Here is a 144,179-nt window from a genome sequence, read left to right as displayed (position 1 = left end):
CCAAATGGTAATTTAGCTCACATTTTCTTTTCACAGAGTTCACACACTTTCAGTATTAAGAAGAATTTTTTTTTTAGGTTCGACAACCCTGAATTAGTAAAAATAATAAAATTGATTCCTGTGTAATCAACTTCCTCTTGAGATCCGGATGGCCCCAGACCTCCGGTCCTTTCATCGCGGCCTTAAAACATTTCTTTTCCATCAGGCTGACCTGGACTGACAATAGAGATTTTTAAAAATGTTTTTAATATTTTATCATTTGGGCTTTAATTTAATTTTTTTTTAACATTTGTATTATGTCTTTTATTGTTAGCCGCCCTGAGTCCTTCGGGAGATAGGGCGGCATATAAGTCCCAAAAATAAATAAATAAATAAATAAATAATGAGGCTATTCAGATGCCCTCTCACACATTTCTCTGAATCAGTCAATCATTAGTTGGGGTTGATTCTTTTTTTCAAATTCACATAACTAGTCTTCCTTCTCAGATATGAGGTATTTGCACAACCCAGAAAAAGAAGCAGACCATAGACCCAATTATTTTATAGAAAAGCACAGAGGTTCCATTTCTTGAGGAATGGAAGCAGAAAATTCTTATTTCTTCCGGCTGTTGATATAATTTATTGTACCCTTTCCCATTTTTCTGGCCTCCAATCCAGTATGGTTCATTGATCCTATGTCTTGGCAGAAGGAGGAGGATAGAATTACGTATCCCTTTGTAACATGGTAATTTTGCAACATCATTATCCCTAAAACATAGTTCATAAATTTTGGAATAGTTTTGTGCAATCATTTAGTAGAATAAAATATTGAACTTGAAAAGCTTTCTCTCTTCATCATTTGTTACATTATCTTTTAATTGTTTATTATAATAACAGATGGCTGCATTGCTTATTAAATTTAAAGGCTGGCCTACTACAGAGCAACCCTAGGCAGCTTTTACTTTAAAAGAATAGCAAAGAACAAAAGAAGAAGAAATTACAACCAACAGGGGGTGCACATTCATCCTACCCCAAGACCTGGGAGAACACACAAATCTGAAAATCTGTCAGGGGGGAAGTTACAGTTCCCTCTACAGGAATACTATTCCAGAGACCAGACACTACAACAAAGAATAGCTTGTTTATTCATCCATTCATTTTAAAAAGAGCAATTAATAGGTATGAAAAGATCTACAGCTTCTCTGTTTGTAGCCCAAGCACAATTTGTAATGCTACTGTCAAGTGTTTTTTTTTGTTGTTGTTCTTTTTGGACCCTTTCAGTCAGTGTTGATTCCTGGTTACTGCTTGGACAACTTGTTGAGCTTTCTTGGAAACATTTTTGGAAGTGGTTTGTCATTGATTTCTTTCTAGGGCAGGGAGGGAGGGAGGGAGGGAGGGGGAGAGAGAGAGAGAGAGAGAGAGAGAGAGAGAGAGAGAGAGAGAGAGAGAGAGAGAGAGAGAAGCACTAGCCCAAGGTCATACAGTTGGCTTTGCGCCTAAGGTGGGATTAAAATTCTCTTTTTTCCCAGTGATGCCTTTTTTTAAGAACATTTTTTAAAAGAATTTTTACATAAGTAAAGAACAAGGACAAAAAGCAAAAGGAAGGAAGATTAAAGAAAGAAGAATATAAACTACTTTTTTTTCAACATTTGTGAACAAACCCTTGTCATTCTTCAGTATTACAAAGCTCATGCCCCTTATTTAGTCATTTTTTAAATCATCAAATACATAAATCATCTATTTTTTTCTGTAAAAAGTCCATAAAAAGTTCTGGTCTTTTGTAAAAATACTTGTTTTTCCCCCTGACTAAACAGTTCAGTTTTGCCTTTTCTGCCACCTTCACAATCTATTCATTGTGAAAATTTTGGTATTTCTCCTTTGCTGTACATACAGTATAATAATATTGCTGCTACAGTATGACCTTATATAAAGTCAGTCTTCCACAAGTCTTATCTAATTGGCTATCCATAAGTCCCAATAAAAAGAGTTTTGTCTTTGTCTCAATATTTATCTTGAAAAGTTTTTATATCATTGTATTTGTATCCCAAGATTTCTTGCTTTTTCACATGTCTTCTACACATGGCAAAATGTTCCATCATCATCATCATCATCATCATCATCATCATCATCATCATTATTATTTACATTTCTAATATTGATTTGAAGAACCTTTATACATTTTTGATAATTTTTCTGTGGTCATAAATCGGCATCAGTTTCTATCCTGATGCCTTAACCACCACATACTGGCCACCCAAAAGGTATAAACAGACATCTTTGGTACCCATCTGGTATTTATTAGCGTATTTATTTAAATTTATTGACCACCCTACTCCAGCAGAATGTGGATGGTATATAAAACTAGAAAAAAGATAAAAATATCTAAAAAACATTAAATGAAACAGCCCAGACTAAAACAGTTTGATAAACAACAAAATCAACAAAACTGGGACCATTGAACAAATAATAAACATCAACCTCAGGACTGGGATGAAAGCTAGATTTTAAAAGCTTTCTGGAAGCCTAGGAAACAGGGTACCATGCTTTCCTCAGGGGGGGGGAGGTTTCTTTGTAAAAGATTGAAATATTTTTAAGAAGTTGTCAAGGTGGAAAAAATTACATTTGGAGTTTAATATGGATATTGACTTGAAACAAATTAAAGTTAAAACTTTGTCAGTGAAGAGATTATTGTTAATTTACCCTTAGGCTAAACTCAATTTAATAAATCGATCTGATTAAACCTCCTACTGTAAGTCTACCTTTACATCTGACCAATACATAATTAATATATATTATTATTAATAACCCCATGGATTACTGCCTTGTTGTAGAGGAGGGGCTTGCGTAATTCAACGAAGCTATGAGCTATGCCGTGTAGGGCCACCCAAGACGGACAGGTCATAGCAGAGAGTTCTGACAGTTCTGAGAGTGATCCACTGGAGAAAGAAATAGCAACCCATTCCAGTATCTTTGCTATGAAAACCCCATGGAGATTACCAAAAGGCAAAAAGATATGACGCTGAAAGATGAGCCCCTCAGCTCGGAAGGCATCCAATATGATACTGGGGAAGAGCAGAGGGCTAGTACTAGTAGCGCCAGAAAGAATGAAGCAACTGGGCCAAAGCCAAAAGGACGCTTAGCAGTTGATGTATCTGCTGGTGAAAGGAAAGTCAGATGCTGTAACGATTTATTCTCCATAGGAACCTGGAATGTAAGATCCATGAATCAAGGAAAGGTGGACATGGTCAAACAAGAGATGACAAGACTGAACATCGATATGTTAGGAATCAGTGAATTAAAATGGACAGGAATGGGTGAATTTAATTCAGATGACCATCAGGTATACTACTGCAGGCAAGAATCCCTCAGAAGAAATGGAGTAGCCTTCATAGTCAATAAAAGAGTAGGAAAAGCAATACTGGGATACAATCTTCAAAAATGACAGAATGATTTCAGTTCGAATCCAAGGCAAACCATTCAGTATCACAGTAGTCCAAGTCTATGCCCCAACCACCAATGCTGAAGAGAATGAAATTGACTGGTTCTATGAAACCCTAAAGGTAAAGGTTCCCCCGCACATGTGTGCTAGTCGTTTCCAACTCTAGGGGCCGGTGCTCATCTCTGTTTCAAAGCCGAAGAGCCAGCATTTGTCCGAGGACATCTCCATGGTCAGGTGGCCGGCATGACTAGACACCAAAGGCGCACGGAACGCTGTTACCTTCAGTGGGTTAGGACGCTGAGCTTGTCGATCAGAAGGTTGGCAGTTTGACAGGTCAAATCCCAAGTGCCACGTAGCAGAGTGAGAACCTGTTACTCATCCCAGCTTCTGCCAACCTAGCAGTTCGAAAGCACGTAAAACTGCAAGTAGAAAAATAGGGACCACTACGGTGGGAAGGTAACAGCGTTCCGTGCACCTTTGGCGTCGAGTCATGCAGCCAACATGACAACAGAGACGTCCTTGGACAAGCGCTGGCTCTTCTGCTTTGAAATGGAGATGAGCACCGACCCCTAGAGTCGGAAAACGACTAGCATGCATGTGCGGGGGAACCTTTACCTTTATTTTATGAAAACCTACATCACCTTATAGAACTAACACCAAAAAATGATGTCCTTATCAACATGGGGGATTTGAATGCTAAAGTAGGAAGCCAAAAGATAACCGGAATAAGAGGCAAGTTTGGCTTTGGAGTACTAAATGAAGCAAGACACAGGCTGATAGCATTTTGTCAAGATATGTTTGCTCCTGGGGAGGAAAGCCATGGCAAATCTACACAGCCCATTAAAAAGCAGAGACATCACCCTACCCAAAAAAGTGCGTATATTCAAGGCTATGGTCTTCCCAGTTGCAATGTATGGCTTTGAAAGTTGGATTATAAGAAAGGCTGAGCGCCAAAGAATTGAGGCCTTTGAGCTATGGTGCTGGAGAAGACTCCTGCGACTCTCCTGGACTGCAAGGCAATCCTAGAGGAGATCAACCCTGGCTGCTCTTTAGAAGGCCAGATCCTGAAGTTGAAACTGAAATACTTTGGCCACCTAATGAGAAGGAAGGACTCACTGGAGAAGAGCCTAATGCTGGGAAAGATTGAGGGCAAGAGAAGAAGGGGACAACAAAGAATGATGTGGCTGGATGGAGTCACTGAAGCAGTAGGCGTGAGCTTAAATGGGCTCCAGAAGATGGCAGAGGACAGGAAGGCCTGGAGGAATGTTGTCCATGGGGTCACGATGGGTCGGCTATGACTTCGCAGCTAACAACAACATCAACAATTATTGATAATAATAATACCTCCAAAACACAATACATTGGCTTTATTCTTATTTGTCCTCTCTGCAGTTTGAATATAAAGTATAAAAGACGAAAAAGAGATTTTTGTAGACATCCCAGCCTTTGAACTACCCAAGGAACTGAAACAGCAAAGTTTTGCTGTCGGGCAAGCTTCCACAGCAGTTGCCTTTCTTTCCTCTCACTTTGCCTCACACTCTTTTTAACCTCACACGCACCCCACCTTGTATAAGGGAAGGTAAAAGGCTCACTCACCCTCTCGTGAAAGAGGGCCTCCATGTTTATGTGTCTCCCACTACCACCAGTTGTTTCTACATCACATGTTCTGACATAGCCAATCAAGGCATGCTCTCCTAGAGGAGGCAGACAGCACTGGAGGGGGCCCCGGTTGCACCGTACCACCAGTGGGACATTTTCAAAAACAAACGAGGATAGGAAGGGAAACAATAGGAAAAGAACACAACTCTGGAAAATCCATCAAAAAAAGGTGCTAGAACTTTTGTTCCGCTACGTTCTATGACAAAAAAGCCCTTTATCTCTCTATTTGCCTGTCTGTTTTATATTTTTCTGCCCAATGTTTTGTTCAATTTAAATATATTTAAGAGTAAACTAGTGGATTTTATTATAAAACTTCCTTCCATAATTTAAGCTTGAAATAGCATCCCTCCTAAGGATTGCAGGTGGGTTGCACACTTACAGGGATGACATAAATATTATAACAATCACATGGAGTGCAATGGCATGTAACAACTTTATAAACACTGCTGCATCTGTGGAGGTGGCATAGCTAAAATGCCCTCCACCCTGGCCCAAGACTCATTTAATGTACACCTGTACTTTTCTATAGACGTATATGCTAGGAATGGGCAAATGTGTTAATGCAGTGGAAAATGTTCTGCTCAGCTATGCTAACCTATCATTTAAAAGTGCTTTGAAAAAAGAAGCCAATTGCTACATGGGAAATGAGGCAGATTTATTTTAATTTGTATATGTTGGTCACATTTCACTAAATGGATGTGCAGGTCAAAATCATCACCATGACATTTAGCGATGCTCAAGCCAGAATGTAACAGGCATAATGGCATCTCCTCCGAAGAATAATATCAATACAAGGTTTTGCCATACCACAGTAAGCTCCTTCTCAGCAGGAGCAGCTGAAAACTCATAATGGATCCAGTGGCATATTATAGAACTAGCAACTGAGAGCAGGCAGAAGACAATTCTCTTTCCCAGTTTAAATTAACTTGCTGTGCAGCACGGGGCTATTTCTAGCCTTATTTTTTAAAAAAAAGAAAAAAAAAGATTAGTGTTCTTTTAAAGGATTTCTAAACCTGGGCTTAAAAGGAGCTTTCATAAAACATGACATTTGCTTCAGAGAGTACCAGTCTTCAAATAGGTTGGCAGATAATCCTGCAGAAGTTTCTGGTCTTTCCTACAGTCAAAATCTAAATGCAGATTCAGGTTCCCCATGCAGAAAGAAGCATGAAAGAGGCAAATAGGAGTGGACAGATCTCAAGCCCTAACAGTGTAAACAGCCACATCATCAGTGACATGTGCTAGATTATAGACCAACATTATAAAATGTGTTGGAAGAAGAGAGAACATTATTTTCACCCTGGAATTGCTAAGAACTTTAAGCTGCTTCAGGTAGGGGCTGGAGATGAGATGGAAGCAATGTCACAAGGACATAGCAGGAAAAAAAATGCAATTATGTGCATGTTTGTGCCATGGTTAAGGAGATGACGGAAAGAGTCCTGTCTCTGAACTTTTTTCTGTAGATAAAGTTAAAGTTAATGATTAGATATAGATTTTGATTGCATATAGTTTTTCCATATCCTTTGCTTTAATGGGCCTGAAATGAAATTATTATTTAGACAACATGGAAAAGGACGATCTGTAGAGCTGAATTAAAATAAGATGTAATAAACATGATTAGGATTACTAGCATTCAGATGGATGGATGTAATAAACCACTAATGGAGTCATATTATGTTTAATGTGTATTAAATTTAAATGTCTCTGAAAGTGTCTGTGTAGTTAGCAACGAATAGTGCATCATAGTGCCTGTCAAATATAAATATATAAGTATGTATATGAAGGAGGAATTACTCATTATCCTTGGGTGTACATTAATGATAAATATAATTTTCTTCCCCTTTCTGTATCATTTATATCTAGGCAAAATTCTACAAGAATATAAGAGTGACTTCTGTGACTAAGACTTATGTTAAAGAGATTCTGAAAGACTACCTGCTTTGGTAAAATATTCTTGTATTTAGAGTCTTAAGAAGTTTATCCAGCTAATCTTATTTTACTGAACATTTCATTTTAAAAGCCGCTGCTGATTTTTAAATTTCTCTCTCCTGGCTTCTTTAATGTGTTTACGTAGAGTTCTTTAATAAATAAATCTATTGAAAAATGAGTTGATTTAGTTCTTTTCCTAGCCGGTAGAGCAGTTTTACTCATGTGGCAAAATTCTGGTCATATTCATTTACATGAATTTTTAAGAAGTTAAAGTAAGCGAATCATAAGCTTTTTAGTTGTTATTGCTTATATTAAAATGTAAATAGGCTATGTTTCTTTCCTGCATCTTAATTTGGGATTGGGGAAATAGCTTACGCCTTAATTTAATTATTTTAATCCATTTCTACATAAACACAGAAAGAGCGTTCATGTCTCTTTCAGAGGATGATTTTCTTCCTAGCTGAAACTATTATCTAAAACAATATGGTGATTGTGGTACAGTGTATAAAATTGAGGTGAATATCTGCCTGGCCATCTATTAGGGCAGACAGCCTCTTGAGTCTCTCCTTGAGGGACTGTCATCATCAGGCAAAATGATGGTGCAGCTTTTCTGCCCTTCCCTTTTGAACTGATCCACCTGCTGGTCAGTACTGTTCCTGAAGAGAGTTGCCAAGAACTGGCTGTCACATAAACAAAGAAACATTAAATCTCACCATTGTGGAGCTCGAATATTGATGTAAAATCCTATAAACTACTAAGATTTAGAAGATTCTTAGAAGATCACATAGGAGCTGTGACCAGGGGGGCTTTCACTCGGGTTCGCCTGGTGCGCCAGCTACGACCCTATCTGGACCTGGATGCCTTGCGTACAGTCACCCATGCACTTGTGACCTCTCGTCTTGACTACTGCAACGCTCTTTACATGGGGCTGCCCTTGAGAACCACTCGGAAGCTTCAGCTGGTACAGAGTACAGCTGCACGAACACTTTTGGGGGCTTCCCGATACTCCCATATTACACCTCTCCTCTGTGAGCTGCACTGGCTTCCAGTTGCCTTCCAAGTGAAATTCAAGGTGCTAGTGATGACATACAAAGCCCTTCATGGCTTGGGTCCGGATTACCTACGGGAGCACCTACTGCCAGCGTCAACACCCCTCCGTCCTGTGCGCTGCCACAGAGAGGGCCTCCTCAGGGTGCCACCGGTCAGAGAATGCCGGCTGGTGGCCCCCAGGGGGAGAGCATTCTCAGTGGGTGCGCCAACCCTTTGGAACTGCTTGCCAGCCGAAATCCGGATGGCCCCCGACCTTCGCACCTTCCGGCGTGACTTAAAAACCTACCCATTCCAGCAAGCCGGCCTGGCCTAATAGATTTTGGGGTTTACTGTATACGTACCTTGCTCTGTACACCGCGCCGAGTCCTTCGGGAGAAGGGCGGTATATAAAACAAATAAAATAAATAAATAAGATGGAAATTTTGCAGTGTGGTGGAAGATAAACAGAATAATAGAATAACAAGAGTTGGAAGGGATCTTGGAGTTCTTGCAATCCAACCCCCTGCTCAAGCAGGAGACCCTATACCCATGGTGGCGAACCTATGGCACGTATGCCACAGGTGGCACACAGAGCCCTCTATGTGGGCACACGCGCCATCATCCTGGTCCTAGGCCTTCAAGCTGGGTTTTATAAAACCTTTTTGCTTCAGGCTTCCGCCGCCGTGTGCAAAAAAAAAAAAGTTCAATCAATCAATTTAAACTTATTGCGGGGAAGAAAAAGATCTTGAAAAGTTGGAATTGGTTGGTTGAACTTTTTAGTCCCACCCAGTCTCCCGTTACCACCACAGCCATGCCTACCCAATGGGCCACGCCCACCCAATTGGCCACACCCATCCGGCACCCGATGATACAAAAGTGGGTTTTGGGTTGCAGTTTGGGCACTTGGTCTCTAAAAGGTTCGCCACCACTACCCTATACCATTCCAGAAAAATAGCTGTCCAATCTCTTCTTAAAAATCTCCAGTGATGGGGGACCCACAACTTTTGAAGGCATCCTATTCCACTGATTAATTGTTAAACATCTTGAGTGGACCACAACTCAGGGGGTCTGTATTACAAGGAGTCTTCCTAACAGTGAGGACAATTAGCCAGTGGAATAGTTGCCGTCAGAAGTTGTGGGTGTTTCAACACTGGTGGCTTTTAAGAAGAGACGGACAGTCAATTGTCTGAAATGTCTCCTGCTTGAGCAGGGGGTTGGACTAGAAGACCTCCAAGGTCCCTTCCAGATCTATTCTGATTGATTGATTGTTACAAGCTCCATTCCCTAAAAAGTTACTGATTTGATAAAAGTGTGTAAATGCTGCATACTACGTTTTTAGATATATGACTTTGGTGAATCAACAGAAGTGCACATTGTTGTTTTTTGTTTTTGTATTTTGAGATCATAACATGCAGTATGATATGAAAACCTAATTCCTAAAGCTAGTGAATTGAGAAAGAAAGAAAGAATACTTGGGACCATATCTAATGTACATACTCACATGGAAGCCATTTGTGGATAAGCCAATCCTTGAATTTTTATGAGCTGGGGGATTCTGGGTGTTGATGTCCACACATCTTCAAGTTGCTGAGATTGCAGAACACCAATGTAGATGATATAAACAAGGTGGAGTATGAACAGTAACTGAAAATTAGTATGTCAAAAGGCCAAGCTTAGATGTGTGAGACAGGCAAAAATGGTAAAAACAATTGAATGCCATACTTGAATGGTGAAAGATTAAAGCATGTGCATGCATTTGTATACTTGCTAGAATGTTTACTAAAGAGAGGGATGGAGAATTCTTTAAGATGTGCAAATGATAGCAAAAAGGCAGTAGAAAATACATGGTCCTAAAAAAGTGGGATGAACAAATATTTGTCAAAACAAGTGAAACAGCTGTGGTATAGGAATGTGACTGTGTTCATTTTCGAATATGGAATATGGAAATAAAGAGTTGGACCTGTGAGAAGAAATGCAAAGTTTAAGTTGGATGGAATGAAAATGGGGTGTATGAAGTAGTGAATCAAGAATGATTGGCCGTCGAATAAATGTGTGCTGAATGCAAAAGGGAACTAGTATGCTGAGATGAATTAGATATGTACCGGTAGAAGGAGAGGATCAGAATCAAATTGCAAACAATATATGGAAGAGGAGTGAGCTGTTTATAACAGATGACCTTGGAGAAAGTCAACAGAGGTGGCTTCAAAAAAAAAAAAAAGGTACACAAAGATGCCTTAAGACAGGGAAACCAAACATTAGGAAACTCAGAATGGTTCTTTCTCAACTCTCTGGGGTTTAAGGGAAAGGAAAACACTGGACTTTCAAGATTCTATTTGTAAAGATGTATCAAATATATTTCCAATCAAACTTGTGATTGGTGTGGCCTGTGCATAGGGCTGATAGTAGGAAAAGAATGAGAAAGTGATGTTTGGATGATATCCTCAAAAACAAAAAGCTAAAGCCAAAAAGCAGTGCATGAAGTGGCAGAAGCAAACATGGTTGGCAAGAGTGGAAATACATGTAAAAACATAATGAATGATATTGGTGTGTACTAAATGAGCTCTATTCATTTTCCTTTTTCTTATGTCATGGGTTTCGTTTATTTAGCGTATTATTTCTTACTCTGATTCTCCAGAAATTGCTTCCTGTGAAAGAGAATAATAGGATAGATGTGCATGTGTGCTTTATGTTAACAGATTATGTTAACAATGATCTTATTTTGATAAATATTGAGAAAATTTTATTTGCCTTCAATATCTGTAACATACTGTATTTATTAAGATAATACTAGCACAATGTATCAGAACTTACATACAACTTCCATATCATGACATGTATGCATTTTTATGTATATAGATCACGGATGTCAAACTTGATTGAGTCACATGATGTATTGTGACATTTTTTGCCTTTGCGGAGCCGGGGTGGGTGTGGCCTGCATGTGACGCATCCAGCACAAGGGCCGCCAGTTTGACACCCCGATATAGATGCTACTGACTTGCACAATTTAAGAAGTCAAGCTAGCAAAAACTCTTGTGGTGGACTTCCTTCATTTCCCAAAATGTGTCTCCTCCACCACCTCCACCACCACCTCTCCCCTCCTTCCCTTCCCTTCCCTTCCCTTCCCTTCCCTTCCCTTCCCTTCCCTTCCCTTCCATTTTGACTTGTAGTGATTACTGTGCAGTTTTCCTGGCAACATTTTTCAAAAAATCTTTTCTGTTGCCCTTTTTTCTAGAACTGGGAAACCTAAAGGAGGACTACAACTCATAGTCTCCCAAGTTTCTAGCCCATTGACTTTGACTACTGAATGAAAATAGCTTCTCTGTCATACATCCGTGCAGTATTCATTAAGGTGTTTTGATTAGCCTAAAACACTTTTCCTTTTTTTGCAAGAAACATCTATCTATACTATCTATAGTAGTATTATTCAAAGATGCTAATAATATATTTGACCTCTAGCATTTTCGGATGAAATTCTTGGCAAAGTACGTTTTGTTGCAAGTTAGTAAGTTTATGGTTGTTAAGTCTTTTGTTGCCATCTTGTGGTGGGTCTAAAGCTTAGAAAACCTTTTTTTTCCTGAGCATTGAAATATCTAGGAATATTGGTAATATGCTTATACTATAATGCAGTATGTTATTGAAATATGTACATTTCTAAACTTTTATGAAGCTGATTTCCTGATTCAAAGTGAATAAGATTAGAAAAAAAATCACTGCTGGCATCCAGTTTGCATCTGTATTATCCATATATAAGTGGTTAGAATCATGTACCCGACCACCACAAAACTAATAGCAATATAGCTTTTTTACTGGTATGGGAAGTAGCTGCAATATTTCATAGAAAGGCTAGAATTTTAAATGCAATACAGTGAAGACAAAGACATATTTTAGCAGGTAAGCTGGAACAGAGCTCCCCAGTGATTCCAGCTTTGCGGACCAGGGTGGGAGAGAGGGTGGGATGTTTCTGTGTGAGCAGCCAGCAAGCGTGCGTGCAGTTCCATGTGCATGAGCGGTGTACACGTATGCCTGCTGTTCACTTAAATGGAGTGCCTGCACCCACTGCTTACCTGCTGCTCGCGCAAGTGAGAGTGTGCGCACATTCACCGGCTGTTTCCCGGCCTGGTTGCAAACCCCTCACAGCTCACTGATGAGCCACAGCCCACAGGTTGGGGACCCCTGAGCTAGAACATGATTCCAGGTCTAAACACTTTTTGTTTTGATACTTCAGGTCACTTGGTAGTATTAATATTCCTCAAATATAGCAGCTAATTATTAGGAAATCATTAACCTACCCAAAGGGGCATTTTTGTGCATTTTTTCACCATTGCTGAATGCTCATTTGATCAAAGTTCTCAGCAGGCATTTAGAAATGGTGTAGTTTGGCTAGGAATTCTTATCTGAATTGAAATATATTTTGGGAAAGAATTATGCTTCCTCTGGGGACTCTAAATGCAAATTGGAGCTGCTGCTCCTGGAACTGGCATTATGCTTGTGTGCTCAGGTGGAGAAAATATTGAATAGCTTTGTTTTATCAGCTTCAGCTGATTCCTCTCCATATTTTGAGGAAACGATTTGGCTTTAGTAGCTTATAACAATCACATCCAGAATGAACTGGTTAAGCACATTTTGTAGAGCTGTTTTTAAGTTTATTTTAAAACTCTGTATATACTATGTAACACAGTACAATAGCACAGTACAACCTCTCTTCTGGAGGGGTTTTCAATAAAATCAAATATTGTGATATAAAATCAACATGAATAACTGAGGAAATGCACCTGATCTTATTGAAGTTCTAAATCAAGATAGGAGAAATGAAGATTCAAATCAACATCTAAAAAAAATAAAGAGAATAATCTTAAGAGAGATCATATCGATGTATTTCCTTTCTTAGCTGTCCTAGCAGTTGAAAAGCACGTAAAAATGCAAGTAGAAAAATAGGGACCACTACGGTGGGAAGGTAACAGCGTTCTGTGTGCCTTTGGCATCTAGTCATGCTGGCCACATGACCACGGAGATGTCCTCGGACAAGCGCTGGCTCTTCTGCTTTGAAATGGAGATGAGCACCGGCCCCTAAAGTCAGAAACGACTAGCATGCATGTGCGGGGGAACCTTTACCTTTTATACTCACTGGATTTTTTAAAGAATACATTTTATTAAGGCAACTAAATAATTTAGCATCTTTTTTATTTCCAAAAGTACTTCTGAGTCCCATTTTAAAACCTATAGCTGTTGTTACAAATAATTTTAAAATGAGGCTGCAGTCCTGTGTTTTTTGAATTTGTGCTTCTATACGAAGAAAACAAATGGTGCAAGACAAGCTTGGGATGTGGAGAGTTCCTTCAGGAGCTGAATAGATAAATTAGCCTACATTAATTAGCCTTCTGGACAGGGACACAGTGGCTCAGTGGGTTAGGACGCTGAGCTTGTCGATCAGAAGGTTGGCTATTTGGCAGGCCGAACAGTGTAACAGAGTGAGCGCCTGTTACTCGTCCCAGCTTCTGCTAACCTAGCAGTTCGAAAGCACGTAAAAATGCAAGTAGAAAAATAGGGACCACTACAGTGGGAAGGTAACAGTGTTCCGTGCACCTTTGGTGTCTAGTCATGCCGGCCACATGACCACGGAGACGTTCTTGGACGTCCTTCGGCTTTGAAACGGAGATGAGCACTGGCCCCTAGAGTTGGGAATGACTAGTACGCATGTGCGGGGGAACCTTTACGTTTACCTAATTAGCCTTCTAACATCTTTATTCCGCCTTTATTATTATTTTTAATAATAATAATAATAAAGTTGGAAGGGACCTTGGAGGTCATCTAGTCCAACCCTCTGCTCAGGCAGGAAACCTTATACCATTTCAGACAAATGGCTGTCCAGTCTCTTCTTAAAACCTCCAGTGTTGGAGCATTCACCACCTCTGGAGGCAGGTTGTTCCACTGGTTAATTGTTCTAACTGTCAGGAAGTTTCTCCTTAGTTCTAGGTTGCTTCTCTCCTTGACTAGTTTCCATCCATTGCTTCTTGTCCTGCTTTCAGGTGCTTTGGAGAATAGCTTGACTCCCTCTTCTTTGTGGTAGCCCCTGAGATATTGGAACACTGCTATCATGTCACCCCTCACCCTTCTCTTCATTAAACTACACATACCCAATTCCAGCAACCGTTCCCTATATGTTTTAGCCTCCAGCCCCCTAATCATCTTGATTGCTCTTCTCTGTACCCTTTCTAGAGTCTCGACATCTTATTTTACATCGTGGTGACCAAAACTGGATGCAGTATTCCAGGTGTGGCCTTACCAAAGCATTGTAGAGTAGTATTAATACTTCACTTGATCTTGATTCTATCCCTCTGTTAATGCAGCCTAGCACTGTGTTGGCTTTTTTGGCAGCTGCAGCACACTGCTGGCTCATATTTAAGTGATTGTCTACTAAGACTCCGAGATCCCTCTCACAGTTACTACTATTGAGCAAGGTACCACCTATACTATACCTATGCATTTGATTTTTCCTGCCTAAGTGTAGAACCTTACTTTTTCACCATTGAATTTCATTTTGTTAGATAGTGCCCAGTGTTCGAGTCTGTCCAGATCCTTTTGTATCTTAAGCCTATCTTCTGGAGTATTGGCTATTCCTGCCAGCTTGGTGTCGTCTGCAAATTTGATGAGTTCCCCATCTATCCCCTCATCCAAATCATTAATGAAGATATTGAAGAGCACTGGGCCCAGAACAGAGCCCTGGGGCACCCCACTACACACTTCCTTCCATGTAGATGCGGTTCCATTGAGGACCACACGCTGAGTACGGCCTGTCAGCCAGCTACAAATCCATCTGGTGGTAATTTTATTTTTTTAAATTTTTATTACATTTATATCCCGCCCTTCTCCGAAGACTCAGGGCAGCTTACAAGCTTAGCAGTAGCCTTCATTCTATGTATATACCTGCTTGTTAGGGCTTTCACACAAACCCCAAGCGGCATTATTACAAAGTCAGCTTAATTGCCCCCAACAATCTGGGTCCTCATTTTACCTACCTCGGAAGGATGGAAGGCTGAGTCAACCTTGAGCCTGGTGGGATGCGAACCTGCACTAATTGCAGGCAGCTGGTGTTACTTAAGGAGGCATCAGCCCACTGCTCCACCAAGGCTCTCTAATGCTATCTAACCCACATTTTTCTATCTTATCAAGTAGTAGGTTGTGATCTACTTTATCGAATGCCTTACTGAAGTCCAAGTAAATTATATCTACAGCGTTCCTCTGGTCCACTAATTTTGTCACTTGGTCAAAGAATGTAATAAGATTTGTCTGGCATGATCTGTTTTTGACAAACCCATGTTGACTTTTAATGATGACTTTGTTTGCATCAAGGTGTTCGCTGATTTGTTGTTTGATTATCTTTTCCAAAATCTTCCCAGGTATTGAGGTCAGGCTGATAGGTCTGTAGTTTCCTGGATCTATTTTTTTTCCCTTTTTTGAAGATTGGAACTACATCAGCTCTCTTCCAGTCCTCTGGTAGTTCCCCAGTGCTCCAGGATCTGTGTGCCTTATGACTAGCTATGTCATGCTTGAAATGGCAGCTGTCCTTATTGTTCAGAAAGATTATGTTCTAGAGGAACACATTTTTAAAAAATGATATAAATGTTTATATAAAAACAAAGATGTTTGATCTAATATGAGGTAAGTAAATTGTGATAGGTTATTTACCAATCAGCCATTAATAAAATTTTGGAAAATGGGATAATAGAATAATAGAACTGGAAGGGACCTTGGAGATCTTCTAGACCAGGGGTGTCAAACTGCTGGCCCGCAGGCTGGATGCGTCACACCAAAACCACTCCCACCCCATTGCCAGGAAGTTGTGATATGTCGTGACATGTCAGATGACGTTGCTAGTTTGACACGTGTGTTCTAGACCAACCACCTGCTCAAACAGGAGACCCTATAACATTCCAGACAAAAGGCTGTCCAAAGGTGAAGTTCTCGTGTGCTGGGATATAATGTTGTCTAAATAAATATAATGGTTAATTTAATTTTGAATCATTGTTGCAAGGCTTTATATTACAGAGGTGATGATGAAAAACAAAAGCAAGAAACCGAACTTTCTGCCATAAAGGCCTGAGAAAATATACGGTGGTCTACACAATAGTTCAGGGTTTCTGCTTCAGAACTATGGTAGAACCAATGGACAAGCTCAGGGGGCTTTCTAGCAGTTTCACCAAGAGGTCTAAAAAGAGTGTTGAAAAGATTTGTTTTAATATTAAAATAAAAAAGAACTATATTTTTCCCTGGTTGTATAATCTGTCAAAAAGTAAAGAGGGTTAGTCACTATTGATAATCCTCTTTCTTAAGGCAGGTGTGTTTTCTTTCTATAATTCTCATTATTTTTCCTTTTTATATGTATATCTTTTTTATTTAGTATATAAAATATAAAATACAAAGAAAATAAAAAAGATAGAGGATTAAGGGAGGGAAAAGGAAAGGGGAAGAGAAGGTGTACAAGGGAAAAGGAAAAAAAAGGTGTTGACTTCCGACGTTTTAGCAAGGTACAAAGTAAAAACACACTCTAACCTCAACCTTTTGTTTTTACACATTATTATATAACTAGCCTTATGACTACAAGGGACGCGGTGGCTCAGTGGGTTAGGATGCTGAGCTTGTCGATCAGAAGGTCGGCAGTTTGGCGGGTCGAATCCCGAGTGCCGTGTAGCAGAGTGAGCGCCTGTTACTTGTCCCAGCTTCTGCCAACCTAGCAGTTCGAAAGCACGTAAAAATGCAAATAGAAAAATAGGGACCACTCCGGTGGGAAGGTAACAGCGTTCCGTGTGCCTTTGATGTCTAGTCATGCTGGCCACATGACCGTGGAGACGTCCTCAGACAAGCGCTGGCTCTTCTGCTTTGAAACGGAGATGAGCACCGGCCCCTAGAGTCAGAAACGACTAGCATGCATGTGCGAGGGAACCTTTACCTTTATATAACTAGCCGTTTCTATTACAGCAAATTATCTAATCTTTCTGTAATTCTCAAAACTTTCTGGAGATTTGGCTGCCACTTTTTAAAATAAGTCATGAAACTCTGATGACAGAGTTAGAAGAATATCCACTGAGGAAATCTTCTGAAACAATAGGGCACCACAGTATTTCAGTGTTTGAGACTTATTTTAGCCTTTTTGTCTTGGAATTTTACATACATATATATGTGTGGAAATATTTTTGTTCCCTTGAACTAGCTTTTCTGTAATAACGACAGGTTTTTGTTTCTTACTGGATACTTAAGAAAGCATTACTGGAAACGAATAGAAAAGCAGTGTCTTCTCTGTGGCTGCTCCTATTTCATGGAACACACACTGATAGTCTTCATTGCTTTATCTTCTGGAAGGCCATTAAGATGTGGCTTTTTATCCAGGCACTGGATTATCCAGGCACTGGGGTTAGTTGTTGGAGCATTTCAGGGTGATGACTGAGTTACTGAATTTTGTATTGCCAGATTTGTGCATAGAATAATTATGTTGCTGTTATATACAAAAAACAAAAGTTCCTAGATTTTTCAACCTGTCGTAACAATTTCAAAAGTAAAACTTCTGGTCTTAATGGTTAAAATCCTACGTGTGCATATTTTAATCCAAAATTTCTTTGCTGATAAAATGTCCATTCTTGTTGGTCACATTTCCAACATAAATTTGAAGTGGCTTTAAACTTTTATTTTGAATACTTAAATCTTTCTTTTTAACTGTAAGAAAACCATTGACAAGTATAGCCTTCTGCTACCAATTGGGCTCTTGATTTTATTTTGCATTCCCCTTGATAAAATTCTAGGACAGCATTTCACAATATATTAGTCTTTTGCGTTTGCCTATTATTTCTTGTCCATATAATACTTCTTGTTCTTAGAGCCGCAAAAATGTTTTGGGACACAGCCTGGATTTGTATCTACTCCATGTTCTTAATGTGGATTTTTAAAATCCACATTAACCTTGAATTTATCATGCTACAAATATCCGTGCCATCCAAATCTCAAGTCATGTTTTCTAACTCTAAAAGCCTTCCATTTCTCAGCAACACCCACTTTTTCATCCAACCCGAACAGCAAGCTGCAAAATCCTTCTCTTTCCTTTGCATGTTGTAACATTTTATATTTAACTGATTTTTTTCCTCTTGCCATACAAATTTTGATATATTTTGTTTTGTAAAATCTACCAATTGTCTGCACTCTTTAATAGCAAACATACAACATTCTCATAAGATCCAATCCATTTGTTTAACTCCAATTTATTCAACAGTACTTTCACCATAAATTAATCATTCTAAGTTAATGCCTCCTTTAACTGTTTTAAACTTTCTTGTAGTCAATCTTTGTTAAGCTTTTTGATAAAATTTAAATCCGGTGAAGCCCACTTCCTGTTTTTTTCTTTTTTAATTTAGACAAAATGTTGATTCATGAAGTAGATTTCCTTTATTTTGTCACTGAGAAAATATGTAAATAGCTGTAAATAGATTGCATCTGAAAGTGGTTAAGAAAGTGTGGCTGGTGCAATCCTTGTGTCCATATAGGTTGCATTCCAACTGTGAGCTTGATTTAATTCTCCCATTCCCCAGCTCCTTGGCTCATAAAAAATCCTGCAGTCTTCTTATGAGGAGTAACTGTCCAGGTGCAAGTGGGCAACCTCACTATCTCTTAATGCAGAAACACTACTACCCAGAATTTGTCCAGCTGCCAATTCCACTGCAGTGCATTTGGGGATGTCTAGACTGCTACAAACCTTCACCTGGAACCCCTGATTTATGTTTTGTGGTTTTTAATGATTCTATGGCAGGAGTGGCGAGCCTATGGCACGTGTGCCACAGGCGGCACACAGAGCCATCCCTGTGGGCATGCACACCATCACCCAAGAGGGAGGCGGGGCCAGGCTGCCCTGCCCCCTCTCCACGTGCTGCTGCGCTCTTGCTCTCTTTCTCTCTGCATTGAGAGTCAGGGAGCAGCTGCAAGAGCTGGGCGGATCCAGGCTGGATGGTGGAGGCAGATGCAGCATGAGTCCAGGTAAGTCTCCAGAGTGATTTTGCACCCCCCCAGCCGATCATTTCATGATGCTCCAGTGGCCCAATCTGGGCATCGGAGGCCTACAAAATGCTTCTGCTGCCCAGATCTAGGGCTGTGGAGTGATTTCAGTCCCCCCCCACACGGCCGATTTTGCAGACCTTCGATGCCCAGATCAGGTCGCTGGAGCATCGCCCACTTGGTGACCACGCCTCCAGCACCCAGTGATGCATAAGTGGGTTTTGGGTCGCAGTTTGGGCACTTGGTCTCAAAAAGGTTCGCCACCACTGTTCTATGGTTTAATTGTTGCTGTTAGGCACTTAGAATTGTGCTTTAAGTTGGGCATCTATACAAACCTTTTAAATAATATAATATCAAATAAAAAATAAGCTCAAACTTGATATTTACAAATTATTTTTGAATAAACCAATTTCCAAATGTCCCATTTAGACATTGAATTGTGTTCTTCACTCACCAGAGTTGGAAAATACTCTTGGTAAGTCTATGACAGACATGTCAAACTTGTATTGGGACTGTTTTGTCATTGCCAGCAATGGGGTGGGTGTGGCTTCTGCATGATGCGTCTGGCCCGCGGGTTAGCAGTTTCACACCCCTGGTCTGTGATATACTAGTGGAATAGATGAGCTTGGAACACCTGCTGTAACTCAAGATATTTTCCACACCTGAAGTCTCAGCTCTTTCATAGTTAAATACTCTTGCTTCATGATTAAATTTGTAAGAGGAATTTGTCTTTTAGTGGATACAATGCAGGACAATATTAAGTTCAATACTACTTGACACATAGAGGTAGTGTCTCTTAAATGGAGGAAGCTTTCTTTATTTAAGAAACCTTGAAATGTTTATGGATGTTGATTTTTCCCTTTGCACTCAATTGCTTAGCCTCTTTTGCAAGAGAGGATTAAATCAATATTAACATAGAGATGCTTCCTAGTAAATGTGATATAATAAACACTAACAATTTGACAGAAAGTGCTCACCTTATAGTTTTCATTTTTTAACCCAGCAAACCAGAATAAAACTTTATTTATATTCTAGCTGATCATATATTACTTTTATATTTTTTTAAATAGTTTTGTCTAATTTATTTATTTTCATGAGAGTTGAAGTGCAAGAAGTTATAGTTTGATATATGGCTATTAATACTAATTACAATTTCTTCTATTCCATGTCTAAATTTCAAGTGGCTATAGTACTCTACCACTCAGCTTTCTGATTATGCTTTATATCTGTTATTGGATAAAAAAAATTCTTAACTATCACCATGTTTGTGGGCTAACTATGTTACAGAGTTTAGCTTTTCAAGTATCATAGAAGTAAAGATATACCTTGGTACTGAACTGCTTTGAAACTAATGGAATTTGGTACTCAATGCATTTTGACACAGAAATTTTCTTCCAGTATGCATCGTTTGTTTGGTTCTTAACGCACAAGCTAGAACTTACAAATACTGGGTGCCTTATGGGAAAAATATGTTTGGTACTCATTGATTTTGGTACTCATTATGTCTCCCAGAACCAATTAATGATGACTACTGAGGTACCATGTATCATAACCATTTTATTTATGAACCTCAATTCATCATATTTTTATTATTTACTCAGTGGTCAGAACGACTTTAACCCTCTTCTTTAAAAAGAAACAGCAGTGTAGGTAGAAGATTCTGGTCCTGCTGTTTAGCAGTGAAGCAGACGGAGGATTCGGAATGCTGAACCCTTCAGCTGAATTTCTTTCTGTTTGGGGACCCTAAATGGGCCAAAGGTCACCCTGGAGAGGTGGCATAAAGCAAGTCCCAGGGACCTAGGAGAGATGGCGGTCTCCCCGAAAGGTCCAAGATAAGCCTTCCAAAAACCAACAGAAAAAAAGGCTAGCTAACACCATTGTCTAGCCCCAGCTGCAAACAACGGAAGTCACAAGCTCTACTTTAAGCTGACTCTAAACAGTACATTTGAATCTGGGTAAGAATATTGATTTTCTGTATCCTACCTATTTTCCTGAAGAGAAGTCCCAAAAATAAAAGACGTGTGAAAGAAGAAGGAGGAGGTTTCGCCTCCACCTTTTGGCTATTGGAAGTGGTGAATTTTACCCTGTTGAGAGGGAAGAGAAAGACTAGAAAGATCTGAAAAATGAACCAACACTGACATCTACTGGTGGGTGAGGATTATTTGGGAACAAATTTCTGTCTCTGACCTTCAAAGTTTCCAGTAAACACAGCTGTGTAGATAAAGTGAGACTAACAAATCTGAGGCAATGAATACTTCACAAGAGGAAATATATGACAAGTGTGGAAATAAATATATATTAACTTAGGAGGGATATATATATTTAAGTAGTATGTTATTTCATGTATCTCACTGCATTTGCCTTTTTTTCTTCTCTTGTTTCTCCCTTTTCTCTTTCTATTCTTTTATCTATTTCTTAAGAAATAAAAAAAAGTGAGAAGGCTTATATGGAAAATAATAGAATTAAATCTACCAATGTAAATGTAATTAATTGTTGAGAAAATTGTCACCAGTAAGAATATTTAAAACTTGGGAGAAATAAACTGAAATAAGTACTGAAACGGAATTTATGATAAGGCAACCAAAATAACTAATAAGAAAAGAAATATTATATTAACATGATTATGATTTTTTAGGAATATTGGAATGAGAGAGAATGACTGGCCCAAAGTCACCCAAGTTGGTTTTCATGGCTAAGACAAGACCTGAACTTATGGTCTCTAGCTTTCTAGCCTAGTGCCTCAGACCAAATAGGGCATTTATTATGTTTGAAGTTACAACAGAATTGAAAAAAGTAACTTGCATTACCACCTGTCCTTGCACTTAATAATGATTGCAACATCCACAGGTCACGTGATTGCTATTTGCAACATTCCAAGCTGGCTCCTGACTAGCAAAGCCAACGGGGAACCCAGGAAGCAGTTGCAAATTGCAGTCATGTGATGTCTCGCCTAAGGACTAAAGTGAGTTGTTTAACAATTGAAGGGGAAAAAAAAGTTTGTAAAATCACATACAATCGTGATGCCTCACGTAATGACTGCACTGCTTAAAAGTGAGTCCCCTACTGTGGTAATAAGTCAAGGATTACCTGTGTACATTTTCTAATAAGTCCAAATCCAACACAAAAAAATTGCCTCTCTGATGACAGAGGAAAAGTTTTCTATGAACTCTTATTTTACTGACTCAGCCTATTAGCTTCATTTCAGGCAAAGTCTGATTAACCGATAATTCACAAACATTGTAGCTACAAATTCTGGGCATTTTAAATAGGCATTATATTACTTGTATTATTACCTATTCTTGGGATATTCTCAATTGTTCAAGTTTCCCTTTGCCATTCAGTCACCAACTCAACAGGCTTTACCGTCTGCTATCATACAATGATTGGTTTTACCTAAAAAGAGGCTCCTAATCTTAGTTAAATCTATTTTTCCCTTCCGTAGAAGTAAAGCCTGATTTACTCTCTGAGAGCCTGGGCATTTAACTGTCTTTTCATTCCAACTATAGGATTTATCTCAACTTGTTAAAACTTTTGCTCATCATTTTTGACAATTAAGCATTGATCTTTTGAGAGTCTTAATTCAGGGCACAAGTTGTGTTATCAGTAAAGTTCAAGACAGACTTACATGATTGAAAATGGATAGCTTAATTGGATAGATACAGAATCTTTATTCCTGAAAGTTTAGTCAGGAGGTTGATGATAACTTCAAAGCATTTTATCGTGGTTGGAGGGTTTTGCTCTAAAGCACCTTTATCAACATTATGGGTAGGATTACAACTGCAGTATTATTCCAGTCAGCATCAGCTAATGCCTAATAATATCTAGAAAACACCCAGATGGGAGTGCTGCTCTGAGTTGACTCAGTGCTTCCTTTACAAACTTATACATAGTGCAACTAAGTAACAGGACTTTATTCATCATATATGATGAATGTGATATTTGTAATGAAAACAGTATGGGGGCCCTATTTGTACCCTTGGTTGATGGGAAATTGGTCAGTCAATCTAGTGGCCACCTTCAGAGTTGCACTCCTGCATTGTCCCCAGGCCAATTTGCAGAGACAGGTCTTCAGCTCTTATGGAAGGATAGGAAGTTGGATAGGTGCTATGATAGAGAAGGCTCTTTTTCTGGATTCCAACAGTTGAAAGTTCTTTGACTAATGGGATCCACATTAGGCTCTCCCTTACAGCCCAAGTAGGATGAGCTAGTCTTAGCGGGAAGGGATGGTTTATCAGGTAGCCTGAACCTATGCCATTAAGAGCTTAAAAGTCATAACCAACATCTTGAACTGCACTTGGAAGCAGACTGGTAGCCGGTACAGTTGGTAGAACAAAAACTTAATATGAGCCATCTTAGATGTTCCAGATATTGCTTTAGCTGCCGCATTACTCACGAATTACCTTAGCAATCTAATAAAAACTCTCTCAGCAGTTACCCTTCATAGGGGTTGTGTCCCCTCCCCTGACCAAAAAGAGATGATTTATTAGCAGTGTTCCAATATCTCAGGGGCTGCCACATAGAAGAGGAAATCAAGCTATTCTCCAAAGCACCTGAAGGCAGGACAAGAAGCAACGGATGGAAACTAATCGAGGAGAGAAGCAACCTGGAACTAAGGAGAAATTTCCTGACAGTTGGAACAATTAATCAATGGAACAACCTGCCTCCAGAAGCAGTGAATTCTCTGACACTGGAAGTTTTTAAGAAGAGACTGGACAGCCATTTGTCTGAAATGGTATAGGGTTTCCTGCCTGAGCAGGGGGTTGGACTAGATGACCTCCAAGGTCCCTTTCAACATCATCATCATTACAAGGAGGTATTTGTGGACTTCTGGCACCTAGTGGAACAGCAAGAAAAAACTATAATGAAATGAGATTTTTGTCAGTTTCATCCGGCTGTCCTATGACAATTACTCATACCTGATCATAGACTATTGTAATGCACTATACACACCTTTGTAGATAACCTAGAGCAGGGGTATCAAACTGTCAAAACCACGCCCACCCCATTGCTAACAATGGAAAAAAAAGTTGCAATACGTTGTGACATGTCACATGACATTGCGAGTTTGACACCCCTGACCTAGAGGAGGAAGCTGTTCCAGAATATGGCAAGGTTTGACAATGTCCAGGTTTGAAGTCATTTCATTGGCTACTAGTAAACCTGTGTGCTTAATTTAATATGTTGGCCATTACTTCTAAGCTCTTTATTAGAGCTTTAAAATAATATATTAGGCAATGCCTTGCCAAAACAAAATCTGCCAAACTAGTTAGACACATAAAGCAACCTTGTTGAAGGTCTAGTTCCCCTGTGGAGAACATTAGGACATGGACAGGTTGACAAGGCTTCTTGAGGATGGTCTCCATGTTATAGAGCATCTTGCTTCCAAAGTTCAGGTATTCTTATTGTTAGCAACCAAGTGTGGCCTATGGGATTTTGTTTTGTTTTGTTTTGTAAGACCATCAGAATTAGTTAAGTGCTACAGCATTGTTTATATTACTTTTTAAAAATTCATTTGATTTTGAATGATAGCATGCCATCCAGAATTGGATTGAGGTGGCCTATGAATATTGTTAAGTAAATAAATAAAGTATAAGCTTCCTAAACAAGCAGCAGCGTACACATCATAACAAAAGCATAGCTGAATGCTAAACATGTTGAAGAGTAATTGCCAAGTATAGTCTGAACCCGATAAGTGTATACATGCTTTGAATGAGAGATTTAATGAGAAACAGTTTAACATTAAATGTAATAGCTGTGATTGGACTTTGGGGAACTATTTGCCAAAGGCTAGGATTTTGCAGTATCTTACTAGCTCTGGGCTCTGAATAGGAAGAACTAATGAGAAACAGCCTGGTAGAAAAGATAACAGAAGTATGCAGTAGCTCTGTATAAGGAACAAAAGCTCAAAATACCGTATATACTTGAGTATAAGCCGACTCGAGCATAAGCCGAGACCCCCAATTTCACCCCCAAAAACTGGAAAAAGTTGGTGACTTGAGTATAAGCCGATCCGCCGTTCTGCAAGCCTCCGCCGCCGGCTGCTTCGTTCCGCAGCGGAAAGAAGCAGGCAGGCTGCTTCGTTCCGCAGTGGAAAGAAGCAGCCTGCTTCGTTCAGGCTGCTTCGTTCCACAGCGGAAAGAAGCAGGCAGGCAGGGGGCGGAGGAACGGAGACCCGGCGACATTTGGGGAGGTTTGGGCGCCTCTCCAAATATCCCCAAACGTCGCCGGGTCTCCGTTCCTCTGTGCCCTGCCTGCCTGCTTCTTTCCACAGCGGAAAGAAGCAGGCAGGCAGGGGGCGGAGGAACGGAGACCCGGTGACGTTTGGGGAGGTTTGGGCGCCTCTCCAAATATCCCCAAACGTCGCCGGGTCTCCGTTCCTCTGTGCCCTGCCTGCCTGCTTCTTTCCACAGCGGAAAGAAGCAGGCAGGCAGGGGGCGGAGGAACGGAGACCTGGCGACGTTTGGGGAGGTTTGGGCGCCTCTCCAAATATCCCCAAACGTCGCCGGGTCTCCGTTCCTCCGCCCCCTGCCTGCCTGCTTCTTTCCGCTGTGGAAAGAAGCAGGCAGGCAGGGCACAGAGGAACGGAGACCCGGCGACGTTTGGGGATATTTGGAGAGGCGCCCAAACCTCCCCAAACGTCGCCGGGTCTCCGTTCCTCCGCCCCCTGCCTGCCTGCTTCTTTCCGCTGTGGAAAGAAGCAGGCAGGCAGGGCACAGAGGAACGGAGACCCGGCGACGTTTGGGGATATTTGGAGAGGCGCCCAAACCTCCCCAAACGTCGCCGGGTCTCCGTTCCTCCGCCCCCTGCCTGCCTGCTTCTTTCCGCTGTGGAAAGAAGCAGGCAGGCAGGGCGCAGAGGAACGGAGACCCGGCTTCGTTTGGGGAGGTTTGGGGAGGTGCGCGCGCACCTCCCCAAACCTCCCCAAACTTCGGCAGGTCTCCGGACGGCGGTGGCTTGGGAGAGGTGAGCGCGATCCCGGAAGCTCCAAAGCCTCGGCCGCGCACAAGTCCTTGGTAAGTTTTTTTGTTGACTGGAGTATAAGCCGAAGTGGAATTTTTCAGCCCAAAAAGTGGGCTGAAAAATTCGGCTTATACTCAAGTATATACGGTAATTCAAAATAGCTGGTAGAGCTTTGAATTATGACAGTTGGGAAACAGGATCCGTGAGAGAAATATCTAGCAAATTAACAAACACAGCTACCCAGGTTTGTGCTTCTAAATGGGAAAATGTCATATTCTACAAGTTGTTCCTTTGCATGGCAGATGATATGCAGTCAGGCTAATTATGTATGCAGTATGGAACACAATGTATAGTAACAATTCTGGAATAGCAATCATCATACTAGTGTGAAAATCTTTTTAATGTATAACAGTCTTTAAAAAAAATAAAAATAAAAATAAAAAAGCTTTTCTCCAATGTATGGGGTGTCAGCAGTGTAATTTGCAGTTGTTTCAGATCTGCAAAATGTATTAATTTGTGACATAATGTATGGAGGAGATGCTTCAATATAACATTCAGAAAATCAACTGCTTTTCATTTTCATTGAACAGTGTTCCAATAGATTAACCATCTGCAGAGTATTATTAGTGTTTAAGATATGACCCAGTTTTTACAGCTGATTTTGCTACCCTTATTAAATTTGTTTTTGCCTTTCAGAAACCCACATTTTTTATGAATAGTTCTAATAAATATATGGCTTCTTCGATGTAGATAAGACACATTACAGTTGGCCCAATTGCTTACATGGATTTAAATTAGTAATTTAATTTTAATTACTAATAAATTACTAATTTAATTGATATCAGAGTCTTGTTCTTTAAATGTGATTAAGTATGGGTCCTTAAGGGTGTGGTGGTGCAGTGGTTAGAATGCAGTACTACGGGTTAATTCTGCCATTTGCCAGCAGTTTGATTCTCACTGGCTCAAGGTTGACTTAGCCTTCTATCCTTGTGGGGTCAGTAAAATGAGGACCCAGATTGTTGGGCACAATATGTTGACTCTGTAAATCACTTAGAGAGGGCTGTAAAGCATATGAAGAAGTATATAAATCTAAATGCTATTGCTGTTGCTTATCGATATACAGTAAGAGGGACCTAAAACAGCTGTTCTGATAACTATGTGTCAAATATCTCCTTTTACAAGTAGAAGGACTCTTAAGCACTGTGTATCTTGATTTTTAATGGTAGAAATTTACTTAACTTTCACTGAAATCTGCAAAGTCATTATCTGAAGGTGATTAATTTTAACAGGACCATCTCCCTGTTTGGCAGCTTGAATTCAGTGGGATTTGAAAGGCCTGCATTATAAAGACACTGGAGAGAAGATATCCCTCTTTCAACAGAGGCTCTACTGATGCATTTATATAGTTTAATCTTTACATTTCAGGCAGCACCTCTTCCATTTAGAACAGTTCAGTTTTCTTTTTAAATATATAAGATGTACAGGCATTGTGCAGTGATGCCCTTGAGCTACATTTCTCTTTGCCCATAATGGTAAAAAGTATTTTTCAAAAGCCGCCATGTATTCTGCAGTGACAATTTAAAATGCAAGTATAGCCAAGCGAGTTACCTTTAAACATAATACGAATGGATATTTCTGCATTCAAATTATAGTAATCCCTGGGGGCAGGGGAAAAGTAGGTAGCCTTTTCAGCAGCTGATGTAGAATCTCAGTCAAGTGTTATTTTATTCTCTAGAACAGTAATTCCCAAATGTTGGTGCTGAGAGGAGGAGGAAAAGTTGTTGATTATACAGTGCTGGCTTCTTACTTCCACTTGTTAAACTGTATTAAAATAAATCACTAGATTATTTTTTTTAAAAAAGCTAGTGCAAGTTAATATTGCACTTACTGAAGATTGTTAATGGCTTCACAAGATTTGTGCTATTGGATGACTAATACACAGAGCTGTGGAAAGGATAGTTATATATAGGCAGAGAAAAATATAAAACATTGTTTCCCTGAGAGATGACCAATGTGTGGACCACACACATGCACAGATACACATTAAAAAGCATGCTTTTCCAAGTAATAAGAATATCCACTGATCCATGTATTTCAGTTTCAAGGATCCACATTTTATAGTATGGTCATTGTGCTGGAAAAACAAAGGGAGTCAAGCTTGGAGTAGCCTTGAAAAGAAAAGAAAATTACTCTGGGGAAGAAGCCATTAAAGAGACCATTCTTCAGCTTCTTGCAGGTTGATTTCCACTGTTCAAGAAACCCACTTAAGTTTTGAATTGGTTATATAAACTGAAGAAGCAGTTTGTGATGGGATATATTCCCCACATTTTGTTCCAATAGATCTAACTGTATTGCAAATGTTCTTTCACTCCAGAGTAATTTTCTTTTCTTTTCAGGACTACCCAAAGCTTGACTCCCTTTGTTTCCTCAAGCTTAAGTTGGGGCCATGATGTAGTGTCAGCTACCTTGATGGAAGGGGTGGGGTTGTCAACCTTAAAAAGAAGTGGTAGTGCTTTCCCCTTCTCAAGAGGCCATCCTTGGATCCAGTGGTTTTTAATGATAACTCTTAAGCTGTTAGGGACCTGGTGGCGCAATTGTTAGAATGCAGTATTGCGAGCTAACTCTGCCCACAGCCACGAGTTCAATCCTGTTTGGCTCAAGGTTCACTCGGCCTTCCACCCTTCCAAGGTCAGTAAAATGAGAACCCAAATTGTTGGGAGCAATATGTTGACATTTGTAAACTGCTCAAAGAGTGCTGTAAAGCACTATAGAGTGGCATATACTGTAGGTCTGAGTGTTGTTGGTATAATTACTGATCACTTTCCAGCCTTGCCCTTTTGAGGAAGGTTCCTGAGAAGGTGATTGGTCTGTAGTTGATAAGAACTCTGGAGGAATGAGATTCTCTTAACCTGTTTCAGTTAGGTTTCAAGCTGGAATTTAGTATTTAGATATAACTGTAGAGATCGTGGTGGTTGTCATCCATCCTGTGCTTCTTGATTTCTTGGCAGCTTTTGATACTGTCAACCATGGCCAATAAAGTTCACCAAGAGATCCATCAGGTCTACTGGATCACACTTTCCTTATTCAAGTCTTAGACCATGAGAGTAACCAGTGTGGTTTCTGTCCTGTGCCCAAGATAGGATTCTGAATGAAAAAGGTTTAAATAATATATTTCTTCAGGAATTGATGCTGTATTACTGCAGTTGACAGATAATAACTAATTCATAGAAAATCAAGCAAAGATAGAAGGAATATACTGATAGAGATGTCAACATCCTAGAAATCTTTAAAATGTTGTCAAATTCCAAGTACCTCTAGTACTGAAAAATGAAGTTAGATCAGCTCTCAAGTTATTACAAGACTAAAGGAATGGCTTGAATAACTACAGAAATATGGCAATTAACAGAGGAAGAATTAGTAAAGGCTATGTCAGAAAATCTGTAGAGTCACAAGATTAAAAAAGGACCATATATATGCCAAAGAAGACTTAAAAGTATGTGCAAATGATCATACAATAGCCTTAATTTCACATGCTACAAGGGAAAGAGAGATGCCAAATGTTTTAAAAAAAGACTGAGAAACATGACATTGCTGAATAATTGAGAAAATGGAAGAATATTTTAAAAAATCAAAATGTTCTTCATGGATTATGGAAAAAACTGTGATTGTGGCAACCATATCAAGCTATGGAATGTGTAGGGAAAATGGGAACCCCAGAATATCTCATTGTCCTCATGCAAAACTTATAAATGGTGGCATGGCAAAGAAAAACTTTCACATAATTAACTGGTGTGACTGCAGCATCTGTTCCTGAGGCAATCAGATTGGAAAAAAAATTAGCTATACCGTGATTGTATCCTGTAAAGCAGGGGTGTCAAACTGCCGGCCCGTGGGCTGGATGCGTCACCAGGAAACCGCACCCACCCCAATGTCGGCAATGGGGAAAAAGCTCTGATACGTCATGCGACGTCATGTGACGTCGCAGGTTTGACATGTCTGCTGTAAAGTAACACACTGCATGAGGAATTGCCCTTGAAAAGAAGCCAGAAGGTGGCTTATCTAAAATGTGACAATTATGATGATAAATGGTAAAAGCATAGTAATATCATGGGTTTATTGAAAGTTGTGTGCTGATCGTCAGTTCCTTACTGTGCACACTTTAAGGCATTGGTGTAGAACTTTAATGTGCCGGCCCGCAGGCCAGATGCATCATCTGGAAGCCACACCCACCCCATTGCCGGCAATGGCAAAACCATCCCAATACGTTGTGCGACGTCATGTGATGTCACGAGTTTGACATGTCTGAAAGGAAAGTTTCTCCATGCTCTACATTGTTAAAACCTTCAGGACTGTCCCTTTTGAGTGAAGCCAATTTTTTCTAATATAACATAGATTATGGAATGTACTCCTTTGGCGGTTGGATTTCGTCCATACTGTCTCAGTAAGAACCCTTAATGATCTATGTATTTTCTAGCTTTTAAATCCATAATTGGTTTTAGTATTAATTTTAGTTCATTCTCACACTCTCTTAACAATTCAATTAACTTTGCTCATAATGAAGCTAGATAGCCTGCTACAGCCACTTGTGTTTGATCTCTCAGTTAAAGCTCTCAGATGGGGTGGGGGGGGAGAAGGCTTCACACAATGAGTGTCTCCCAGGAGAATGCTATCTTTCACTTTTAAACTTCTTAAAGGATCCTTACTTAATGGGGTACATGCAGATAGAAGCATTTATAATGTCTCCTTTAAAGGCACTATGAGATCTGATATTAGAAAAAAACCCAACAGCTGTTCCATTTGTTAAGTCAATTCTAAAATACCTTGAGCCCCCCCCCCCCCCAATTGGTACCAGTATACTTTCTGGATGCCAATATCATTTTTTCAAGTCACATTTCCTATGTTCCTAAGTTATTTTATATATAGTTTCTCATATAATACTTAGGAGTTTTTTTTTTACATTCTGAAAATTTATTTGAAATCTTTTATGAATCACATTTTTCTAGCCAGTGTATCCTCAGCCTCCTTGTTTCCAGTCTGCACTTTGATTACTTATACTGTATTTCTGATAATTTACTTCTTCTGGGAAATCAGGAAAAATAATTATAGGTGGACTTGTCATTTGTAAATAGTGCAATAGAAGAAAGCAATTGTGCTTATTGGGTCACTAGGGAAGCAAGATGCAGGGTTATATCCCTTTTGTCTAATCCAGCATGAATAAATAACATTTTTATCAAATTTCTTCCTGAAATCACATACTTTAGATTTTAGAATGTTCCCAGTATAAGTCAAGGCAGCATGAGAAGCAAACTTACTTTCCAATATCGGAGACAAAATATTGCTAAATACCAATTTGCTTAGTTATGTTGAGGTGCTATTATGATGATAGTGTGCTCCTGGACTTCCAGTGGACATTTGGATCCAGAAAAAATAATATCTTATTCAGTCTGCACGATTTTTCTGTGATTTACCCATGTTGTTGTTGTTGTCAGTTGCGAAGTCGTGTCCGACCCATCGCGACCCTATGGACAATGTTCCTCCAGGCTTTCCTGTCCTCTACCATCTTCTGGAGTCCATTTAAGCTCACGCCTACTGCTTCAGTGACTCCATCCAGCCACCTCATTCTCTGTCGTCCCCTTCTTCTATTGCCCTCAATCTTTCCCAGCATTAGACTCTTCTCCAGTGAGTCCTTCCTCCTCATTAGGTGGCCAAAGTATTTGAGTTTTAGCTTCAGGATCTTGCTGTATCTTAAATGAATTGTCTAATATGCATTTTACACTAATTGCAATACCATTACAATCCAGCCTAATAAGTAGCAATTATAAATTAATAATAAACATCAATCTGTAATGCTTACTTGTGCCTATGTACAAATAACATTTTTAATCTCCTTAATTTCCAAGCTCTCTGCTGCAAATCCAGAAAAGCACAGAATGTATTGGAATGCCAAGTTCTGATCTTTAAATCAACCCAAGTGGGACAACTCAGGTAATTTTATATTCGAGTTGACAAAGATTAGATTCCTTAAGCAACCCTTGAAGTATTGAAGTGAAAATCTTTTGGAAATATAAAAATGTGTGTGTGGGGTAATGATTTTACTGGAAGAATAAATATTTAGACATTCATTTGGAAGACAGTTAATATCAGTATGTATCTTGTCTGTTGGCACCTGTCTGTATAAGAGAACTTAGTTGTAGTGCCATCATCTAATTAGCAGTAATGGTGGTGCTTGGGCTTTAATAAAATCAACTTTATTATACTTCAGTTGAGTAGCAACATTAAATCACAGTCTCCTGCTTCTCAGTGTCTTCATGCATTGATGAAATTGATTCTGCTTTCTGAAGCTGCAGGGTTTCAGCCTCAGCAGACATTCCAAACGCTTGAAAAGCTAATGGCAGGGTTTTAGATACTTGTTTAGTTTTTGCCCCTTCCTTTTCACTAATAAACCTGGTAACTTGCTGACATAGAGAGGGAAAGACAGAGAGAGTGGGCCTAGAGATTTAATATTTTATCTGGCCTAAAGGGAAGAAATGCCTTCTTAGAGACATTCAGTGTCATTTAGTGGAATTCTTACCACGGAGTAGGAATTTATCCAGAGGGCATGAGTTAGCTGCCTGTTCGTGCAGTATTAATCCAGACTGTTGACAACATAGAAGTGCTGTTCCAATAGTGGGACAACAACAACAACAACAACAAAATCAATTTGGCAATCTAAGGGAAATCTTAGATCTTCAGACTTCTATTTCAGTGGTACAATTCAATTGGTATGATTAGTCATATTCATGCTGGGTGTGTTATTGGAAAAAGATCAATAACTTCAGCACTCGCTTTCATATTCTCACATAGATTTTCAGGCAGTAGGTTTTCAAAATATACTGTGACTATGAATAATATAAACTTTTTAAAAATAAAGTTATTCAAATGTTGAAAGGCAATATAGAAGTGGTTGAGAGCTTATCTGGAGTCTGTCAATTTTCTTTCTGCCTTTTTTTAAATTTGAGTTGTTTAATCGTTTGACGTCATAGAAACTTGCATAGGGTTTCCAAAAAAGGCAAAGAACAATTGCACATCCATTATCTTTTCTTTTGGCATTTCTTAAACTAAATGACTATAATGCAGTTAAAATTAAGCACGTCATTGGCTTTTCCTGTTAATGCAATTTTCATTTATGTAACAGTGATCTCCATCTAACCGCTTTTGAGATGAGAAATAGCTGGTCAGTAACAGATAAAAATAACTGATTCTATTTTTATATACATATTTCAATCATTTTCAGTCTTACATAGGAAGGATCTTATTAATACAGAGATCTCATGCATGTCTACATGCATGCACATACATATTATACATACATACATACTAGTAGGGACGCAGTGGCTCAGTGGGTTAGGACGCTGAGCTTGTCGATCAGAAGGTTGGCAGTTTGGCGGGTCGAATCCCGAGTGCCGCGTAACAGAGTGAGCGCCTGTTACTCGTCCCAGCTTCTGCCCACCTAGCAGTTCGAAAGCACGTAAAAATGCAAAGTAGAAAAATAGGGACCACTATGGTGGGAAGGTAACAGCGTTCTGTGCGCCTTTGGCGTCTAGTCATGCCGGCCACATGACCACGGAGACGTCCACAGACAAACGCTGGCTCTTCGGCTTTGAAACGGAGATGAGCACCGGCCCCTAGAGTCGGAAACGACTAGCACGCATGTGCGGGGGAACCTTTACCTTTTTACATACTAGTACTCCTGATGTTCCCTGCATAATGAAACATCTGCAAAAAAACAACTGAGCTCAGAGAGCACCAAAGACTCCTCATTTCAACCCTGACCTACCAATATTCTCCTTTATTAGTAATACATATTGTCTGTCAGCCCTATGAGGTATAGCAGATCTATAAACTGCACAGAAAGAGAATAACAATACTTCATAGAGTTATGGAATCTTGCAAATCTAGTTTGGCTTGACATTTCCTCCTTCCTATGCCCAGGTGGTCAGAAAGGAAGCCAGCCTGACTCTCTCCCTAATACTATATCCTTCCCCAGACTTTAAGAAAGGCTTCTGCTCTTGTTATTTCTGCAATGGCTCCTGAATGTCCCCTTTAAGACCATCTGAAGGAGAAGATCATGTATCTTTCCTGTCCACTTCTAATCCTTTCCCTTCATGGAATTTTGCGGGGATGAAATCATCTTATCAGACTAGAATTCACTTACATATTTAGTATTCGCCACACAGTGCTTACCTAAAGAAAAATATATAATTTATAATGACTCTTTTATAGTGACTCGTGCATCTTTAAAAAAAAATGAAAGCAAAGAAAACCCTTTCATCCTTGTAAATGTACTGCCGTTCTCATTGCCTTAATTCTTTTATTGCACATAGGCACAAAATATATTGATGCTTAAAACTAGTTGATTAGAAATGTCTTTTGTACTTATAGCAATAAACGGTACTTAGGCAGGATTCTCCCAAGCCAATAGGTAAAGGGTGGAGGGGAGAAATTTATCCACTGTAGCAATCCATTAAGCAGACTTGTATGCCATATCTGTGTACACAAGCTATTTTTGTAATTTCAACACATTCCATCCAAGCTTTTATTCCATTAAGCTAATTTAACAAGAAAGAAATCCAATAACAATAGCTAACATTGAAGAATTATTTCCCCAGAGAAAGTTAACAATACTTTAACATCAAGTAAGAATGTGTAAAGAATGGATTATGCCTTCCTATAAAAGGAAACAGGAGGAGAAAGTCCTATATCGTATACATGCAGTTTAAAACTTACTCTATTTTATAACAAAAGATGGAGTGTTAGTGTTTTTTATGGTAACCTATGTAACATGAATAGTCATTATTTGTTAAGGTTAAATATTTAAGAACATTGACTTTGGGGTTTGAGGATTAGATTGGATTGGATTGTAGAAATATTTAGCTTTTTAAATATAAAGTGATTCACGCTTGATAATTTATTATGTATATATGTATATGTGTGTATATATATATATATATATATATATATATATATATATATATATATATATATATATATATATATATATATATATATATATATATATTTACAACCCTATAATCCCTTGCTTTGGGGTGGGGTCGGGCCAATTGAATGGAGCTGAGTATTTACTGGCCGGATGCCCTTCCTGATGCCTATGCAGAGTTCTCAGAAGATATTTTCTCTTTCTGCCCTGATAGAGAAATATCTGTCACTGCCTGGGATTGAACTCTCAACCTTTCAAGTGGGAGGCAAGCATCTTCACCTCTAGGCCACTGTGCTGCTCATTTGACAATTTATTATATATTAGCTTAAAATTATGAAAAGAATATTTTATGAATATTTGTATTAATGTTGTTTAAGAGTATTTCAAGATATTGGTATTATATGTTTAAATTTAGAGAAATGTTGTATTGTTATCCCTGGTCTAAAAGAAAGTCGGAGGTCGTCTTTGTTGTAAATTTACTTATTGCATTTTTTGTCATTTTTAAATTGGTTGTTCCCTTTCTCTTTTATGTTAGCTTGTATTTTAATGTCTGACTTTGGAATTTAATAAATATAGTTTAATAATATAGTTTTGTGCTATATATTCAAAGATAGGTAGCTAGCTATAAGACATTGAGTCTGTCAATTAATCAAGAGAATACTTCCCAAGAGCAGAAATTTTGTCTGTATATATGTTAGATCAAGTAGACAACTAATAAAGTGTCAAAGATGGCACTTTTGTGGAGTCCTTAGTGCTCTCTGAGCTTGGTTGGTCTCTTCTGTTTGTTGATACTTTTGTTAGGAGCTATGGAGAAGGTGCCAAATTTATCTCTTACTGCCATATCTTTTTTGTCAGGAAGGAGTTGTCTCCTTTGGTAGTTTATATTCATATTTCTGGATTGTGGGAAAGATACTATTTTTTCTAACAAACACTTGCTTAATTGAGTGGGAAGAAAAAGTCTTATAAAATGTTGATAGGTATGTAGGTAGGTAGAAATTTTGGTGTACTTTTACATTGACTTCAATGGAAACAGAGTGATCCTGGAATGCAGATTGTGACATTCAAATAGTTATATCTTTGTCTGTGTGTCTGTCTGCCTATCCATCCATCCATCCATCCATCCATCCATCCATCCATCCATCCATCCATCTTATCTATCACTAATGTCTATATCTATATACACACATGTGTGTGTATGTGTGCCCGCACTCCAGTTATTGCTGAAATATACTCACATCATTGCTACACAGCATGCGGAAAGTTGTTAGGATTTCCAGTTGCCAACATTTGGAAAGCCATTGATTCTAAAGGTTTGATCTCTAGAAGTGTATTATAATATAAATTGGTCAGTCAATGAACATAAAAATCACATCCTATTTAAGGTAATAAATGATTTGTTATTTACCATTAGGGTTTTAGTGATTCATTACTATATGTTATAGCTTATACCAAATGGATGTTTTATAAATCCTTTCACTTATTTTTTTAAAAAAATGTAGTTGGTATTGCTTAGTTTTATTTTTAATAGTTTGAAAAAGTATAGTAGATAAGAAAAGGCATTGCAATCAAGTTCTCATTACTCTTTGCCAGCGAAACCATTTGTGCATTTTGCCATTAAGGTTCAGAAGATGCTAATATTATATCATATTATATAATATGAAATGCAACTTCCCCCTCCAAAACTTTTCTCTCATCTAAAGAGCACAAAAATGTTTTGCTGATACCTCTGAGAAATGATGTAAACCAGAGAATAAATTACTGAATTAAATAGACCATTATAAAACATAATTGTCTACATAATTCCTAGTCAAAAGCATCTATGTATAGTTGATTGTTTTTCTGCTTCTAGATTGGGACAACAATCTATGCTGTGAGGTGACAAGACGTAGCAATTTTTCTTTCCATAGTCTCAAATGCAGACCAAAATCATCTTTACTTTAGCATTTGTCTCTTCATAATTTGCTTTGTCTTCTTGGGTAATTTTAGGAATTGATTTTTAAAATAGATTCTGGTCATGTTTTTTTCTGATGCATATGATGTCTTTTTTTTTGCCTTTTACAACACCCTGGAAAACTACTATTCTACAATTTCTGTAATTTTTAAAACCGCATTAGTCTTTTATTTCTTTGTGACAAAATTAATAAATCACTGCTTGACACTCAAGTCAAATCAAGCAGAAAACATTTTAGATAAAGATTATAGTGAGAGCCAATTTAATGTAGCAGTTAAGGTAATAGGGTTAGAAACCAGGAAATGGAGTTATAGTCCTGCCAAGGTCATGAAGCTAGATGGATGACCTTGTGTCTGTCACTTTTTCCTCAGCCCTAGGGATGAGATAGTGGCAAATCACTTCTGAAAAACTTTGCAATAAATCTTCGGAGATTTGTCACCAGGAGTCAAGACTGACCTAAAGGCCTTACCACCACCAACAACAAAAGCTACTATATTTAACATTTAAGTACCTGTGGTACAATTTCCCTAATCTACATGATGAACATTCTAATAGATTCTACATTTATTACATTTTAATAAATTTATTAAAAACTCAGAAGAGCTGCATAAGAAGACTAGGAAGAAGCATTGATTTACATAATACGTGATGGTGGAAGTAACTCCATACTACATTAAGGTTTTGCGAAAGTTGAATTAGGTGACAGTTACCAAATAACCTTTCTATTTTTATTTAAATGTGTTTGGGGGGAAAATAACAAATTTTACATAATATTTGCAGCTATGGTGCCAAGTATAATGTGAAACCTAATGTACAGTGAAGGAGTGTATCTGAATCTATAAATTATTTTTCTGTTTGCTTTAAGGTTTTGGATATGCACCGACTGCAGATGGGCTGTTTTTTATAAACTCTGCCAAGGGCGCACAAAAAAGCTTATTCTAAGAAGAAGTGTAACATTGAACTTGCAGTCAAAGGCACGTGTGAAGCCAAGAACTATGATAATACAGCAACTCTTACTGCTGGTGCTGTTCTGGGTATGCCTGCTACAGCCTTGCTTGACAGCAATGGTGTTTACTAGGACTACAGATCACCAACCCCCAACTTTCAGAACTCATGGAATAGGAAATGATGGGAAAGCTCTGCACCGTCAGAAACGAGGCTGGATGTGGAACCAGTTTTTCTTGTTGGAGGAATATACTGGATCTGATTACCAATATGTAGGCAAGGTAGGTCTCATGCACTGTTTCTTCTATTAATCCAATGTACTGAGTTGAATGAATGGCATGAAATTATCGTTGAGCACACTTTGTTTTGTTAAAAATAAAAAGCACCAGAGCTTGGCAAATAGGAACAGCAGGTTGATAGACAAATGTTCTTCTGGGAGCAAACCAATTAATAATGATGTCTTTCCATCGCATATTGGTGACATTATAGTTCCTTTAGGATTTGAGTTTTGAATCATAATTTCCATTAACACATTCAGTGCTCCATTTTTCAAATGATACATCCTACCACTTTCTCTAAAATGCAAATATTCCCCACCTTCTAGTAGTGCCTCTTCGTTTGAAAAGAAAGTAATTCTCACCAGCAAGCCTGATGTAAAAAATTATGAAGCAATACATGAACTAGTTATTAGGAAAAGTGTTTTAAATTCTCTGAAAAAGTAGGTAAGATAGGGGAAAGCCCTTAAGAATTTGCCCCTGGCTTCAGTCTCTTGAATGTAGAAATAAAACAATCTTAAAAGTATGTAGATATTTGGCCTATACTTTACTATACAGTCTGGCTGTAATAAGTAATGATTTATTGATTAATCACTTCCCTAGCAAATAAAGTCAAATGATTTCAAGAAAAGATCTAGTAATTTAATGTAAACAAAAGTTATGTTTGTGCCTCTGCCATTTATTATTATTATTATTATTATTATTATTATTATTATTATTATTATTATTATTATTATTTTAATTTGTATACCGCCCTTCTCCCAAAGGACTCAGGGCGGTGAACAGGGCAATAGGTTCAAAACAGGGTGAGGTTCAAGGTGTTAGTGATGACTTACAAAGCCCTTCATGGCATGGGGCCGGATTACCTACGGCAACACCTGCGGCCGGCGTCAACTTCCCTCAGTCCAGTGCGATCCCACAGAGAGGGCCTCCTCAGGGTGCCACCGATCAAAGAATGCCGATTGGTGACCCCCAGGGGGAGAGCATTCTCTGTGGGCGCGCCAGACCTTTGGAACCGCTTACCGGTTGAGCTCCGGATGGCCCCCGACCTTCGCTCCTTCCGGCGCAATCTCAAAACTTTCTTTTTCGAACAAGCTGGCCTGGTCTGATGGGATGGCGTTGGGTTTTTATAAATAGTTTTAATTTTAATATGTATTAATTTTATGGGCATAATTGTTTAATGGCTTTTTAATTTTTGTATTCTGTTTTTATTGTGTATTGCCCTGTTCACCACCCTGAGTCCTTCGGGAGAAGGGCGGTATACAAATTAAATTATTAAATTATTATTAAATTAATACATAATAAAAAAGAAGGTACAAAAATTAAAAAGTAATTAAACAGCAATGCCCGTAATAATTTAATACAGATTAAAAGGTTAAGATCAATTTATAAAACCCGACCCCATCCCATCAGGCCAGGCCAGCTTGTTCAAAGAGGTAGGTTTTAAGATCGCGCCGGAATGAGCGGAGATCAGGCGCCATCCAGAGCTCGACCGGAAGATGGTTCCATAAATCCAGCGCGCCCACAGAGAACGCCCTCCCCCTGGGGGCCACCAGTCGGCATTCTTTGACCGGTGGCACCCTGAGGAAGCCCTCTCTGTGGGAGCGTACTGGGCGGAGGGAAGTTGACGCCGGCCGCAGGTGCTCCCCAAGGTATTCCGGACCCATGCCATGTAGGGCTTTGTAGGTCATTACTAACACCTTGAATCTCACCCGGAAGACAACTGGAAGCCAATGCAGCTCGCAGAGCAGAGGTGTGACATGGGAGTGTCGGGAAACTCCCAACACAACTCTCGCGGCTGCATTCTGTACCAGTTGGAGCCTCTGAGTGGTCTTCAAGGGTAGCCCCATGTAGAGAGCGTTGCAGTAATCAAGACGAGAGGTCACGAGCGTGTGAGTGACCGTACGTAGGGCATCCCGGTCCTAATAGGGCTGCAACTGGCGCACCAGGCGAACCTGGGCGAAGGCCCCCCTAGTCACAGCTACTATATGGTTTTAAAGCACCTTTCTGGATCTGAACTTTAAGTCTGAATAAGTATATTACAAATATACAAACTTAGATTGGTAATTACACTAGTCCATATGATATAAAACAGCAAACCCACAAGATAGTCAATACCCATAAATAGTAGCTGTAACTTTCAGATTTGTCCAGTGGACAGTAGAATATAGGATCTATGCTGGAATTTTGGAATGGTATTTAAGATTCTGTATCACACATGCAGAAGTTGCTTGGAAGCAGTTGTTTAAAATGGAAAAGATTTTTTGGATAGCATAATATTTGATACCCATTTCAGAAAAGAGCCTACACTCATGTCTTGGGAAATATTACTTCCTGCCCAGATATTGTTCTCTCTTTCCTGTAGAGTAATCAATAACTTCAAAAGATGCTTGAAAATATCCAGGATTAATTGGTTCCATACATCTCAGTGACTACCTGTGAATATATTTATATGTTCCTGACTTGAATCAAATTACTTTATTTCTCTGTAGGGAAGAACTATAAAACAGAATTTCAGATGTTATATTTGCATGTGCTGTAAGTCATATTTGCAATTACATTGATACATATGACCTCTATGGCTATAACCGTGGGTAATACATACATCATGAAATATCGTTTGTATAATTGTCTGAATTTGTTCTGTATTTGTAATAACAAACTGGAGTCAAGTGCAGCAACAGGTTGCAGCCATCCTTATTATAAATATTCAGAGGCATCATTATGGATATTGGCAAAATGTTATTTTACAATGTATGTATTTTTCCTTTTGTACAAAAAGTAAGTCCACCACATCTTTGCAATCCAAATCAGGTCTTATTTCAGGGATCCTATCTGAAGAAAATAAATGGTTAGTTCTTTTAAGGTATATTTGTGGAAAGGAAGGTATGTTCCATCATTATTCTTGCCACTCCTGATCTTACAGAAAAGGTTTACAAAAACTGTAATTTCATTCAGCTGAAAAATTGCAGTAGTTTTCTGTGACCTTTCAAGACAGGACTGTTAGAAATGGAGGTAATAGAACCAGGAGTGTGATTGCTAGTCTCTCATCCAGAGTTTATTTCTTTAAAATCCCAAGAGATATATTTTTTTCTTATTTTAACATATATATTTTTCCTGGAGACTTACCTTCCTTAAGGGGAATATCAGAATTAGATGCTCTAGTTACTATTGGTGCTTAATTAAATGTGAGTGAGGAGAAGTGCTTATGTGAGGAAATGTGTGTGGAGAAAAGCTATAAATATATATGCCCTTTTGTACTAAACAAGTACTAGTGCTCCACATAAATGCATGCAATGCTAGCCAATTAAATTATTAGCATTTAAATTAGCAGAAGTGAATCATATAAATCAGCAAAAAATAATATCAATAATTTATGCCTGTCCGAGGTCCTTAGGAAGAACTCAGTAAGTGGATAAAATGCCATATCCAGTCTAAACATCTGGCTCAATGTGCAGCCAACTGGAATAATTTGTTACTTGTGCTATTCCAAACCTAATGTCTAAATAAATGAATAATAATAATTTTAAAACCTATGTGCCATTAGAAACCCAATATCTAAATAGCATCTCTGGCAGGCTGGGACAGTCATAGTTTCAGGGATAATCTCATCAAAAGTTCCTGCTGCAGAAATCCTTTAAAAAAAAATAACCCAGAATGGATGACTTGTACATGTTATGCTTCTATGCACATTATACTTACCACACATCTGAAAGCTGCTTTTGTGCAATTCCCATAATTTGCCACTGACACCCAGAAAGTGCTACTCAGGCATATTTTGTGGCTTATCACTTCAAGCAAGCAGCACAGAATTCTCTCTTAGATAGCATAAATTGTTGTGAAATGTAAACAGACTTTAATTTGTGATTGGACGAGGAGACAAAAGTTATTCAAGCTGCTTATGTTGATTTCACTATCATAATCCATTCTTGCCTCTCATCTTTGTCTGCCATTAGAATATATCGATTCACTCTTTTCGTTTTCTCTATAATCAACTTTTTTTCCTCCCAACCTGCATTTCCATATAACAAAGCACACTCTTGTACAAACCATTTATGCTTCTTTGAAGAAGAAATAGACTACCCACTAACTTTATAACAAAATTTGTATATCTTTTTCCCCCCTAGAGTTTCCAGTCTTTAGTAAACCAGTTTTAAGATTATTTGAGGCTGAAACTCTTATACATATTCTACACTGAGCCCAAATAGGATATTATATGAAGGAAAAAATCTTATACAAAAATGCTGAAAAGCTACATATTTTCAGATCTAAAGAATGTTCTCAATGCAGTATTTTACTCAGTTCTGATGAGACAAGAATGCTCGGAATAGAGGATATGGAGGCTAGTCATGACATACCGGCTAAAGATTAACTTGTCCCCCAAAGGCCTGGTACTATTAATTCTGACAAATGACTGTCCCTCACCATGGTTATCAGCAATGAATCGGAGGCTGAGGATGTCTAGGTTTGCCATATACTAGCTAACCCCCTTCCCAGGGCTTTTTTTCTCATAGAACGCTCAGAACGGAGTTCCGGCACCTTTTTTGGATGGAACCTTGTAGAGTAGGCAAGGCGGGTTGTATGACACTTGTGAGTTCCGGCACCTTTTTCTTATACAAAAAAAGCACTGCCCCTTCCTATAACAGCAAAACCTTGATAGCTAAAAATATTTGGCAGTCTGCAAGTTACGGTGCTCACACTAACCTTTCCCAAAGTGAAGAAGAACTTCTCCAGGCCCTGAGATAATGTGTTATCATTGCCATTATTATAGGGTATATTTATCAAAATCCCACTAACAGAACTTGTCTGCCCATGTGTCTCTGGGGAAACAGAAATTGCCCAACATGTGTAGCTTCACTGCAATTTTAATAAGGATCCGAACAAGGAATATATATACTGCTCAAAAAAATAAAGGGAACACTTAAACAACACAATGTACTGTATTTAATAGTAGGATGTCTTATCTTGTGTTCCCTTTATTTTTTTGAGCAGTATATTATCCCGGCTGCAATGCCTCCCAGGAAGGACAGAAGACAACTCTGCCAATTTTCTTTTCTCAGACTGCAAACATGTTAGCTACAACATTGTAGCTAAATATAGAGTGGCAGCAATTAGAACAAAAAGGATCCTTTTTTTTGCCAGTAGCTACTTTTTTAGTTCTGCCCTTCTTTTATTCTCGTTGGTACTGCTGTTATTTGATTGCAATAAAAATAAAATAATCATTCGTAAGGATTCTAAGGTGCACAATATCATGTATTTGATCTAGGTTTGTTAATTTAATTTAATTTAATTAATTTATTGCTTGCAATTGTTCACTTCATTGTCCTTAAGATTCACATGCCTTATTGCATCTCAGATGTATCTAACATTGCCTATCAATGCTTTGGGTTTTCAGCCAACAGTATGGAATCATTTGCAAACAATACTGCATATACCCAACCAAGACATATCCAATATCACTATAAGCATTCCTTACACACTTATTCATAAATATACTAAACAAGGGAATATTGCACATTGTTTTTTTATTCCATATTAATTAGATATTCTACTTATGAGTGATTTATATCCATTAAATATGGTTATTATCACATTCAGCAATAATATTTGTGCAACACATTCCATAATGTGGGATCCTTGGTGCTCTCCGAGTTTGGTGGCTTTCTTGCAGGCATTTCACTACCCAATTAGGTAACATCATCAGTGCTGGAATGGAGTTTATTCTCTTCTTCACTTAATCACTTTATCATATGCCTTTTTTAAAATCAAGAACATATGATAAATTTTCTTCTCATGTTCATTCATTTCTTAATGACCTGCTGAAGAGCAAATATGCCTTCTATGATCCTACTTGGCATAAAGCTGCACTGTATTGAGTGTCATGTACTATAGTGGTTTTTTTTTGTTTTTTGTTTTGCTAAACGCTTCCCAGACTCACATAAGAAACTAGTCCTCCTGTAGTTTCTAAACTCACTCTTGCTATCTTTTACATTAATGTATAGGAATAATAACGACATTCTTCAAAATATCAGGTACAAAAGTAGCCTGTACATTACAGTAGTCATTACACACACACACACACACACACACGATACACTGATTTGTAAGCGAGCTCCATCCATATTTAACATTTGTCAAGTTACACCATCAAAATTTATCAGTTTTCTATCATTTGCACAGTCAAGAATTCCTTTTTTATCTTTTTTAAAAAAATTCTCATTACTTATGTATCCTTTACTAATTATTCCAGTGTTTCGCCATAAAAAAAACCAGAAACAAGTTTCTCTGTAAACTTTTATAGTCTCCCCCCCCCATGTGTACATTGAAACAAACAGATATTTTTTTTCAGGCAGACACTCATCATCATCCTGACTCCTTGGGTTGCTTTTTTTTTGTACTTATTATTTTGTTTCAGTCTGGTGCTATCCTCCCATATCACCTTAGTGTTTTTATTTTTATTTTATTTTTGCTTCTGGATCATATTCATTTTAACAAGTCCCTCCCCCCCTTTGGTTAAACTCATATTATTGCCTTCCATTATAACCATTCAGTGGAGCTTAATACAAAGTATACCAATCTGTTATCCTAATTTCATACACACTTAAAACAATCTGAATGAAAACAAGTCATAATTTGCATATATTTTTTAAATATTTTATTCAAGACAAAGTTAAAATACAAAATACAAAACTCAATAAAAATCCAGGAAGACATGTATTTTAGTTCTTTTGCTCATTCATTCGTTTCTGCATCTTCATTTCTCTTCATTTATTTCACTTTGAAAGATAAGATCATATTCAGCTCCTTCAGCAAGAATCACACTGTTCCTTTTTTTTTCAATTTCATAGACATAAAGGATGTCTACTTTCTGTCTTTCATTAATTAACTTATGTTTGTTTTTTACCATTTACCCTTCTTATATTTTTAATTTCAATGTTCTGCATAGAGTAGTCATCACCAGATAACACTCATAGGCATTGACCTCAACTAACCATCATTGCTTTGGTCAATCAAAGTTTTCGCATAATGTAATTTAGTAAAAAGAGAAAACATAGGTTAGGTGACCACCCTTACATGTAGGGTGGAATGTTGTCTGGATTTTCAGAAAGGACTGCTTTCCAGAGGAGCAAGAGATGGCAAAGTTTCAATAATTAAGTTGGGAGGAAGGGGATCAAGACATCACCTGCCTAAGAGTTCTGAGCTTATATCTTTCTGATGCCAAACTTTAAATAGTTTGGTTTAATTTGCTTTAGTTTGGCAAGATTTCTGTCTATAGATGTGAAACAATAAAGGAAACAGCTTAAAAGAAACTCACATGTCTTAGTTTCTGAAGCTGATATCATACCATATTTAGCATTCTTTCCTAGTGGTAAGGACAGCAGTGGTTACACAGTAAAAGCCCAGCTTTATTCCAAGGTTCTATACAAGCTAAGATTTGTAATCTAGAGATTCTCTTGCAAGCTAACATACTGTTGGTCTCATTCCACCAACTAAGAGGTACATTCGTTGTACTGATAATCATTCAGTATGTGCCATTATAAAATAGCTACCTGTAGTTCCTTCTGACTTCTGTTTTGATTTCAACATCATGTTGCTGTTGGCTGTTTAGAATTCCTCACTGAAATAGCAGTGTTTGAAGCAGTATTGCTAGCATAGAACCCTGGTAGGTTTCCTGCATCACAGCAGAGGTACAGGTGGGCACCATATACACTTAATACATAAAAAATATTAAAAAATAAAGATAAATTCAAAAGTGATGTTGATTAGCTCTGACTCTTTTTGAATACTGAGACGATATGCTACTTTTATAAAGAGAATGAAGAATCAATTTCTGCTTACATATTATTCTTAAGACACAAATCCCAGAAATCTATTTGATCAATTCAAATTTGACATGTGGCATTTGCTGATCCTACCAATCATGACAAAACGTGTGTGTGTGTCCATATATACGCAAACAGGAAATAAAGATTTGTCCCATGTTTGGGGCCTAGCAAGGTAATCTAAATAGTTAACATATATATAATATGTGCATTTTTGTAAAGATTTTAGTGCAAACCAACTTGATTTGAACCACTTGGACATTTGGGCCACTCTGACATTTGGTAAAAGACATTATCTGGTAGATAATGGGGAGCAGATTAAAATGACTGTAGCTGCTTCATGGGGGGGGGAGAGGGCAGAGTGGAAATAAAATAGGGATAATAGACATGACTAGTTTAGAAAATGTGATTTGCTGCAGTAAATACATTGGTCTGTTTGTGTGTGTGTGTGTGTGTGTGTGTGTGTTTGTGTGTAATATATATAACAGTATAGAAATACTGTTTCTCAAGTATCCCTAAAAAACAACTTATAAAGTTTACTGAATCAGTGCACAAAGTGTTCCACTTCAATTTAAAACACACAAACATTTTTAAAAAGTCACTCTTTTCTGAGGAGCTGGGCTTAATTCTGAAGAATGTTCTTTAACTTGCCCTTATGGGGTGAAACAGTTTTGCTTCATCTGATCACTGGGTTTGTGACATTTCATTTCATTTCATTTATTGGATTTCTATACCGCCCTTCTCCCTAGGGACTCAGGGCGGTTCACAGGGCATATATAAATAGCTATACAAAAATTAAAAGAGAATTAAACCATGCCCAATTAAAATACAGCAATAGTAAAATAATAAAACCAATTAAAAAAACCCATATTCCCCTTCAGGCCAGACCAGCTAACTCAAACAAGTGGGTCTTCAACCCGCGACGGAAGGATCGGAGGTCCGATGCCATCCGGAGCTCAACCGGCAGTTGTTTTCATAGTGCCGGGGCACCCACAGAGAAGGCCCTCCCCCTGGGGGCCACCAGTCGACATTCCCTGACCGGAGGCACCCTGAGGAGGCCCTCTCTGTGGGCACGCACAGGGCGGAGGGGAGTTGACGCCGGCAGCAGGTGGTCCTCGAGGTATCCCGGACCCATGCCATGTAAGGACTTAAAGATCATAACCAAGACCTTGAACCTCACCCGGAAGACAACTGGTAACCAATGCAGCTCGCGGAGCAAAGGTGTAACATGGGAGTACCGAGAAACTCCCAAGACAACTCTCGCGGCCGCCTTCTGTACCAGTTGGAGCCTCCGAGTGGTCTTCAAGGGAAGCCCCATGTAGAGAGCATTACAATAGTCTAGGCGAGAGGTCACGAGCGCATGAGTGACCGTACACAGGGCATCCCGGTCCAGATAGGGCCACAACTGGCGCACCAGGCGAACCTGGGCGAAAGCCCCCCTAGTCACGGCTACTATATGGTCTTCCAGGGTAAGTCGTGAGTCTAGGAAGACTCCCAAGTTGCGAGCCCTATCCACGGGGGGTAAGAGCTCATCCCCCATAGAAAGCGATGGAACATTTTGAATGTCCCGGGATGCCGGAATGCACAGCCACTCAGTCTTGTCAGGGTTGAGTTGAAGTCTGTTCCTCCCCATCAAGACCCGAACCGCCTCCAGGCAACGGGACATCACAGCGAGGGCATCACTGGGGTGGTTTGGGGTCAAAATGAAAAGTTGGGTATCATCAGCATATTGATGGTACCCAACTCCAAAACCATGAATGATCTCACCCAGCGGTTTCATGTAGATGTTGAACAGGAGAGGCGAGAGAACCGACCCCTGAGGAACTCCACAAACGAGAGACCTAGGGGCCGATCTCTGCCCCCCTGCCAACACCGACTGCGAGCGTCCCAGGAGATAGGAGGAGAACCACTGAAGAACTGTGCCTCCCACTCCCAATCCCCTGAGACGCCGCAGCAAGATACCATGGTCGATGGTATCGAAAGCCGCCGAGAGGTCTAATAGGACTAGGACAGAGGAATATCCCCTATCCCGAGCCCTCCAGAGATCATTCACCAGAGCGACCAATGCCGTCTCCGTGCTGTAGCCGGGCCTGAAACCCGATTGGTAAGGGTCCAAATAATCCGCTTCATCCAGGACCAGAGGGAGCTGATGCGCCACCACACTCTCAACAACCTTCGCAAGAAAGCGAAGGTTGGAGACTGGACGAAAGTTGTTCAATACAGCTGGGTCCAAGGCAGGCTTCTTGAGGAGAGGTCTCACCACCGCCTCCTTCAAGACGGTGGGGAAATAACCCTCACTCAAAGAAGCAGATATGACCACCTGGAGCCAGCCTCGTGTCCTCTCCCTAGCTGCATAAACCAGCCAGGAAGGGCATGGATCCAATAAACATGTGGTGGAGCTCAGCCTCCCCATAATCCTGTCCACTTCATCAGGGGTCACAGAATCAAACTCCTCCCAGATAACATTGACAAGACCGCCCGTGTCCTGATCGCCTGACTCTGCCCAGCTGGAGTCCAAACCGGTCCGAATCCGAGCGATTTTATCCGACAGATGTTGACTAAATTCCTCGGCACGACCCTGCAAGGGATCCTCCCTCACCTCCTGATTAAGAAGTGAGCGAGTCACCCTAAACAGGGCGGCCGGGCGATTATCTGCGGACACGATGAGGGTAGAGAAGTAATTACACCTCGCCACCCTCATCGCTGTGAGATAAGACCTAATATGGGTTCTTAACCGCAACCGGTCGGATTCAGATTGGCTAGACCTCCAGCAGCTCTCTAGGCCCCGTTTCCAACGCTTCATCTCCCGGAGCTCCGCGGAGAACCATGGAGCTCGTTGGGATCTGCACCGGGTCAGGGGCCGCAAGGGTACAACCCGGTCAAGTGCCTCAGTGGCTGCCCTTTCCCAGGCTTCCACTAAGGCATCCGCCGAGTTGTGAGCAATGGAGGCAGGTGGGGACCCCAGCGCCGCTTGGAATCTATCCTTATCCATTAAGCGTCTGGGGCGGTACCATCTAATTGGCTCCGTACCCCCACGGCGGGGGGTGGCAAAACGGAAGACCAGCCGCAGCAGGTGATGATCGGTCCATGACAGGGGCATAATAAATGGAAAGCCCACTCCAAGATCATCCAACCACCGTCCAGATAAAAAAATCAGGTCAAGGGTGTGGCCTCCCTCATGAGTTGGTTCAGAAATTATTTGCGTCAGGTCCATGGCCGTCATGGAAGCCATGAACTCCCGAGCTAGCTCAGATGAGCCTCCCAGGGATGGTAGATTGAAGTCTCCCAAAACTATAAGTTTGGGAAACTCAACCACCAACCCCGAGAGGATATCGAGCAGCTCGGGCAGGGCTGCCGCTGCGCGACTAGGCGAAATGTACACCAGCAGCAAGCCCAACTGCATCCCAGAACCAAATCTCACAAAGAGAGACTCACACCCGACTATCTGAGGAACGGTGGTCTCCCGCGGACATGGCTTTTTGACCAGTTTAAGCCCTCTTGGATGCCAGTCTGGGCAAGGCAAAATGGCAACATTTGGCCAGAGAAAGTATCTGGCATCAGAAAATGGAATTTTAAGCCTTACCACCCCTATTCTTGAAAGCTGTAAGCACTTAGGCTGACTTAACACCTGTAATTCTTAGTTGGCACACTTTTAGCCATTGTAGAGAAAATTAGTCCTGGCCTGGTTTTGCAGAATTTAAAAAGAAAGTTTGATCCAATAGTATAGGTAAAGGTAAAGGTTCCCCCGCACATGCATGCTAGTCGTTTCTGACTCTAGGGGCCGGTGCTCATCTCCGTTTGAAAGCCGAAGAGCCAGCGCTTGTCCGAGGACGTCTCCATGGTCATCTGGCCGGCATGACTAGACACCAAAGGCGCATGGAACGCTGTTACATATACTGTACTAAATTGGCCAGCCTTAAACACATATACAGAGTTCTCCAAATACAGATGAAGTATCAGTACAGAACAGAAACTTTCTATTAGCACAAGAAAAAGAATAGTACAGTCTTGTGCCTGGTCATATTAAATAGGTTCGAACTTAAAAAAATGAATTAATCCAAAGAAATGATAATTTTGCTTCCAAGTTAGGCTTTGATAGACCAAGAACTGAAGTTGAGGAAATGTATTGGTCAGCTTCTCCTTTCAATGTAAGACAGCTGATGACATCACTAAATGTCCATCCGCAGTATATTTTGTATAGAATAGGGAAGTTATGACTTTGTATATTGTCTGTAAGAACCTTAGAAGCAACAGGAAAAAAAATGCTTTGACTCTGCAAAGCGCTTCACAGCTCCCTTATTTAATTTGTAGCACTAAAGTGATTCTGCTTTGATATGCAGTTTGGCTTGGTTGGGATGATTCATTCAAATCTTCACTTAATCAAAGCATCCTTTTGAAGTTTTGCATAGCTCATTTTGATAGCCTTTTCTTTAGTTCACCCTGTTAACATATTTCAGTCTAAAATTTTCACAGCGTAAGCAAAATCCAAGTCGGTGCTCAGTTCTCTTAATGGGATATTGTGGTTTGACTCGGGCCTTTGAATTGATGAATGTTAATTTAAACATAAAAAAGAATGATGAGAAATTGTTAAAAGGTATGCAATTTTTGAAAGAATATAAGGGAAAATTGACTGATAAGGAAGGAAAGAGCAACTTGCTCATTCATTAACACCCAAGGAACATGACACAGGGTAGTGGTAAAATTCTCAAAGGCTACAGTTTTTTATTTGTAGATGAAATTCAGTGCTATAATCAACAATTTTGATCAACACTTTCAAGGTGAGAATTATAGTGATTCATTCTTGTCAACATATCAATCTCAGCTTCTTCAAAATTTACGTGAATTTTTACATGAAATAGTGACAATGAGGAACAAACAGTTTTTAAAAGTCTCAGTTATATTATATTGTATAATATCTACCTTTTTTTCTTTTCTTTTGTCAGAAAGTTTTCAGAATTGTCCTATTCACTGGGTTTTAACTTATTTCTTAAGTGGAACATTAAGGAAATATAATCACTTTTTTAGTTTTAGAATAAAGAATAAATAATAAGAATAAACAGAGGAGGTTGCCTGCCAATTAAGTAGTCTCCAGAGGTTTTCCTCTATTAATCCTGTCTTCTAAGAGAGAGGCAAGTGACTATTATAGAAAGGATATAGTAGTCCTCACTTAGTGACCATTTGAAGTCACAGCAGACACCAAAGTTGGAAGTTCTGATGTCCACCCTCACCCCATCTCATCTGGGGCACTTGGCAACTAGCCTACATTTACAGCCATTGGCAGCATCCCAAGGTCTCATGACTGCAATTGATGGTGGGATTTTTTGCTGGAAACCAGTGTTTACATCTGGGTTTTGGCAAAAAATGATGGGTTTGCTTCATGATTGCAGCATTCGCTTAATGACTGCAGCATTCACTTAACGACTACCAGAAAATAATGTCATAAAATCGGATCAGTCGCATAATGACTTGCTTAATGAGCAGCCTGACTTTTGACTTTCATTTGGGTTCAATTGCACTTGTAAATCAAGGACTTGTATTATTCTGTGCTAATGGCCAAACTACAAAGTTTTCTCAGTGGACACATTTGTATGCCTTTATTTATTTATTATTTATATAGGGTTTATATAGCTGCCCACTCAGAATGCAGTTTTAAGCAGCTAACAGTTTATGTTTAGGAAAACATAAAAAGTAAATAGAAATAGAAATCCATAAAAACATATCACACACCAGAAACAACTCACTTGTAAAGGTTTATGTGTTGTCCTGACTCAGAGCCTGGGGAGAAATGGATCTTCAATGCCTTTTTGAGGACCGGCAGAAATGGAGCCCATCTGAATCTGAGGGGAGGTGCTATTGCTTAAGGCAGTCACAGTGACACCAAAGACAAATTCCTAGGTTCCATCAGATGACACTGCTTAGGATCTGAAGCATGCCAATCATGGTTTTGCTGGATAGGCAGAGATGGGCCTACAAATATTTTGACCTGGGCTTTGAAGGTGAACCTTAGCATATTAAATTGCACTTGGAAGTCAGTTGGTCACTAGTGCATCAGTGTACTAGTCTTGCTGCTGCATTCTGCACTAGCTATAGCTTCCAAATTGTCTTCAAGCATAAAGTATTTTGAATACAAGTGTTGGTAAAAGCAACTATACTTGCTCACTCTGACACTGTTTTCAGTTGTGATCTTTTGTTTCCATTTCTATTTTTATTCACTAGCTTTAAGGGATGCTGACAATTTTGGGAATATATACCACTTCTCAATATGCACGTACAAAATGTTACTTTTAACAATCCATTAAAAAAAGAAAATATATACAGTAATGCAGTTCCATAAAAATGATTTTTGTGTTATCTTGCATATATTGAAGAAATTATATGTTCATTGCTTCATCCATCACTAATATGCATGTATATTTGTTTTATTTTTGAGGGTCATTAACTTTAATTTAACATGCGCATCAGTAATTTGGAACAGTCTTGATTTTAGGTTATTAGGCAAAAAAGGAATCCTGATGATTTTTACAGATATTCTAATTAATAACTTTTACAATATATGTAAAATATAAAAGTAATATATTAATAAATCCATAATTTATAAAATTCTAATATATTTTCAAAATAAGCAGTACTGGAATTACTAGGATTTATTTAAATTTAGCTTGAGGGAGAGCAAAAAAAAAAAAAGAATAACCTAGGGAATAATAATAAAGCCTATGGAACAAAAACAAAATAGAAATATAGCCTTACATTGTTCCCTAGCTTCGTTTTAAGACTATATCAAAATGGCCATTTTGTAAGTTAATAAAAGAGGAAGAGAGAGCACAGAAAATATGTAACAAATCAAAATGTGGAAACAGACTATCCTGTACATATTGCACTAATAGGTGCATTCAGACCAGTGCAAAATAATTTGAGCTGCCTTCTGGAACCTAGGCTTTGTCTAGAGGAGTCTAGAGAGTTGTTTTAATATGTAGTGTAGATGGTTAATTAACAATTTTGTAGAGTCTCCAGCCCCTTCATGGATTACTGCCTTATCGTGGCAAAGGGGCTTGCGTAATTCAATGAAGCTATGAGTTATGCCATGCAGGGCCACCCAAGACGAACAGGTCATAGCAGAGAGTTCTGACAAAACGTGATCCACTGGAGAAGGAAATGGCAACCCACTCCAGTATCTTTGCCATGAAAACACCATGGACAGTACCAAAAGGCAAAAAGATATGATGCTGGAAGATGAGCCCCTCAGGTCAGAAGGCGACCAATATGGTACTGGGGAAGAGCAGAGGGCTAGTACTAGTAGCACCAGAAAGAATGAAGTGACTGGGCCAAAGCTGAAAGAATGCTCAGCTGTGGATGTATCTGGTGGTGAAAGGAAAGTCCGATGCTGTAAAGATTTTTTCTCCATAAGAACCTGGAATGTAAGATCCATGAATCAAGGAAAGCTGGATTTTGTTAAACAAGAGATGATAAGACTGAACATCGACATCTTAGGAATCAGCGAACTAAAATGGACAGGAATGGGTGAATTTAATTCAGATGCTCATCAGGTATACTACTGCAGGGAAGAATCCCTCAGAAGAAATACAGTAGCCTTCATAGTCAATAAAAGAGTAGGAAAAGCAATACTGGGATACAATCCTCAAAATGACAGAATGATCTCAGTTCGAATCCAAGGCAAACCATTCAATATCACAGTAGTCCAAGTCTATGCCCCAACCACCGGTGCTGAAGAGGATGAAATTGACCGGTTCTATGAAGCCCTACAGCACCTTATAGAGCTAACACCAAAAATGATGTCCTTATCATCATGGGGGATTGGAATGCTAAAGTAGAAAGCCAAAAGATAACTGGAATAACAGGCAAGTTTGGCCTTGGATTACAAAATGAAGCAGGGCACAGGCTGATAGAATTTTGTCAAGAAAATACGATGGTGATAGCAAACATTCTTTTCCAACATCCCAAGAGACAGAGGGATGGACATCACCAGACGGTCAACACAGAAATCAGATTGACTATGTGCTCTGCAGCCAAAGATGGAGAAGCTCTATACAGTCAGTAAAAACAAGACCAGGAGCTGACTGTGGCTCACACCATGAGCTTCTCGTTGCAAAATTTAGGCTTAAACTGAAGAAAGTAGGGAAAAGCACTAGTCCACTCAGGTATGAACTAAATCATATCCCTGACAGATATACAGTAGAGGTTACAAATAGATTTAAGGAATTAGATCTGATAGACAGAGTGCCTGAAGAACTGTGGACGGAGGTTCACAACATTGTACAAGAGGTAGCAACTAAAACCATCCCAAAGAAAAAGAAATGCAAGAAGCAAAATGGCTGTCTGAGAAAGCTTTGCAAATAGCTGAGGAAAGGAGGAAAGCGAAAGGCAAGGGAGAAAAAAAAAGATACACCCAGTTGAATGCAGAATTCCAGAGAATAGCTAGAAGAGATAAGAATGCTTTCTTAAATGGACAGTGCAAAGAAATAGAAGAAAACAATAAAATGGGGAGGACTAGAGATTTCTTCAAGAAAATTGATGAGATGAAGGGAACGTTTCATGCAAAAATGGGTATGATAAAGGACCAAAATGGTAGGGACTTAACAAAGGCAGAAGAGATTAAGAAGAGGTGGAAAAATTACACAGACAAACTATACAAGAACGAGCTTAACATCCCTGATAACCACGATGAGGTGGTCACTGACCTCGAGCCAGACATCCTAGAATGTGACGTGAAGTGGGCCTTAGGAAAGCTGACAACAGCAAAGCTATTGGAGGTGATAGTATTCCAGCTGAGCTATTCAAAATCTTAAAAGATGATGCAATAAAAGTGCTACATTCAATTTGCCAGCAAATTTGGGAAAGTTAACAATGGCCACAGGATTGGAAAAGATCAGTTTACATTCCAATTCCAAAGAAAGGCAGTGCCAAAGAATGTTCAAACTATCGCACCATTGCACTCATTTCACATGCTAGTAAAGTTATGCTTAAAATCCTACAAGCTAGACTCCAGCAATATATGGATCGAGAACTACCAGAAGTACAAGCAGGATTTCAAACAGTCAGAAGAACTAGAGATCAAATTGCCAACATACGCTGGATCATGGAGAAAGCTAGGGAGTTCCAGAAAAACATCTACTTCTGCTTCATTGACTATGCTAAAGCCTTTGATTGTGTGGATCATAACAAACTGTGGCAAGTTCTCAAAGAGATGGGAGTACCAGACCATTGCATTTTTCTCTTTAGATACCTATATGTGGGCCAAGAAGCAACAGTGAGAACTGGACACGGAACCACTGATTGGTTGAAAATTGGGAAAGGAATCCGGCAAGGCTGTATACTGTCGCCCTGCCTGTTTAACTTATATGCAGAGCACATCATAAGAAAGGCAGGGCTATATGAATCAAAAGTTGGAATTAAGATTGCCGGGAGAAATATCAACAACCTAAGACAGGGCTTTTCAACCTTTTCACCCATTGTACCGCTTTTAGGATATGGCAACATCCATGTACCATCAGTAGCCTAGCAAGGTGTCAAAAACCTGATGACCAAAAAAGGGAAAAAAGTGATGAAGTACAGGTAGTCCTCAACTTACAACAGTTTGCTTAGTGACTGTTTGTAGTTACAATGGGACTAAAAAAGTGCCCCCCCAAGCCACAGCCGAGCAAGACTCCTGCCTGCCTGGCAGCGCTCTTCCTCCTGTCCGAGGTTTTCATTGTTGTGAGCATTTCTGTTGAGGATTGCCAGTGATAGTGGGGTTGGGGTTGTTTGGTTTTTATTCTCCCCATTTGCTGGGTTGCAAAAGGTTTTGGTCACTTCACATGACCCTGGGACACTGTGACCATCATAAATATCGATCAGTTGCCAAGCATCTGAATGTAAATCACAAGACCCTGGAGATGCTGCAACATTCCAGCTGATCGTCACTTCTTCTGTGCTCAGAATCGCCAGGATCAGTACCGAGCTCCAGCTGGAGCCTGGCACTCAGCCTCGTGCTTTCACTGAGCCCTGACAGCCCTGCAGCTCCAGCCATCTCTCTCTCAGGCTTGTCTGGTGCTACCACCTGTTCAGCTCATTCCCCTCCCCTGCTACCACTTTTCTAGGATGGTTGTATACCACCTGCCAGGTGCCAATGTACTACAGGTGGTACCCGTACCTCTGGTTGAAAAGCCCTGACCTAAGATATGCAGATGATACCACTCTAATGGCAGAAAGTTAAGAGGAACTAAAGTGCCTCTTGTTGCAGGTGTAGAAGGAGAGTGAAAAAGTTGGCTTGAAACTTAACATTAAGAAAACCAAGATCATGGCACCCGGCCCTTTCAATTCCTGGCAAATTGATGGGGAAGAAATGGAGATAGTGACAGATTTTATTTTCCTGGGCTCCAAGATCACCACAGACGGGGACTGCAGCCAAGAAATTAAAAGACTCTTGCTCCTCGGGAGGAAAGCCAGGGCAAATCTAGACAGCACACTAAAAAGCAGAGACATCACCCTGCCAACAAAAGTGTGTATAGTCAAGGCTATGGTCTTCCCAGTTGCAATGTATCACTGTAAAAGTTGGACCATAAGAAAGGGTGAGTGCCAAAGGCCTTTGAACTATGGTTCTGAAGAAGACTCCTGCGAGTTCCTTGGACTGCAAGTCAATCAAACTGGATCAGTCCTAGAGGAGATCAATCCTGACTGCTCTTTAGAAGGCCAGATCCTGAAGTTGAAACTCAGATGCTTTGGCCACCTAATGAAAAGGAAGGACTCACTGGAGAAGAGCCTAATGCTGGGAAAGGTTGAGGGCAAGAGAAGAAGGGGACAACAGAGACTGAGGTGGCTTGATGGAGTCACTGAAGCAGTAGGCATGAGCCTAAATGGACTCTAGAAAATAGTAGATAGTATTTGAGGAAGGCCTGGAGGAATGTTGTCCATGGGGTCATGATGTGTCGGACACTACTTCACAACTAAGAACAAGAGTCTCCGGATGAACTCTTTCTGTAGTAAGCAAAACATGTTTTATCTCCCTTTTCTGTCTTTTATCTCAAAAGGAATAAACAGAGAAACCAGAAGCACCACATGCTGAAGTTGTGGGTTGTTCCATGGATTTAAGCTGTCAGATTTTAGTGAATTGGCTTTTGTGTTAGCAATGTCATTTTCTTTCCTTGGTTCATTCCCACCCACATTAGTTCCTCCCACATCTTGAAATGCACACTGTTTTTGTATTCATGTTGTATTTGTGTAAATCTTGGTAAGGCAAGGCAAGAAAAACACAGGACAGCATAGAATTGTATGTGCAGGCCAGGTAAGTCAGCTACAGATCCTCATAAATACTACCAATTCTGGAATGAAAAGTGGGAGAGAAGAAAGAGTTGAGTCGAAGAACTAAGAATAAGAAAATAGATATCTGCTTGATTTGACTAAGATCTAAACAGAGATAATGGGTACAGTAAAATATAGGACAATAATAGCATACCTGAACTTTCAAAGACGTGGAAACCTATTCTTATCATCCCTCATTAAACATGATCAGTGATCAAAATGACTGTGAGGCCTAAAAGGCCAGATCTACATATGAAGGTTTAATTAAGCTGATTTATTGCTAAAAGCCTGTGTTTAGGAATCTGTCAGCAGCTGCTTGGAGTTAGAGAATGGTCAACGGCACTCAAAGGAGTTCACTTGTGACTATTTAGGTATTCTAGGCTGATCCCCCTTTTCACTCTTCCCTCAGGTGCTGCCATTCCTTCTACAATGCCAGAAGTTAGAGTCTACAGCTCCAACTTAGAGCAAGTTGCTTAGGACAGTCTTTGCTGGCTCATGTATACATCTCCTGATTGTATAACTTGCAGGGAAATCTTATCTTATTGGATCGTCATGTAATAGACCATGCATTGCAGACATAAATTATGTTGCAAGTTAAGAGAATGTATTACATTTATATGGTCCTAATTCAAAAATTGCTTCGACTCAGCTTCAGCCAATTTTGTTCCATCAATTGCCTATATCTTCCAGATTCCAGGTGTCAGCATGGCTTGGGATGGTAATGTAGAAATGGGCCATCATCAGTGTAATGATGATACAGCACCACAGTCTAATGAACTACTTACTCTAGACGCTTTATGTAGCTATTAATAAGATCATTTTGGTCATCCAGAAATTGTTTATCCTAAAATGTTCCATTGTAACATCAGTAGCTGGTAGAAAGATTGATCTCTAAATCATAATTCTGATTTGTGAATAAAACAAATGGAGCAGCTTTAGATTTTACCACCAAATCTGATACATTTAATAATCAAGTCTTTGTTTACCATCACTAAAAATTATTTGTTCTCATCTTAATCAAGGAGTAACATAGTTAGTTTTAACTTTTTATTCTGAGTAGTTAAATGGAATGTTGATTCATATCCATTTTTAAAAAAAAAATCATTTATTTAATATTCTGCCTTTATTATTTTTATAAATAACTCAAGGCAGTGAACATATCTAATACTCTATTCTTCCTTCTATTTTTGCTATAACAATGTGACATGGGTTGAAATGAGAAAGTGTAGGTGGCGTAAATTCACCCAGCTGTCTTTCATATATCTGAGGTTGGACACAGTCTCCAGGTTTTCTAACCTGGTGCCTTAACCACTAGACCAAAACTATGTATTAAGATTGATCAATAATTGTGCTAATAGTATTATTTCAGACATTATTAAACCATATCCCCAACAGTTATAATAAAAACAGCTAAGAAATTAACACTTCAATTTTTACTGAAATCTGCAGTTAATACCAACTTAGAAGAGCTTTTGCCCAAGTCATTTTTTAAAAAAAAATTATTAATAAAACTGGACAGCACAGAGAGTGTTCAGGGAAATACTTAAAGGCAGCAATGTATTCTTGCTTCCTCTAACATTCCTTACTAAGTTTCATAACATTTGTGGCAGATTTGATAGTACAAACATAATAAAATAAAGCTGGAATAATGCTAATATCCTTCTTTCCCATTCTTGTTTCCTCATTAAAGAGATTCTATGTAAGAAATCCGCAGGAGACATTTATATACCATCAAAATTGCATGGATTTTAAGCAGACCACGGATGGGAATTTATGTACAACTTTCTTTTTTTTTTTTCAAAATCAGGAGGGAGAAAGGAGAGTGATTTAGATTAATAAACAGGTCACAGAAATATTGTGCAAAAGATGAACATTCTGCATTTGGACGTATAAATGGGGTGTACTTAAACCTTGGGGGGAAGATGCCAATGTCCCCGTCATATTCTCTCTCTCTCTCTCTCTCTCTCTCTCTCTCTCTCTCTCTTCTTTCTTTTTCCTTACACAGCAACCAGCCAAGGAAAGAGCAGATTGCTTTTGTCAGAAGTTTAAATTGCTGCTTGATAAAGTGATTTTGGAATCAGATCCATCCAGGGCTGCATGAAATTAGGCTGTGGGCAGCATCAGATTGTAAGGCCGAACATTGCCCTCCCCAGCTTTAACAATTGAATGAGTGATATGTGTACCACGGTCATCAGCAGGTTGCGAATGATCTGGACAGAAATAGAAAAACCTGATTACAACATGCACTCTTGTTTTCCTGCATTTCATTTTATGTTGCTGCACTTTTCCGCTATCAATGGAATGTGAGTATAACCCCAGCAAAGTATATCTGGACTACACAGGTAGTCCTTGACTTATGACTATTCATTTAACGATGGTCTGGAATTAGGACAGCCTCAGAAAGGGAGTTCCTAAAGTATTTTTATACATCGTAAAATGTTGCACCACCACTCCAGTGGACATGAGACCACAATCTAGATATGCTCGCATTTACAGCTGGTTGCCAAGCACCTTGTAATAATGCAATCGCATTTGAAATCTTCTTTGCCAGCTTTCCCAGTGGAGAAGCTGGCAAGGAAGGTTGCAAGCAGCATCTCTGGGAGCTAGCTGAAAGAAGAGCTAGCTGCCACGGAGGCTGACTTAGTTCAATGAGGTGCTGGAATTTATCTCAAATCCTGAAGATTTTAAGTTCTGTTGCTGTACCCTGTTGGAGGAACTCTGTCCCATTCACAGAGATGAGCTGAACTCCTTCAGTGGGGTGTAGAAACAGAGCTTGAATTATAAGAGGAGTAGCCTTCTTTGCCCAGTTGAGGGGTGGGAGAGTTGAACTCCTGCATCAAGGAACTCTGTGTCAGCCAGCCCCCAGAGAGAAGAGGGAACCAAAATCTAAGCAGAAGGGCTGTGCAATAAGGTAAAGATAGTGCTTCACGCAGGTGGGAATGCCTGGTTCAGGCCACCCACAAGTGCCCCTTGCTCAAGAGCTGGAAAATCCTCCTGAGCAAAGCCTCCCAGAATTCCTGACTCCAAGATCCCCATTGCTCTTTATCTGCACTCCGTCTGCTTAACAACCTGTGAGAGTGCTTGATGACCACAACCAGGAGTGCCAGGATTGTGATCGTTGAGCAAAGCTTTACTCAATGACCGCGATTCCAATAAAAATTGTGGCTGTAGGTCAAGCACTACCTATATAGCAACTGCACTGACAGTTGGCTGATTTGTAAGGTACATATTTGACTTGGTTGCTCAGGTTTTACTGAGATTCTAGCTGTATTAATTGATGCCCATTTTACTACTAGAAGGATCCCAGCCTTAACTCCTTTGCTTGCCTCAGATATACTGTATAATCCAGGATGGACAAGTTCTTACAGCTTGTGAACCAAATTGGACTTTTCATGGCATGTTAAGAGCCCCTCTGTAAAAAAAAAATCAAGTTGTGTTGTGGGTGGGGATGAAGGTGTTTTTTTTCAGGTGTACAAAAAGTACTTTTAATTTTTGCAAGGCTTAAGATAGCTAACTTACTTGTTTAGACATACACCCATGTTTACTCCATAGTGAAATGTTTTACTCTGTCTATTCATGAAGACTGAGCCACAAAAATAGTACTAGCACACACCTGACACAGTGCAGTTATGCAATTGACAGTTGTAATTTTGGTGTCATCATAAGTGTTCATTTGAAAAAGTTGTATTGGTAAATGCTTGTTTCCAGATTTCAGCTTTCCTTCTTGATATGCACAGCATAAGCAAACAGGCATAAGGAGGAAAACATGCAGTCCTTGCTTAGCGAACACAGTTGGACTAGCAACTCTGTCAGTAAACACTGAAGTCAATAAACTAAACATCATCAGATTATGACAATATTACTATGTTACTTTTGCTGCAGTCATCTAATGAGACATCTCATGACTGCAACTGATTTCACTGCTACCTTCTCTATTGACTCTTTGTTGCAAGCCAGTTGTGTTGATCACACGACTGTGGAGATGTGGTGTGGCTTGTAAATATGAGGACTGGTAATAAAGTTACTTCTTCAGTCCTGTCATAACTTTGAACCATCATTAAATGAAGCAGTCAGTAAGCAAGCACTACTTGTAGTAGCAGTAGAGGCTGAGGAAGAGCAAGGGGATGCGGTTGTTTTTAGGAGTCACTTCTGGAAAATGCCATCATCCCACTTATCCAACAGATGTAAAGGTGCTTTAGATACTTTGGGTCAATCTTTTGCAGAAAAAGGAGAGAAGAATCAACCACGGGAATCTTGCATAATTGCAAGACTATTTGCCTCTTTCAGTTAAGATATGTATTTTATTTTTTATTTTTATCTTATTTACATTGAACTCTGTGCTTAATGAAGATGTTTACATGTCTGTGCTCCAGAATTGCTCCATTATGGCAAGTTCTCACATCTCAGTGAGACAGTTTGGCAGCTGAGGCCAGCAAATGGCATCTCATTGGTTAGTTGGCAGGGAAATTGAGAGTAAGGGCAAACATAAAAGAAAATGAATCTTTAATGAGATGCAATGTGCTACTTTAGGGCTGCGAGATTATCTGACTTTTAACTTAGCAATGATCCGAGTCCATGGACATAATCCTTTTTCTCTGCCTTTCAAGAAAACACAACTTGGGAAACAAGTTTCTTTTTTCAAGTTGACAGTTCCCTATCACAAACGCTCCTCGACTACATTAAAAAGCTGATTAAATCGTAATACTTGGTATTCATGGGAGAAGCCAATGAAGAAAATGAGGGAGAAGAGGGAGGAAAAACCACTACTTTACAGTATGGTAAATTACTTGAAAATAAGAAAGACTCCCCATTACTGATCGTTATCTCTGCCTCTTATTTAAAGTCATAAATAAATGTAATAACTTAAAAATCAGTTATTTTAGCTATAATTTGAAATGCGGTAGTTAGGGATGGTGTTGGCTCTTTCTTGTAGGTTGTTGACCTTTTAAATCTACTTATTTGGCACTTGAGATGAGAGTGAATGATTTGACTGGGAGTAGGAGAAAACAGTGATTTTTCACCTTTCTTATGGGCGTTTCACTGCATTTGAAAAGTTAAAGACTTCTTAATCTCTCTGCTTGAAGTCTTGGCTTTATGTGCGTATAAAATTCTTCTCAGAATTTTATTTGTTCAATTGTTGCATTATTTCAGGAAAACATTAGGCCACAATTATAGTAGGATGTTCTACTTCTTTAAGAATCCATATTTTCTGTTAAGCTTCAAACTATAATTAAGGATTGAATTTTTGTCCTTCCTGTGCAGAACAACAGGGTTTATTCCGGAATAAATAAGTATCCCTTGACTTTTTCCTGATGTTCACAATAATTCAGTTTACTATAAGGATCAGTTAATAAAAAAATACTCAACCATATTTTGCTCCATGAAGAGAGCCATCTGAAATACCAACTGAAGTACCAATTTAAGCATAGAGGTTGCAAAAAGGACATTTAAGGATCCAGGGAAAAGTTTCCAGCAAGAGATGTAAAGCAGAAAATAAGGGAATTGGGAGCAGAAAATATTATTTTCTAAACAGAGACTGGGTAAACGAGATGATCACTATGAGAAATAGATTGCAAATTATTTATAACCAAAGGACAAGAGAGATAGACTCATTGTTTAAATATTGGGCCATACATTTCAGTAGAACCAAATTGTTAGCCTTTCTAGGAGTTATTTTACAGGTTAACTATGGTTGCTGGTATATAAAATGAAATATTTTCTCTATGTAAGGTGAATCCTTGCCTTCCCATGAAAGTATTGAGTGTCCAGAGGAAGAATTATTGCAATGGCCATTAGGCAACCGTAATGTATTGGGCTTTGTCTTACTTAAGAATATCATGTGGGGTTAATTTCTGGAAGGTTGCTTAAGCAGGGAAGCTGGCTAATAGCTCCCAGCTTCTCAGACAACCTGTCTCCAGCGCCGCCATTGGCTGCCTCTATGGCGGCAATAGGTTGCTTTAAACATATTGGCCATCACCTAGAGGCCAGGGTATAAATTGCTGCATTCGCAGCCCTGTTTCTCAGTTCAGTTCCTGCAACAAATAAATAATGATTCTTGCTGAACTCACTCGCCTCGTCTCGTCAATCAAGCATCGAACCCAGTATATAACACTGGCGACAAGGATGGGATCCTGCTTCTCCAACAGAGCTGAGAGTCACTAGGGGAGAGCCAAGTGCGCCTGGCGGGAAAAGCAATTCCCCCCTACGGTCGGCCTAGCACAGCCACGCAAGCGACCACATGTCCAAAGGACCAGTCCCTGGGAATACGGAGGATCAGGATAAGACGATGAGCCCCAGCCGTGAAGACCAGCAGAAATGGCAAAGGTCGGAAAGCTGGAAGAATTTGATATGGCTCACCCAGAAAGATGGTCTTTGTATCTATCCAGGGTCGAGAACTATCTACGTGCGAATCAAGTTGCCGAGGATGGCCTGAAGGCCGCTAGGCTCCTGTGCGTGTGCAGCCCAGCCACATCCGACATTGCGGAGAACTAGTTTGCGCCAACGCCATTGGAGTCCGTAATGTTCATGGACGTGAAGAAACGGCTCAGCGACCAATTCCAGCCCATGCTGTCAGTAATCGCTTAGTACCACGCATTTGAGCAGAGGGTTCAGCAACAAGGTGACACAGCGTCTGAATTCATCGCGGCCTTGAGGCAGGCCGCACACCTGTGCCAGTTCTCCGACATAGAGGAGAGGCTTCGAGACCGGCTTGTCTGCGGTCTCCGGAATCGAGAGTTACAGCAAAAGCTCTTCGCCAAAGAGACTGTCGTTCCCAGACGCGCTGAAAGAGATCATGGCGGACGAAGCTGCCAGCGGGGCCGTACGAGCCATGTGGCCTGCCAAAACAGCACAGTATGAGGAAGCCGTCCACCATGACACCGAACACGAGGAAAACCCAGGAGACAACACAGAAGTCAACAAACTACAAAGACACAATGACCAACAGTGTCACAGCGACAAACAACAAAGGGCGACTTACAAGGCAGATCCCTTCCTTAGGTGCCCAGGATGTGGCGGCCGCCACCAACGCATGAACTGTAGGTTCCAGACTCAGGTCTGGGGACGTACATGGGCCACCCCATAAGATTTAAACTAGACCCTACTGTAGTGCTGGTCAGGATTAAACCTTGTAGAGTGCCATTTGCTCTTAAACACAAAATAGATGCTGAGTTAGATAAACTCATAGAACAGGGAGTACTGCAGCCAGTAGATGGGGGTGAATGGGAGACCCCAATCGTCATGCCACTAAAAGCCAATGGGGAGTGCCAATTACAAATGCACAATTAATCGTGCACTCAAACAGCATGTGTACCCGGTACCACTAGTAAGCCACATCCTGGCATCCTTGCAAGGTGGTACAATTTTTGCAAAATTAGACTTGGCTCAGGCCTACCAACAGCTTCCTGTTGGCGAGGCCACAGCCGCAGCACAGACAATTGTAACCCACAGGGGGGCATTTAAAGTAAAATGCCTGCAATTTGGGGTCAGTGTAGCCCTTGGCATGTTTCAAGGCATTATGGAGCGAACGCTCAAGGGTATTCCGGGGGTTTGCCCCTATTTTGATGACATGCTCATCGCCAGTGAGTCCACTGAGGGGCTGGGAAGGAGGCTTAGAGCTGTCCTCCAAAGGCTGCACGAAGCAGGCCTTAAGCTTAAGAAGAATAAGTGTAGTATTGGAGTCCCTTCAACTGAGTTCTTGGGTTTCCGTATTGATGCCAACAGCATCCACCCTGCTGAGTCAATAGTAAAAGCCATTCAGATGGCACCCAGCCCCAAAACGAAGGGAGAACTTCAGGCATTCCTAGGCCTCCTAAATTTTTAGCATGCGTTCCTTCCTAACAAGGCTGCAGTGGCAGAGCTGTTAACACTGGCTCTTGGACAAAAATACTGCATGGAAGTGGACTAGTGTTCATGAAAGAAGCTTTCAGGAATTGAAGGCTCTACTGTCTGTCAGTTTTACGATCACTCACTTTAAGGAATCGATGCCGGTATGCCTTGTGTATGACGCGTCCCCATATGGGGTGGGGGCTGTCCTAAGTAACTTGGAGAGCGATGGGACTCAAGTTCCGATTGCTTTTTATTCCAAGACACTGACCTCCTCTGTTCGTAATTACACCCAAATTGATAATGAGGCATTGGCCATAGTAGCTAGAATAAAAAAAAATTCCATGACTACTTATACGGCAGGGACTTCACGGTCTTCACAGACCATAAACCGCTATTCAGGTTATTCACTACAGACAGACACCCCACATCTTATCCCCTAGAATGTTAAGATGGTCCATTTTTTTATCGGCTTACAGTTTTAAGCTAACTCACAAACCCGGCAAGGATTTGGGCCATGCAGATGGCCTGAGCAGGCTTCCACTGCCTGAAATCGAGCCAGAACCCAGTGGCCCACATTTTGTCCATTCAGGACTTGCCAGAGTTTCCCCTCCATGTGGGGGACATAGCCACAGAAACGGCGGCAGACAAAACTCTAAACAGAGTGCTATCTTGGGTCCACACGGGGTGGCTAGAAAAAAGCCTGGGCCCTGAGTTCTACTTCATAAGGAGACATGAGTTCTCAGCTCATAAGGGTTGTATTCTATGGGGGAACAGGGTCATTGTTCCCACCTCATTAAGGGACAGGGTATTGCAATCGCTTCATAAAGGTCATCCGGGTATTGTTCGCATGAAAGCTTTGGCACGAAGCTATTTATGGTGGCCAGGATTAGATAAAGCCATTGAAGCTCAAGTACACGGGTGTTACACGTGTCAGCAGTCTAGGCCTGAAATGCTGCACGCTCCTGTCCATAGGTGGGAGGAGACACACACACCCTGGTTGAGGATTCATATAGACTTCGCTGGGTCCTTTCAGAGACAGCTCTTTCTTATAGTGGTCGACAGCCACTCTAAATGGCTGGAAGTTATACCAATCGCAAATATGACTACTGCTAGGACCATCCAGGTGCTTAGGAAACTATTTGCAATGCACGGGCTACCGGACGTCGTAGTGTCTGATAATGGGGCGCAATTCACTGCGGCAGAATTTCAGGCTTTCCTGAGGGCAAACCTCATTAGGCATGCGACATCGGCTCCATTTCACCGAACTAGTAACGGGCACACCGAACGAACGGTGCACACCACGAAAGAATCACTGAAGTGCATAGTGACTGTGGACTGGCACCACAGACTGGCCAACTTTTTGCTCTGCCAACATTCCACACCGTGCATGGCAACGGGGAAAAGCCCAGCAGAGCTGCGCTGGGGGAGGCGACTAATCACGAAACTGGACAGGTTGCACCCAGACTGGGTGGCAGCAGAGGCCTCTCGCCCAAGAGCCCCGAGGGGTTTGCAAGTGGGCAATGGGGTGTGGGCCTGGAACTATGGGCATGGGTGGGCAAGTCGTTCATTGCCATACCGATCAACTTAGAAAGCGTTTTCCACAACGGCCACAAAGCGAGGACTTCGTTCCAGGTCCCATCCACTGATCTCAAACCAGCAGCCAGGCCAATCAGTCCATATGCTCTGAGGTCCAAAGTAGTCAGAGCAACGGGGAGGTGGTCATAGGGGGACAAAGCCCAGGAGTGCAACATGTGGCCCCTGACGGAGATAGTCAACCAGAACACTACAGCCGCTGTGCTAACTCTGCGGAAGGATTAGACTCTGGGGTGGGCTGACTGGGAATGGCCAGCCAGAGAATTCTGAGTCAGCCAGACCCACTTGAACTTATGGACCCTGGTCTACCCAGCCCGGTGGGCAAGCTGGGAGACCAGAGAGTGCCTGGCTCTCTCAGGCATTCCACGAGGGTTCACAAACCTGTGTATTTACAAGATTTTGTTCCAAAATAACTGAGCTATAATGTTGTATATGTCATTGAATTGCTGCTAGCCAGGAGAGCCTCTGTATTAGCAAGTACGGAAAAATGTGTACATTTGCATACTACTTCTGTATCTCTGTAAAACTTGTAATTGCTGTAATCATTCCTTTGTTGTTATGATATGTGTACATTCTAGGGGGAGGGGTGTAATGTATTGGGCCTTGTCTTACTTAAGAATATCACGTGGGGTTAATTGCTGGAAGGTTGCTTAAGCAGGGAAGCTGGCTAACGGCTCCCAGCTTCTCAGACAACCCATCTCCATCGCTGCCATTGGCTGCTTCCTGGGCAGCAGTAGGTTGCTTTAAACCTATTGGCCATCACCTAGAGGCCAGGGTATAAATTGCTGCATTCGCAGCCCTATTTCTCAGTGCAGTTCCTGTAACAAATAAAGAATGATTCTTGCTGAACTCACTCGCCTTGTCTCGTCAATCAAGCATCGAATCCAGTATATAACAGCAACCATTGACATGAGGTACCACTAACCAAACTTACAGAATGTAAGGATCTACCACTATAGTTAATGACTGAAATTAATCTAAAATGTATAAAGTCATTGTATTCTAAAACCCAGCCTGAAAGAAACAGCTGAGTAACTGTACATGTATAGAGAATATAGCCAATATTATACAACCAGATTTTTCCCTGCATAGAAATTATAAACTCTGTGTTTTAATAGAAGCACTGGAACATTAGATTAGACAATATGGATATTTAAGATTAGTCAATCCTGTGAAACAATTTATTTGAAAGTTTAGCAATAGGGAGAGGCACCTCCCTCTCTCCAGAGACACAGCTCTCATTTTGGAGGAGCTAATTCCCAGAAACCTGAATGAGCAGGTAGAAGGATGCAGAGCCATGGAATTGATCAGGTAGGCTGTGTGTTATATGACTGAAATAGACACTCTTGCTGCAGGTAGACTATGGTAGATAGAGGTAGAATATGATATTAAATTGCAAGACATTATTTTTTTAAAAATGTGAACTTTATTTCTCTATACCCATGTATTATTGTTTAGAACTTTGCTGCAGCAATTAGAAGCTCTGTTTACAACAGAGCAAGCTATGCTTCAAAAAGGGAATTATTTGCTTAAGACCTTTAGCCATTTTGCAGTTACCATGATATATAATTTGAAACATGGTTTGGGGCCTCTGAGAGAAAAAAAAAGTACTATCAAAGGCTATTAGTTCCAGAGTGGTTTGTCTGTCTTCCTCACTGTAATACAGGAAATAAATTGTAAACAATAAATAAATGGTGAATAGACAGGAAGGACAAAAAGATGGGTGAAACATTGGTCCCAAGGACAGTTTGAGTCAGTACTGCTCTTGGAATTTACAGGCTCAGAATAAATTTTAGTAAATGATTTTTAACCATTTTTGAAAAGAAACCTAACTCCCTTCAGTAGAAATGTTATGAGGTTGTATAAGAAAATGCTATTTGTGAATTAGAACGTAGATTTATAGCAACCAATACGCCTACATTTCAGTTCTCTTCCTTTGTAATATGTGACTCCAGAGCCCAAGTAACTGATAGCAGCTCTTAAATATTTATTGCCTCCATTTCTCATCCCATTTTCACTTAACCTATTCTCACTTGATTCTCCTTCAGTTAGATTACACAAATTTCCATTTCTTTTCAATTCTAGACCTCCCCTCCACAAGGTATTCCAAAATGTTTTTAAAGACAGATTGTTAGTTTGCATCACTTCCCTTCCCTCATTCAGTAATTAAATATTTCTTTTAAAATTGATGTTTGGAAGTGTATTGTTGTATAAGCCAACCCTTTTAAACAGTGACAACTTATTCCATATTGGCCAAAGTGATGTGATGGTTATTTCAGGCACTGCCATTTCACCCCTGTAAAATAAAGAGACAACACTCCTACTTAGAGATGGTGGTGATAGTGTACAGTCATTGATAGTGCTATTATAAGAAAAGCCCTCTTTAACTGTGATTTTGCTGAAGACGTCTGATTGATTTGTTGCCTTAGGATAGGTGTTGTGATTTGTACTTCTTCTGGGCATTAGTCATTGCTGAAACAGAACACTAATAAGTACTTCTGCTTTGTTCAGCACAAAACACCTTCCACGCCACAGTTTGGCATGACAGAGTCTGACATAAAACTGTAAATATACTCCTGTTGCTACTTGCTTGTAATCATCCCAAATTCCTGCAGATGTAACTTGTTCATATCTCATTGCTGGACGTAAATTGCAGTCTCTCCCCCCCCCCCAACACACACACACACACAAACATATTTTATATCATAAGGAGAGCTACAAGACACTGGCTTCAAATTCAGTTACATGAGTCTAAAGAGCCGAAGACGTCCTGGGTATTAATAAAATATAATAATATTGACTATATGCTTACTTTCCAGTACTTTTCTTTCCTATTAAGTAAATAGGATTGGTTGTATACTGGAAATGTGCTGAAAGAGGAAGAGAAATTGCTATTCAGTCAGACAAATTGCAAAACAAAGATCACATTATCCCCCATTTGTCCCATGTTCTTTCAGTTGCCTTGTCCCTTTCATCAGCCCTAAGATTAATCAAATATTAATGCCTATTAGAAAAGCTAAGATATATGTAGAAAAGAATCATGTCTGACTGCTGCACAGTGAAGAGACATGTTCAATGTTCCTCTCTGACACAGAGTGGCTGTCTTGTTTACATAGGTTAATTTTTTTTTCTTTTTTAGCATCAGAAATTTTCTGCGGTAGGTAATCTGAAATTTGCCATTTCAAAACTCTATTCAGACTATAAATACTTTAAGATTGTTAACTAAAATAAACATTTTAAAAGAGGATTATCTTTTCCAGATTTTTTTCATATTCTTTTGGAAATAGTAGTTTCTACTTTTATTAGCAAATTCAGTTCAACTGGCCAGTTTTCGCTTCCAAGCTTACAGTACATTGGCTTGGCCTTGTCTGTTGTCAAAATCTTAGTGGTTTTTAAAATACATTTAGCAGCAGTTTAGCTTTTGAATATCCTTTCTTCACGGATTGGTCTCATGGATCACAGAAGCATAATATCCATCATTGAGCATTAATGAATGCATTTCACTTTTTAAATTTAAAAAAAACAAGCTCAGAGATCATTCTTGAGAAATCAGAAATCAGTGAGTTGTAGTCTTGCCTTAGGCATAAAACTGGCTGGATGACTTTGGGCAAGTCACTTTTTCTCAGCTCGTAGGGTTGTTGTTGTGGAATAAGCAGTATTAGATATGTTTGCTGTCTTGAGGTATTTAAAAAATAAAGCAGGAAATATTTTTTTAAACTCTTGCCTCAGCCTATGAAGAATTGAAATTTGTTTGTTTGTTTGCTTGCTTGCTTGCTTGCTTGCTTGATTGATTGATTGACTGATCAAACACTTGATTAGTTTCTACAATTGTACACCTGCCAATGACTTGGAGCAGTTTACAGTTGGAAAAGAGTTAATGACAATAAAAAAAGCAAAATTATTAGTGAATAATAAATTACATTCTAAACATGCAAGGCAAACATCTTCTGCTAGATTCCAGAAATTAATGGGATAGACCTTTGAGCATGAAAATTATTCTATTCTTTTAAGAAGTGATAAATGCATGATATAGCAGCAGCTGCCATAAAGCCCATTTAAGTTCCATTGGATACAGTGAAAAATAGATAGTGTTCCTTTTTACATGCAAAAAAAAAATCAATTTAAGAAAGGATTTTTGTACCCAGATAAAGGATTGTGGAAATTGGCATAAGCAAATAGAACTAGTCTTTCTAGTTTAATGAATGCTAAAGAGAGAAAGAGAAAATAAACAGTGACACTGCATGTCAACATTTGACAGAAAGAATGTGAAATAAGGCTGAAGAGTAAACCAGCAGACCCATTCTTTAGTCCCAAATCCTCTAAAAGGCACTGATCTGAAAACATGACAAATTATCTAGTGATTTGTAATTTGACTGTAGTGAATGTGTTCCCAAGGGAAGAAAAAGAGCTAGCCAGCCAGATAGTCCTGCAGAATTTTAATTTCCAAAATTACACGTAGCAAGCTAGTGTAGCTAGTTAGGGAAAATGTTTTAGTACCTGCCAAGAATGTGAAATAGAAATTTAAAATAGAAATAAACTACTTTAATATATAAAAGCAAGCAAGATATACTTTTTCTCCTGCATGAATGATTAAATGGATATTGCTAGATATTAAGCTGAGACCCTGTGACAGATATTGATAGTGTATAACTCACAGAATTCCCTCAAGCATTGACAAAATACATTGTGTTAAAATTAAACTATTTGCTGCCTGGATAGAATAATAAAACAAAGTACCACAGTAATGTCTAGCATAAGAAAAATCCATTACTGTGTTAGCTAATGAACTTTTCTCATAATATCTGATAGTTATGTTTGTGATATTTTGATTGCTTTATTACTGAGAGTTTAAAAATAATCTAGACATAAAGAAGAGGAAACAAAAAGTTGAGAAACCATCAAGCATACTTTTTTTTCTTGTTTACTTTATAAAAAGAGAAGCATATTGGGGAAAAAATCTTCTCAAAAATGTGGACTGTAAAGGTGTATATTATGTATATATTGGTAGAATAAGTGTATCATGCAATCTGTAACAGTCAAATAAAAACACCATAATTCTTCCTTTGCCAGATCTATATATTTTTTAAAAAAAAACCAAAACCTTTTTTTAAAAATTAGTTCTTAGTGTCCTGATTTTTCAGATGTAAATATCGCTGTCCACTTAGCAATAGAAATAGGACTTAGACTTATATACTGCTTCATAATGCTTTACAGCACTCTCTAAACCAGGGTTTCCCAACCTTTCTTGGTTGGTGGTCCAGAAGGAAAGGGAGGAGCAGGCACCTGTATGTGTGCATGCATGCACACGTGCGAAAGGAGCCACACACATGTGCCACAAACGGGGCCACGAGCACACCTGTGCTGCAAACAGGGCCGTGTTTTCACTTTTAAAATTTTGTTTGCTGGCCAGAGCCACATGGTGAGACGAGTGACCATACAAAATATATAACATAAAACAAAACAAAACAACATTAAGGTTTGTTTCTACATAGTATGTGAAACACCAGATTTTCAAAGTAAATTCCTTTAATAAAAGATCTGAAGAAGAATCAAAAGGTAAGCTTTAAAAATAATATATACATAGATCCTCAAGTGCATTAATAAATATATAGTTGTAGTTGTGGACTAAAATATGCATTAATAGCAGGCAATGCTAGAAATATAAGTTTATGCAGTGTCCATCTCAAGGTTTGGATCACAATAAGACCCTAACAACACCCTTTTGCACTGTGTTTAACCTTTTGCTGTATGATATTGATCTGTTTTATTTGAGGTACACTGTTTATAACTACTGATAGAAACAAAAACCTGTTTTACCACTTTTGGCTCCCTATATGACTACTTATCCTCTTATCCTGTTCAATATTGAATCAAAAACAATTTCAGTTGCCACAATAATGAGTGAAAATGTCAACAGTTAAAGGAGAGATTTTAAATGTCTCATTCAATTGCAGTGTAAAATTCTTCATCACAAGAGACTTAAGTTTTACACTAATTTGAAAGTAATTTGGAAGATATGGCTTTTATTACATATGGGTGTGAGTTGACACTAGGCTGAGTTATATTAAAACCTAGATGACTTGCAAAAGATAAAAAGATATCAAAAGATCCTCAGACGAAAAGAAGAAAACAGTAAAGAAAAGCTGGCATCTTTTCAATATGTCATTGCAAATTATGAAGTTGTATGACTAATGCCTCTCATGGGACCAGCACATACCTTCAAATTGCATATTTAATGCTAGTACAACCTTGATTAAGTGTCATGGTTCCAACAGATGAAACTCTTCAAAAGAACTTCGAGGCATTATTTACTTTAAAGGATTTTTATTCGAGTAGCATAATATCGACACTTACATAAACGAAACCATAAACTGAATTCCCCTCACATCCCCCCTCCCAGCATCATCTGACTCTAAAAGTGAAAGGGAAAAAATGGCTACGTTTCTATCTGTTCTCAGTGCAAAAACATCCGATGTTAGCAGCGTTGACACTTAGCTTATATTAACCTGTAAAATAATCTTCATGCACACACTAAAAATATAAATGAGAAGAATCTTTTCAATAAGAATTCACGCTCATAAAATATCAGTGTATTTGAGGGGTTTTATTATTATTATTTTCTTGTAAACCAGATAGAAAGTGATGAAGGCATGACTGACCCTGATCAGGGCTTCCCAGTCCAGGAAATGGGCATAATTGTCACACATAATGGTTTTGTGCAAATCACCTCCTCCCCATCATAGTTGCCACCAGCTCCTCCTCCTCCTTGAATAATGAAGGTTATAATAACTTCTGAGCCATATTTCCAACTTCTTATACGTATGTTTTGCTGGTGGAAATAGGTTGCATTGAAAGCAATGGGGTGAACACCATGTTTCACGGAAATTTTATTGAAGATTTGTTGAGATGTTAAATGCAAATCAGTAAGGCCAAAATCTCTTACAGTATCTGCCTATACAGGAAGAGCACTTATCCAATTTTCAGTTCAACACTTCAAGTAATTTCTCTTTGAAGCAGCTATTCAGTGTTGCTACTAACTTGTGCATAGCTTCGACAGTTATGTACTTTTGGTGGGTGTGATCAATGAGCTTCTTACACTTACTAACTGCCCCAGGAGAATGTAGACTGACCTGTCATTTGCATGACAACTAAATTCTTTGTTTTACAATCAAAGAAGTCTTGTGTCCCAGGTGATGTAAGCAGTTGATAGAACCTTAAGAATGCAGAGAGAGAAAGTTGGGAGGAAAAAAACCTCTTCTCTGAGCTCTTTTTTCTCCCTTTCCCATTCATTAAGGAATTTAGAAGTGCCCAAATCATACAGATCATCCTTCTAAATAGAATCAAGCCAGCCATTTGCTTTAATAGGGCCCCAGGGAAGTTTACTTGAATGTAGGAAGAAAAATACTGAAATTATTTCTTAGGTGATATGGGCTATTTTAATATATCAGTCAGACCTCAATTCATAGTTTTCAGTCTCATGGCTTTATTTTGTTTTTGAAGTTAGATATTCTAGAGGTTTACAAGCTTTACTAGATAATAATAATAAGAAAGAGACCGAGGGACTAATTCTGGCTGCACAAGACCAAGCTTTAAAGACAAATGCATACAAAGTCAAAATTGAGAAGACAGCAACAGACAGTAAGTGCTGCCTATGCAAAGAAGCTGAAGAAACAGTGGACCACCTGTTAAGCTGTTGCAAGATCGCACAGACTGACTACAAGCAGCGGCATGACAAAGTAGCAACAATGGTGCATTGGAAGATGTGCAAGAAATATACGGTAATTTGCCTGTAAGCAAGAACTGGTGGGATCATAAAATAGAGAAAGTCATAGAAAATGATAAAGTTAAACTGCTCTGGGACTTCAGAATTCAAACAGACAAGCACCTGCAACATAACACCCTGGACTTAACAATTGTCGATAAGAAAAACAAGAAGTCTGGATAGTGGACGTGGCAGTGCCTGGAGACATCAGAATAGACAAGAAAGAACTGGAGAAGATAACAAAATACAAAGACGTACAAATAGAAATAGAAAGACTGTGGCAAAGGCAAGCAAGGGTAGTATGAATAGTAATAGGCGCCTTGGGTGCAATCCCAAAACAACTGAAGCACCACTTGAACACCATTAGCATTGACAAATTCTCCATTAGTCAATTGCAAAAGGCGGCCTTACTAGGAACTGCTTCCATCCTGCAACGATATCTGTAATACCATCTAACATCCATATCTGCCTATCCCAGGTCCTTGGTAAGACAAAAATGCCAAATCCAGTCTGAACATCTGGCTGACTGTGCAAATAATAATAATAATAATAATAATAATAATAATAATAATAATAATAATAATAATAATAATAATAATAATATAATAATATAATAATATAATAATAACATAATAATAATAATAATAATAATAATAATAATAATAATAATAATAATAATATCATCATCATCATCATCATCATCTCTGCCAATGGAAGAAAATATAATTTTATAGCTAGAATAGACTATATCATTTATAAATTATGGTCTATGATATGAATAATGCCTAATAAGCACCAAGAGAATACATGCATGCATACATGTATGCATATGTATTGGAATACACACATTATTCTTATACATAATATACTAATATTACACATACATATAGTTATGTGTCTTTTTGAACAATCAATAGAATTTTTACAGCAATCAAATTGATCTATATTTAACTTAAGTATATGAGAGTAATATTCTGTACAAATACATCTTTGCTGTTAAGGGGCATTTATGAATCATAACATTTACAAATTGGTTTCTGCATGATACTTCATGACACCAACCAATATCTTATAAAAGGAAGATCTATATGACTGAAGGGAGATCCTCATGAAATCTGTCCTGAACTCTTGGAAAGTAGGACATAAATCCCAGAAATACAACGAAAAACTGGCATGCAGAGAAATGCCTTACAGGATAAAGTCATGATACACTGTAGCAAATAATACATATTTATTCAGATTCAAAAGAGGAAGGTATGGTTAGTGACTATTCTAAAGTCAAATGCTACTGATGGGGAGAAAATAAAGGAATTCGTTGAAGTAACAGTTTGCAAAATATCAAAGGCAAGATATAAAAACAAAACCACATCTTTACAGCTGATCATTTGGAGAGAGAAAATTGCTCAGTTAAACAGATGTCTTTTCCTTTCTCAGCTTGGCTGACATAAATCACAGATGTCCATTAGCCAAAAGAAATGTCTGAACATTTTATGCTTATGACAGAAAATAAGAACCACACTGTTACGCTTCAGATTTTTGTGGCTGTTGTCATTTTTCCACAGCACAAAGGAAAAAGAATACCTTTAAAATAGTCTGGGGTAATTTCTGAAAGTTTAGTCTATTTCAGTTTATTTTATGGCAAATCCTTCTCCTCTTCCTCCTCCATAATTGGCTTCTAGTTTAGCCACAGCATGTACATTTTTATTATTTTTCTGATGAAACAGAAAAATCTCCCACTGAGGTGCCTTTGACATCTTGTTAAATTAGCTATAACTTGAGGTGACTTCTAAAAACAAAATGTGTGGCTAGGAACGAATAAGAACTCCAACATACACTGTGTAAATATTTCCCATTCAGAACTAGAAGCAAAATTATCTAATCAAACTGAAATTTTGAAATAATTGACCCCATATTGTACTAAAGTGACCAAAAAGGACAGAATATTGTTATTATTCATCACCTGTAGGGTAGTCTTGAACTATTTAATATTAATAGAGTAGAGCAGGGATCCCCAACCCACGGACAGTGGATTGATACTGGGCTGCGTCATGCCAGCAACCAGTCGGCACAAGCAAAGCCCCATCTAAGGGATGCAGGCAGCACACAAAACCATGCACCCTCCAGTCCACGGAAAAACCTCTCTCCATGGAACCGGTCCATGGTGCCCAAAAGATTGGGGACCTCTGGAGTAGAGTATACTTTATTTGGCCAAGTGTGATCAGATATGCAAGGATTTTGTCTCCGGTGCAAAAGCTCTGCCTCCGATGCAAAAGCTCTTGGTGTATATGCAAAACAACAGAATAATGATATCAATAAGAGGAAGTAGTAGATAAGACGAGAAGGATAATAATAATATAGCCATACCACATGGATAAATATATTTAGACATACGTAAGACAGTACTGTAGGAATTAGGTGTTCACCACAAAGGAAAAAAAACACTCTAGGGTTTTGTTTTGTTTTTGTTTTTTTTTGGCATGCAATGCCCTGTAACGGCATCCCAAGGGGAAGAGTTGAAACCGTTTATGCCCAGGATGTAGATATTTTCTCAGCCATCCACGCAATATACAGTTCCTTTATGGAAGAGGTGCTGGTTGCAGTTGTTTGTTTGTTTGTTTTCCTGTAGCCCTAAATAGCTGTACCTGTCCTGTTTGGTTGCTGTACCAAACCAGATGGTTATAGAAGTAGAAATGACAGACTCAGTAATTCCTCTGTAGATCTGTGGCAACAGCTCCTGGGGCAGTCTAAACTTTCCGAGTTTACCCAGGGAGAACATTCTTTCTTGTGCCTTTTTAATGATGGCACAACATTAAACACAATAATGATTTAATAATATTGGGCCTGAACTAGTCCTTTTTATCATATCTTGTTAGAATTTATTTTTTTTTAAAAAAAAGACAAGCATAAGAATATAGGAAACAATATTAAGAAAAAAGAGAAAAGTTAAAGTGCAGTAGTTACAAGAAAAAGGAAATAAATGTTTGAAGAAACTAGTTCCAAACATTCTCACAATAGTTAGAAACATACTTATTGTCACTCATACCCCATCAAGACCTGGACTAGTTTCAAGTTTAACATTACCAGTGAGCCAGCAGATTTCTGGCTCAAAAGTTGGCTTTGGAGCCAGACAAACCATAGCCAGAGTGTGATTGTGGCTTTTGGTGGCAGATGGTTGCAGCCTTGGCAGAGTCAGTGAAGTATTAGAAGAAAAATCTGTGTATTATGCAACCTATCCTGTACATATTTGGTCAGTCTGGTGTAGTGGTGAAGGCAATAGGATAGAAACTAGGAGACTGTAAGTTCTGGTCCCACCTTAGGCAAGAAAGCCACCTAGGCAACCTTGGTCCAGTCACTCACCCACCTCACAGAGTTGTTGTTATCAGGAAAATAGGAGGAGGAAAAAGTATATATGTATGTTGACTGACTTGAGTCATATATAAGAAATGGTAAAGGATAGGTAGGTAGGTAGATGGAAGGAAGGGAGAAAGAAAGAAAAAGAAAAAGTAAAGAAAGGAAAGAGAGAGAGAAAAAGAAAGAAAGAAAAGAAAGAAAGAAAGGTAGAAAGGGATAGCATTTCATCATTGGCTACACTGGAAACTGCTTTTCCCTACAATTGAAACAAAATTAGTGTTCCTTGTGGTTTTCATTCAAAATTTCTAGATGTGAAAAGAAACAAAACTAGTCTTTTGCAGGAAGGGAAATGGGATAATTATTTTGTATTTCCTGTTCAAAACAATACAAATTCCAAATAAAAAAAATAAAATAGAGGCTTAGTTTCTTTTTGAGATGCATTTTTCCCAGTGGTTTCAATTCTGCTATTTCAGATTAGTATTACTAAGAGCAAGAATCTAAAATCGAATGAAAACAAAGATATGAAGAAATTATTCTCCAAAGCACCTGAAAGCAGGACAAGAAGCAACAGATGGAAACTAGTCAAGGAGAGAAGCAACCTAGAACTAAGGAGAAACTTCCTGACAGTTAGAACAACTAACCAGTGGAACAACCTGCCTCCAGAAGGGGTGAATGCTCCAACACTGGAAGTTTTTAAGAAGAGACTGGCCAGCCATTTGTCTGAAATGGTATAGGGTTTCCTGGCTGAGCAGGGGGTTGGACTAGATGACCTCCAAGGTCCCTTCCAACTACTACTTCTTCTTCTTCTTCTTCTTCTTCTTCTTCTTCTTCTTCTTCTTCTTCTTCTTCTTCTTCTTATTATTATTATTATTATTATTATTATTATTATTATTATTATTATTATTGTTGTTGTTGTTGTTGTTACTATTACTATTATTATTATTATTGTTTACATTTACATTTTCCTCCTTCTTTCCTTGTCCCTTTCTGTGACTGACTTCCTCCTATTAATGAAGCCAGCTTTGTACCATCCATTGCTGCTTTTGTGTGGTGGATATTGGCCTAAGACTCTAATTAGTACTGTTTTAGATACTGTTTTAGCATAAAACCTAAAGCAACAATAACTGGAGCTTTACTACAAAAATTAATGCTGGTAGTAATCCATATTTAATATGTATTCATCAATCTGCTGGTGCCTATACATTCCATATTCCTTCTCTAATTTTGTCTTTGAATTTCCTTTTCCTTTATAACAACATCAACAACTAAATGATTTTAATCCAGGCACATCACAAACACCATTGATAATCCAAAACAGGGGTGTCAGACTCAATTTCATTAAGGGCCGCATCAGCATTGCGGTTGCCCTCAGGGGGCCGGGTGGGTATGGCCTGGGTGGGCGTGGCCTACTGGGTGGGCATGGCTAGAGTGTGTATGGCCTACTGGGTGGGCATGGCCAACTCTACATCATTCACATCAAGGGTGCCTATGGGGGCCTGGGCAGAAGTGGGACAGATCTGAGGGTCTCTGGCAGAAGGAGGGTCTCTGAGCCAGGACCAAGGCAGTGGGGGCCGTTCCCTCACTGTTTCCAGGGTGGCTTCGTGGGTCACATGAAACCACTTCGCGGGCCGGATCTGGCCCCCGGGCCTTGTGTTTGACATGTCTGATCCAAAAGATCCTCAGTTCTTCCTTAGTAGTAGAATGTGGAGTGCCAATTCACATTCACACTTCGTGTAATCCTGCTGGGATTATATTACTCTTAGCCAGTGCTTTTTTTTTGTAAAAAAGAAAAAAAAAGGTGCCAGAACTCACACAGATCATACAACCCGCCTTGCCTACCCTACAAAGTTCCATCCAAAAAAGATGTCGGAACTCCGTTCTGGGTGTTCTATGATAAAAAAGCCCTGCTGTTAGCATGCATTCCCAGCCTCCCAGGAACCCATCCTCTCCCATCATGATGAGGCAACAAAGCAGGATTTGGGGTGAGTAAGGACTAATGGGATCTTATCTAGGCTATTCTTATAAAGGCTTTAGATCTTTGCTTTTGGAAGAATGTATGGCAAAGTTGTCTTCCCTCACTTTTGTTACTTGATTTTTAATTAGAATCGTGAGAGTACATGATTTACCAGGCTAACACTTTGCAGAGGACAAACAGTATACATTGGTATGCATTAATAAATATGTCTTGATATACATTGGTATAGATTGTATACATTAGTAAATATGTCTTCCCCATCAAAATTAATAACACTTATTAATGGGTTTGGTATATTTTCTCTGTGCAGTATAAATTGGTCTCTAACACCAGATTGATTGAGTTTGGAAACAACTACAGCATACTTGAAAATGAGAATCTTCTGAAAAGTTACAGTAATGCACAGAAAAAACAACAAAGCTTGAACTAGAATATATCTCAGAATTTAAAATTTTACTATAATTTCTGTTCTTTTGTTACATAGTATTCATAATTATAGATCAATGATCTTAGCTTTTAAGGAAATTAATAGTGTAAAAATCAATGTTTTCATACCAATAATGTATATCATACATGGCATTGTTTTATATATTCCAAACATGTATTTTCAGAAAATTTGTGCACTATTTTGCAGTCACTTCTTTTTTTACTCAGGAAATGTACTGTCTAATAAAGTTTTACTTTTCAAAATTTTCCAGTTTTTCCATTCTTTCTTCAGTTATTTAATGGTAAGTTTTACTCATTAGAATTTGCTCTCATACTTATAATAATTTGTGTGGCCCACTTTATAAATTTAAGAGTTTAACATTCCAGTTATTTAGGTTAATATGTAATTTCAGCAATATTATAGAGACATTTTTAAGCAAGTCAAATAAGATTGTGGTTATCATTTGCTATGGAGCCTTGGTGGAGCAGTGGGCTAATGCCTCCTTAAGTAACACTAGCTGCCTGCAATTAGTGCAGGTTCGAGTCCCACCAGGCTCAAGGTTGACTCAGCCTTCCATCCTTCCGAGGTAGGTAAAATGAGGACCCAGATTGTTGGGGGCAATTAAGCTGACTTTGTAATAATGCCGCTTGGGGAGTGTGTGAAAGCCCTAATAAGCAGGCATATACATAGTATGAAGGCTACTGCTAAGCTTGTAAGCCACCCTGAGTCTTTGGAGAAGGGCGGGATATAAATGGAATTAAAATAAAAATAAAATAAAACATAGTGAATGGTAGTATCTTTAGTTAATGTATTTTAACAAGCAGCCCTCGGAATCCCCTCTGGTACTAGAGGATTGAACATAATAATAGATAAAATAATGTTAAAATGATACTACCCAGATGCCCTTCCTGATGCCTACCCAGAACTCACAGCAGACATTTTCTCTTTGCACCCAGAAAGAGAAATATCTGCTGCTACCTAGGATTGAATTCTCAGCCTCCTGATTGTGAGGTGAGAGCTCCACCTGTAGGCCAATGTACCACTCCTGCTATTCAAAGAATATTAAGACAAACTATCTCCTTTGGTATTAAGTAGTTCATCAGAGTACTTCCTCAGTAGTCCCTTGAAGTATTATTGAAGAAAGCATATCACAAGATAGCTGGGATTTCAGTTGTCTCAGTTGGTGCTACACTTTGCCCTCCAGTTTTCTTCTGCTTGCATGTTGTTACCATGAAAATTTGAGATGGTAAAGTTATAATGTCACCTGACTGCCATTTAAGTAAAAAAAAAGTAACATCTTTTAAAGCACTGATGAACTTTTTCTGACTTCCAGATGTTCAATTTTTATAATGTCACCTGACTGACATTTGAGTAAAATTAGGCAAGAGAAACATATTTTAAAACATGGATGAGCTATTTTTGATTTCCAGATGTTCAATTTTAATTTCTATGATCCTTACCCAGCATTATTCCTGGTAAAAAGTAATGTGAGTTACATTATAAAGGAACTGATTTGCTCTTCTAAGCAATGGTTTTCTTGAAAGAAATTTATATTTATATATGCTATCTCTCTCTCTCTCTCTCTCTCTCTCTCTCTCTCTCTCTCACACACACACACACACACACACACACACACACACACATCAATATATCTATATCTATCTATCTATCTATCTATCTATCTATCTATCTATCTATCTATCTATCTATCTATCTATAAAAGTAAAGGTTCCCCCGCACATGCGTGCTAGTCGTTTCCAACTCTAGGGGCTGGTGCTCATCTCTGTTTCAAAGCCGAAGAGCCAGCGCTTGTCCTAGGACGTCTCCATGGTCATGTGGCCAGCATGACTAGACGCCAAAGGTGCACGGAACACTATTATCTTCCCACCGTAGTGGTCCCTATTTTTCTACTTGCATTTTTACGTGCTTTCGAACTGCAAGGTTGGCAGAAGCTGGGACAAGTAACAGGCGCTCACTCTGTTACGCAGCACTTGGGATTCGACCCACCAAACTGCCAACCTTCTGATCGACAAGCTCAGAGTCCTAACCCACTGAGCCACCGCATCATATATGTGTGTGTGTGTGTGTGTGTGTGTGTGTGTATCGGAATAAAAAATAATATAGATGTTTGGCAACTGTCTCATATTTATGACCTTCTGATAAACAAAGTAAATGGGGAAGCCAAATTAACTTAACAAACATGTTGCTAACTGCAGTGATTCACTTAACGACATTGCCCAAAAGGTCATAAAATGGGGCAAAATTCACTTTACATATGTCTCACTTAGCAACAGAGATTCCGGGGACAATTATGGTTGCATGTCAAGGACTACCTGTACATAAGGCTGCATTTCATGACAAGCAAATATAATTTGTGATACTCAGTGTATTTAGAAAGGCTTCAGTGATTACAGATCAAAGTCTAAAATGTGTATGCCTTGTCCCCAATCTTATGTTTTTATTCAATGATTGTTCACTATTTAATTCTTGCAGTTTGTTTCGGCAATGGTAACAAAGTCTGTTCTCCAGTAAATCTGGCTGGATATTTCAAGGAATATTATTTGAGTATACAAAAATGTCCTATGTTATATGTTAAGGTAAAGGTAAAGGTTCCTCCACACATGTGTGCTACTTGTTTCCAACTCTAGGGGCCGGTGCTCATCTCCGTTTCAAAGGCGAAGAGCCAGCGCTTGTCCGAAGACGTCACCGTGGTCATGTGGCCGGCATGACTAGACGCCAAAGGCGCATGGAACGCTGTTACCTTCCCACCATAGTGGTCCCTATTTTTCTACTTGCATTTTTTTAAAGTCCTTTCGAACTGCTAGGTTGGCAGAAGCTGGGACGAGTAACAGGCGCTGTTACAGTTCACCAAAAAAATTATATTTTTGTCTGGAACTGCTGACAAAAGCATCTTCTTTCCCCGGCATGATTTTGGTCTATGTCAAAATTGCTCTTGCCTTGCTTTTAAAAGAGAAGGAGGTGGGTGTTTTCAAAAAGCTATTAGTGCCAAGCAGCTGTGACAGGCCATGTTTGAGAACATGAAAGAAATGGCAAATATACAAGGAAGCATGGTAGCATCCAAGATAGGGTTTAGATGCTACTTGAATGGCAATAGCATATAAGCCCAGATAATACAGTACTAAATAAATATTTGTTGGCCCAAGGAAGAAACATGTCTTTTGTTCCAGAATGCTTAGGTTTTAGTTTTGGTTTTTTCTCATAATACATAGAATTGGAAGAAAACCCATAGGCTGCTAACTCTAACTCCCTGTTATGTGGAAAATCTGAATTCCAAGTAAAGCATCCCTGACAGATGGGTGGATATTCATGAACATATCCAGTAAAAGGAAGTCCATACCTCTTCGGGCAATTGGTTCAGTTCTTAATCTACTCTTACTTTTAGAAAAAAATGTCATATTCAACACAAGTACAGCGGGTATTGCTAATAAATTGTTTCTATTTTTATCTAAAATAGAGTCAATTCAGGACATTCCTGCGATCCCTTCTCTTGCTACTGCCTACAGCGTTGTCTTTTTAATATTTTGCAAAACCCTTACCAGTGATGGATGAGCTAACCATCCTTTCCTAAAACTTGCTTTTCATTATTTTCCAAGCAAGATACAGACATTTTGCTGTTTAAACACAAGCATTTCCCAGGATTTGGTGTTTTTTTTTCTCCGAGTGCTGGGGAAATGCCATCAAAGGATTCTATAGAGAACAGTTTTTAGCTGCTCATATGCTTCTTAGTAATCATAATGAAGCAAATAAAAAAAAAGAAAAAAGTTAATGTTCATAAAAGGTGGCCTCTGCCACAATCTGTTGAAGTAAGTCTGTTGGAAAATGGGGCAAACTGTAAATCTGGGCAGTAAAAATATAAATGTTAGAGAAAAGTTTCTCCCGTACTTAGCAATAGTTGTTCTCATTACTCTGTTTAGATACATCCTTTAGACTGGGGGTCCATGTGCCAGTATCGAGCTACAGCCCATTCGGAACCAGACCACATAAGCGGCATGTGAGCACTCATGCTCAGAGCTCCATTTGTGCGTAAATGGAGCTGTGATCACACACCCCTTCTGCTTGTGTGGGACCATCCTCCCTCCCTCCCTCCCCCCTCTCTCTCTCTCTCTCTCTCTCTCTCTCTCTCTCTCTCTCTCTCTCTCTCTCTCTCTCTCTCTCTCTCTCTCTCTCTCTCTCTCTCTCTCTCTCTCTCCCCCCCCCCACCCCCTGCCGGTCCGCAAAGCCAGAAGTGCTGCAGCCCCTTGCTTTAGACAAGTCTCACATGTCAAGACTTTCATTTCCTGAATCATGTATTTTTTAATAAAGCTGGCATTGCAGCTCCATCATAAGTTTGTGAGCAACTCTGAAATGATTTCATGCTGAAAGTTATCAGTTAGGAGATACGAAGTTTCTACGTGCTGAGCCAGCTACAGGTAGCCCTGAACTTACAACCATTCAGTGACTGTTTGAAATTACAACGGCACTAAAATAAATAAAAAGAGACATATGAGCATTTTTCATTGTTGCAGCATCCCCGTGATCACATGGTAAAATTAGGACAGTTGGCAACAGGCATGCATTTATGACAGTTGCAGTGTCCCAGGGCCATGTGATCAAATTTGCAACCCTCTGACAAGCAAAGTCAATGGGGAAGCCATGTTACAAATTTTTCCATCTGTTCTTTCAGATGCCAAAACTGAACCTTCTCCATGCAAACCTTAGATTCTTCTCTGACTGTACTATATATATTTAGATATTTATTATTTCTTAAAAAGTGCTCAAAATACAGTTTATTATAATGATACTTAATATTACTGTGACAGCATGTTTTACTGATGCTCTTTTGGTCATCACTAAGGACAAGGATGCAAAAAAATGTGCAACCTAAAATCCATTTTAAAATATTTGTGATAATTTATTGATTTAATCTACATCTAAGTACAAGAAACCCATACTCACTATGACTGATGTACGTTTATTAGTTATGCATATTATCCATATTAATACTAATAGTGTTTTATTGTGTGAATATATTTTTAAAATGCACATTCTAGCAGACTTCTTACAAAAAAGTACATTATAATTCAAATTAAATAAAATTTATAGACAAATAAGATAATTAAGTATTATAGCTGTATGACTCCTTAATTTTCACCAGTGAGTGTGAGTTGTGAGTGTATGTGTGTGTGTGTATGTATATATATATATAAGCTTGCACATATATTGAAAGGTGCATTTCAGTCCTGGATGTATTATTACTTAAGTTAGTATTAGTTGTGTGAATTTAAATTATTCTCATTGCTGATTTCAAAGGCCAATGTTTTGCCAACTCGTATAATTTAAAATTATTCTCTTGATTTATATCAAAGGATTTTGGCTTGCAGAAGTGAAAAAAGCAGCTTTCCACTCATTCAGCTTGATTAAAACAAGTGTTGCCTTGTTAATAAGCTTTCTCTCAAGATACAAGATTTTAATAGGCTTCTTTGTGCTACTAAAAATAAAATATGTCACTCTCAAAAACATAATGTATATTTTACCCTTCTAATGCATATGTTCTACTCAGACACATAATAATTTGTAGAGATAATGGTAAATAGAAGTGGTTTGAATATGAAGGAGGATTCTGATCAGTTTTCAAGGAACAGAGTGAGAGACATCTGTCACTCTTACAATGCATTTGGAAGAGAGAATATAGACAATATGACAATTGGGGGGGGGCGTTAGAGGCACAAAGAAATTATTCAGAAATGCAAAAGGCAGAAAATGGGAAGGACAGAATGAGCATGGTGTAAACTAAAATACCAGCTTTAAAAAAAGATTTATTTCATGCATACTTTCATAGACATAGACTATATAAAATATGAAGATAGTACACTCATGAATATATATGATATATTAATAAAATGTTAACAGGAAAAGACAGTGATCTTGATGGTGTCCCCAATTTTAAAGTGGTAACTATTAAAAAGCGGTAACTTCTCAGATTTTATTCTTAATTTTTAAAACTACAATTATCTTCTTACTTCTTCGGGAGTTAGTCCAACTGAATTAGTAGTATATGGGTAGATTTTGGTCTCAGATGCACATACCCACACAAAAAAAATGCAGATATGGAATAGGGCGTCCTTTAGAAAACAGCTACTTAAAAATAAAGTACTTCTCCAATACGTCAGATACAGTATGATTATATGATTACCTACCTAACCTTATTATTCTGCTGATATCCAATTATCCTTGAAGTTACATTAAAATAATTGCTGGAATGTTATGAGTTTTAGCATAATCCTAAAATGTCAGAGAAATAATGACAAATATCAATAAAAGGACACAATAAAACAATTTATTTGCATTAAGACCAAACTACTAATAGATGGTCACTGATAGAGGTAGTGGGGAGAAAATGTAATAAATAGTTGTAATTTGAGTGGTGACGGCTAAATAAATCTCTTCCTTTTTCATTAAGTCATTTTTCATTGTTTGGGACCAATGAACTTAACAATGATTTACGTTGGGACATGCTTGGATTTAGAAGAAAGAAGCAAAAACATGAAGATAAATGATGCTATAGCACCTTAAGGGGACCAAAAGTATAAGCTTTGAGCCAAACTTGCTGCTTAAAATATCAAATCAGCTATTAGCCTTGAGACAGACTTATTTAATGAAAGGTACAGTTTTACCAGTTTTAATACATTTTCTGCAATTTGGTGATAATACAATTAGGATACATTAGAGAATCCGTTGGAAACGTTGTGAATGTCAGTGGGTGATTTCTTTGCAAAAAATAAAGGAATATTTTCATTTGTTTTTAACAAGATGGCAATCAGGAAAAATTGATTGTCAGCAAAGGAAAGAAGACATATGTGGAGAAAGTAGTGAGTCGGGCTAGGACGGAGGGTGGTTTGATTCTCTTGAAATGCCCACCTGGATTCGTTTGTTCGTTCATTCGTTCGTTCATTCATTCAGTTTGAAGGCTGCCTAACTCCACTGTAACTCTGGGTAGCTTACAATTAAAATTAATAAATATATAGAAGAAAATAATATATATCTAGCAACAAAGCTGCCTGGAAGACAGAACCAAAACCCAAAATGATCTGGCTACACAGCACATTGCCCTAAAGCTTGGGAAAACAACCAGATCTTCAACAGTTTGCAAAAATTCAAAAGTAATACCAGATCTCCAAGAGCATATCATTCCAAAGGACAGGAGAAGTGCAACTTATGATGCAGTAGGAATACATGCTCATACTGTGACACATCCATCACTTCCACCCTGTTATTCCAGGCCAGCTGTAGTTTGCAAATGGTTTTCAAGGGCAGGCCCATGTAAAATACATTATACTAGTTCAATCAAGACGTGACCAAGCCAACTGCTTGAAGAGAAGTTTTGATGTAAAAAGTCTGATTCAAATTCCATTATTGGAGTAATTTTTTGGTTAATAGCTTGGGTACGTTGGGTATAGAAAGCTGTCTCTTCCCTAGACCAGGGCTTTTCAACCTTTTCACCCATTGTACCACTTTTAGGATATGGCAGCATCTGAGTACCACCAGTCGCCTAGCAAGGTGTCAAAAATGTGATGACCAAAAAAAAAGGAAAAAAGTGATGAAGTAAAGGTAGTTCTCAACTTACAACAGTTTGCTTAGTGACTGTTCGAAGTTACAATGGCACTGGAAAAAGTGCCCCCCCAAGCCACAGCCGAGCAAGACACCTGCCTGGCCGCCCGGTGGCACTCTTCCTCCTATCCAAGGTTTTCATTGTTGTGAGCATTTCTGTTGAGGATTGGCAGCGGGGGGTGGGGGGTGCTTGGTTTTTATTCCCCCCGTCCGCTGGGTGGTTGTAGCTGGGTGGTTTTGGTCACTTCACATGACCCTGGGAAACTGTGACTGTCATAAATATGAATCAGTTGCCAAGCATCTGAATGTAAATCACAAGACCCTGGAGATGCTGCAACATTCCAGCTGATCGGCGCTGCTTCTGGGCTCAGCACATGTGCCGGTATCAATGCCGAGCTCCAGCTGCAGCCTGGCGCTGATCCTGGCGCTTCCACTGAGCCCTGACAGCCCTGCAGCTCCAGCCATCTCTCGCTTAAGCTTGTGCGGCGCTGCCACCAGTTCAGCTCATTCTCCTCCCCTACTACCACTTTTTTAGGATGGTCACATAACACCTGCCAGGTGCCAATGTACCACAGGTGGTATCCATACCACTGGTTGAAAAGCTCTGCCCTAGACAATTCTTTTTGTGTTTGTGGTCTGCATCATTTCATTGGCTGGGAGTCAAGATGTATAATTGAATATCAGCAGATCAAAATACAATCCTTTTTTCTATTCTTATTTTGTCTTCAACCCCTTATAAAATACATATTACCTGTAAAAGAATGAGGGGGGATGTCACAAAAACATCTTCAGGGCTGCTCTTAGAAATATCCTAGGCATCTGATATATAACATTGTTGAGATTTACTCAGAGATACTCTGACTGGGCAGGTCTGGTCAAGTTGGCTAAGTCATAGCATTGTCCTTTTATCTGGGAAATATTTGATCCTATAATACCCAAGGAAGTGGAAATGTTCCTTTGGGTTGTTAATCATCCACCTGTCTTTTGATCCATTTCTCTCCTGGCTGGTTAAGACCTTCTAGTTGGTATGGTCAGGTCCATGCTATAGCCAATTCATTTGAAATAACTTCAATCAATTTGAATGAAGTTAATGGTTCTGCCTGCCCTGAAGGTAATAGTGTATTCAAGATGCAATTGCTAGATTCATACAAAAACAACATCATCATCATCACCATCATCATCATCATAGAGTTGGAAGGGACCTTGGAGATCTTCTAGTCCAATCCTCTGCTCAGGCAAGAAATCCTATACCATTTCAGACAAATGGTTGTCCATTCTCTTCTTAAAAACTTCCAATGTTAGAGGATTCACAACTTCTGGAGGCAGGTTGTTCCACTGATTAATTGTTCTAACTGTCAGGAAACTTCTTACCATTGTTACCATGGTATTCAGGTTTAAAACTCAGAGGGCCCTGGAGAAAGCAGATTACCCAGATGCTTTTCAGTCTGCTTTTGTGCCAGGCTATAGTGCATTTCCTAAAGACATGTGATAGGATGAGTGGTGTGATTATCTGGGCTCAGCAATATGGCCTCTTGGAGCACAACACAAAGAAATGTCCTTCCTTAATGGAATTTGTGAACAAAAACATAAAGCAAATAAAGGCCAAAATGGGGCTAAAGAGAAACACTGAACCTTTGATAGATGTCCTAAAATAAATGTCGATGATGATGAAATATGTGCAGAAAAATAATTGTTTCAATTTCTGTTGAAATTTATAAGGACTGAACCTTGTAAAACTAGGCAATAACAGACTTAAACTGCACTAACAAAAACAATAACAAAAAGAAATGTAATAAGTATAATCTCTAGTTTGTGTTAGCCAATATTCTCAATCCTCAGTACCTGGGTCAATCCTTAACTCTTAAAACAAAAATTGACTATGACATGATTATTCAGCAAGCATCCTTCCATACTGTCAGTTATAATGAATTTTGTGCCTAAAGGTGTTCCATGTTTGCTTTTAATATAATGCTGGGGACAACCTAATATTTAAGGATATTATCTTTGCTGAATTGGAAAATTGGAAAATATTTTATCCTTCCTACCTTCACCCCACCTCACCCCCTTTTCAAAGAATTCATTCAAAAGTGAAAAATATCCCCCCCCCAAAAAAAAGTCTGAATAAAGTATGAGATACAGGGCAAGTATGCTAAATGTCTTGTGCTGATTTGGCTGTAATTGTGCACGTATATATGTTCAGTATGTATGCATAGAGAGAGAGAGAGAGAGAGGTAATTGTGCACGTATATCTATATGTTCAGTATGTATGCATAGAGAGAGAGAGAGAGAGGTAATTGTGCACGTATATCTATATGTTCAGTACGTATGCATAGAGAGAGAGAGATTATAAATAAAGAACAAAAATGTTTCAGAAGTTATAAACAAACACAAAGAATAACCTGAGAGAATAAAATGATATCTGCCTAACACTAAGTGGGGGTTTTCCATGAAACATCTGTTCCTATACGGCTTCTGTGACAGCCTCAAAACCAGTATGACCCATACCCATACACTCCAAAAATTGACCATTAGGTTAAGTTACATTAATACTAATTAGATTTACTTCTTCAAGAGGCAGATCTGTTAGAATAAATCAAAGTCTCTAATCTTTTTTCAGATCAAAAATGTTCCATGTCTAAAGTGATTTCATCCCATATTCCGTTAGATTTCAGAAATAATATATTAGGGGATTGCAGTTTACCAACAAATTTCTGAGGATCCTCCATGTAATTTTTTCTTTAATAAATATGGAGCTTTGAGATTTTTTTAAGTGCACCAGCAGCTCAAGAAGATATGATATTCTTAATTAATATGTATCCTGTCATGTCCTTTATCTGCTTAGAGAATTTACAACCAACACAGCAGGTTGTGAATGTTTAATAGATTCATTTTCAAGAAAGAAAAGGTCAGCATTAGCATAAAATTCTTGTAAGATTTGTGACACAAATGTTCTGCTTTGCAGAACAGGTGTTGCTAGAAAAACTAAAATCTGCCACCAAAGCTAAATTATCAAGTTTATTCTTTTGTATTAAGAGCGTTCTGGTAATGAGAAGTATGCTATACCTGCTTCTGCTACATTTACTATACTGAAACACATTACAGTCTCTGTGAGTTGGAATAGATTTTGTCAGTTCATATTTTCTACAGTCATGTGGAATTTAATACTTTGTAACTAACTGGAACATTAATATTGTTGTTACTATGTTTACACAGCTCTGTATTTCTCTCCTTTCTTACTCTCCCTTTTTTCTCCTCTAGCTTCACTCAGACCAGGACAAAGGAGACGGATCTCTCAAGTACATCTTGTCAGGAGACGGGGCTGGCACTCTTTTTGTTATTGATGAGAGAACAGGAGACATTCATGCCACAAGAAGAATTGACAGAGAAGAGAAAGCTTTCTATACCTTGCGTGCCCAGGCTATTAACCGGAGAACTCTCCAACCAGTGGAACCTGAATCAGAGTTTGTCATCAAAATCCATGACATCAATGACAATGAGCCAACATTTCCAGAAGAAATTTATATAGCAAGTGTTCCTGAAATGTCAGTGGTTGGTAAGTTATACCATTCAGAAATGGAAAACAAAAGAATTGGTGGATCTAACTGTAAATTTAGCTAGTTGGAAGGACTAACAGGTTCTCCAAAGGTCATTTCATGTGATCAGATTATATAATTTACTAAATAACATGATAAAGGTTTTTTCTGTTTTTTTTTCCTGGTTGGGTTGCATGTTATAATATATTTGATGTAAAAAGGAATAGCATTAACATCTCAAATTAGCCTTTTTACCAATAGCTTATAAAACAGTAATATTATTTCATAATCTGGCTGTGGTAATCCCAAATTATCATCACACTAGGTGCCATACCCAAAAGCCTTGGACGGCATGTAGAAAACTTGTGCATTGACAATATTTTCATCTGTCACTTGTAAAAGGCCACACTGCTTGGATCCATGCATTTATTACACAAATACGTTATGACATCCTAGGTTCTTGGGAAGAACTCAGTGTATATAAGGCCAAAATCAGCTAAAGAAATAACAGCTTTGGCTTCATGTTGTTGTGAACAAATAATGATAATATTAATATCAGGAAAGCTATATATTATTTTAGCATTGATAAAGTCACCCTCATTCAATTTCAAAAGATATTTGGACAATATCTTTAACACCATCAAGCAACATCTGCCTATCCCAGATCCTTGGAAAGAAATTGATAGGCAGATAAAAATACCAAATCCAGTTTAAACACCTGGCTAAACCATAATATGAGGATCTATCAGTAGGCAAAGATTGCTAGCATTGAAAGTTGTGCTCACAAAAGACCTGCACCTATAAAGAAGGATGTGAATAAGACTCTTGCAAGACTAAATTAACCTCTATCAATCACACAGAGTAGAATAGCGACTTTACATAAGAACTGGGTATTGAAATTTAAAAACCAAAAGCTCAGTCCCAAAATGGGGGTTCATACTGCCATGATAAAGAAATTAAGATCAGATACAAGTACTTAAAAAAGTGTTAAAGAGTGAAAACTAAAGGATCAATAAAAGCCTAATATAAAACATTGGCTAAGCAGCAGGAAATTGAAGAAGGATGGAAATTATAAAGCAATAAATGATAGCAATAGCTAGAAAAATTGAATCCTGTGAGGCCCAAATCATTTGTTTTGTGCAAAATCAGCTACATATTTCTGTGAGATCAGAGGAGACCAAAATATAAATGACAATAGATATTCTGAAAATGGAAAACCAAACAAAAAGGAAACAATCCAGTTTTGGAAAAGACTCTTAATAAAAATGTTGAATGGGTTTAGAGCACCAGGAAACTATAGGTCAATAACATGCTTATTTTTAATATTTTAAGTTATTTTCAAGCATAATAGCAGGAAATATCCAAGGTTATTTAGAAGAAAATAACAGCTACCCAAGAAAACTGAAAGGAAATATAAAGAAAAGCAGAGGCACAAAAAATCAGCTTGTGATCAATAAATGTACATATAGTCTGCATTGATTATAAAAAGGTGTTTGATTCATTACCACATTGATTCATCAGTTTAGAAACAACTGTCAGTTAAAAACAATAGAATATTATGGGCTTATCAACATTAGGAGAGTCATCTTGCAGGGTGCTTATTATCACATTTATTATTTGACATTGCCACAATCCCACTTTCAATGATTTTTGAAGAAAAAAATCTTGACTGTCAAACAGCAACAAAATCTAATAAAATCTAGATTTGCTTTATGTGGATGATCTGAAGCTTTGTGAAAAATCAGAAATAAAAATCTTGCCACTGAAAAATACTCCAAGAATTGTTAATACCAATATAGAAGTGGAATTTAAATAAGAAAAATGTTCCTCTGTAGCAAGAAAGAAGAGTAAAATCACAAGGAATAATGGAATTGAAATACAGAGTGGCAAACCATCAGCAGCCATAAGGATGAAGACTGCTGTATCTAGGCATTTTACTGTTGGAGACAAAAAAAAAGCGTGGACAAGTTAAAAATATGATCAGTGAAAAATATATCCAAAGAGTGAAAAAAGTGCTAAAGACAAAATTGAATGGTGGAAATACCATCAAAGCCATCAATTCCTGGGGCCATATCTCTGAGATGCTATACAAAACAAGAGAACACATAACTGTTCAGTATGCATGACATTTCTGTAGTGATATTTGGATTATATCTATTCCGCAAAACTGGAGGCAGAGGTTTACCGTATTTTCCGGCGTATAAGACGACTTTTTAACCCATGAAAATCATCTCAAAAGTTGGGGGGGTCGTCTTATACGCCGGAAAATAGTACATAAATCAATCGAGCGCCCCCGTTCTTGCAAAGCCACTTCAAGCCTCCTTAGTCCAGTCCCCCCTCCAACGTGACTCTCCCTTCCCACCCCCAAGAGCCTCTCAGCCCCTTCCCCTCCCCCTTGCAAACGCCAGACCCCAGGAGCTCTTGCGTCTATTCCAAAGGGTGGGTGGAAGGAAAAGCCCTTTTTGGCTCCGGCTTGGCTGCAAGTCAGCGAGCCCGGAAAGGCACGCCCTCCCCTCTCACTGTGGAGGAAGCAGGGCAGGCTGGCGTCTGGTGGGAGGCGGCAGGGCAGTCCTGCGCACGCGCGCGCTCCCCGGCTCCTAAGGAGTCCTCGGGGAGCCATGACAGGCGCCTCACGCTCTTCCCTCTTGAGGCAGCATCGGCGGAGCTGTCCGGCGTCGGGCAGTCCTGCACACGAGCACACTCCCTGGCTGCTAAGGAGCGCTCCTTAGCAGCCGGGGAGTGCGCGCGTGTGCAGGACTGCCCTGCCGGCTCCCGCCCGACGCTCTTCCCTCTTGAGGCAGCATCCCCGAGGACTCCTTAGGAGCTGGGGAGCGATGCTGCCTCAAGAGGGAAGAGCGTTGGGCGGGAGCCGGCAGGGCAGTCCTGCACACGCGCGCACTCCCCGGCTGCTAAGGAGTGCTCCTTAACAGCCGGGGAGCGCGTGCGTGCGCAGGACTGCCCTGACGGCTGACGCCTGACGGCTCCGCCGATGCTGCCTCAAGAGGGAAGAGTGTGAGGTGCCTGCCATGGCTCCCCGAGGACTCCTTAGGAGCCGGGGAGCGCGGGCTTGCGCAGGACTGCCCTGCCGGCTCCCGCCAGAAGCCAGCCTGCCCTGCTTCCTCCACAGTGAGAGGGGAGGGCGTGCCTTCCCGGGCTCGCTGATTTTCTGGCGTATAAGACAAAAAATCTTGAAAATCATCTCAAAAGTTGGGGGTCGTCTTATACGCCCAGTCGTCTTATACGGCGGAAAATACGGTACTTCGGATCAAGCACAAAAAGAGAGAAGCAACCTGGAATTAAGGAGACGCTTCCTAACAGTGAGGACAATTAACCAGTGGAACAGCTTTTGCCTTTGTGGGTGCTTCAACACTGAACGTTTTTAGGAAGAGACTGGACAGTCACTTGTCTGAAATGGTATAGGGTTTCCTGCTTGAGCCGGGGGTTGGACTAGAAAACCTCCAAGGTGCCTTTCAGCTATATTCTGATTGATTGATTGTTAAAGAAAAGCATGCATTGGCTGATTATGTAAAAGACAGCCAAAACCAAGCATTGATTGATGTAATTAAAAATTGGAAGTTAATAAATGTATGGAAACAAAAATTGAATATCAAAATAAGGTACTAAAACCCCAAACTGAATCTGGCAAGGGAAATAGCACTATGTGGTCAATTTCTACAAAAGATCAGGGGGAAAGTGGATAAAGATAAAAATCTGGCTGAACATTAAAAAAAGAAAGGAACTGAACTCTTGGTTTTGGCTGCATAAAAACAAGTAATTCAAACTAGTGTAATCAAGGAGAGAATTTTTTTTTAAAAAAACATCAAATGTTTCAAAGTGTAAATTGTACAAAGCCGAAGAAACAGTAGATCACATAGTCAGCTTGTGCATGAAGATTGCACAAACCGATTATAAACAATGACATAACACAGCTGGCAAACTTAACTTTTAACTGGAACATATGTAAAAATGATCACATCCCAGTAAAGAAAAATTGGTGGGAACATAGAGTTGAAAAAGTAGTAGAAAATGGGAAGGTTAAGTTTTATTTATTTATTAGGAAATTTATTTGCCGTCCATCTCATATCCAACAACTCTAGGTGGCTGGAAGCATGAAAAATACTGTGGAATTTCCAAATACAAACTGATAAAGTCTTGGCTCATAATACACCAGATTTGTGTGGTTGAAAAGAGGAAAGCATGGATACTTAATGTGGCAATTACGTATGTAATGCTAATACATACAACATCCCAGGTCACGGGTGTCAAACTCGCCGCATCACATGACGTGTTGCGATGTATTGTGACTTTTTTCACATTGCAGGAGCTGGGGAAGGCGCAGCCTCCACATGATGCAACCGGCCCATGGGCCTGCAGTTTGACACCCCTGTCCTAACTTCTTAGGAAGAATTCAATAGGTATGAAGGCCAACGTCAACCAAATAACTGGCATCTGTGATTGATTTTCTACACCAGAAGAAAGCCAGATTAAAACTTTGGCTCCACATGATTCTTAAATATTATTATTATCTGTAATCCGGCAGCAATCTTTCTGATTGCCAAGATTAGCAGTTTATATATTTAAAAGATTTTGAGCTCCACTGATCCTGTAAACCTTAAAACCGTGGATCACTGTTGTTGTTGTTGTTGTTGTTGTTGTTGTTGTTGTTATTATTATTATTATTATTATTATTATTATTATTATTATTATTATTATTATTATTATTATTAGCCAGCCTTATTAGGTGGTTCTGGCATTAAAATGACTCCACATATACTTCAGAAAGCCCAACAGATCATTTTGAACATAGGATATCCCATCTCATGTTCAGAACAAATGTTTCATGCTAAAAACAGGCCCCTTTGAGATTACGATATTTCAAATCTGAAATGCTTTGCATTGTTTAGCCAAGATAATTTTATATTTACTCAGAATTTAGTCCTACTTTTCAACTTTAATTAGAAGGAACACCATCAACCTTAACATTATTTCATTACTTCTCTTCAACTTCTTCAATTATCCTTTCATCCTCAAGAAAGTCCATTAATTAGCAGTTACTCTCACTGAAATCCTTTTATTAAAAATGATAATGCACAATTAATTAAACTTTAACCCTATTCTGAAAGTAATTTAGTATTGAGCAATTAAGATTTTCCAGCCCTTGGGTGACCTTGTCTGGGATCAGAAGCTAAGAACGTTCGTATCTGCTTTGTACTTGGATGGGAGATTTCCCAAGCTGTAGGATACACTGAGAAGTCACAAAATATCCCCTATAAAGGCTGTGGCATATCACTTTTATATTCTTGCCAAGAAAATTGTATTAAGTCACTAAAAGTCAAGCTCAACCTGAAGGAGATTTTGCTTTAATTAAGATTTAATTACTATTACTATATTACTCTTGAACAGAAACTAATTAAGCAGCTAGAAGTCAGTAAGAGAATAAAACCTACTGAAAGGCCTTATAAGCTCTGTTTAGTTTCTAAACAGCAATATTGTAAGCTCTGTCACACATACAATGCTATAAATGTGTGTGCCTGTGATATGCCGCATATTTCAGAACTGAAAAATGGTAAAACTATTGAATATAATACAATAACACTTGTTTTTTCCCCAAAAAGAAAATTACCAAAAAAGAGCAATTCCAGACTAAGAAATTGATGTGAAAATAGCTGTGATTATAGAATGAATCTCTCACACACACATATTATTCAGCTTAAACCAAATAATAAAACACTGCTTTATATCTATGCCTCATCACTTAGGCAGAAGGTAAAAATGAATCAGGAAAGCTAGCAAAGGATAGGGAAGGAGCCTCTGAGGATACTGGCTTCATGCATGATGCAATAAGCAACTAATAACCTCATCCTCTGTCAGAAATAATGTAGTTATTCCAACCTTTCTTATGCACTCCACTCCACTTTGGCTCCGGTGGAGATGCTTGTAACAATAATTGGTATTTTGTCCTTAGTTATAAAATTGGATGGTATCCAAAGTCTAATCTGTTAAATAAGGACTGGAATATTTTAACCAATATGGTCATATGACTGGCAGGACAACATATGTAAAGTCAAAAAAAAGTTGCAAAACAAAAATGTTTTTAAACTAGTATGCAGTCTTTAGAAATGCATTTCAAGTCATCGAGGTTTATTTTGAAGCAGATATATATAAGACTGCTGTGAAATAAAATTGTTATTTATGGCAGAAAGTAACCCATCGTTCTTTCTCTATTTGCAAATGTAATGAATTATATACTAACTATAAAATAATAAGCTACTTGCTAGTGAAGGTTTGCCTAAAATAATGCAAGCTATGTACAGGTGGGCCTCGACCACAATTGAGCCCAAAATTTCTGTTGCTAAGTGAGACATTTGTTAAGTGAGTTTTGCCCCATTTTGTAACCTATCTTGCTACAATTCTTAAGTGAATCACCACAGTTGTTAAGTTAGTAACATGGTTATTAAGTAAGGCTGGCTTCTCCATTGACTTTACTTGTCATAAGGTCGCAAAAGGGAATTGCGTGACTTGGGGACACTGCATCTGTCATAAATATGAGTCAGCTGCCAAGCATCTGAATTTTGATCATGTGGGAATGCTGCAGTGGTCATAAGTGTGAAAAATAGTCATAAGTCACTTTTTCAATTCAGTTGTAACTTCAAATGGTTGCTAAATGAACTGTTATAAATCAAGGATTACCTACAGTATGAAATTCAAGCTGTGCAGGTTTACCCATCTTGGCTAAATCAGAAAAAAAAATACATTGGGACTAAAATGTTAAGGGAAAATATTCCATAGTTCAATAGATCAAAGTTACCTTGTAATCAGACTTTGAATTAAGATTGTAGAGGGATTCAGACATTCTGTATTATGAGATGTGTCTCTGTGTGCATTATTTCTACTTTTATTATTATTTCTGTATAAAGTGTCTTCAACCTCTTTCAGTCTGTAAACTTTCACATAATTCTTTCAGCTAGACGTACTCATGTTGTAACTTGTTACAGCAAGAGAAAGAAAGGAAATTGCCAAAGATATCCACAGGGCTTTATTGTAGATTAGTAACTTGAAACTGCTTATTTCCACACCTAAATCCATCACTTACGCCATGTTTTTAAATATCTTTTGATATCTTTGAAGTGCAAACTCCCAAGTTCCTCTAATTCTTTAATCTCAGCTTTGATGATAAATTCTCAAATCTTGCTATTAATCAACCTGTACTTTATTCTTTGTCCACATTTCAGTTTGAAGTGGAACGTCATTAATAATAGATGTCTGGCTACGTCCTGCCTTGTTTGTTAGAAAAGATGAGGGGAGAAGTCTGTCCCTGTGTTTCCTTTTTCTCTTCCACACCAATTAAAGAAAAGATGTATTATTTTCTCACAGTTGTCCCCATTTTATTAGACTGCATATAAAGAATTGGCAATCATTACCTAATGCTGTTAGAGGCAAACATGTTCAGTCTCTCCTCAAAAATGCATATATTTCTCTCATCCTTTACCACTCTCCAGAATGATTTTAAAAGAAGGAGGGGGGGCATTGTTGGTAGGCAAAAAAAGAATATATGAATGGAGGAGGGGAAACCCTGAGAAGTAAGCTGTTCCCACTATAATTATAAAGCTGAGAAGTACTGTACATGGAAGTTAAGATTATAAGGAAAAATGTTATTGAATGAACAGATGGATGGACAGATGGATAGATGCAGTGGTGGGATTCAGCCAGTTCACACCACTTCGGCAGAACCAGTACCTATTTTTTTGCTGCCCAGGCCCAAAATGGACTTCTGGAAGTGGCATCCACACAGAGAACCAGTTGTTCACATATTTGAATCTCACCACTGGATAGATGGACTAACTTTAAACATAGGAGAGCACAAACAACATGAAGAATCATCTGTAGAATGGAACACTGTTCTGGGAAATGGTGTTCATTCCTTACATGGTTGAATTCACCTTGGGTTTAAGGGGAGGTTGCTGCTCACAAGCAGGGAAAAGTAGAAAAACACAAGCAATTAATTAACTATGTCTGTGGATCTGCTTGGTGAGAGAAGATCCTTCCCACAAATATCTAGCCATATAAAGCACTGTTTCAAGCAGCCAGGAATTGCTTGTTCATTCACTCTGACTCACTGTGACTGGTAACACAAATGAATATGAAAATGTGTCAATGACATGGCATCCTAATGCTGTCTCTGGAGGACAAAAGCCCCGTTAAAAAAGATTCATTTTGCTTTTATATAAGAGAAGAAGATACACATTTTATATCTTGTTTTTTGTTTATGTATATTCTAAGGGATTTCACAAGAACTTCAGTTTATAAGATCCTATAGCACCAGCTGTTTAACTTTCCCTCACTCCCTCATTACTCTATAAGTAGTATATATGTCCTAAATATAAATCCGCTGTGTACGAAACAATCAGTGATTATCCCAGAAGGTTGGCAGATTAAAAGATCTAGAGGCTCTAGTTTAAGCTTTAGTTTTCAAAGCCCCCTCCTCAATAACATTTTTTTTCCTCTTGCAGCAACAGTTTTCACTGTTTGTGTGTGCATATGCACATTTACACATATCTCTTTTTGAGTCTGTTAGTTTGTTTATTTGTTTTTGTCATTTTAATAAGATTAAAGCATTTTTTCTTGATCTGCAGCTGCTATCTTATCCATGGTTGCTACTTCACAATATTCATTCCATTTCTGCCTCCTAGCCTATTTGTTCTATGGCTTTCTCTACCAAACTTTTACAACCTTGGATTTTCAGGATTTAATAGCTCATCTTTTGAATTACTCAAGCCATGTTTTTTTTTCAGCATTGCTGATTGCTGACATCCTTCCTTGTTGAGCTTTGAGCTTTTAATCTTTTCTACCTCCTGTCTCAGAAATATCAGGGCAAAATTCACACAGGTATGATCTATCTCTGAGTCCACAGGCAGTCTGCAGAAGGTATCCTGCTAACATTTGGAGCCAGCATTCCCTTTGTCTTTGCTTTCAGAAGTAAAGCATGGTATTTTTAGCAGCTTCCATTTCCTTCCTCCGCGGTTTTCTCATTGACTCTATCATTAGTATGATGTGGCATCTTTTTCGCTTCTAGATCCGTTACACTTCTTAACAAGGCGTCCTTCATCTTACCATCATTTGTCCTAGAGGTTTTATTGCATAATACTGTTACTATTGTTTCTTCATCATACTCTGTGTGTGTGTGTGTGTGTGTGTGTGTGTGTGTGTGTGTGTGTGTGTGTGTGTGTGTAGTATAGATATTATTGCATGGAGGGTAAATCAGCAAAAATGCTTTGGTATCAGAAGAATGAAATTGAGAGAGCATCCCAGAATGGCAAAACTATACATAATCATAAAGTAGTTCACTTATATTTTGGCTGCTAAGATAAAGTCATCAACCTGGGAAATATAGGTCGTGCTGCAGCATAGATAGATTAGAGATAGATAGACAAACAGACAAACAATCTTCTATTGTCTCAAAGGTACTTTTTCAGAAGGCAACTGGACTTCGTTTTTCTTGAGGAAGACATTTTATTTCTCATCCATTTATTTCTTCAGTTTTCGGTTTGTTTGTGTTTTTTTTTCCTTGAGGAAGACATTTTGCATCTTCAGAACTGAAGGAAAAAACAAAGTCCAGTTGCTTTTTGAAAAAGCACCTTTGAGACAGTCATGACCTGGATGGCTGAGAATCTCCAAAGACAATCTTGCTTCTAGTTACAAGACAATGCTTGCAGAGATATCTGACTTTTAATTATATTTTACTAACATTTTATTCATTTGTTAAATTTATATCTTAACTTTTTTCCAGAACTTCAGGCAGAATAAACAATTATCTTTCCTCACAGCCATTAACCTTAGAGGTAGTTTGTTGTAAGAGACAGTGTGACCTAACATCATTCATGAAGCTTTTACGTCCAAGAGTAGACTTAAATATGGATCTTCTTGGTCCTAGCTTATGAAATAGCAACTGTTACTGTGGTGTAATGTGGTCTGGATTCCCAGGAAGAAGTGGATTTCAGAGAAATAAGGCAGCAAAGATCAGAGAAGTTTGATTGGGAAGAAGAAGGAAAAACTGATCCTCCCTAGAAGTTCTCAGAGTATATTTTTAATGATGTGAATAGTTTCCTTTAGTTGGGTAAGATTCTATCTATTTATAGGTAAGGAACAATAAAGGAAACTGCTTAGAAGTAACTCTGTATGTTTCTTGGTTTTTGGAACCTGACATTTTCACACTGGTCGCACTAACTCACTAAATCATGTTCCCCTCTACTATAATGTTCCTCGCCACTCCCCAAAGTTAATTTCCATTAAATAAAACTTTTAATGCATTTTGGTGGGAATCAAAGTACTTATTTAACAATGCCACATAGTAAAAGATCACATCTGAGTCCCACATGTCCCACTTCAGATGACTCAAGTAAGGAAAACAAATTGTGTACTTAGTGGGGCTTAGCTCTATGTACCTAGAAGAGTGGAGGAATTTTTCTAACATTCAAGGGCCACAAAAGTTTGAAGAGAGATAAGATAAATAAATCTCACCAAGGGTTTTCTAAATTTCAAGAAAGAAGGAAAGAGAAACCTATTGAATCTTGCTTTTCTTAGAGCAATATTACTTCAATCAGAACAGAGCTGGAACGGACCCTCAAGGTCTTCTAGTCCAACCCCTTGCTCAAGCAAAAGACCCTACGCCATTTCAGACAGATGGTTGTCCAGTCTTTTCTTAAATGATGAAGCATCTACAACTTTTGAAGGCAAGCTGTTCCACTTGTGGAAACTAACTGGAAGTAGTGAGGAAGTTTAAAAATAAAAATATATATGCTTTTAGTATTATCATGTAATCATATTTTATATTTTATAATAATCATTTTATAATCAATTGCTTGAGTAGATGCTTGAGTAGAATATGGGGAAAAATACAGGCCTCAAGTGGAGGGAGGGGGAGAACAGGAGTTACTATGGGGCCCAAATGTGAGTCACTATCTAGGAATTGTTTTTAAGTACCTTCTGGTGCCTGGTACCCCTGGCAGGTGTAGAACATGGGAGACATCTCTCCTCTAGAATTGATAGTAGGGGAGGGATCTTATTAGTATAATGTAAGCAAACAGGGGCAGAGATAATGTATTGTGTTTAGGCGCTTCTGATAGATTGTAACCTCCAAAGCCTAAGCCAATGGGGCCTTGGAGGAGGGAATGGGGCATCGTGATAGGATGTATAATAATATGTGATTTTGGAATTTGGGGTGTGGTTCAGTGTTTGGCTACATTGTTTGCCTTCCTGAATCCACCACCTTTGCAAACCGTTACTTTTTAGACTTTGTTGTGAAGTCTAATAAACTTCTTTTCTATTTGTAACACAAACAGAGTGAATTTCAATTTGTGACTATTTTTGTGTTTAACACACTGGCTAATTGTTCTTCATAACAGTGACAACAATTAAGCAGTGGAACGTAATATTATATACAGTATTATACAGAATATCCTAATTATCAAAACCAAGAATGATAGTTTCTTGAAAGTTGGTTCCTTGATGAGTTTAGATAAAGCTCCTCGGCTGCAAAAAAAAAAGTTAACGGAAAATAGTACTACGCAGTTTGGAAATTCCTTCTGAAATTCTTGAATGCTTTGGATAGGGGCTGAGAGCAGTGCACACTGGCAGGGATAAAAGCATGGCTGGCAGGCAAAAATGAAATAATTCTCTAGAAAAGTAAGTATAATATGCAAAAATATAATAAGCAAGGTACTGCTGGAAGGCTGAGTCAGGAGTTTCACTTAAATTTAACTCAGAAGTCTTTGAAGGCTGTGCAGTTTCTAAAATGGCTAAAGATAGAGATGAAATAGAAAGGAAGGCTCTTAATGTATTCAAATTGATCAGCATGGATTAGTCTTCCAAGTGATTAGCATGGGGAAATGGAAGGCAAGAAAGCTACAGGGGAGAATTCACTGTGCCTTTAAAACTGACCAAATTATTTCTTACAATTTTATTAAACAGTTGAAACCAATCTCCTGCTTTAATTATCAGGCATTTATCTCTGATGGATTAAATTGTACGGCGGCGGCAAAGATTTTCTAGGAGTTTTTTTTTCCCATTGTTACTAAATTGCCAGAGTTTAAGAAATGAATAGACAAGGTTGGCATAAGATTTAATGATGGCTACCAGCTCTGGCTGGTTTTTGTCTTTCAAAAAGATGCATGCCAAAGTAGGAAAGAAAAGAGGTATTTGCTTAATTTCTTGCTTTCTTGCTTAATTTCCTTCCAGGATTGCTAGCAAGTTTCTTCTACACATTTAAACTAATTTGACTTATTCACAAAATAATCCAGGAGAAATATCTCCTAACCTCAAACACCTTCAAATTACCTACCACTGCATTGCTTGTGTGAGATACCTCTTTGAATAATGTTTGCAGGTGTGTAGTTGTATCTTCTGAATAACAGCATTTCTGAAGAAGTTTTCTCCACCATTCTATTCCTTCTCTTTTAAAACAGAAGCGGGCAGCCATTCAATAAGCAAGGTGGAACATAAAATTAGAAGCTTGCAAGCTTTTAAGGCCTTTTCCTCACTAGTGATTTAGGACAGGTTGATATTATCTCCCAGCCATCTTTGAAATGATATACTCTCTGTTCTCATGACTGTTATTTTGTAATTACAGAAAATGTTAGAATAGAAACCATTTCAAAAGTACATAACTAGTTCAGAGGCAGGAGCTGCCAACATTTCTTCAAGGAAAATAAATACTTCATGTGCATTACATTCCCTGGCCTTTTTTTAAAGGCTTTAGATAAGTATGTGTTGGTATCACCCAAGTATCCATCAAGAACTAACAATACGTATATTATTTTACATAATATATGAGGAAAACATCCTTGCCTCAAGAAGCAGCATTCATATTGCTGGTGAAAGGCAGCCAAAGATCCTTGTCAACTAAATATTATTGAAGTCACAGAACTGCTAGAGAAACACTAGCATTTACTTTTTCCCTGAAACATTCCCACCCTGCCAGTTGATAATGTGTCCAAAAGAAACATACAGTATACAGTATGGTATGAACCTTCTGGAGATGTTCTCAGGGTTTTGAGACCTAAATGTTGGAAGCAACACAGAAATGACATGCTGAAATAATGGTGTTTTTTATTTTATTTTTTGAGAAATTATAGGAAATATAGCCTGTCACTAAAAATGGTGCCTCAGCTATCAACTTTCTGGAAATTTTCTGAAAAGGGGATACCTTTATTATTATTATTATTTTCTCTGTCTCAAAAGGACTGACTGGAGGAAAAATGAAGGGAGGGGGAGAGAGGGTGAGACAGACAGACAGACTTTCAGTGAAATGTATGTAATTTTGAACATTCCAGAATATGATTTGGGAAAGCCACGAATATGATGAAAAAAATAAAAGGGAGAAAAAAAGAACTGCAGCTTTTAGTAAGCAGCATGAATCTCATGAATATCTAATGCTGAGGTGTTTACATTCTTATTGCAGTGAAGATATAATTATCTGTAGGCCCCTCAGCTCTCTGGTCAAAATATAATGTTGATAAATGTTTTCATTAATAGAGCAACAGTTTAAAAGAAAGGGCATTGGTTTTGACATAATACTAATTAATTTCCATTTCCATTATTCTAGGTACTTCTGTTGTTCAAGTCACAGCCACTGATGCTGATGACCCTTCGTATGGAAATAGTGCCAGAATTATCTACAGCATACTCCAGGGCCAGCCATATTTCTCTGTGGAGCCAGAAACAGGTGTTGTAGTTATTGTTCTTAATTAAGGATTTCTGCCTTGTCAGAAAATGGTACTCACATTATTCTTCAGCTGCATGTCATATTCAAAATAGCTTAAATTCTCTTAAAGTATAGGAGAAAAATGTTACAATAACCATAACTTAATTCAGATCTAGGTACTAATTGGGTAGCAATTAAATTTTGATATGGATTTACTTAAGAAATTGTTGTTTCCTAATCTGAAGCTAGGTGAAAAAGATTAAACAAAGGTTTCATACCATAAAAAATGATTAGTAATGACTATTTCAAAGATTCTGGGAAGTTACATAAAGGAGAATATTTATAGCTCAGGGTTGAAATGGGTTGGTTGTAGCTCAGGATTGGTGCCCTCTGAGCTTAGTTATTTTCTTGCAGACATTTCATTACCCAAGCTAGGTAACATCATCAGTGTTAGCAAGGAATGGAGTTTGCCCTGTCAGTGGGGTGATCATAGAGGTTCTTTGATTGGGCTGTTTACTGTTAGCTTGCTGGGTAGATTCATCCCCACCAACACTGACAGAGCAAGCCACTAAAATATAAACTGACAGCAAACCACACTCCTTACTAGCACTGATGATGTTTCCTAGTTTGGGTAATGAAACTTCTGCAAGAAAACAATCACGCTCAGAGAGTACCCTACATGCTGTAATTTATCTGAATCCTGCACTTGGTACTATATACAATTTATATATTGTTAAAATGATATAGTCTAATGTCAGTAGGTCCAGGGCAAAGCAGCATAATAGATATTTAAAAGATGTTGTATCTGAATGAAAATTCAAAATTCAGTTCCGTAGAAAACTTTAAAAAGTGTTGAAAGTTAATAATGGTGATATATATGATGCATGGAATAAGTAATGTGAGTATCCAGTTTCAGAAAATCAGTGGAACTACGTTTGAAAAATAGTTAAACTCTTTTGTACCTTAAACCTTCATTTAAGAAAGATTTTCAAAACACCTTTCCAACTATTGCCCCGTTGGTTTGTTATCAGTAGTATGCAAATTTTGAGCTATGCATCTGTTAAATAAATTAGCAATGTGGCCAACAGACTCTTGGGAACTCAGGAGGCTGAGTTCAGAGCAAGTTATTCTATATTGGATCGCTGTCTGATCTTATACCATTTCACAGAGAAATACTCCTAAGAACTAAAACATAATCTTTTTAAAAATCGCGCCTAGCAGCTGCTTGGTGCATATCAGCTGCTAGGCGCAATTTTTAAAAATCAACCAGAGACCGGCCTTTTCCAACAAAGCCGGAACCACTGTGATTATACACCAGCGAGCTTGTCACGAATAGGCCACACCCACATTCCACAATTTGACCGTTATAACTGCCATATAAGTGTATGTACTGACTCCCTTATCATTCAGCCCTTCCTCTGATGATGTCAACAGCTTGTTGATGAAAGCTCAGCAATAAAGAAGATTTTTGTATTATATCCCGGAGTTCATCGTTTTTATTTTTACTGATTTCAAATGTCTACACCTGGAATTCCAGTTTTTAAATTTATTTTATATATATATATATATACATACACATACATATACACACACACACACACACACATATATTTTCCCCTCTTCCTCAAAAGTTCCCTGCATTTATTAAAATAAACACATGAGGGAGTATGTTATGCAAAGATTACCTTCCTTTTTTTTTACTAGTTTACTACTTTAGAGAGGTGGTTGTTTTTGTTCTTAATTTGCAGAGCATTAAAAAAATATTCCCTCAGTGTCTGAACTTGCAGACTCAGAATTGCTGTTTAATGTATAAACTTCTGCTTAATATATAATTGCCACTATTGCCTACTTGTAATTTCTGTGTTCAATGTATTCATTAAACAGTGCTTGGCATTTTAACATTCTTTTCTAGATAAATAGACATATTGTTCCATACAGAGTGATGACAATTTTTTGTTTGTTTCTTTTTCAGGCATTATTAGAACAGCTCTGCCAAATATGAACAGAGAAAACAGAGAGCAGTATCAGGTTGTTATCCAGGCAAAAGATATGGGAGGCCAGATGGGTGGATTATCAGGAACCACCATGGTGAACATCACCCTGACTGATGTCAATGACAATCCACCTCGATTCTCACAGAGTAAGCTTCCTTTAATTGTCCTTCTGTGCTGCAAAAAAATATCAGAATGATTAGGCAACTACCATCTGGTTTAATGTAAAAAAAAATCTAGTTTATGGAGCACATACAAAAAAGGCTTTATCCACAGATTTATTCACCATTATTAAAAAGTAAAATGACATGTTACGGGAACAATTTTGTGAAGAGGAAAAACACAGTTGCAAAGAACAATTGCTTAATATTGGATAATTCTTAGCATAATGGCCGAGAATGATATTCTTTTGCCCTCCCTCCTCCATGAAAGGAATGGAAGAAATAACAGTATGTAAGGGTTGGAAGTGATCTTGGAAATTATTTAGTTCAACTAACTACACAATATAGGAATCTACTGCTTCAGCATCTCTACCAGATGGCCATCCAGTTTATACTTCCTACAAAGAAGGGTCTGCCACCTCCCAAGCAGTCTGCTCTATTGTTAATCAACTCTTACTGTTAGGAAATTTTTCCTGATGTCCAACTGAATTTGTAATTAAACCCATTGTTCTTTGTTCTCTTTTCCGGAACAATTCTGCCCCATCTTTTACATGATAACTAACCAGATAATTGAAAACAGCTATTGTATCATCTTGCTCTTTTCTCTTGTCAAGGTTAAACATATCCAAAGTTTCCAATTGTTTCATATAAACTTGTGCTTTTCCCCTTTATAGATACCTTCTATTAATTACTAATATATATTAATTGTTTTATTAATTTTTTCTTCTGAACATACTGTAATTTGCCAGTTCCTTTCCTAAACTGTACTCTGAAATGAATGTTCTATAGTAGGTACAGTCTGACCAAAGCAGGATATGGAAGAATGATTTCTTCTGAGCTTGACTCTATAATAAAAGTTGCAAAAGCACCTATCTGTTTACTGATGTTTGGAAGTTAATAATTTAAGCAACATAAACCAAAATATGAATGCTTTTTGTAGCAAAACAAGGGTTGTTGAAAGATGAATACAATTCAGAGTTACAGATTGAAAAAGGAAGCTTACATTCATCAGACTAAAGCTATTTAAAGAAATCTTCAAAGAGCCATAAATACAAGGCCAAATGTACATAGTTAATATAGTTTAAGGTAGTAGAGAGCTTGTTAACGCATTTCAATTTTCAAAAAAATACTTCAGGAAAGTTTTGGAAAGAGCTATCTTTGTCTACTTCATTTCTTTCTCCTTATTCAGTTTGTAAAATCAAACAGCAGGAGGAAAGGATTCAAGAAGGTATTTGCAGATCCATTCCCAATGTTTCTCAAAAGTAATTTTTGAATAAATAACAACCACTCCTTTATGAAAGGAGAATTTCTGCAGCTGCTAATGCATTGCTACATCACATTTTGAAAAAATATCAGAGGCAAATAGGAGAGCATGTTTTTAACAACAGTTTTTTTAACAAAAATAAAACCATAGACTTGGGAAATGGTATTTGGACCATCAGGTTCAATTCACATTTAGGTTATTAATTCAGGCATCCCAGATGTATTCCATAGATCTCTCGGGAGAGTGTGGAACGTAATCAATCTTTTTTCACATTTTATTTACAACACACGTAATAAGACTACAAGGCTGGAAAAGCCTAGTCCACAGGTCTGCAACCCGCGGCTCCGGAGCCGCATGCGACTCTTTCAGCCGTCTCCTGCTGCTCCCAGTCCTCTGCCATGTGCATTCCCCCCAAAAAAAAGTGGGACTAAAAAAGTTCAACCAATCAATTCAAATATGCAGGGTAGGTGCATATCTCGCCTTGGCTCCACTCTTCAAACCCTGTTCTGCGCATGTGCGCATGTGCACACATTTCAGGTTGCTGACCCCTGGCCTAATCCCTCCTTATAGCTTCCTTATGGCAGCTAGCCCTTCACTAGACTAATTCATTTGACTGATAATAAAAAAGGTTGAATTTCTTTTATAGTCTCAGGAAACTGGTCAGTTCTCTATTTTGTGATGTCAGGATGCTGCTGGAAGTTAGCACTGCACACATTTCTCTTCTATTTGTTTGAATTCCCTCCTTTCCCTTTACTACAATGTTCGTATATCTGTTTGTGGGTGTAATGTATTGGGGTTTTGTCTTACTAAAGAGTATCGCGTGGGGTTAATTGCTAGAAGGTTGTTTAAGCAGGGAAGCTGGCTAACGGCTCCCAGTTCCTCAGACAACCCATCTCCAGCGCTGCCATTGGCTGCCTCTAGGGCGGCAATAGGTTGCTTTAAACCAGGGGTCAGCAACCTGAAACAGTGAAAGAGCCACTCGGAACTGGTTCCATCACAAAAGGAAAAACTGGGAGCCGCAAAAATTGTGTGCGCATGCACAGAACAGGGTTTGACTGAAGAGTGGAGACAAGGCAAGATATGCACCTACCCTGCATATTTGAATTGATTGGTTGAACTTTTTTAGTCCCACTTTTTTTTGGGGGGATTGCACATGGTAGAGGACTGGGAGCCGCAGGAGATGGTTGAAAGAGCCGCATGCGGCTCCAGAGCCGCGGGTTACAGACCTGTGCTTTAAACCTATTGGCCGCCACCTAGAGGCCAGGGTATAAATAGCTGCATTCGCAGCCCTGTTTCCCAGTTCAGTTCCTGCAACCAAATAAAGAATAATTCTTGCTGAACTCACTCATTTTGTCAATCAAGCAACGAACCCAGTATCTATCAGTGGGTCTTCAGTCTGGGTCTAGAAGCTAAGCCTAGTTAATCCAAAAAGACATTGGGCCTGTAAACTAGACTGGGAAATGGAAAAATATCATGGAAGAGAACAGTGCCAAATCACTCCTCTAATGTTGCAAAGAAAACTGCATGATTGTGTCAAATCAAACTCAATTTGAGGGCCTATTTACTTTTATCTTATATATGAACTTGGTAAGATAAACTCTCTTTTTGCTAAAAGGCATTTTTTAAAATTAAATATTCTTCCTTCCCAGTTCCCCTGACAGCCTTTTTATTAATGAGGCTTATATCATGTTAAAAGAAAGTAAATGAATGGGCTTGTGAAAGGAGTTGATTCATGTAAGTGCTAAAGGCCTTATTGATTCCTTCTTAAAAGAGAATCAATAGTATTTGTGTCAAATGTGAAACTGTACACTTAACGTATCTTATCTCTTGTCTGATTTTCTGACTTGATTATGGATCAAGAGGACTTCTGAAATTGGAAGACCTTAGACAGTTTATTATCAGAATCGGGTTGTGCTAGTATTAATGACAAAAAACTAGTCACATTTATGGGCACCTTTCTGAAGCCTTGTGAACACAATCGATAAATGACAAGTCTTTTGAGTCAAAAACAAGTCAAGTCAAGTATTTTTTTTGCTGGAGATATTTTCAGCACTAAAAAATTAAAATGTAAACTTTTACATACCTTTTCTCCCTTTTCTTTTCTTTTTATCCCCACAACAGCCCCATGAGATGTGCCAGAAAAACACCACTTCATGGAAAATCTATTGTGTGCTTAAGTCTCCTTACTTGCAGATAGATTTAGTTAATGCTCTTAATACCTGCGTAAGGTTATAAGGATTTTTTTTAATTATTATTGTTTACTGCTGGACTTTTAATTCTAGTGTTTAGGTTGAACAGCTCCTCCCTTCTCCAGCATTTTGTCATTAGTTTTATAATCTTTCCGCAATTTAATGCCTTCTAGAAGTGTTGGATACCATTCCTAATCAAGATAGATCTAAATAGAGAAAGTTGTTTTAGAGTGTGTGCTTAATTTACAGAGAGTAATGGGATAGCCCCTGCATGTCATAAGCATGGTACTATGTAATATGTTTTGCTTTCATAGCTCCATTCACCTTCTGCAAAGTAGAGTGGAGAATATTTTAAATATTTTCCTAGGGAGTCAGAAATATTTCCAGAATTGTCAGGAGTGGGAGGGAGCTTCCTGTAAAGCAGCTTAACCTGTCTGTAACTGAACTGGAATTGGAAGCCCATAAGGTTTACCAGTGGGAGTATAATCTTTCCACCTTATAGTGCTATTCGAATGATGTAACGTCCTATTAGCAGCATCAGGAAGCATTATATATGAAAAAAATGTTTCTTACTGGTTGCCAGCTGTGATTCTCTTGCCTATTTTTGACAGCAGAGGAAGTAAGTTTCAGGAAGAAGATTTTTGCTGAATAAAGCATAGCTTTATTCAATAAATCTATGATTCTTCCACCCACGATTCCTCTCTGAGATTTGAGGAAGTTTGTACCGCATTGAAAATATTTATAATGATCTTTCTGGGGTTTTTTTCCCCACAAAATCCCATTTCTTCTCATGAGGGAAAAAAGAAAGAAAGAAACAACTAAGTTTGTTGTCAGCAGTATTCCAAACGAGTTCAAGAGCATTCTGCAAAGTGTTGTATGGTAATTCATGCATTGCGTGTTCCTTAAGAAGACATTAGGAAAACCACTGAAATGGAAATTATAATTACATAATATTTACCTGAATTTTAAAATTACCCATTTTGAAAATGGATACTAGAGAATGAAGTCATATTTCTCTGAAATTTAATCTATTCATTTTGAAAAGGGAACATTTAGGGAAAGGGAACATTGAGCAAGTCAATTTATTTTAGAAGAAATCTGTGCCTAATCTCTTGCACATTTTTTTTACCAATTTTCATGTCATGATGTGTATAGAATGTATAGTATGTATATATGTGTGTTATGTATGTGTGTGTGTGGATAGATATATACTTTAGTTTGACAGGAGGCAGCAGTTTTTCATTTTTAATGTGTGCCAGTGTGCTTGCAGTAAAAATGATAATAAAGGTTATTTTAATATTATATAGCTATGTTTTAATGGTTTTTTTTAAAAAAAATGCTGAAAAATTGGTTGAAAACAGCAGAATTGAATGTAGAATTGATATTGGCCAGATTTCCGTACTCCCTTGTGTCAAATGGAGGCAAATCAAATCTGCTTGAAACAAGTCCTTGGTTTTAATTACACCTCATGTTGTCCCTGACTACTACAGTTCCTGACTCTTCCAATAGGAAAAATGAAAATGAAATCCCAACTGATTGCTTATGAGACAGGAAATAATAAAACACTTTTTTTTTCTTAGCAGAGAGTCATGGATTGGTGCATAAGCCGCTTCGATACTGGCACAGGAAATGACACTCTGTGTCTTTATTAAAATTCTTTTATAAATGTTCTTTTTTCTCAAAGTAGAAGCAAGGATGGGTAGTTTCCTTGGAATTTCACCAGGGGATTATGGTGGTTCCGTTGTCTTTGTGAGAGAGGTTAAGATAGAAGCTAGAGGCAAGCTGGCTATGGTAACTTTCAGACATTGCCAGCTTCAACCCTCACAAATTACAAATACTTTTGAATACCAGCAGGAGCAGTTTCCTCTTCTGTATTCTGGATTTCTTTTGAAAGTCACAAAATGAAGCCTATTCACTTCAAGTGAGTTGAGAAGAGCAGTGCAATTTGGCAGCGCTATAGAAACTGCAGCTAGAGTTATAAAAAAAATGATTGATTGTGATTTTATATTACTTCAAGGCTTTCAGAGCTTTTTAGCTCCTGGAGGCAAAGTGCAAATAAAGAATAATAATGGTAATTTATAACTTCCCTCAAAAATCTAGGTGCCCTGCTTGTTTATGGTCTAATGAGGCACAAAAAAGGAAAAGGGAAATAAAATATAAAGAAAGGAGTGCTAGAAACTTTCTCTCACACACACATTTCTCTCTGTGTACTTTTCTTCATGATACGACCTAGCCTCAGTATCTTACAGATTTCTTTAAGAAGCCAAACTATCTTTTTTTTAAAAAAATAACAATAATAATAAAATCCTTTCTTCTTCATGCCTTGCCTTGAAACTAAACATTACTGGAGTAGTTTGATTTTCAGCAAACTGGCTTCTACTGGAAGAATGGTTTTCCTTTTTCAAAATAAACATTTTCACCAAATTTACACTCACTTGAGGCTATTGCTACAAGAAATACAGATGGGGATGTTACTGTTCAGTTTGCCTGTGCCAGGAGAGACAGAAGCCCACACAGAGAAACTTGGCTTTTTTTGTACAACACATGCTACACAAGAGAAACCATCAAATACTGCAAATTGAGGCATGACTCCATCAAAAACAAGTCCAGTACAAATTGTGCTGTAATGAAAGAGAAATGCCCAAGAGCAATATTTTATGACTCTGCAGACGCTATTAATTTCCTTGAAATCCTACGAATCACTTGCAGTGATTTTTTTTTCCAAAAGCAAGTTTTCAGTATCAGATTGGAATGCAGTTCCTTCTTCACCTCACCTTCTTATTGAAAGCACTAAAGTACTTCAAGGAACCAGGGGGATGTTGGAAAAGACACTGGCAAAATCCAGGTCAAATCATCGCCTGCAAAAATTAGTGGAACTTGCAAATGATTGTAGTACTTAGATTTGATTTTTTTTTTAATTTTTGACTCATTTTTACTTTAGCTGAAACTTATGAGGATTAAACTTAAGTGCCAGAATACATTATTGCAAATGGTAGTGCCAGGTTGTTTGCCCCTATTTAAGAAAGGACTTATTCAAGTGAAAGTTGATGCATGCTTGTATTATGGTTACTCAAAACTGAATGGGGTACTGGTTATTTTTGTAATTGCAGTACCAACCCTCCCCTCAGACACAACTTGAGAAGAATTGCTACAGTTTATTTATCCTTTTACAGTCAAAACTTAAAATGAGCGCAGCTGCGGAGCCTCTGACAAGGAGCTAAACCAAGCAGTCCTCATAATGAACCTTAAGAATTTTACCATTATCCATTCGCAAATATACTGTCTCCTCTAAATCTATTGGATTGCATTGCTATTTGTACTTTCTCTTTAGTATTTTACTTATTTATTTGCAAATGATTATTAGTATTCATTTGGGTCTATCCTTAAAATACCATTTTGAGAATTGCACTTAGCAATTGCACTTACTGTAAAAACCTACTTTATTACTTCATATTTTTTTTAATTTGACCTGCCACGCAGTGATGTATTGTGGCTGGTTAGGTACTTGATGATAATCTAACGGTATGTGAAAATACATTCTCCGGTTTTTTTCACCTAAAATACACTTCTGTTTATCCCTATTTTAGAATTTCTCGGGTGATGATTTGGGTTAATCTTGTCACTGCAAAGTACCCAAAGATTCTGTGCTTTGTTACTTTTTATTTCTGCTCTTACACATATCCCCAATCGTACTGCAACCTCCCTGTGCTTTATGAACCAAAAAAGGTGTCCTTGGAATTAAGCAGAAAGCTTGTTTCCATTTTTTAACTTCTCAAAAGAAGGATTTGGCTCTGACTGGAAGACTCAAATTTTATGAATCATTAGGTTTTGGGGTGTTTTCTTTCAAATGCTACTGCATTTTTTCATCAAAAAATGCAGTAGCCTGTCATTTTTTTTCATCTCACTTCTATTTAGCCAATAGAGTGTGCATTGGTCTTATTTTTCAACTGTATATATGTATAATAGTCACCAGCTATAGTAGCCTGCAGGAAAAGCACAATCTAGGCTTTCATGAGCTTCTGATAAACTAGACAAAAAAAGATTGGGAGAGACAGGATGGTATTTCTTGATCACTGCATAAGTAAGGTAGAGCAAGAGTCTTTCAGCCAGTCCCATAAGCCTTTCTTGGACATTTCCTTTTCTTTTTAAGTATGTTGAACAATACAATGATTGGAGGGAGGATTGATCTATGGAATAATGTTTCAACGTAACATAATTTGAAATGCTGGGAAAACAAGTTCTTAGACTGCCCAATAGGATTAGCAGACTATATTTAGCAAGCCACTAAAGTGCAAGTTTGCTTTTGGAAGAGTCCATTTGAAAGCATTGACTCTGTAGTTAAGTAGAAACCTGATGCTCTTGGATTTAAATCTATAACCTTCGTCTGCATCATTCATTTAAAAATAATTCATAAGTTTCTTGGGCAAAGCTATCATACCAGGGTCTTAATCAGATTTCTTTTACATATTACTGATTTATTATTCTTTGCAGGTTCAGTCCATCTACGCATTCCAGAATCTTCTCCAGTTGGCACTGCCATTGGAAGCATTAAAGCCTCTGATGCTGACATTGGAAGAAATGCAGAACTTGAATACAGAATTATTGATGGTGACGGAAGAGACATGTTTGATATTGTAACACAAAAGGACACACAGGAAGGCATTATAACAGTACGAAAGGTGGATATTTTTCAATGTGATGCATTGTGTGCTTGGAACTACTAACCATTTAGTCCTTGCCCCCACCCACCCCCCAAAAAGCAAAAACATGAAAAATGCTCACAATTTGGTTTTGTTTTAATTCACATTCCTTTTTATATAAAATAATTTGGTGCACATATTGTTAACACTATATATTGGCAATATTATGAATAAAAAAGCAACAACAAACTTTTTTTCTAATGCTAGTTATATTTCAGATGTCAGTGTCAGTGTTCTTTTTTTGCAAGAGCTTCAGGTGTGAGTGTATCAAGTGAGGGTCTGATGGTTCTTGTGATGGGACAGGTGTGAGTCATCATTGAGTCTTGTGATGGGTCTTGTAATGGGGAGGTTACATCAAGTCAGGGTCATTGAGAGGTGAACTGCTGATGGGAGGGGGAGCTTGCATGGGTTGGTTAAGGGTCGGTGCTGTCTGGTTGGCTGTGTGGTTGTTTTGGATTGTGAGGAGTTTGTAGGCTGGTTTAGGTCAACGTGTCTGTTGATGGAATTGTTTGTGGACTGTCAGGCTTCGATGAACTCATGAGCATGGCAGGTGGTAGTGTGGCTGATGTTTTTTGTATTGGTCCATTCAAATTGGTGCTGTTTGGTGTCAGCGTGGGTAGAGATCAAGGATTTGGGATTGTGGCATTTGACTTCCAACCATTGTTTGTGAATCCTAGTTTTTAATTGAGGTGATGTTTGTCCCACATAAATTGGTTGCAATGGTTACAGTTGATTTTGTAGATCAAATTGTTTCTTTCATCCTTCTATATCTTGTCTTTGGTTCTGGATAATTCCTGATGGCTGTGGGTTTGTGGGCTATTGCTATTCCTAGGGGTTGGAGAATTCTGACTGTCATTTCTGACACCCCTCTTGTGTATGGTAGGGTTAGTTTTACGTGGTGGTTGGCTATGTGGTGTGGTGTGCTTTGGGTGTTGTCGGAATATGTGGTTGCTTAGATAACAGGATCTCTGCCATAAAAGACTTTATTTGAATGACACCTGGAAGCTTCTTAGCAATCAATGCAGCCCAAGTAGCACCAGGAAATAGTGTGAAATTTTGTGCCAGCTGTAGCTTGTGGATGATCTTCAAGGGCAGCCTCATGCAGAAGCATTGCAGCAGTCCATTCATGAGGTAGCCATGGCATGAATGATCATAAGAAGGAATCTAACATTTTCTAAACATTTATCCATTCCCATCACAGATTGATCCCTACAAAGGTATAATAAATAAAATGTGGCTTTGAAACTCCCTATCCAAAATACATTGATGCCGGTATGCTTTTACTTTGGCAGTGATGTATTACCAAATTGCAGTGATGAAGAAGTCATCAAAAGCTGTTCAGAAGAACTTGGTCTTTGCATTTTCTATAAAGTCTTCAGAGAAGGACATTAAATTAATTACAGACATCGGAATCTTAGCTTAGTAGGCTTATGTAACATCAAATGCAAAATATTTAGGAAAATCATCTGGCTTCTTAAAGGACATGTGCCTGATGCTTGTTCAAAGCCAAGTAATTACAGACATATTTCAAACAGGTCAACTGGAATTATATTGGATGACTTTTCTAATCAGATGTCTTCTTTGATGGCTTCCCTTCAATGCCTGGAATTCACATTATTGCTCTGCAGTGTGTATAACCCTATGCAATTCTAAAACCTCAATTTATTTGAGATATATTAATTACAATTCAGGATAAAAATCTCCTGGAAAATTACATTAAAATGCCAAGGAAGAGAGTCTTAAGATAATATGGGAAAGGAATATTTATTTCCAATATAATGACTTCTGAGTAAATGAGAAGATTTAAGCACAGTGTTACTTCTTGTGTGTATTTTATTTATGTTTAAATTAATTCAAAGGTATTCACCAAAGAGATTCTGGGTCCATTTTTTAACTATATTTTCTCATAGCTTTTTTCACTCCTTTAAAGTTACAAAGAAATCGTAACATAGATATTTTTCCTGTAATACACAGTATATGCAAACACACAAACATGTCCATATACACATGTAGACTATCATACAGCATATAAATTTTAACTCCAAGCTTTATTATCTCTTCATTTTTAAAAAGTGATAAATTGGGCATATGTATTTTATATTAAAAAAACTATTACAAAATTCATTGTATATTAAATCTGTTAAGTAAGGTATCTGTCACCTAAAGTCAATCTGAACTTTGTCTTTTTTAAAGGCACATTCATTGTACTTTGGAGAATGAAATCAGTTTTGGTACAATTGGTTCACCTGCTTTTCTGCAAATTCATTATTCAATCCTATCATGAGAAAAGTTGCATTGGCTCCATTATTAAAAGTACTGGCTTACATCATAGACTGCATAATATAACTTGGAATATAAAATTTTGACTTGATAAAATAGTATAATAAAAAAAACATAAATAGTTTCTGTTTTAACTACAGGACCCAGCACACAACTGACCTTTCATGAAATGGAAACAGTGCTTGATATACTTTTCACGCTTTTTTAAACCATGTGTCATTTTGATATCTGAGATTCTTCTGTGTCATTGTGTTAATAACTGTATTTATTTATTTACTTTTAATACAGCCATTGGACTATGAGAATCGAAGGCTATATACTTTGAAAGTAGAGGCAGAGAATTTGTACGTTGACCCACGCTTTTATTACCTTGGACCTTTTAAAGATACAACTACTGTAAAAATATCTGTGGAAGATGTGGATGAACCTCCCATATTTAGCAGATCTTCATATCTTTTTGAAATACATGAAGATATTGAGGTGGGCACCATCATAGGCACAGTCATGGCACGAGATCCAGATTCTGCTGCAGGCCCAATAAGGTAAATGCCAGAATCCAAAACATTACAGTTTATAGGAAGATGAATTCTTTGTATCACTACTTAAGTTCATACTTTTGTTGTGAGTGATAAAATGTACAGAAAACAATGAGAAAATGGAGCATCAGATCACTATTTAATTTGAGACATGTGAGATAATCTTGTGCAGGCATATTGCAGCCTTAGCCAAATAAGTGGTCTCCAGACAATACTGTCAGTATTGGATAATGGGGAAAAAGTAATAATTTTGTTCCATTTGAAGTTCTAAGATCTGTTGTCCCATGATAACTGCAAAATATCAGTTTGAGAAAGGCTGATATATAGAGCATAACCTAATGCCCAATAGTGCAGCCTGCTTGCTTTTAATAGAGGTTTATTAATAGAACTGAAACAGGCATTACTAAATGGAAGGAAATTGCCAGAAATTCACATTTGAAATATACCCTTTAATTTTAATGTGAAACTTGCCATTGTCTACTTGAAGTTTAATTGATCTGCATCTCAATTGGCCAATATCAAATATGAAAGTTCCTAGGTTGTTGGCAAATAGTATCATTGTCTGAAATCTCATGCTAAATATTACATTTTATATAGTAGTACCTGATATTTAAATATAATCAATAATTAAATATAATTTTCCAATACTAAAATATAAAAAAGACAGTTATTTCATTTGTTATATCAAATATTACAGCTCTATTATTAAATTTAAATATAAAATCCTCAATGAATAGTCACGTAATAATTTCACATCAGCTCCATGGCTTGAATTTCTTCAAAGCATGTTTGTTTTCTTCTTTGTTTTTCCCTAACAAGAAATGATGAGATTATTTATTACTATCTTACTTGACAATATAGTAAAACTTCAGTTTAACTGATCATTTCTGGAGAAAAGGTATCCATAAAACTAGAATGCCCATATCTACATAATTGACTTAATTTATGTCAAGTGCACAATTATAATCACATTAGTAAATTTTACCAATTGTCTAGAGAGAGGGTTTAAAATTAATGGACTTGTCCATTATTTTCAAGGATGAAGTATAACATAAATGTTTATGCAAAGTCTTTAAATAGAGTTCCTTTAAATCAGAGATTAATTGACATATAATCCAACAACTGTGACTTAATGATGAAAGCTGATTGGCTTTGCCCAAACTTGAGTTCTCTGAAGAGTTTCTTTTGCTTGCATAATGTCAACATCTGTGCAGACATTTTGGATAGTTGTAGAATAATAAAGGTAGTTCAGCATCAGTTAAGGAAATGCATGAATAAATGAAAAAAACCTGGACAAATCATTACATGCAAACCTGGAAAATACTGAGCTTGTGTCATTCAAATGGCAGCTTAAAACAGAGGATAAACACATGTCATTAAACTAAAATACTAAGTCAAGAGCTACTCATAAATTCATGCTAGTGTAGTACTTTTATTAATTTGGAAGCCCCTAATATAAATGTCCCCATTCCCTATGAGGATGTCTTTTCATAATCTAAAGATCCAAACAGCCATTATTGGAGATGGGCAAAATAACTGTCCATATAGTTTGTGTAGATCTTCTATTGAAAAAGGGAGATTAAATAAAAATAAGCAACATAGTTTAAGATCAATATGTTTAGATATTTCTACATACTTCATAATTGCCAGAGATTTAAACATTTATTTTGTCATGAAATATATCAACACATTAGTACTAGTTCCAGTGCATTTTTCTGTGTAGTCTCAGAGAAGAACTATGGTAAGATTTAAACTTTTACAAAATACTCTGTAGGTGAATAATGAACTAGAAATAGTGATCATACTGAAAGGCAAAGCTCCCTATGCATTTTAGGCAATTTGCAGTGATAATAGGTGTATTTCAGAGTAAGAGCCATAGGGTTTCATTAGATCTTTCCAATTATTATATTTTTAACCAACAGGTAATAGGGTTAATAAAGGTAAATTACTGTATTTATCAGAGGGAAGCAAAAGTTGCTATTTGCCAATTAAAGTACAATAAGTGATTATTATGCTTCCTGCCAAAACTGTCTTTTTAGTGAATAGAAGAGCACTTGATGCAACAAAACCGTTCTTTTAAAAAGGAGGGATTAAATATAAGCTCTATGGAACAGTGATTATATATATTTAGGTTAGCACCGTGTATTTTTTCAACATTAGCAAATCATGTAGAAATTACCTTTTTATGATATACTTCACTGCTACCTTGTGTTTCACAGTTAAGATGCATTGTAAAGGCTGACTGCATGCTGTTGCTGATATGAACATTCTCTATGTTTTACTGGAAATGTATTAAAGAAATCTATAAAAGAGAAAGTTCTCAGTAGAAAAAGCACATGGACCTTTTCAGGTCATGCAGAATCAAACTTTAAATTTTTGCTCCATCTGCCAGCATCACGGATGCTTTACTGTATTGCATCCAGCTCTGAATTCCCTTGACAGTACTGTCTATGAAAGGGATAATTGGAAAATCCATAATATTGTGACCCTCTGTTGAATGCCACTAATTATGAGGGAACATCAGTAAGATTTTTGGTGGGGTACAACCTTGTCCTTGCTGTCACATCTAGTTCCAACCAGATGCAGCTTAAGCTTTATGGATACAAACATCTTTATATTCAGTCTGATTGACCAAACTGTCAGTTCTAAATATGTTTAAGTCTACAAATGCCAGTTATCTCTGATTAATTTTTATTGTCACAAACTATAATATTGTCGCTGTTCTAATTATTGCATCTTGAGCAAAACAACTTCATGATCTCAGTATTTGACAGGAAGGCAACATATAGGGCAGGGGTGTCAAACAGCCGGCCCGTGGGCCAGACGCATGATGTGGAAGCCGCGCCCACCCCATTGCCCGCAATGGCAAAACTGTCCCGATACGTTACGCAACATCATGTGACGTCGCAAGTTTGACATGTCTGATATAGGGGGTCGAGATCATCAAGATGATCAACATTGTGCCATGATGCAAGCATATTGAATATCTATGGGTGGTTGCCACTCATATAAAGGGTATTATTTTGAGATTTGTATCTCAATACTGTCTCTCTCTCGCTGGTTTTAATGCTTTTTAAAAGCTGCTGACAACTATGTTACTACTCTCAATTAGAATAACTTGTAGTCACAAAGGTTATATGTGGTATATATGTACTTCTCAACATAAAACTCATTTTTCTTCCTACCAATCATTAGGTTTTCTTTGGATCGTCACACTGATCTTGATAGAATTTTCAACATACATTCAGGAAATGGATCTATCTATACTTCTAAGATGCTTGACCGAGAAATATCACAGTGGCACAACCTTAGTGTAATAGCATCAGAAATCAGTAAGTTCATTATTATTGGTGTATATATTTTATTTATTGGGTCTAGAGAAAACTATCTTAGCTGGGTAATACTGTTTTGTTGTCCTCCAGCAAAAGGTATGTGTGACAGTTTTTTTTCCTTTTGGTACTCTCCATGGGGTTTTCATGGCAAAGATACTGGAGTGGGTTGCCATTTCCTTCTCCAGTGGATCTCGTTTTGTCAGAACTCTGCTATGACCTGTCCGTCTTGGGCATAGCTCATAGCTTCATTGAATTACACAAGCCCCTTTGCCACAACAAGGCAGTAATCCATGAAGGGGGCAGCCTTACCTAATTCAGCACAATTCAAATATGTGAATTGTGAATTCAGTTCACATTTCCCTGGATACCCATGTAGCCATGATGTCATACAAAAACAAGAAAAGCTACTAGAAAACAATTTTTCTTTCCTTTTGGAAATGTTAACTTCTGAATCATCTCCATTCATATTCCTATAACGGCTTGGCTACAATTTATTTTAGGGAGGGATTTTATTCAGCACTATAGTAGAAAGGAGAATTTCATTGCACTGATGAGTCTATATTGTTTCATTATCAAAATGGCTATTTTGTGGGCTGTGAAATCATTAGCAATTTTACCCTATTTAAGGCTGTCTTGATATGTGATATCAAAGGTTGGTGATGCAGAGAGGAAATTGGAAACTAGCAAGTTTGGATAGGCTGAAAAGGGATATAAAACAAGAATATAGTTGTGTTCTTATCCAATTGCCCTTCACTTTATTGGAGTTAATAAAAATAATACCCTAATCAGATATATCTTGGAATAACTTATAATAATGTCAGTCTAAGACTAAGAATTCTGTGGCATCAAATATAGTTTTCCTTGAAACCAGAAGAAGCAAATTGTCCTTTATGCTGCTTCGTATCTTTCAAAAGTCTCAAAAGAAACTGTTTACACTTGTATGTTTGACACAAAACAGGGGGCCTAAGATGCTTCCTGCTCTGTTTTAAACTGCCAGAAACTTTAAAATAATAGATTTAAAATTTTGGCTCTGTCCATTCAGCTGAGATTGATATCACTATTTTCAGCCACATTTTCTTTGGCCCTGAGTTGAAAAAAAAAATGTAATCTCTGGTCAGTAAACTGTTATTCACCGCTTTACATTTGTTATTTACTTGAAAGGACATGGAGAATTAAGCAGTGACTTTGGTGCCTTCTCTCTGTAACAGAACACAAACTGGGTGCAAAGACATTGTCAGAAATGTGTTTAGGTTGAAAATGTGCTTATCTTTTAAAGAAATATGCAGTGTATTTGTGGATATCCTGGTTTAGGACTGTGGATCCATTTTTAAACAAAATTGCCTATTTCCCCTGCTTTCACAGACAATCCGAAAGAGACGACCCGTGTTTCTGTGTACGTACGAATATTGGACGTGAATGACAATGCACCACAATTTGCTGTATTCTATGACACTTTTGTGTGTGAAAATGCAAGAGCCGGCCAAGTAAGTCAATTATGAACACAGGTCACACTTTCAAGTTTTGTTATAGGAATAGGGAAAATAAAAGTTCCATATAACAGTACTTTTGAAAATATAATGGAAAAATGGTTTTCAATACGTCAGAATCCAGTTTTGTAGAGTTGTGCTTTCTAGCAGTGCCAACATTACCTTTTTTGTATGCCCACGAAACACTGTGTTCTTCCAACTTCATTTTTTTTCCCCTCAAATCCTCCCATGTTTTTGTTTAGCCCTTTTCTCAGAAATACGATAATATTTTATGGTACTTTTGTGGAAGAAAAGTATGCTATAAGCAATTACTTGTAATCAAGTGTGTGACTGTGTGTATACTTTTCTTTCATTATGTAGCTCAGTTCTTTCAGTTGATATGGATCAAAACATCACTGACAGCATTTCCATCTACAAATGCCATTTTTTTAAATCTCAGTCAGCTTGTTGACAAATGTCACAAAAGAATAAAAAGTTGTTAGTTTTTTTTAAAAAAAAATGTTTTCCTTTACTACAGAGAGATGTAGAATACAGAATACCTATATAGAAGAAGAGTTTTGATATAATTGAAAAAAGCAAAGCACCGAGCATTAAGGTTCAGTGAAATTCAGAATCCTGTCAGAAATTTCCTTTTTGAGAAGAGAGAAACCAGTTGTTTTAATAGTGAAGATCACCCATTTCCCTTAATTCCAACGTGTGGGCAAAGTTGTGAGAACAAGGATGATTCTGAGTGAACAAATGAGGAGAGGAAAGAAAACAAATAATCACCATCCTACTTTCATTATATTTTTTCCAGAAAAAAAAATAGTAAGAATCAAAGGCTGAGCTCATTAAGGCTATTTTAGGGAGCCGATTTTGAGACCCCTGCTCCCCCCAAAAAACAGACCATCAGTAATTACCACTCCAGTTTTACTCTAAGAATGTGGAGTCTGGCTTGTGGAATTGCTCTTGATATTGATAATTGTTAGGGTAGAGACTAAAACATACGAAAAACAGTTATAGAAATTGGGTATGTCTAGTGCAGACATGTCAAACACAAGGCCTGGGGGCCAGATCCGGCCCGCGAAGTGGTTTCATGTGGCCCGCGAAGCCATCCTGGAAACAGTGAGGGAACGGCCCCCACGGCCTTGGCCCTGGCCCAGAGACCCTCCTTCTGCCAGAGACTCTCAGATCTGTCCCACTCCTGCCCAGGCACCCTTGATGCGAACGATGTAGAGCTGGCCATGTCCACCCAGTAGGCCATATGCACTCTAGCCACACCCACCTAGTAGGCCACACCCACCCTGGCCATACCCAACCGGCCCCTTGAGGGCAACCACAATGCTGATGTGGCCCTCAATGAAATTGAGTTTGACACCCCTGGTCTAGTCTATTGAAAAGAAGGACTAGGGGAGACATGATAGCAGTCTTCCAATATTTGAGGGGCTCTCAGCTTATTTTCCAAAACACCAGAAGGCAAGATAAGAAAAAATGGATGGAAACTAATCAAGGAGACAAGCAACCTAGAACTATGGAGAAATTTCCTAACAGTGACCCTAACAATTAACCAGTGGAATGGCTTTCCTTCAGAAGTTGTGGGTACTCCATTACTGGAGGTTTTAAAAAAGAGACTAAATGCAGCCACTTGTCTGGAATGGTACAGGGTCTCCTACTTGAGCAGGGGGTTGGACTAGAAGACCTCCAAGGCTCCTCTGTTATTCTGTTATTATTCTCTGTTTTCATAAAATTAGGAAGCACAATTAGATGTGACAGTTGCTGGGCAAATCTTGGATCAAGAGTGTAGAGAACAAAAGATCAAGGATTGGTTTGGGGCAGAAACCTTTTTTGAAAGTAGACATTGTATAAATATAAACTTTACAGATATTTCCAGAGAACGTCTGCCTGGAATTACCAGGATCCTTATAAAAGGAACACATTGTAAAGCCACTGCAGTTAGCCAAAGTAAAGAAATCAGATCATTTTTGTGTATGATACCCAGAGCTATGTTAAACAAATAATTTACAATCTTAGAGAAGTGGGTTACTTGCTTGATGAAGTAAATGCAGTGGCATGTTAAACTAATTTTATAATCTTTTTATGTGACTTTTGCCTGTTTTAACCTGAAATAAAAACATACTTTTTACCTTACTGAATAATTTAAAAATACGTACATTTAACTCTTCAGAGAAAGTTGACAGTGTATATCAAAAACGCATGGATGTGTGCAGCAAATGATGAAATGAATGATTAAAATATATAGAGGCATAGTTTTTATTTTTATTTTTTAAGGGATACAAAAATAGAGACCAATCACTCACAGCCCAATTTTTTTGAAATACTTGCTGCTCAGATATTGTGAGAAAAATGCAAAAGGCAGCATTTCCATTCAAATGCTAATGCTACATTACAAATTAATAGAAGAATTCATGCTTTTTAAAAAAAAAAAAAGATTTTTAATATCTAAATGTTCGTGGTTTTCAAAGCATTACAAACCACCTGGATTTTGCTATGCAAACAAAAAACCCACAAACCAAATATAGAAACAGAAACAAATTTTATATATCTTTCAGAATACGCCAAAGAGAATAAAATATACCTTAGTACAAGAACAGCAATAAAAACAAATCAAACTACAAGTACATTAGTAGGCATAAGTAACTCCCTTGCATATTGATTTCTTACCTATTGCCTTGTACCTTTGTTTTGCAAAGAGGTAACCCAGGAATGAGAAATAGCTGGGATTTGGAATTATGCCTTGTGATCCAAGGAAATCAGTTATGAGGCAAAGTTTCCTGACAGGACAATTAATCAATGGAACAGCTTGCCTTCAGAGGTAGTGGGTGCTCCATCCCTAGAGTTTTTTAAGAAGAGATTGAACAGCCATTTGTCTGAAACCAGAAAGTTGTAATGTTTTATGTGCAGATTTGTTAAAAGGTGAACAGGGAATCGGGAGGTTTATAATGTTATGCCATAGTTTAATTCACTCGCCATAGTGCCCACTAGCATTGTTGCACCAGGCGTACATGTGTGTATGTGTGTAATTGCCAAGGCCACTACTGCAACCATTTTGTAATTTATCTGAGGTGCCACCACCCAAAGTTCAGAATAATGTCAAATCAGGCCACCAATAAAACCTTTGGTAGCCATGATGCTCTGTGTATCTCGGGATGTCTTAAGTATCTTGCTTGGGAAGAAGGAACCAAAGCAGTATGAGTTATATATGGTTAGATCTGCAGAAAGTTATTTTGTTGTTCAAACAAAAGAAAAGGAGGAAATGGATGGAATTAAGTTATATTGCACTAAATTAACAATATAGTGTAAAATCATCATTAAGTTTTTATATAGAACAGATAATTAAACCAGAGGTGGGAAATCCTGAAAAATTATAAGTGTGACTGACTTAAAAAAAACCTGTATTCCATAAATACTACTTTGCTCCTGCCTTTCATCCAGTGCTTTATTTGTAAAAGAAAAAGGTGCCGGAACTCACACACGTCATACAACCCACCTTGCCTACCCTACAAAGTTCCATCCAAAAAAGGTGCCAGAACTCCGTTCTGGGCGTTCTATGACAAAAAAAGCCCTGCTTTCATCTATTAGATGTGTCAAACTCACAACATCACGTGATGTATCGTGATGTATCGCGAGTTTTTTCCCATTGCTGACAATGGGGTGGGCGCGGTTTCTGCATGACACATCCGGCCCGCGGGCTGGCAATTTGACACCCCTGATCTATATGCATTCTAAGGGAAAAGAGAAATTAAAGCACGGTATGCTTATCTCTCCATTTGGATTTAGAATAGGGCCTAATACTGAGATCAGCTGGTTTTAAGGATTAGAAGCCCAGCTGAAAACTGTAGAAAGCCAGGTCTCCTGTTGCCTATCCCAGCTTAAGAAAATCAGCCAATATACCTAATATATAACTGATTTTGTTTGTATTTTGTATTATACCAGTACAGGTGTTTTAGTAATATATTTTGTGACTCCTTTTTATTTTTAAAACAATCAGTCATGTAAGTTTCAAATCTGTACTTTCTTTTTCTTTGTTCTTCCCTGAAGCTAATACAGACCATTAGTGCTATTGATAAAGATGATCCCCTTGGAGGACAAAAGTTTTTCTTCAGTTTAGCTGCTGTTAATCCAAATTTCACCGTCCAAGACAATGAAGGTATAATGCATACAGAACATGGATGATTAATTCTCATACACATTTCTACAGTGTTTCCTTTTATTGTACTTAGCAGTTAAATGTTCTTTGATTCGGGAAATTAGGATAGATTTTTTAAAAAAGAAATCATTGGTAAAGTAAAAAAAACACAAGATATGATGAAATGCAGCAAAGTCTTCATAGATAATCAGAAAACAATAGACAACATAGAAATTAAATGGATAACATTTGAAGAAACTAAACTAAAGAAACACTTTATACCTTTAAAGTGTTAATATATAATTGGTGGAGGCTTGGGAGAGGGCTGCCACCGAGGCACTTGACCGTGTTGTACCCTTGCGACCCCTGACCTGACGCAGATCTCGTTGGGCTCCATGGTTTTCTGTGGAGCTACGGGAGATGAAGCGTCGGAGACGGAGTCTGGAGAGCTGTTGGAGATCCAGCCGATCTGAATCTGACCGATTGCGACTAAGATCTTTTATTAGGTCTTATCTTGCGGCGATGAGGACGGCGAAGTCTAATCACTTCGCGGCCCTCATCGCGTCTGCAGATAATCACCCAGCCGCCCTGTTTAAGGTAACTCATTCCCTCCTTAATCAGGACGTGAGGGAGGAGCCCTTACAGGGGCAGGCCAAGGAGTTCAGCCAGCATCTGGCGGACAAAATTGCTCAGATTCGGACCGGGTTGGACGCTGACTGGGCAGAGCCTGACGGGTAGGAATTGAGCAGTCTTGAGAGTAGTATTATCTGGACTGAGTTTGATCCTGTGACTCCCGAGGAGGTGGACAGGATTATGGGGAGGCTGAGCTCTACCACCTGTTTATTGGACCCGTGCCCCTCCTGGCTGGTTTATTCAGCTCGGGAGGAGACAAGAGGCTGGTTCCAGGCAGTGATATCTGCCTCTTTGAGTGAGGGTGTCTTTCCTGCCGCCTTGAAGGAGGTGGTGGTGAGACCCCTTCTCAAGAGGCCTGCCCTGGATCCGGCTGTTTTAAATAACTACCGTCCGGTCTCCAACCTTCGCTTTTTGGCGAAGGTTGTTGAGAGTGTGGTGGCGCATCAGCTTCCTCTGTTCCTGGAGGAAACTGATTAACTTGACCCGTACCAATCGGGTTTCAGGCCCGGATACAGCACAGAGACGGCATTGGTTGTGTTGATGAATGATCTCTAGCGGGCTCAGGACAGGGGTTGCTCCTTTGTCCTAGTCCTTTTAGATCTCTCAGTGGCTTTTGATACCATCGACCATGGTATCCTGCTGCGATGTCTCAGGGTTGGGAGTGGGGGGCACTGTTTTACGGTGGTTCTCCTCCTACCTCCTGGGCCGTTCGCAGTCAGTGTTGACGGGAGGGCAGAGGTCCACCCCGAGGCCTCTCGTTTGTGGAGTTCCTCAGGGTCGGTCCTCTCTCCCCTCCTGTTCAACATCTATATGAAGCCGCTGGGTGAGATCATTCGTGGCTTCGGGGTGGGGTATCATCAGTACGCTGATGATACCCAACTTTTTCTTTCCACCCCGAACCAACTCAGTGATGCCCTCGACGTGATGTCCCGTTGCCTGGAGGCGGTTCGGGTCTGGATGGGGAGAAACAGGCTCCGACTCAATCCTGCCAAGACTGAGTGGCTGTGCATACCGGCATCTCGGGAAAACCAGTTTTGTCCATTGTTAACTATGGGGGGTGAGGTGTTACCCCCCGTTGATAGGGCTCACAACTTGGGTGTCCTCCTGGATTCACGGCTGAGTTTAGAAGATCATATAGGAGCCGTGACCAGGGGGGATTTTGCCCAGGTTTGCCTGGTGCGCCAGTTGCAACCCTATCTGGACCGAGATGCCCTATGCACAGTCACTCATGTGCTCGTGACCTCCCGTTTAGACTACTGCAACGCTCTCTACATGGGGCTGCCCTTGAGGACCACTCGGAGGCTTCAACTGGTGCAGAATGCGCGAGTTTTGATGGGAGTTTCCCGATACTCCCATGTAACACCTCTACTCCGCGAGCTGCATTGGCTTCCGGTTGCCCTTCGGGTGAGATTCAAGGTGCTGGTGATGACCTATAAAGCCCTTAATGGGTTGGGTCTGGGTTATCTGAGGGAACACCTGCTGCCGGCATCAAGCTCCCTTCGTCCCGTGTGCTCCCACAGGGAGGGCCTTTTCAGGATACCGCTGGTTAAGGAGTGCCGGCGGGTTATTCCTAGGGGAAGAGCGTTCTCTGTGGGCGCGCCTGCCCTCTGGAATGATTTACCCGTGGAACTCAGGACCGCCCCTGATCTGCGTTCATTTCGCCGGGACCTGAAAACCTGGTTTTTCGATCTATCAGGCCTGGACTGAAGGGGTTTTAGCTTTTTAAATATTGTTTTATTTGGGCTTAATTAATTTAATGTATTTTAATTTTATATTATCTTTTATATTGTATTTTATGCTGCCCTGTAAACCGCCCTGAGTCCTTCGGGAATAGGGCGGTATAGAAATTTAAATAAATAAATAAATAAATAAATAAATAAATAAATAAATAATACCTTTGACATATTAAATCTAGCTGAATTGACCATCTGTTGTGCCATCTTCTCAGTTTGGTACAATATGTTGTTTCAATACAGTAATATTTATATAATAAATTCTTAATTTGTTATTATTTAAGTTCTTAATTGGATATAACTAAGAAAAAAGTGGACATTCTACCAGTAGTAATTACAAATATGTATATTCATGTTAAAAGCATATAATTATTTGACTTTTTCTTCAAAATTAAATATAACCTTGTAAATGAAATAAAAAATGAAGGGAATATAGCAGAGTATTTGATTTCTATTTTTTGCTCTTAAGCTAAATTACTTGATATTAAAGACTGTTGTATTATTTATTACTTGGGTGTATCATTATGGATATGTGTTTTTATTGGCAAACAAAGCAAGTTTAGCAATTTTGAAATAACAAAAAAGTGAAATAAAAAAGACAGATATGAGAGCGGGTGAGGGGTGATGATGATCATGATGATGATTTGATAAACCTTTTCAATCACTGAGTGGTGACCACTTAACGTTTTGGAATGTTTTTCAGAATTTCCAGATACCTGCTTATTTTTCAGTCAAAAGCTTGTTTTGTTTTTTGTTGTTGTTTCATTTTTTTAGAAATAAGCTACTTAGACTTACTAGATCTGTAGGGTGGAAAAGTAACAGATTATAACTGCTTTCCATGCAGAAGGCCCCAAATTCAAATGCTTTTGTACAAAGAAGTTCTACTTAATCAGCATATGACAATTGATGGTTTAAATATGTATTTCAGACCAGGACCTGGTGTGGCTGTTACATTGCAAATTTTAAAGAAATTAGAGATCCAGCTTACCTGCATTGGTCCAGGAAATTGCACTATAGACTCTGAAAGTTCAATTACTGAAGTGTTTTGCTTTTTAGTGTGCTGCCTTCTATCGTTACCTTTTAATGTAATTCTCAAACAAAAGTTGCAAATGTTTGCATTTATCACTCAGAAACCAAGCATATACATTTAGTGAAAGGGGGGGGGGAGAACACCTTTAAAGGAGAAAGGTAGTATTGTTATTTAGTGCCATATTAAGAAAAAATGAATTTACTACTAAAGTTGGTTTCAACATGTAGAAAATGTCAGTGAGGCTATAAGTGTGGCTATGGATCAAAAGTCACCTTGTATAAGTTGCTTCTTAGGATCAAAGTCTGGTATAGTACTATGCATTACATTCCTTGATGGGAATGGTATGTAATGTATGTCTTGTTTGTGACTTCCTGGTTCAGATAACACAGCCCGGATTTTGACAAGAAGGAATGGCTTTAGCCGACATGAAAAAAGCACATACCTCCTCCCAGTGGTGATATCAGATAATGACTACCCCATCCAGAGTAGCACAGGCACACTGACAATCCGGGTGTGTGCTTGTGACAGTCGGGGAAACATGCAGTCCTGCAACGCTGAAGCTTTGCTCCTCCCAGCGGGCCTTAGTACAGGCGCACTCATTGCCATTCTGCTCTGTATCATTATTCTCCTGGGTAAGTTTTGAGAGAATAAGTCACACGTGCTAAATGTAATACTACTAAATGCTAGGTATTACCAAGCTGAATTGGGTACAACGTTTTTTGACGCTCCTTGCAACCAGTCAGAAATCAAGCCCTTTGTGGCTACTGTAATTTGAGAGTCAGCCTTGGTGGAGCAGTGGGCTAATGCCTCCTTAAGTAACACCAGCTGCCTGCAATTAGTGCAGGTTTGCATCCCACCAGGCTCAAGGTTGACTCAGCCTTCCATCCTTCCGAGGTAGGTAAAATGAGGACCCAGATTGTTGGGGGCAATTAAGCTGACTTTGTAATAATGCCGCTTGGTGTGTGTGTGTGAAAGCCCTAATAAACAGGCATATACATAGAATGAAGGCTACTGCTAAGTTTGTAAGCCGCCCTGAGTCTTCGGAGAAGGGCGGGATATAAATGGAATTAAAATAAAAAAAACACCTTGGATTATAAAGCAGTTGGAGAACAAGTCATACGAAGGCAAGCAGTGTAAACCCAGTTCAGATTGCCAAATACTGCATTAAAATCCATTGCAAAATGGGACAGCACATTAGATTTGAAGGACAGAACAGAAGAGTCTCGTCCAAAACGTTTCCTTGGAACAATGTTGAGTTGGCTGCATTGTTATGGAACAAAATTATGAATAGCTTGAATGTTTTGCCTTTCATTAAAACAAAACTTGAAACATTTTCAATGTTCTTTAGATAGGAAATATTTAAAATTGATATGAGCCCTTTGCTCCCTTTTACAGCCCCCCCCCAAAGTAACAGACATGGCCATATACACTGGCTGCCACTTTTCATCAAAACTGCAGGAAACTATTAAAGAAAACTCCCTTTCAGTTAAGACCAAGGAAGCAGGGGGTTAGACTACAAGACCTTCAAGGTCCCTTCCAAATCTTTTATTCTGATGGGATGTTTAGAATATGCACAGTCCCAAATATTTTGGCGATTACCATCTCATGCCAGAATGTAGACTTGACGGCTGGTTACTACTGCAGATAGCATCTCCACCTAGTTTTCCCTTCTGGTTGCCCCCAAACTTCCTCTCCTCTGAAGGTTTATTTTGTGTGCCCATTACAGTTGTGCACTTAAAGTCACACTTGCCTTGTGTTCCAATAAGCTGTGTTCAGCATATCAGGTAGCATCTCCCCATAACTAGATCCTCCATTCCTTTTAGTGCACAATGACAGAAAAGTAAAAAGTTACATCCAAATTACTGAAATGAAATAGATGGTGTATCTGGTGCTCACAGATATTGCAGTATTTTTCCAGCATGGGTGATACAGAGATAGTACCAACTACCTTCTGAAAGTAGCCAAAATTGCCCTAACACTAACCTTAACTAAATAACAGTATCAGAACCTTGAAATTGAAGAACTGCTTGTCCAAAGCCATCATTTTCATAGTAGCTCGTGTGAACCTGATCGCTTTGAAGTACCCTTTATGGCTGCTTCATTCAATGTAATGGTATTTTGCTCTGTTTAAGACCAGATACCTTATCTCTAATCTAGACTACAGATTGTTGCCACAGTGGAAAAGATAACTGTTTGGATGTCTAAGGAGATCTTTTTAAGCATCCTAGAGACCAAAAGATGTTTATTGTATTCATCCTGCTGGCCCATTTCTTTTTTCCTAACAAATAGAAAAGACAAACATTTATACTGGCCCAAGCAGGAAAATTCAAAAGACAATGCTCCTTAAGGACATCTTAACACAGTCTTCTTTCATAATTTGAGGAAAACACCCCAAACACTCAAAACAAACATTCAAAAATAGAGAACACTCAAGTCATTTTGCACATTCCTAGTTATATTCTTTGTAACTCAAAGTGTGCATATTTCTATCAGCTACCCGACAATTCAGAGCCCTTCTTGAGTCTTATTTAAGCCACTATGGCCTCAGGATTTCAGTCCGACCATATCCAGACTTAACACTAATACACACACTAACAATGTCTTCCTTAAAACGTAAACCCTCATACACTGAAAGTCCACACATATAACTTGTCAAGTCAGCTCTATTAAAATTTCCATGATGAATTAGACAGTTCTTTCTAAGATGTTAAAGTTCTCACTTGATGAATTTAGTACCTCATTTTTTTTAGAAACAAATGTGTAAAATGTGAATAGTTTTGTAAAACTTTCATATTAAATGTGTGAATCAACATTTTCTTGTTAAGATTAAGCTGAGATAATAAGAAGAGTGGGGTTTTCCACCTATAATGAATTTCTTTTATTGGCATCTATTTTTTTTAAGCCTTAGGTCTCAATTCATTACTCCCAAGTGCTTTCCAAGATATTCTCAATCTAATGTAATTGAAAGCAATTAGTTTTCAACATATATATGTTATGTAATATATAGTTTAAAAGGGTAGATAACTATGACTATGCATGTTAAAGAAGCATTAAAAAAATCCATTAGTATATATTGACTCCAAATACATAGTTTTGTTAGCAGTTCTTTCCTCAAAAGAAATCGCTCTCTCTTCAACTTATAAGTCTGAATGAAACTGTATAGGAAAACAGATCAGATCAGATCAAAAGTTTGACATAATATGTTTTGCAAAACAAGAAAGCATTAGCACCGTGTTCTATTGCACTTTATTAAAAATAAGTATTTTGGATGACTTCTTTTAATATTTGTGTAGAATGTCCTGCTGTGGTATAGGATAAAAAGGTAAAGGTAAAGGTTCCCCCGCACATGAGTGCTAGTCGTTTCCGACTCTAGGGGCCGGTGCTCATCTCCGTTTCAAAGCCGAAGAGCCAGCGCTTGTCCGAGGACGTCTCCGTGGTCATGTGGCCGGCATGACTAGACGCCACAGGCACACGGAACACTGTTACCTTCCCACCGTAGTGGTCCCTATTTTTCTACTTGCATTTTTTTACGTGCTTTTGAACTGCTAGGTTGGCAGAAGCTGGGACGAGTAACAGGCGCTCACTCTGTTACATGGCACTCGGGATTCGACCCGCCTGCCGACCTTCTGATCGACAAGCTCAGCGTCCTAACCCACTGAGCTTGTGGTATAGGATAGAGACACATAAAAAATAAAGGACTTGTATAAATATACAAGAGAGAGAAAACTGCAGGTCTTAATGAAATGTTCCTCCCTTTTTTCAATATGGTATATTTATAGTAGCTTAAAAACAGGAAAAATTGGGGAGGGGGTTATTCAGGTTTCAATTTGTTCATAATTGATTGCTTTTATGGATTTTTGTGTTTTTAAAAAGCAAGATTCATTAAGTTGATGGTTGATAGATTAATCAGCAGCTGTTTGGCAATGAATCTGTCCTTCCATATTCAGGTGCAATAATATATAATTATTGCTTGAAACAAGGATAGAAGATGACAATTAACTTCTTATTCTTTTTCTGCGTTTCTATAGCAGCCTCCTCAATCTAGTGCCCTCCAGTTATATTGGAATCACAACTCCCTAAATTATCAACTCTACAAAACAAAATGCTAAAGCAAAGCAGAAATGTTGGACTGCTTCATCAGAGATATTTACACTTCATCCTTGGTTCATTCCACAAATCAAGAATCAGAATCATTAGGTTTACCCAAAAAATATATGGCAAAACATTCTTATATTAAACCTTTCAGACAGGGAGACCACAGGCAAACGGGCCACAACTGAAAACATATACAAAGTTAGTAAAATAACAATGCACTTAATAACCAAGTTGTAAGGAGGCAGGGGCTCAGTGGCTTAATGATGTTGGAGTTGGTCTCTGCTCTAGCAGTTTTAGTTTTGGCACTACAGAGCGGGGTGTAATCTTATCACTTGCCTCAGCTTCTTCCAGCCTAGTAGTACAAAAGCATGTTCTATGTGAGTAGATACCACTTCAGTCAGGAGGTGAGCTGATGCTCCATATAGACAGTCAGATTCCTGCTGGCTCTGAACCGTCCCAGTTCTGATGCCCATTTCCAAGGTGGCTCTGGAGGAGGGAGGAGAGCCTTGGATGACATTACAGGAAGAGGCATTCTTCCTCTCTGGTGCAAAGCTTGTTGCACATCATAGAAAGCGCACAAGCGTGTACCTGACAGAGATGGTAAACAGGCAGCCAAACTACTACTCTGCAATTCCATTGTATTCTCCTGGCTAATGTAACAATGCCATACGCTAATAATGATGACAGTAAACCTGCTGTATACTTGTATACAGTTGTATACTTGCGCTCATAAAGAAAAGCATTATAAAATGTGAGCTTTAGTTAATCCATGTTTTTTCTTTCTTCCAAGTTATAGTGGTGTTGTTTGCTGCTCTAAAGAGGCAGCGCAAGAAAGAGCCTCTGATCCTGTCTAAAGAAGACATCAGAGACAATATCGTGAGCTATAACGATGAAGGGGGTGGAGAGGAAGACACCCAGGCTTTTGATATAGGCACTTTGAGAAACCCTGCAGCTATTGAAGATAAGAAACTCCGCCGAGATATTATCCCAGAAACATTATTTATACCACGGAGGACTCCTTCTGCTCCAGATAACACAGATGTCCGCGATTTCATTAACCAAAGGTTGAAGGAGCATGATCATGACCCCTCTGCTCCACCATATGACTCCCTGGCGACTTATGCCTATGAAGGAAATGATTCTATAGCTGAATCCTTGAGTTCATTAGAGTCTGGCATTACTGAGGGAGACCAAAACTATGATTACCTCAAGGAATGGGGCCCTCGGTTTAATAAGCTTGCTGAGATGTATGGTGGAGGCGAAAGTGATAAAGACACTTCCTAACCTACAGTAGGATATATAGTTCAATTGAGAGGAAGTAACTTTACAGATACCTTTTCCACGTGACAATATTTGATGTTCAGGAGCATTCTCCTACCACTCGGCACAATGTTTCTTTTTCTTCTTCTTTTTCTTTCCTTTGGTTTTGAATTGCTCATTAATGTCCTTTATTCTTTCTTGTAAAATGTCACATGGAATATAGTCAGCATTTTAGTTCACCCTGTTCTGAAAGCCAAAGTGATTGAAATTTGGTGTCATCCATTTTATTAAATAGAGGATGCACTGTTTGAGCCGGTATATAATCTCTCAAACAGTCATATACAGTATATGAGCGTTGCTTCGTTTAAGTACATATCCTCCACTTGCGAGGGCGGCTTTGAAAAAGACCCCAGACAGTGATCTACAAAAGGATCATGCATACACATTCTACATGCACATCCACATTTTCAGAAACTATGCACAGAAGACCCCCCCCATAAACCTTATTAAGCATTTTCATTCAGAGAGTGTGCTCCCACCCAAATCTATACATATAATGAACAAACTAGTTATATGGGTTTTTTTTGTTTCTTTTTTTTAAAGAAAAATAGCTCCTCTGGAAAACAATTTGGTGGTGTATACCCTGAGAGTTTTTGATATACACGTTTGGATTTCATTAAGAACAACGGTTCTAACTGGCAGGGGGGAGGGGGTTTGCTTGTGCAGCTTCCGAAAAATGAACTGGGGGAAAAAAAGTGAAATGGTATGCACAGAATGTCTGTGCATTTCCTTTTGGATCATAACCCAAAAGAAATAGGAAGAAAACAATTGCCCCTATTTCTGTACATTTTTTTTTTAAAAAAATGACCCCTGAAAATGTACACGTGGTGTTAATGTGATATGCAGCTGGTTTAAAAAGAAAAATTTTGTGCAACTTCCATTTCATCAGATTCTATCTGCCAATGTTTTATATTTATATTTTTGTATTTATTTTTAAGAAATAAACCAGTTTTATAACGATTCTGTTGCTGGATTGTTCTGTAAAAGGAAATAAGATATTACAAGGCTTGTTGAACATGCAAGCAAATCTTATTAAATATAGTGAGGCTTTATACACACATGGGACTGTTAGACATTTTAAAGGTTTCAAACAATGACTGTTGTGAATGCACTTGAGATTTTATTAATAGTGCAATCCTACTTAACAAAGTTATAACAGAATAACAGAGTTGGAAGGGACCTTGAAGGATTTCTAGTCCAACCCCTGCTCAAGCAGGAAACCCTATACCATTTGAGACAAATTATTGTCCAATCTGCTTTTAAAAATCTCCAGTGTTGGAACACCCACAACTTCTGGAGGCAAGTGATTAATTGGTCTAACTGTCAGGAAATTTCTCTTTAGTTCTGGGTTGGTTCTCTCCTACAGACATATAAGATTATACTATAAATTATTGGTTAAACTTTGAGTTATATTGCCTACAGAGATTATCTGGTGAGTGCACATGCAACCATTAACATGTGTGCAACATAAGCTAAGCTATGGAACTTGGTTAAAAAGTCTGTACACAGCAGGAGGTAAAATGACAGCCTAGGCATGGTTTTTAACTGAGTTTTCTGGTCTTAGTTTGCCATGGGAACACAGCCAAATACTCTGATGTTCAAAAAGTTAGCCCTTTTGCAGCAAAGCAATGAAAAGAACCCAGGACACTGTGGAGACTAATACACTTATTTTGACACAAGGTTTCATAGTTTACAGTCCACTTTGTTAAATTCATGGAATCTAATAAACGATGATGTCAGAGAGAAATGAAATGTTGAAGAATTGTTCTTTCTCTGTAAAAAAACAAAATAAAAAATAAGAGTGCTTCCCCTCCTCCCATGGCTTTTTACTGAACTGATTTTAAACAAAACATGCAAATACTGGAAGAGAAACTTCCCCAACCCTTTTCATCAAACAGGCTTTTCTAATTTTCTCCTCATGTAACATTATCCTTGACTATTCCAGGAAGTCTTTATATTAGCTGAAATTTAGTATTATGACTATCAAGATGCTTAGTAGCAGGACGTGTCTTTGTGAGTGCAACTGAGAAATACAATCCCGCCTATGCTGTTCCATACTTGCTCGTATATGTTGTCCTTTACAGACCTTAAGAAAGAAACTTGAACCAAGCTATCCGATGAAGGGAATTTCTTCTTGCTATCTCTGCAGCCAACTGATCCAGAGAAATTCCATTGATTTTATGTGCTTACTCTGGAACAAAATAGGAAAAGTGATGGCCAAGGACTTCACTTAATCCCATGAGGGGGAAGACTGGGAGTCAAAGGGAGAAACACTACATACAGTACATGTAGATAACACCGTTTGGAGGAGTGGAGGTTGAGAGAGTTGTTTTAACTGATAGGTATATTTTAAGGTTTCACACTAGTGTTTTCATGTATTCCTCACCTCAACATGGCAAGAAATTTTGTCTATTAACAGGAAGCATAGTATAGAGGGGGCTTCAGGGATGAGGAAAAGAAAAGTCAAGCACCACATTTAGTTCTTCACAATTTTAAAGTCAGTGCATCCTCTCCGCAAAATCTCTAGTGTGGCTTTTTAATAAAGCAGGGCTGTAGATTACACAACGATAGTCATTTCTTCAAATTCAGCAAGGACAAGATGAGGGAGTGGGTGCCCTTGTTCTCTAGTTTTCAATTTCAAGCCTTGATACATGAATACCTGGATGGGGTCTGCATTATCTTCTGCTATATTTTTATATGGGTTCTGAATATGGTTTGGTTTCGTTTTTCTCCCAAAAGAATAACATAAACCTGTTGACCACAAGTTTCAGCCTCCAATATCTATCCAATGCAAAGTTTGGAGGCAACAATGTTGTCTAGCCTTGGAAAAACTAATGAGACATTTGAGTAAACTCAACTCTTGGCAACTCCATCTACTACTTTCTTGGTTGTGGTCAAGAAATAGTTTACCATTGCGGGTAAATCAGTGGGGCTTGAGAGAAACATAGAAGTTTTAGGGAGAGCATAAATACATTAGATGCAGCATGGAGCTATTTCCAATCCGTACAGGAGAGAATTGTCATGAGAAACTTTTCCCCTTATGATTGAATAAGGCACGATAACATAAGAGGTTAAGAATCAGGTGATTATCTGGCTTCAAAACTAAGCTGTGGACTTCAGGTTAGTTAACCAATCCAAACTCTATGAATTTGGCCAAAGGTGGTTTTTTCTGACATTCCCAATTACATTAAGTAATCTAAGAATGTTTAACAAACTAAATATATATAAAGAGAGGGTTTGCCAACCCTTGTATCAACAGTCTTGTAATAAAGCTTGACCATTTTCTTTGGAAGTAGGAAAAATCTTTACGCCTCTGTTATTAGAATAACTTTCTGAAGAGACAAAATTAAACAGTACTTACTTTAAACAAATATTTTTGTTAGGCTATAGCACTGAGTATTTTTCTGAACACAAATATCTTCAGTAATTGCTTTAATCCCATTTTGGGATTAGGTCAGAATAAGACATGTTCACTAATCATTTAAGGTCTCAGAGCCTCTCTGTCATGAGTTAAAACTCAGAGTTATAATGCAGCTTGAAAAGTTTTCATGTTTTCATTTAGTAACATAAATGGATTTGGAACAATTGTACCAACTTCCTTCAGTGCAAACCCTATGTGAAAAGACTAGACCAGGATCAAACTTTGGGTCTTCTCCAAATGCTTTCCATATCATCTCCCATCAACCACAGCCAGCATATGATCACTGGGAAAGATTATGACAACCCAGAACATCTGGAGGCATCAGATTCCCTGATTTGGTCAAAACGAAAATCACCTAAGTATTTGTTTGTAGCTTGAAGTGTGCTATTTTGATCTATGTATCAAAACTAGTGTTTTATGTTTTTTTTTCCAATTCTTTAATATTGTCAGTGTCAAGGAAGAATTAACCTTGCTATCAGAGGAGGATGGACCGTGGCTCATCTGATGCATGATGAATATCAAAGAAAGAAAATCCGAGGCATATTGTACTGTAAAACTTTTAATGAGCAAATAAAGCAAAATCTAGCTGACTACATCTCTCGTCAGGCAGAAGAGAAAAAAAAGAAGTAGAAGAGTAACTGTGGGAATCTTTTTCTAGGCATGTGCACAAAACAATTTAAAACCATAACATGGCTGGACATGTGAGATTCACTATGGTTACATGATAAGATAGTAACACAGGTGCAGAGAGCAGGGGAAAATGTACAGATAGAAATGAGCTGCGGGCAAAACTAAAAAAACGCAGTGACAGTCAGCACCTAACTTTATTTCTTAGCCTCAAAGTGGCTAAGTATTGACTTTTACCTGCTACATCTAAAATGAATTTTGCCTTTATAATCAAATACATTTTTTGATATTTTTCACAAATAATATTTATATTGGAATAATGGAGGAAAGGATATTTGGAGGAGAAGAAATGGAGGGAAAGCTGCCATATATTTTGATCCTTTAACTACGGTATTTAAAATATTTGGAAATATTTTAAATATCTTCAGAACATCGGTAGAAATATTTCATCATCTCAATGCTTCACCATGGCAAAAATTCCCTGTGAAAAAGGAGTTTACAGACACGAGCAGACAATAGTTAGAGTTTTATGTCTGATTATCAGATCTGAAAGTCCACCTGACTCTAGAGGAACTCTGGGCATCACTACAAATTTGATAAATGTGTAAATAAATAACTCTGAAGCTGTCATGCCTGCTTTCCACAGATCAGGAAATGTGAAATGTGAAACATTAACCACAATCTCATTAAAAATAGAAATATGTAGACATGCAATAATATATAGTGTCTGGTAGGTATTTTTTTTAATTATGTGATACACTTCAGAGAAATGTCAGGATAAAATGTTACAATTCTCCCTCCCAAATTCCATATTTTTTTAGCTAAGAAGAAATGTCAAATAAAATTATGTAACAATTTCACAATATACAGAATTTTCTTGCAAAATTTTGTGACAGTTATGGAAAACTCTTTTCTTTTTAATAAAGCAAAACAAAACAACAACAACAGGAGGGTATAACAGAATAACAAAGTTGGAAGGTACCTTGGAGGTCTTCTAGTCCATCTCCCTACTCAGGTAGTAAACCCAATAGCCATTCAGGACAAATAGCTGTCCAATCTTTTCTTGAACACCTCCAGGATGGAGCACTCACAACTTCTGAAGGGCAATTTGTTCCACTGGTTTATTGTTCTCACTGACAGAAAAGTTTTTCTTAATTCTAGGTTGATTCTCTCCTTGATTAGTTTCCATCCATTATTTCTTGTCTTGCCTTCTGATATTTTGGAGAATAGTTCAGCCCCCTCTTCTTTGTGGCAACCCCTCTAATATTGGAACAGTGCTATCATGTCATCCCTAGTCCTTTTAATTAAACAAGACATACCCAATTCCTGCAACTGTTCTTCATATTTTTTAGCCTCTAGTCCCCTAATCATCTTTGTTACTCTTCTCTGTTCTCTTTCTGGAGTCTCAACATCTTTTTTAGATTGTGACAACAAAACTGGATGCAGTATTCCAAGTGTGGTCTTACCAAGGCATTATAAAGTGGTACTAACACTTCATGTGATCTTGATTTTATCCCTCTGTTAGTTCCCTATGCTACAGGAACAAAGCACTTTCTGAAATATGGTTACTATATACTGTATATAACAATATCAGTGGTGAGATTCAGCCAGTTCACACCACTTCGGCAGAACCGGTAGCTAATTTTTTGTTGCCCAGGCCCAGAAAGGACTTCCGGAAGCAGCATCCACACAGAGAACCAGTTGTTCACATATTTGAATCCCACCACTGTACAGTATCTACAGTAGAGACACATAACATTTATAGAACCAAAAAGCATCAAGTAATTGTGGGGAGAAGACAACAATTAATGATTTCTAATTAATTTAATTATAAAATTTATCAATTTGAAGTAGAAAAGAAATTTGCGGTAGAAAGTCAAAAGAAAAATAACATTAGCTGGGGGGGTTAACTTTGGTGGTTTTTAACTTGCCGTCTGGGATCCCCAACAATCCTGGAGGTAAAATTAATATGAGAAGTACAAATGAAAGGAAACTAGGAAGGGTTTGAAAGGAGTGGGGAAAGTGTATAAAAAGGAGCATTGAAAAAGAAAGAGATGGGTTGAAAGCAGGGACATCCACAACAAAAACAGCAGCTATATACCAAAAAAGAATGGTGGCCTTCCTGTCATCTTGTAATTTTTGTAGATAATCCTTGATGAGAGTATGTCAATGAAGACTCGATCATCAAGGCCAAAAGTATCTAAAGGTTGAATCATGGCAACTGGACCAAACTTTGTTAATCTGAGATATTTCATTGCTCATCCAAACAACTTTTTTTTATTGAAAAGTTTTAAAATACATTTTTGAAACATATACCCCATCTACCCCACCCCTCTCCCCATCCCTCCCATCCCAACACACACACCCCGACTTCCCAGAGCCGAATACAGGGTATTACATCATACACTCTTACTCTAAAATATTCTAATTACTATAATTACTCTTTAAACCCTATCACACTTTAACTCTCCTTAACCATAGAAAAGAAAAATAATATAGCCTCTGATTACAATAACTAATAAGTATTCAAATGCTAAATGATACTTTGTAGTCCCATATTTGTTCTGAATAAAAACAATCCATCTTTTCCATTCCACTATATATCTCTGTTGCGAGTGATCTTTCACATATGCTGAGATTTTAGCCATTTCTGCCAAGTTTGAAACTTTCAAAGTCCATTCTTCAATAGTAGGCAGGTCCTCCTTCTTCCAGTATTGCGCTACCAAAAGTCTTGCAGCTGTTATTAAATTCAGCATCAATTTGGTTTCTATAACAGTACAATCAGTGATAATACCCAACAAAAACAATTGTGATAAAAATCTTATCTTTTTCTTAAAGATCTTCTGCATATTCCACCAAATTTTAATCCAAAAAGCTTTAACTTTTTTACAAGTCCACCATACATGATAATACGTTGCATCATCACAACCACATCTCCAATATTTTGGCTGACAATTTGGATACATACATGCTAATTTTTTGGGATCTAAATGCCATCTATAAAACATTTTGTAAACATTCTCCCTTAAATTTTGTGCCTGTGTGAATTTAACATTCCTAACCCATATTTTCTCCCAAGTATCCATTATTATTGGTTCTTGAAAGTTCTGGGCCCATTTTATCATACAATCCTTAACCAATTCCGCTTCTGAGTCAATTTCTATCAATGCATTATATATCCTTCTTTTTTTATTGGAAAGTTTTATCATACATTTTATCTTTGACAGTCCCCCCCTAACCCTCCCCTATCCCTCCCTCCTTAACCCCTCCCCCCCTCCCCACCCCACCCCCCGACTTCCCAGAGCTAAGTACAAGGTATAAAAAACAAAAAAAAATATCATAAACATCCACATGCTAACAACCATGAGCTCTAAAATCTATCACTCTCTAGCTCATATAGGATAACTACAAACACTATTAATATAAAATATATAAAAAAACAAAAAAAAACAGGAAAAAAGAAAGGAAGACTTATTCAAATGCTACATGAAACTTCTTAGTCCCATATTTGTTCTGGATATACTCAATCCATTTTCTCCACTCCGTAATATAGCGTTCTTGCGAATGATCTTTCAAATAGGCCGATATCTTTGCCATCTCTGCCAGGTCAGAAACCTTTAAAGTCCATTCTTCTATAGTCGGCAGTTCCTCCTTCTTCCAATACTGACCTATTAAGAGTCTTGCTGCCGTAATTAAATTCAACGTCAACTTAGTGTCCACAACTGTAGCATCTGTAATTATTCCCAACAAAAAAAGTTGCGGACAAAACTTTATCCTTTGCTTAAAAATCTTCTGCATATTCCACCAGATTTTTATCCAAAAAGCCTTAACCTTTTTACAAGTCCACCATATATGAAAATATGTTGCGTCTTCGTCACCGCACCTCCAACATTTAGGCTGATAATTCGGATACATACTTGCAAGCTTTTTAGGATCTAAATGCCATCTGTAAAACATTTTATAAAAATTCTCTCTTAGATTTTGAGCTTGTGTAAATTTTACGTTCCTCACCCAAATCCTTTCCCACGTGTCCATTGTAATAACTTCTTGAATATTTTGGGCCCATTTAATCATACAATCTTTAACAAGTTCTGTTTCTGAGTCAATTTCTATCAATGCAAGATATATCCGTTTGATATGTGCTGGACCCTGGTTTCTAATTTGCTTTATCAGATTTTCATCAG

General features: G+C 38.4%; 1 protein-coding gene across 1 annotated transcript; it reads left to right on the top strand.

The window, feature by feature from the left end:
• Window positions 1-37,952: 37,952 nt before the first annotated feature.
• On the top strand, window positions 37,953-136,540 carry CDH10 (cadherin 10; the record flags this gene model as incomplete). Its single annotated transcript, XM_083358091.1, has 11 exons — window positions 37,953-38,183; window positions 91,097-91,391; window positions 104,972-105,091; window positions 107,043-107,210; window positions 115,167-115,354; window positions 117,944-118,197; window positions 121,387-121,523; window positions 122,886-123,007; window positions 127,049-127,157; window positions 130,913-131,164; window positions 135,418-136,540. The coding sequence occupies 11 exons, from the start codon at window positions 37,953-37,955 to the stop codon at window positions 135,909-135,911; spliced, it is 2,370 nt and encodes a 789-aa protein (XP_083214217.1). The 3' UTR covers window positions 135,912-136,540.
• Window positions 136,541-144,179: the final 7,639 nt, after the last annotated feature.

The sequence above is a fragment of the Vipera ursinii genome (genome assembly GCF_947247035.1).
Source record: "Vipera ursinii genome assembly, chromosome: 3".
Classification (NCBI taxonomy): Eukaryota; Metazoa; Chordata; class Lepidosauria; order Squamata; family Viperidae; genus Vipera; species Vipera ursinii.
The sequence above is the reverse complement of the archived record's forward strand: the minus strand, read 5'-3'. Positions and strand labels throughout refer to the sequence as shown.